At 41.6% G+C, this 144,179-nt stretch overlaps 2 protein-coding genes and 3 long non-coding RNA genes across 6 annotated transcripts; 3 read left to right on the forward strand and 2 right to left on the reverse strand.

Annotated features, from left to right (window-relative positions):
* Positions 1–3,270: 3,270 nt before the first annotated feature.
* On the reverse strand, positions 3,271–6,167 carry ASCL1 (achaete-scute family bHLH transcription factor 1). The gene is made up of 2 exons (XM_033220868.1): positions 4,775–6,167; positions 3,271–4,412 (listed from the first exon to the last, which is right to left on the reverse strand). The coding sequence occupies exon 1, from the start codon at positions 5,559–5,561 to the stop codon at positions 4,821–4,823; it is 741 nt and encodes a 246-aa protein (XP_033076759.1). The 5' UTR covers positions 5,562–6,167; the 3' UTR covers positions 3,271–4,412; positions 4,775–4,820.
* Positions 6,168–9,898: 3,731 nt separating this feature from the next.
* On the reverse strand, positions 9,899–12,591 carry LOC117089525. The gene is made up of 3 exons (XR_004439644.1): positions 12,174–12,591; positions 11,532–11,768; positions 9,899–10,414 (listed from the first exon to the last, which is right to left on the reverse strand). It is a non-coding gene; the product is annotated as an uncharacterized LOC117089525 (long non-coding RNA).
* A 399-nt stretch (positions 12,592–12,990) lies between these two features.
* LOC117089526 lies at positions 12,991–35,566 on the forward strand. Its single transcript, XR_004439645.1, has 3 exons — positions 12,991–13,262; positions 32,278–32,394; positions 35,384–35,566. It is a non-coding gene; the product is annotated as an uncharacterized LOC117089526 (long non-coding RNA).
* Positions 35,567–43,677: 8,111 nt separating this feature from the next.
* On the forward strand, positions 43,678–115,881 carry PAH (phenylalanine hydroxylase). Its single transcript, XM_033220869.1, has 13 exons — positions 43,678–44,208; positions 48,664–48,771; positions 65,544–65,727; positions 83,806–83,894; positions 94,336–94,403; positions 99,344–99,540; positions 101,708–101,843; positions 102,903–102,972; positions 107,301–107,357; positions 109,823–109,918; positions 110,475–110,608; positions 113,694–113,809; positions 114,985–115,881. The coding sequence occupies exons 1-13, from the start codon at positions 44,149–44,151 to the stop codon at positions 115,026–115,028; spliced, it is 1,359 nt and encodes a 452-aa protein (XP_033076760.1). The 5' UTR covers positions 43,678–44,148; the 3' UTR covers positions 115,029–115,881.
* Positions 115,882–126,535: 10,654 nt separating this feature from the next.
* On the forward strand, positions 126,536–135,830 carry LOC117090976. Of its 2 annotated transcripts, none has more exons than XR_004440188.1 (3): positions 126,536–126,590; positions 128,141–128,202; positions 135,737–135,830. It is a non-coding gene; the product is annotated as an uncharacterized LOC117090976 (long non-coding RNA). The 2 variants fall into 2 exon arrangements; XR_004440187.1 differs by lacking the exon at positions 135,737–135,830 and adding an exon at positions 129,135–129,654.
* Positions 135,831–144,179: the final 8,349 nt, after the last annotated feature.

Below are 144,179 nucleotides of genomic sequence, written 5' to 3' on the forward strand. Positions count from 1 at the left end.
CACAACTCTTGTGATGAATTCCATAAAGATAAGCCTGCCTCCTGAGACAGAGAGAAGAGCAGAGAAGGGTGGAGAGTGCAAGTGGAGGGGAAAGGAAGAATGAGAAACACAACTTTCAGTGGAGCAGAGAAGACCATCCCCATTTGTCCATGTAGTCAATAAATACCTTTTCTTCCCAGGGGCGGGGGAGATAACAGTGAACACGACAAGTAAGGTCCCTAGCTTCAGGGAGGTTACCGTGTAGTGGGGGATAATTGACAGTAATCATATAACCAAACAAAGATACAGCATTTTCAGATAGTGGTAAATGCCAGGAAGGAAAAACAGGGTTAATGGACAGTGATTATAGCAATGGAGAGCTGCTTTAAAGAGGGTAGTCAAGGAAAGCTTCTTGGAGGAGGTGGCATTTGAGGTAAAGCAACTTGGGCATCTTAGAAAAATCTCCCTTGATACCACATCTATTATCAGACTTTTTCTATGTGGTTTGTGGGTAAGAATCCAATTTGGGTTGTGATCTAGATGCACCTGACCAGTCCCCAGGAAAATGAGATACAAGACCGGAAGATAAGAATAGCAACAGCAGCAGAGGTTAACATTTACATATAGCTTGTAATCTCTGCCACTAAGCCATTTCTTAACTTCTTTACGTGGCTTCACCTAGCTGCTGTGTATATCGAGGAATTGGGCTGCTACTTCTGTGTTTAAACATCCCCAACACTGCAAGAACAGCGAAGTGGAAAGGCACCTTCTATCCCTCTTTCTTAAGACATCTCAGTCCTACTCCTTTGAAGTTCTCTGCAAACCACAGAATGGTTTCTTCTCTCTTCCTTGGTGGGTCCTGCCTAATGTGAACTTGAGATACATTCTTCTTGATGCATCCCCTACTACTCTCAATTTAAAATGTTAAATAACTGTGTCAGGGAGGTGAAACCTGTGCACCAATAGCTCTCTCCCATCCTCTGATGATGTGTGCCATTCAACAACTCTGCAGCCTGCGGCAGGTCTGTATTTTCTTTCTCTCCTGCAGCACTCCCCACTCCTCCTCGTTGATTTCAGCGTGTCTTCAGTCTTAACTCGGTGGTCTCCAGGTCATTGTTGAATAGGTAAGGTTTCTCAGTCAATAAAGTCAACGCAGTTTTCTACCCCAGCATTCCCTCCTCTCTCTCAAAAAAGAAAACGAAACGAAACGGAACGAAAAGAAAGAGAGAAAGAAAGAAGGAAGGAAGGAAGAAAGGAAGGAAGGAAGGAAGGAAGGAAGGAAAGAAGAAAGAAAGAAAGAAAGAAAGAAAGAAAGAAAGAAAGACAGAAAGAGAAAGAAAGAAAGAAAGAAAAAAGAAAGAAAGAAAGAAAGAGAAAGAAAGAAAGAAAGAAGAAAGAAAGAAAGAAAGAAAGAAAGAAAGAAAAATGGGTGGTGACTAAGACGGGGAAGAGGCTGCTATTGCTAGCCTCTGGGGTCTACATTTTGTATTTCGCTGACAGCCCAGGGCCGCTCCAAAGCCCGCCGCACAGCCAATGGGCAGCGGTGATTTATGGAGCTGACTAACGCGCGCTGAATGCGGCCTGTCAGAGCGCTGTGAATGGCTTCCCTTCGCCGCACAAGCCCCGGCTTTGTGTTGCTAAGCGATTAGAGCAGATGTAATGAGATTTTGCCCAATCCTCACTTTGCCCTTTCCTAGCTTCGGCAAAATTGTGTGTGTGTGTTTTTGTGAATTTTTCGAGTTTGCCTTCACATTGTGGCAAACAACGACTAACTTTGCCTCGAGTTTAACGAGACTGGGTATTTCCCATTCAGAAGTGAGTAAAAGAACACCTGTCTTCACAGGAGAAGGAAAAAAAAAATTTCCTTTTGTGTGGGCTGAAACATTATCCTAATGTTATATTCATAGCCATAAGTGACTTGCTACACTTTCTTTGCATACCTTATCTGGAAACTTGCAAAGGAGATAAATTAAAGGAAAGAGAAATGGAGAGTGGGGGTGGAACCCATCTCTGGTCCTCCAAATGAGAAGATAAAAATAAAAGCAGGCATCACAAAAGCATTACTTCTCTCAAGTAAGCTCTAAATTGGCCCACTGCAGGCAGAAAGTCCGATTATTTATGGCGATGAGGAATTTACTGATTTTTTTTCCTTAATTACGCTCATCTCTTTGAAAGGGACTGAAGCCTCAATGTGCATTCTATAGAGGGTCATTTAGCAAAATGACATCAGACGCTGTGGCGTGCTCCGCGCATCGTGGCTTTAAAAAATGATTATTCGGTGCCACTAAATGGTATAGATGTACCAACACAGACTAGATTTTTAACTCTGGAAGACGTGCTGGCTACCCGTTCTTTGTTGGGTTTTGTAAGATGCATTTTGCGCTCGGCTTTCCGCTTGGCTGGAGACACGCAAACTGAATCTGCAAGTAATGCAGGCGGCGAGCGAGGAGCCCGCGAGAGGCCAGTAGGATTCTAATCACGTCCTTGCTAACTGACAAGAAGCAAGCCAGCCAAAAACCCACCAATTTCTTTTTGAATCTTGGTAATTGGGTACTTTTATACGCAGCTCACGCTATTCGGATAGAGTCACAAGCTTAGATAGACCAGTGTCTCAAAGCGACCACACATTTCTAATGCGTTTTTTTTTTTTAAATTAAAATCTCAATCCGTTTGGAATGAATTCATATCATATGTGCCTTTTACTTAAAATCAATATGGCAAGTATGTGTACTGGAGAAAATGAGTAGAAAATGTGTGCCTGGAAGTGAGGGAAGAGAAACATACTCACCACTAGGAGCTTGAATGTGGAGAGGGGTGCCTCTCCAACCCCCATCCCAGAACCACCATTCTCCCCACTCAGACCTAGTCTCCATTATTTCATCCAGTCCTACCATAGTTTCACATGGAGAAACTCAGAATGGAGTTGAGAATTGGAAAATGGTGGAGGACCTTCTCTTTCTGGTTCACTTTTTGGGGGGATTTTAACTTTTGATCAAAGGATAATGCAGCCATCAATCATTATCTATTCTTTTGGTGGGCGTGTACATTTGCACACAAGATAGAAAGAAAACATATATACATGTACACACACACACACACACACCACACACACACACACACATTCATCCTAAAGTCACCATTTGGATGGGACTGGCCGTGGCACTTATCATTGTCCTCTCTGCCACTTAGCATGTTTTGCAACATTTTCTTCTCCACCCACCTCTTCCCTTTGACATTTTCATAAAACTGAACTAGGGGCACCAGAGTCAAAGAAAGCTTAGAGGCAGCTGATTATTTTCATTTTAAAAAAAGGAAAAAGGTTTTATTACGAAACTAGTTTGTATAAAACAGGGTTATACATATTTTTGTAAGTTTGTAATAAAACAGTAAGGGGGAAAAAAAGGCAGTAATAGGAATCTCCAAAAGGCAACCTATCAAAACCAACTGGCTGCCACTTTGAGTTTGGACAGTAGCTGCATAAACTTTGTTCTTCTTGAACAGTATTTAATAACATCATTAATACATTAACAACATTTCTATAAAGTAAGACACATTGGTGCTGAAGTACAACTGGTGGCCTCTTGATCTCACCTATGAGGAGAGTTCTTTACAAAACCACATAGGGAAAATGGCAGTTGTAAGGTGAACTACACATCTAAAATATGCAGAGGTAATAGCATTACATGTTAAAGTATCAAGATATACACATTTTAAACCATTTGTACAAAACTTCTATAAATTTTTCTCTCTCTTTCTCTCTTATGTACAAAAATATCTTAATATATCCTCAAACTGGTTAGGATAGATACAAATAGATTTTTTTATAATAAAAAATTCACAAAAGATTGGAAGCATTCTATGATGAAAATGGTAGAAAAGACAGTGTGAGGGAAGCCATGGGGTTTGGGAATCCGGCCCTGGAGGAGAAGCAGGGTTTCAAAGGGCTGAGAATAGCATAGTTTCACTGTAAACCAATGTCTACAGCTTACTGGGGTAGGGGCTACTGAGACCAAAGACACCAACTCGTTTCTAGAGGGCTAAGAACTGCACTTTGAGAGAGGGCAGGGAGGTGAAGGGACCCGAGCAAGAGCTTTCAGCCGTGCGTGTTAGAGGTGGTGGGAGTTACTATAATGCGTGTGCTGCTCCCTTCTGCCAGGAGCCCACTGCTTTTGCACACAAGCTGCATTTTGCGCGTTGACTCAGGTCCCAGTTGCTCTTCATATCTCCGTGAATGATTGGAGTGCAAAGATACTGTTTTGAGCGCTTCCCGTTTTCTGAAAGCCATGTTTCTCAGGCATGCCTCGCTTAGTTGGCGTTGGGGTTGGTTGACTGTTTTCGTTTTTTTCTTCTTCCCTTTTCTTCTTCTTTTTCTTTTCTCCCCCTCCCAACGCCACTGACGAGAAAGCACTAAAGATGCAGGTTGTGCGATCACCCTATAACATAAGGAAAATAACAAGAGAGGTTAACTTGAACGTGTAGGTTAGCGGTAGGGGGAGATGGAGGTCTGAGGAAAGAATCTGTCAGGTAGACGTCTCTTTTGACACGTCCCAGTATTCGGTTCACCAGTATCTCTGCACCTCACTACTACCCTTCACTCCTTGGAGACCTGGGCAAAGCCATTTTCAGAGGCCAGTGCTGAAACTAACAAACTAGGACTTGAAATCGACTAACTTTCACAAATCCTTTAAATAAAAATTCCCCCATCTCCTTGGAGACATCCGCACTTCCACAGACACTCAGAGGGAGGACTAAGGCAAGAATACCCCTCCCCCGCCCGCCCCAAAATGCAACCTACCTGCTTCCAAAGTCCTTTCGCACCAGGGCCTGACCAGGCCAGCCCCTCAGAACCAGTTGGTGAAGTCGAGCAGCTCCTGCTCCTCGGGGCTGAGCGGGTCGTAAGAGCCCTCGTCCGAGGAGTAGGATGAGACCGGCGAGCCGGCCATGGAGTTCAAGTCGTTGGAGTAGTTGGGGGAGATGGTGGGCGACAGGACGCCAGCCTGGAAGGCGGCGCTCACCGCGTCATGCTCATCCAGCAGCTGCTGCAGCGCGCGAATGTACTCGACGGCAGAGCGCAGTGTCTCCACCTTACTCATCTTCTTGTTGGCCGCGCCGTTGGGGACGTGCTCCCGAAGGGTGGCAAAGCCCAGGTTAACCAACTTGACGCGGTTGCGCTCGCGCTCGTTGCGGCGCGCCACGGCGGCTGGCTGCTGCTGCGGCAGGCTGTAGCCAAAGCCGCTGAAGTTGAGCCGGCGTTTGCAGCGCATCAGTTCGGGCGAAGACGAGCGCTGTCGCTTGACTTGCTTGGGCGCTGACTTGTGACCGCCCCCTGAGGGCTGGCCGTCGGCCGCCGGTCTCAGCTGCGGCGCCTGCTGCTGTTGCTGCTGCTGCTGCTGCTGCGCGCTCTGCGCTGCCGCTGCGGCTGCCGCGGCCGCCGCGGCTGCTGCGGTGGCAAAGAAACAGGCTGCGGGCGGCAGGAAGGGCTGCTGGGGCTGCGGCTGGGGCTGCGGCTGGGACTGCGGCTGGGGCTGCGGCTGGGGCTGCTGGCCGGCGCCGCCGCTCTCCATCTTGGCAGAGCTTTCCATGCGCAGCGGCGGCCAAGGAGCGGCGGAATCAGAGCGAGTGGGGACGCGAGGTGCGGGGCGCGCGAGGGTGACACAGAGAGGACTTGGGTGCAGGAACAGAGAGGGAAAGAAGAGGAAAGATGAAACGGGAGCCCTGAGGGAAGTTAAAAAAAATATACAAAATCCCCGGGAGACTTCTTAGAGTGGGAGCAAAGAAGGTGAAAATGCTTTTTCTCCTCCCTGTACGTCGCCTCCTCCTCCCTCCCCTCCTCCCTTCGCGGGTTGGCTTCGGGAGCCTCGCGTGGCGCTCGCGTGTGAGGCTGCCGCTGGCGCCTTCTTGTTTCTAAGAAAAAAACAAAAAACAAAAAAGCAGAAGCAGCAGCAAAAGTCAGAGCTGAGAGCTCTCTGCCGCGTCTCGCGTTCCTCTCCTACTAAGGCTGCGCTCTCTTGCGCCGGGTCTCGGTCTCTCCAGCCGTGGCTCAGGCTGTTTTTATTATTTTGTTAACTCCCTTTCTTTCTGATTTCCTTCTTTCACTCGCCCTCCCTGGCCGGATCCCTGTCGGTGCGCCTTCCACGTTCCCTGGCCAGAAGTGAGAGAGTGCTGGGCGGCCGGAGTGCGTCCGCCTTTTCAATGGGACACCCAGCCCCACGCGCAGCCCTGGCCCCGCCTCGCCCCCCACTCCCCGCTGCTGCAGCGAGCGGCTGCAGCCCCCACTCCCCCCTCCTCTTATCTTCTCCTCCCACCCACTCCCTAAACTCCCCCTCCTCCTCTCATCTCCCCCCTCCCGTTCCTTTCTCCCGCTCCTTGCAAACTCTCCATTCAGCTGGGTTTGTTGTTGCAGTGCGTGCGCCTGGCGCGTGCCGGACTCCCGGCTGAATAAACAGGCGGCGCGCTCGGGGCGGGCTGCAGCCGGGGGTGGTTTTAGGAAGGGGGTGGGGGGCGTCACAGGAGGGACAAATGGCTCTAGGAATTGAGGTGTATAGGTGGAAAGATTGGGGGTGAAGTTCCCTTGGATTCTGCTAAGAACTTGAAGCAAAGCGCAGGGAAGGGTTTGGGCAGAAAAACTGGCATAGGAGCGGTGTCGAGGTGAGGATGGAGTGGGGCTCGACTTTTCCTGTTTCCTCCCCCTCCTCACTATTATTCTCTTCGGGTTCTTCGGTGACCCTAGGAATTGGAGCAGATTATGATTGAGGTTTAGAAACATGGGGGGGGGGGGACTCCGTCCAGGACAGTGAAAAAGGGTGCTGGACTGCTGGACTATGTGAAAACATGGGTTCTAGTCCCAAGGCGTCCTCTCAATGCTCTGTGGCTCCTCGTAAGTGGCATCCTCTCCAAGCCTTCCCTTCCTCGTCTGCAGCCACAGAATATGGTCTCTAAAGTCCCATTCAGCTCTAAAACCTAGGAAGTGTTCCCCACAACTGAGCAAGTGTATGGGGGGGGGAAGGAGAAGCGACACTGAGGAGTGGTTGTGAACCGTCCTATAGGTGGGTATGTATATATGGCAGGGACATCCCCCTAGGATGACCTCTGGCCCCGTAGGATCGCCCCCTACCGCCGCCCTCTACCGCCACCCCCTCCCCACAGGGATTATTTCCGGACCAGCTTGAGAGATACCATAAAGAAAGGAGTGCTCTGGGATATTCCCAGACCCTCGGAGAAGAAAGACGCGGGGCGGGGGTTGGGTGATGGCGCTTAGGGCACTGGTGGAGCTTCCTGGTTGTTCGGCGCCGCCGCGGGCACCTCGGCGGCCTTGGCGCAGCCCCCATCCCGCCCCAGGCGTGTGCCCGGCGGGCCGGTGGCAGGCGACTGGGAGCCGAGCCCGGCGGGGCCGCGTGCTGGCGCCGCGAGGGAGGGGGAGGCGCTTGCAGCCGTCGTTCGACCGCTTGGACAGCGCCTGCCCAGGCGCCCTTCCTGGGCCCTCCGCCCTGGCGCTCTCTGGCCAGAACCCTGTCCAGCTTCAGGACGTCTGGGGACGCGGCGCTGCAGAGAAAGCAGACCGAGCAAGAGGCCCCATCTCTTTAAGGCTCTGGTCGGGAGAGAGGCTGGGGAGCGTATCAGGTCGTGTCTACATAGGCAGAAAGAAGTGGAGGGCAATCATCCGTTTGATTTTCCAGTAGAAATAATCCGAGATCTGGGTGCAAGAATGATTGTGGTGAATTATCCGGATAATTGGTTCTAATTGAACTCCCCTTTGTGGAGATGGATCTTTCTAAAGGGCCAACGGGGATGACCCAGGGAGCTGCCCTTGGTATGTGGGCTGGCTGAGTGTTTCTGGAACAATATTGATGATGGTGGGCAGTAAGGACGGGCGGCTCCCGGAGTGAATCAACTCTCTGCCTCAGTTTCCTCTTTGCAGAATAGGTAGGCTTGAGAGGTATAGGACCAAATCGTGCAACAGAGGTCAATTCTGTAACCTTTCCTAGCCACACAGCCTCTTCTCCTCACAGTAACCTGTAACTTGCTGGCCTCACAGAACTGGCTGAACCCCGTGGGATTCACACCTCAGGCCTTTCTCCACATCCCTGACCACAGGAAAGGCTAAGAGAACTCTGGAAGTATAGGAGGTGAGCACCCAAAAGCAGGGTCACAACACAGCCTGTGCACCCTGTGCCTCCCAGCCACAGTAAGCCTCAGATCACTTGCAGAAATAGGAATTATTCAGGCACTCCTTACTCACCTCCCACATGACCCAGCTGTGTCCGAATGCCCCATTCACTCTATTTCAGCGAAATAGTTGAGTGTCCGGGGTGAGAGTGAGAGGGAGTCTTGCAAACATGGAATCATCTAGATGTGTTTTCTTTTACATTAAGCTGACACATGAACCCCAAGCTCCCTACCAACTTAGACTCACTTCACAAAGGTCCGGAGTCTGAGCTCTACCACAATGGTGCCTTATAACCTTGAACAAGTCCCTCTGCCTCTACTGGCCTCAGTTTTCTGATCTGCACAGAAGGGACGTACACCAGCTAATTTTGAAACTTGCATCTAACAGCTTAGAAAATTTGCTGGTAGCCAGCACGTGTTCCCAGTTTCCTTTTCCAGGATGCATACACAGGGATCTCAATACCAGGGATGTAGAGGATGGAACCTCCTCTCCCCTCCCACACACCTTGAAATGGGTGCCCAAATGGAAGTGCATTGTAGTGAAGAAGACTCGTCTTGTAGTGGCCTTACTCATTGGCCTCAGGCCAGGAGAAAAGACAGTTGATGCTAGGATCCTTCTGGCCAAAACCACCAGAACATTTGTCGTTATTCTCCCTATGCCAGCCCTGAGCCTGTCCTCACTCTTCTCACCCTAGTGTGCTAAGTTTTCTTCCTTACATACTTTGCAAAGCCTTCCAAGAACCCAGGCATTCTCCTTTCCCCACTCAAGTAAACCTGGAATTTGCACCTCAACATTGTCATCTCCACTTTCTCCTCCAGCCCTAGGGTAGAACAGTCTATAATTTTTCTTTAGAGGTTTGCATTTCTATCCTTGGGGATTCTATCAAGGAGAGTTTTCCATTGATATTGGCTTCCTGGTTGTTTTCACCAGTGCGAAGCAAAAGATGGCAGGCTCAGGAACCAAAATTAGAATCCTGCCTCTGACACTGTGGCCTAGATGATAAACCCTCCTCCCAACCTGAGATAACTGGCCACATGTTCTGCTCCCCTAGGCCCATGGAATTCCAGATAAAGCAGGCTGATTTGACTTGGTATCTAGGCCTCGTTACCTGAGAGCTGTGTGATCTTGAGACACTCTGGGTGTCTCTATTTCACCTATGCCAATAATTATAGTACCTACCTCCAAGAGTTGTGAGATTTCAATGATATGTATGTAGAGCACTCTAGGTCAGGTCCAGAGAAAAAAGGATTAATAAGGAAGTCATGCTCACACAACACACCCAGGAAAGGGTGTGTGGCAGGAGCAGCCTCAGCACTTGGCTTCCTGGAACCACTTCGTGATCATCACTCCAGCCAACGGAGATCCAGTGCCAGTCTGTCTCACTGCCCCAGCACCTAGGGGTGAGTAATTCCTGTCATTTTTGAGAAATGGTGGTGATGCTGGCATATTAAGGTGATGCAGATAGTAACCCAATTTTTAGACATGAACAGTAGCAAGTGAGATAAACTATAGAGGTGTTCTGTGGCCTCCACATGCAAGGGGCTTCAGTCGAGCCACTGGGCTCTGCTTTCTGTGGCTCCCTTGCCACACAGTGGGCCTGATTCTGAGCAAGCCCTTAGGACTTTACTTGGCTAAGACACTTGAATAATGTCGCATTTATCTTCACATGAAGGGAGAAATAAACAGCTCACAAAAGGAGGGTTTGATACCTTCATTCGTAAATGAGGTGGTGGTACTCCCTTTGCCTGTATGTCAAGGGTGTTATGAGAATTAAATCAGATGTTGTTGGGTAATTTGCTTTGCAAGTTTCTCCACATATCAGAGATTCCCTTTTTGCTTTTTCAAATAGCAGTATTCAAACAGTGTTCTGTCTTGTCGTGGGGGTGGGGGAGTGGGAAGAAAAAAGCACTGATCCCCTTTGGTGAGTATCAACCAGAGTACAGACATTGCAGAAAGATGAGAAGGCTTCTTTTTCTCCTCCAATACAATAGGGGATTTAATTTCTGCACCTTCAGGCCCCTTTCCTATATCAGAACATTCTGGAGCTGAACCATACTTCAGATTAGACCTTATCTTCATTCAGCCTCAGGATCTGTAGGGTGAGATGGCTTTCCTAGTGGCCACAGGGGTCTGCTGCCCTGAGATCAGAGACCCTGTGCCTTGAGTCTCCTGCCGCCTTAATTTCCATTCACAGCTGAAGGCCAGGCCAATACCAACTTCACTCAAGCTCAAGAACTATGTATGTGCTCTTGATTGTGTGTTGTCTCTCTGTAAAAAGAGGATATGACTCATCTCTTCGAAAACCAATTTATACTTTCTCTTTTGGGAGAGGGATTGATATTACAAGTGAAACTAGGATTTCCACTGGACAAATAATTTAATAAAGTTATATTTTTAACTTTAGTTAGATTCCGAATCAGGGGCAAAGAGGGTACAAAGATGAACACAAGTCTTGGATTCTGGATTTTGTTACAGGATTTTAAGTGTAATCTTTGAATTTGGGGGTGACTTGAGTTCCAGAAGCAATGGATGCTTTGAGAAAAGTGAGTGTGCTTGGCATTCATAGCCAATATTCATCTTCCGGGAGCTATAATTAATACAGGGCCTCTGTCCTGCTGGGCTGTGTGCTGCTGTAAGCCTGTGCTAGACACTGCCCTACCCAGGGAAAATGAAAAGAACATTACTGCACAATCTACTGCCTCTAAGAATACCCTACCCAAGGTAATTTCAGAAAGGATTGCTGCCTAGCCTGCATTGACTCTGCACCAGCTTTGGAGGGCCTGCTCAGGGGGCAGAATAGCACAAACCATGTATTTGGGCTTGGCTCAGCTTCCTGGTCACAGCAGCCAAGCTTGCACCTGCATTAAGGAATTCAGCCTTCTAACAAATCTATTCACTTTTTCAATATGCTTTAAAAAGAAAAAAAAGTTTGAAAAAACAAAACAAAAAAAGCACAAACTATATTTTATTGTGGCTTTTGGGATAAGGAGGGAATGTGGGGATGGGTGAGGAGGTAATTTGCAGCCACCCTCACAAGTCCTTTTGAAGTTCTCCAAATAAGGAGAAGTAACGCTAAGTCTTTATTTTTTTCTAAAGCCCCATTTACATTATGATTAAATACCTTCCTTGGATGAGCATAAAGAAAGTCGTTAATCTATATAGCTCTCCAAAGAATCAATACATTCTAAACTTTTGTAGGATTTGTTACACTCTATTTTGTTACAGTAGGCCAGCTCCTCTCTGTCTAGGCACATGGCTTTCCTTCCCTCCTCCTCCCCACCTCCTCCAAGAATGAAAATAAAGTAAAGGTCTTTCACGGTAAACAAAACCAGCTGATTCTTCACAGAGAACCCCTGAATAGCTGGAGAAGAAAAAAAAAACTTACAATAAATGGTGCATTTTTTTCTCTGCTGGGTATAGTATTCAAGGATCAGGGCAGTATTCAAACAGAGGTCCATTTTTTGCTCAGCAAGAGAGTTTAGAAAAGAAGCGTGGAGTCCATTCAGAGCTCTCCCCCTTCACAATCGAAGGGCTCTGTGAAACCTATCTTCCATGCCTTGTCAGAGTGTTTCTGGGGACCAATTAGTGCTTTGTTGCACGGCTTCTTTGCTGAATCTTTGAGCTGCAAGAAAAAGCGCTCTTGAGTCTCCCCTTATTTTGACCATTTCAGTCATTACTCAGTGTAATAATTAATATGACAACTGGACGCTGGAGTTTGTATAGAAACACCTCAGCTACAGGAGCAAGTGTGCAGTGGGTGGTAACGAGCCGCACATCAGCCAGAGAAGCCACACACACAAAAAAAGGAATGAATGGCAGGAGAGAAAGAGAAGGAATAAAGATAAAATAGTTGGCACAACGCAGGGGAACATAAAACAGACTCAAATGAGGAGGGGGAGGGGGAAGCGGGGACAATTAGAAGGGGAGGGGGAAAAAACGCCCTACAGAGGTTAACTTATTTTGAAACTGTTTTCTGAATAGAACCGTGGACGTGAGTGACCGGATTTCAGCCCATCAAATCTCCTACCCCCACTTTGTGGATCCTCTTGGAACGCACGGGTGGGGAAGAGGGCTCCAGCAAACTTTAGGTTCTCCCCAGGGTTCTTCTGGAAAGTGTACTCAACATGCTACTCAACCCAATTCCCAGGCCCTTTGCACCGGGTTTGGCTTCTGTTTTTACTTTTGCAAAAAGTCTGTTCCTCTTGGCTCCAACTTCAGTCTTTGGAGTTGTCAATGGAGAAATTAGGGTGCTATGTAGATTCACCAGGCGAGTGCAGTACTACTACCCTGGGGATGAATGTTGGTGAGAAGCCATTCCAGACAGACCCCCAACAACTCTGCTTCGTTGACCCTCAGAACAGTGCCCCGTGGGGCTCCTGAGTCGTAAGGGGTCTCCCTGGTAGCGCGCAGCCGGACCAGGAGCTGTGCTCCGGCCCCCGTGTGGTGCCCAGCTCTGCAGGTTCCCGAAAGTGCGCCCCGGGGTGGAGTTGCAACCCGCTCCGTGACGGCATAATAAATAATTAGAGGGTTTAAGCGTGTTAGCCACAGCTCATGCTAATGAGCCAGATAAGGGTTCACGCTAACCCGAAGTGACAGTTTGCATATAGGAGGGAAAAAGAAAAAAATCCTGATTCCCCCCACCTCACGCACAAACTTGATTGCTCCTTCTCAAATTCATGTCCCCAAATCCCTTCCCCCATTCCTCTGACTTCCCTTTTCTCACATGCCCCCACTTCAGCCACACAACACACACACGATACGTTTTTGACCCTTCCTTTGCCTTTCACCGCGGCCGACGGCACTGTGACGTCACAAAACCCCTGCGTGCCTATATCTGACCTGCGCGGAAAGTTCGTTCTCAGTGCGTCCTGGCCAGTCTCAGCCCCCAAGCGGGTGGAACACACCAAGGGTCTCATCCACGAGAAAGGGCTTTAACGCTCAGGGTCAGGGACCTCTGAGAGCTCTTGGGGGCTTGCGCGCCCTTGGATGCTCTTGCGTTCGACAGGGCGAGGGGACTACCTGCTGGGGCGAGGAACGCAGGCGCCTAGAGCCTTGGAGCTCCTGAAACGTTCCTGCCGCCTCCGGAAAGCAAGGGCAGTTTACCGAAGTGACTGAGGTCAGTCGTGTGTCCCCATTGTGTGGCCACGTGTCCTGTGTCCATCACCACCTCCCCAAAGTCCAAGCTCAGCCCGACTCCTTGCGGTGCGGCCTGGGAATGCTCTGGCCTATAAATCAGCTTCGTGGCTGGAGCTGTCTCCACCACCCGGGCAAACCTGGACGCTGGCCCCGAGGGCAAAGGGAAAGAGTGTACTCCTAACAGATTCAGGAGGAAGCAGCCGCAGCCTGAGTGCAGCATCTGCCAGGGAATCTGTGCGCCCCGGGTCAGCTAGTTAACTATTTCATCCCTGCCCACCACTCTTCCCCAGGCCCAGTATTTGCAGCACGGGCAGGGACCAGTAACTGATTTTCAGTCCTTTCGAGAGGAAGAGGAAGAGAGAGGAAGAGAAGGATTTCTAATAGTAGATAGTCACCGTCATGGACTATTTAGGAAACAGCAACAAAGACAAGATTAAATAAGTTGATGTTTGTAAAATGCTGACAATGGTGCACATAGTAAACACTGGATATGTGTTGAATAAGTACAAACAGACAGGAATAGATAACAGGAGGTATATGCTAATCATCTAAGATGTTAGAAAATACTGTTTAGATCTGAAAATGATCAAGGTTGACATGATCATTGATTCATCAAACAACTATGAAACATAATCAGAGGGGAATAAGACTCAATGAGTGCCTTCAATAAATTTGTGACTTAGTAGACATTAAAGGAGATGTATAAGAAAGTCCATTAAAACATGCAGTGGGGGCAGCCATGGAGAATCTTCTTCCCTGTGCTCCCTTCTTTTTGGACTCCCACCCTCCTGCATCTGCCATACTACCCCCAAATAAACACACAATCTAGGAAAAAGTGGTGGACTTGTTATGCAAACACATCCTAATGTCATCCAGCCCCTCTTGCCCAACCAGATGGTCACCCCTAAGCTTCTCCTATGTAACAATTCATGAGCAGACACTAATGATTTCAACATACACATACCCTTTGCCACACGTTACTGTTAGGTGCAGTGAAAAGGCAAGTCACTTAAAGAGACAGATCCCAGAAGATCCTGGAACTTTCTAGCTCTGTGACCTCTGGAAAGTTGCTCATCCTCTCTCAGGCTCTATAAAATGAGGGGGTTGAGTAAGATGCCTCCCCTCTGACTAAATAGAGAATACAGGTGTGGACCACATAATCCTCTAGTGGCAACCATTCTTTGAACAGACAAACTTGTTTTGCTGTTCTTCTCCCACTGCCCTTCCACCACAGGAACCTTCAGGGGGAAAATGATGTCATCAGTGAGACTAGTCCTTGCTGGTGCCAGGATTATGGCTTTTTGTAGCCAGAAGGCAATGCCATGGGGTCAGCATGACTTTAGCCCTAGGGACCAGGGCAAGAGATCGGCCACCGACACATCAGGATGCACATGCAAACGGATGAAACTCACCATTGTGGCCGACACCATTGCTTGGAAAATAGGTTTCTCCTCTACTCCTGGGCAGTTTTGGGTCTGGAAATTGGGAGCCCGAGAAGCTGTAATTTCTGCCAGTTGTGTGGGTCGTTCGCCACCTGCCGGTTGTTTCTCAAACTGCAGCTGGGACTGTGAACATTTGCAACTTGATTCATTCAGGACCGCTCGATTCTATTCTGTTAATTCTTCTCCATACAATTTGGAGCAACCATAGAGCATCGTGCGGACTGAATGACGTTCTCCCCTGATACTCCCATTAGAGATATCTGAGATGTTTGTTAATATTCAGATTCTGAAGCTTTATCCCAGATCCACCAAATCAGAATCTGGCAAATCGGCTCTTTTAACAAGCTACTTGGTAGTGCTTTTGTATACTAAAGATAAAGAACTATTTCTCTAGAGGTATTCGGGGTGATAAGACAGTCTCCATTACTCAGACTCATGAAGAACCAATATCTTCTGATAAATAAGTTAAAATAGTCATGTAAATATGTTAATACTTTATTTGGGTAAGAGAATGCCTTAGTGACTTGAAGGGGAGGAGAGGCTCAGTAAGTTATTACAAAGATGGCCTTTGATACAGGCCCCGAAGAATGGTCAGAAACTTGCAGGGGGAAGAAAAGAGCCACAGGAACAACGTACCCAGCCCCAGAGCCTTTCGCTTCCTTGGCTTTCTCCATTCGAGTAGCCTTAAGGTCCATTCCTCTTCAGTCACCCCTTTCAAGGCTGCATCTTGGGCTTTGCCTTTATTCAGAAGAGCCCCACTTTGGAAATCTTAACTTTCCATTCCCACCGTATAGCTTCATCCTCTGATTCTTCCTCATCCTCACTTCTGCCCTGCCTGTCTCCAACCTCCTTTCCTGAGATCTATTTCTTCCCAATCTGGTCTCCCCCAACTCAGGAAAGTTTGATTGATTAACTCATAAGCCTATAACTTATAAAATGCTTACCTTCCCATCCTAAGAGAAGGCTGATACACTCTTTGACCTTGTGACCACCTTTAGCTCTCTGCCAAATTTTTTGAACATTAGTAGACACCCACAGTTTCATTTATCTCCCGCTCTTCCCTCTGGAGTGCCCAGTGTGTCTGTGGGAGTCTTTCTGGATGAGGTGGGCTGAGTAAAGGTTGTGGGTAGGCCTGATCCAATCTGTTGAGGGACTGAGGATGAGTGAGGGAGAACTTACTCTCTCTGACTGTCTTAGAGGTAGGGCACCAGTCTTCTCCTAACTTTGGACTCAGACTCATGCTGGAACTGTAGTCTAGGCCCACAGTTTGTCAACTGCAGATCTTGGGACTCCTCAGCCTCCATAATCACATGAGCTAATTTCTTGAAATACATGTCCATCTACATCTAATCTCTTACTGGTTCTGTTTCTCTGGAGAACCCAGACTAATACACTCACCCCTGACTCTATTTTGCTACATATAATGGATACATCAGGTCCTACTTTACTTGATCATCTCAATGCATCTGGCCCTGTTGATCACTCATCTCTTCTTGAGATTCTCTCCTCCTTTGACTACCGTGGTTCTTATTCTTCTGATCCTTTGTTTCTCAGTACTTAGGTTTTTTTGAGTTTCTCACCCCCAGTGTCAAGTTTCTTGTTGACATATGCTGCCCTTAGAGTTTAGCTTCCACCTCTTCTGCTGATGACTCTCAAATTCTTGGTTCTGGACTGATCTCCCTGGGATCTGAAACTGATGTGACCAACATTACTACTGGAGTATTCCATGGGTGTATCAAGGGCAACATATTTGAAACTGAGCTCATCATGCTTACTCCCTCAACTAGTTCCCTCCTTTTGTGTTCTGTATTTCAGGGTTTAGCACCATCTGCCCACACAGTCAAACCAAAATCCTGGGGTCATGCCATACTCTCACCACTCTCTCACAGCCACTCCACAACCACCAAGTCTTAACAATTATACACATGCACAGATACAGACACACACATATACACACACATACACACACACATAGTATGTATATAATATAAACAAATGTACGTAATGAAAACTCCATCTGAATTTAAATCATTTTCTTCCTCCCTATTACTATATCATTGCTTTATTTCAGTATTGTCCCAGCTGGTAATCAGGCTTTTAGTTTAATCTCCCTCAAATATCTTTTCTTCACTGCCACCAGAATGATCTAACTAAATGTCAGAGTCACACATATAAAAGGCATCAGAACATAAATAAATGGACCTTTATATTACAGCCCCAGACAAAGTGATCTTTACAAAATATCACATACCCTATTGCTCCTCTACAAAACCTTTCAGAACAGGTGGAACAGGATGGCTGAATAGAAGCTTTCACTTATCATTCTCCCCACAGGAACACCAAATTGTGTGACTAGCCACACAAAAAAAGCATCTTCATAAGAACCGAAAATCAGGTGAGCAATCACAGTACATGATTTTTGTTTTATATCACTGAAAGGGACACCTAAGAGGGTAGAAAAGACAGTCTTGAATTGCAGATGCAACTCTTCCCCCATCACCCCAACACTGCAGCAGCAGTGGCTGCATGGCTTGGAGAGAGAATCTCTGTGCTTCGGTGAGGGACAGCAAAGGAATTGTGGGACTTGGCATTGGAACTCAGTTCTGCCCTGCCACAGTGGAAAGCAACACCAGGCAGAACTCAGTCAGCACCTACAGAGTGAGCATTTAGACCAGGCCTAGCCAGAGGAGAACTGTCCATTCTAGTGTTCAAAAGTTTAGTTCCTGCAAGTCTCAGTAACATGGGCTAAACAGCTCTTGGATACTAAATAAACTTGAAAGGCAGTCTAGGCCACAAAGACTGCAATTCCCAGGCAAGTCCTGATACTATGCTGGGCTCAGAGCCAGTGGACTTGCAGGACATATGACCTAGTAAATCCCCAGCCAGAGTGGTCAAGCGAGTGCTTGTCTCACCCATCCTGCAACCCCTGGCAGCACAGCTCACAGCTCCAGGAGAGACCCCTTCCCTCTGTTTGAGGAAAGGAGAGGGAGGAATAAAGAGGGCTTTGTCTTGTAACTTGAATATCAGCTCAGCCACAGTAGAATAGGGTGCTGGGCAGAGTCCTGAGGCCCCTATTCCAGGCTCTAGCTCCCAGACAACATTTCTAGACACACCCTGGGACAGAAGAGACCCCACTGCCTTGAAGTGAAGGACCCAGTCATGGAAAGAACCCCTTAGCCCTGAATAATCAGCAACAGCAACAAGGTAGTATATTCCATGGTCCTTGGGTTAGATTCAGACATGCTGGCTTTACGTGTGACCCAGCATATTCCTAGCTGTGGTGTCAATGAGGAGAGACTCCCTCTGCTTGAGAAACAGAGGGGGAAGAATCAAGGAGACTTAGTCTTGGAGCTTGGGTATGAGGTTGGCCGCAGTGGGGTAAAGTAGCAGGCAGGCTCTTGGGTTCCCAATTTCAGGCCTTAGCTCTTGGATGGCATTTCTGGAATGCCCTGGGCCAGAGGGGGCCCACTCCTCTAAAGAGAGAGTCCCAGACCTTGCAGCATTCACCACAAGCTGCCCAAAGAGCCCTTAGCTCTTGAGTGAAGATCAGTGATAGCCTGGCAGTACTCCCTGTGGGCCTGGGGCAGTGGTAGCCAGGGTGAGAGACCCCTCTGTTTGTGGAAAGGGGAGGGAAGAATGGGAAGAACTTTGTCTTGTGGCTTGGGTGCCAGCTCAGCCACAGTAAAAGAGAGCACCAGGTACGTTCCTAAGGTTTCCAAACTCCAGGGTCTGGCACTTGAATGTTGAAGAGTTAGGTGTTTAATATCCTCCTTGCAGTATGGGCTTCCATCTCTGGACTAGCCTGGGGCTGGGAAGAACATGTCATCACTCTGGCTGGCTTTGCCACCTACTGATTGTAGAGCCCTAGGGCCTTGAGTGAACATAGGCAGTAGCCAGGCAGTAGTTGCCACAGGTCTTGGGCTAGATCCAGTGCTGTGCTGGCTTCAGATCTGACTCAATGAAGTCCTAGTGGTGGTGACCACAGGGGTGCTTGTGTCACTGCTCTGCTCCCCCAGCTCCAGACAGCTCAGCACAGAATGAGAGACTCTACTGGTCTGGGAGGAAGTAAGGAAAAAGAACAAGAGTCTCTGCCTGGTGATTCAGATAATTCTTCTAGACCTTATCCAACACCACCAAGGTGGTACCTCTGTAAGCTTGCAAGCTCCACAGTATTACTTGGTTTGGAGTTTCCCCTACTGCAAATACAGCTGCAGTGACCAAAAACTTAGATTACAATATCCAAATTTATTAGAATATCTGGAAATCCTTTCCAAAAAGGACTACTACAAACAAGCCCAGATGATGAGAACTATATGAAACACCTAAGTCTTCAATGCCCAGACAACAATGAACTAGATGGTCAAGTATCAAGACCATCTAGACAAACACGACCTCACCAAATGAACTAAATAAGACACCCAGGAACCAATGCTGAAGAGACAGATATGTGACCTTTCAGACAGGGAATTCAGAATAGCTGCTTTGAGGAAACTCAACATAATTCAAGATAACATAGAGAAGGAATTCAGAATTTTATTGGATAACTTTAACAGAATTTGAAATAATTAAAAAGAATTAAGTAGAAATTCTGAAGCTGAAAAGTGCAATAGACATACTGAAGAATGTATTACAGTCACAAGGTAATTGACAAAGCAGAAGAAAGAATTAGTGAGCTTGAAGACAGGCTATTTGAAAATACACAAAGGAGACAGAAGAGTAAAAAAGAATGAAGCATGCCTACAAGATCTAGAAAATAGCCTTAAAAGAGCAGACCTGAGAGTTGTTGACCTTAAAGAGAAGGTAGAGAGAGAGATGGCAGTAGAAAGTTTTTCAAAGTTTAATAGCAGAACTTGCTGAACCTAAAGAACAATATCAATATTCAAGTACAAGAAGATTATAGAACACTAAGCAGATTTAACCCAGTTAGGACTACCTGAAGACATTTAATAATCAAAAAAGGTCAAGGATAAAGGAAGGATTCTAAAAGCAGCAAGAGAAAAGAAACAAATAATGTACAATGGATCTCCAATATATCTGACAGTAGACTTTTCAGTGGAAACCTTATAGGCATGGAGAGAGTAGTATGACATATTTAAAGTGCTGAAGGGAAAAAACTGTTTTTTCTTTCCAACTTTTACTTTAGGTTCAGGGAATACATGTACAGGTTTGTTACATGGGTAAATTGTATATCACAGGGGTTTGGTGTATCAATTATTTTGTCACCCAGGTAGTGAACATAGTATCTGATAGGTAATTTTTCAATCTTCACCCTTCTCCCACCCTCCAACCTAAAGTAGGACTCAGTATCTATTTTTCTGTTTGTTTGTTTTTTTTTTTTTTGTATGTCTATCTTCACTCAATGTTTATTTGGTTTTCTATTCTCGCATGAATTCACTTAGAATAATGGCCTCCAGCTCTATCCATGTTGCCACAAATGACATGATTTCATTCATTTTTATGGCATAGTATTCCATGATGTATATGTCCTACATTTTCTTTATCCAATCTACCATCGATGGGCATCTAGGTTGATTACATGTCTTTGCTATTGTGAATAATGCTGCAGCAAATATGTGCATGTGTGTATCCTTATGGTAGAATGATTTATATTCCTTTGGGTATATAATATAATGTTGGGTCGAATGGTAGTTCTGTTTTAAGTCCTTTGAGACATCTCCAAACAGTTTTCCACAGTGACTAAACTAATTTAATTTCCCATCAGCAGTGTATAAACATCTCCCTTTCTCCACAACCTCACCAACATCTGCTACATTTTTACTTTTTCATGATCATGTTCTGATTAATGTGGATGGTATCTCACTATGGTTTTGATTTGCATTTCTCTAATGATTAGTGATGTTGAGCATTTTCTCATATGCTTGTTTGGTGTGTGTATGTCTTCTCTTGAGAAGTGTCTGTTCATGTCATTTGCTCATTTTTAATGGGGTTGTTTGTTTTTCGTTTATTAGTTTAAGTTCCTCATAGAATCTGAATATTAGACCTTTGTTGGATGCATAGTTTGCAAATATTTTCTCCCATTTTGTAGGTCTTCTCTTTTCTCTATTGATAGTTTATTTTGCTGTGCAGAAGCTCTCTAGTTTAATTAAGTCCCACTTGTCAATTTTTTCTTTTTGTTACAATTGCTTTTGGAATTTTCTTCATGAAATTTTTGCCAGGGCTGATGTCCAGATTGGTATTTCCTAGGTTTTCTTCTAGGGTTCTTAAAGTGTTAGGTTTTACAAGTTTTAGGTTTTTAAAGTTTTAGGCCTTTTAATCATCTTGAGTTGACTTTTGTGTATGGTGAAAGGAAGGAGTACAGTTTCAGTCTTCAGCATATGGCTAGTCCTCTATCTCAGCACCATTTATTGAATAGGCAGTCCTTTTCCAATTGCTTATTATTGTCGACTTTGTTCAAAATCAGGTAATTATAGATGTGCAGCTTTATTTCTGAGTTCTCTAATCTGTTCCATTGGTCTATGTGTCTGTTTTTGTAACAGTACTATGCTGTTTTGGTTACTTTAGCCTTGCAGTGTGGTTTGAAGTTGGATGGTGTGATGCCTCTGACTTTGTTCTTTTTGCTTAGGATTGTTTTGAATACCTGGGCTCTTTTTTGGTTTCATATGAATTTTAGAATGGTATCTTCTTATTCTGTGAAAAAAAATGCCATTAGTAGTTTCATGGAAATAGCAATGAATTTATAAACTGTTTTGGATAGTATGGCCATTTTACCAATGTTAATTATTCCTACCCATGAGTATGGAATGTTTTTCCATTTGCTTCTGTTGTGCCTGATTTTTTTCAGCAGTGAGATTTGTAATTCTCATTGTAGAGATCTTTCACCTCCTTGGTTAGCTGTATTCTCAGGTATTTTATTATTTTTTTGACTATTGTGAATGCGATTGTGTTCTTAATTTGACTCCCAGCTTGGATGTTACTGTGTACAGAAATACTACTAACTTTTATACATTGATTTTTTTTATTCTGAAACTTTGATGAAGTTGTTTATCAGATCTAGAAGCCTTAGGGCAGATACAATGGGGTTTTCTAGGTATAGAATCATAACATCTATGAAGAGAGATAGTTTGACTTCCTGTCCTATTTGGAAGCCTTTTATTTCTTTCTCTTGCCTGATTACTCTGGCTAGGACTTCTAGTACTATGTTGAATAGGAGTGGTGAGAGTAGGCATCCTTGTCTTATTCCAATTCTCAAGCTTCCATCTTTTGCTGTTCAGTATGATGTTGGCTGAGGGTTCGTCATAGATGGCTCTTATTATTTTGAGGTGTGTTCCTTAGATGCTTAGTTTGTTGAGGGTTTTTAACATGAAGGGATGCTGAGTTTTATCAAAAGCCTTTTCTGCATCTATTGAGAAGATCATGTGGTTTTTGTTTTTAGTCCTGTTTTTGTGATACATCACATTTATTGATTTTCCTATGTTGAATCAACATGCATCCCAGAAATATAGTTTACTTGATCACTGTGGATTTGCTTTGTGATGGTTTCCCACTACTTTTGTGTGATTTTCTAAGTCTTTTTGTAGACCTCTAAGAATTTATGAATCTGGGTGCTCCAATGTGGGGTGCATACACAGTTAGGCTTCTCATTGAATTGAACTCTGTATTATTATGTGATGCTCTACTTCATTATTTTTTATTATTATTGGTTTAAAGTCTGTTTTGCCTGAAGTAACAATAGTAATCCCTGCTATTTTTTGTTTTCCATTTGCTTGATAGATCTTTCTCCATCTTTTTACTTTTAGCCTATGGATGTCATTCATGTCAGATGGTTCTCTTGAAGACAGCATACAGTTTGGTCTTGCTTCTATATCCAGCTTGCTACTCTGTGTCTTTTAATTGGGGGGATTTATCCCACTTACATGCTAGTTTAATATGGGAATATTCAGATTTGATCCTATCACCGTATTATTAGCTGGTTGTTATGTAAATTGTGTATTTGCTTTACAGTGTCAATGATCTATGTACTTATTGTTGTGGCCAGTAGTGGTTTTTGTTTCCATGTTTAGCATTCCTTAAAGATTTATTATAAGGCAGGCCTGGTGGTAATGCATTCCATTAGCATTTGCTTGTCTGAAAAGAGTTTTATTTCTCCTTTACTTTTGAAGCTTAGTTTGTCTGGATATAAAATTCTTTGTTGGAATTTATTTTCATTAGGAATGCTGAATATAGGTCCCCAATCTCTTCTGGTTTGTAGGGCTTCTGCTGAAATGTCACCTGTTATCCTGATAGGGTTTCCTTTGCAGGTGACCTGCCCTTTCTTCTCTAGCTGCTTTAATATATATTTGTCCACACTGACCTTAGAGATTCTGATGACTATGTGTCTTGGGGTGGTCCCATCTTGTATAGTATATCAAGGGTTCTTTGAATTTTCTGAATATGAATGTCTACCTCTCTAGCAAGATTGGGAAAATTTTTGTGGACAATATTTTCAAATATGTTTCCCAAGTTGCTTGCTCTCTCTTTCTCTCTTTCAGTAATGCCAGTGACTCATAGGTTAGGTCTTTTTACATAATCCCACATTTCACAGAGGTTTTGTTTATTTTAAAAAATTTGCTTTCCTTTGTCTTTGTCTCACTGAACTAATTCAAAGAACCAGTCTTTGAGCTCTGAATTCTTTCCTCAGCTCGTTTGATTCTGCTGTTAATACTGTGTTATGAAATTCTTGTAGTGAGTCATTCAGCTCTATTAGATCAGTTTGGTTCTTTTTTAAAATGGAAATTTTACTTTTCATCTCTTAAATCAGTTTACTGAATTTTTTAGATTCCTTGGGTTGGGTTTCAGCTTTCTCCTGAATCTCTATGATATTCATTGCCATCTAGATTCTGAATTCTATGTCTGTCATTTCAGCCATTTCATTCTCCTTAAGAAACGTTACTGGAAAGCTAATGTGGTCTTTTGGAGATGAGAAGCTTTGGCTTTTAGAATTGTCAGAGTTGTCATGCTGGTTCTTTCTCATCTGTGTGTGATGACGTTCTTTAACTGTGGTGTCATTTGAGCAGTCGGTTGGCTTCATTTCTAGATGTTTTCAGAGGGCCAGGCTTTGTGCAAGGTCTGTCTTTGTGGCTAAATTCTTTCCCATGGTTTCACAGTGGGGTGTATTAGCAAAGTATTTTTGCTGTTGTAGTTTCAGCTGCAACTCAGTAGATGGCACTTGAACATAAGGGCCATTAGACAGGCTCTCACTCAATTTCATAGCTCCTCTGTATTTCCTCCTGCTTGCCTCCACCCTCTCAGTGCTCTGACAGTGTGGGCTCCTCTTCCAGTCAAATGCTGGCCACACTGCAGCCCTGGGGCAAACTTGGGCCTTTGTTTCCTCCCTAGCTTAAAGTCTACAGGGGCAAAGACCTTGGCAGTGGCAATGGCAGGCCTGTCACTTATATCTGGGGGCTCCACCCCAGAGAAATGTAGAACCACTGCCAATTGAAATAATCACCTACAGGTGGGGTGGCTGCTTTGTAGTCCCAAATTGGGGGCCCTGCATGGTGAAGAACAGCAGGGAGTCAGGGTCTCATAGTGAAGAGAGACTGGGCTCCTGTCTGCATGGAAACTGCATAATGGAGCTGTGAGCAAAACGATCAGGATCTTTGTTCACTCCCCAGCCCAAGAGCAGCAAAGGCAGGTATCATGGCAGTGGTAGTGTCAGAAGGGTTGTCAGTTGCTTTTGGGAGCTCTGCCCTGGAGAAACACAGAGCTGTTGCCAATGGGAACATTTAGCTAAGGGTGGGACAGCTATTTGCAGGCCCAAGCCAGGGGACCCTGCTGGGTGAAGAGCAAGGTGTATAGAGGGCTCTTGGGGAAGACAGTCTGGCCTCTTTTCCATAGGTCTTCTGTGGTGTGCTGGAAATGTGAGTAAAGCACTCAGGTTCTTTGTTGTTCCTTTTTCAGCCCGAAGGCAGCAGTGGCAATGGCAGAGAGGCTGTCAGTTGCTTGGGTGTACTCTACTTGAGAGAGACATAGGGCTGTCAGTGGAAATGTTCAGTTGGAGGTGGGATAGTTACTCTGCAGGCCCAAGTGGGGGTTTCTGCCTGCTGAAGCGCGGGGTGTCAGGAACTCACAGGGAAGAGAGACTGGGCTCCACTCTGTATGGTGGCTGAGGCATGTTGGACATGTGAGCAAAGCAATCAGGATCTTTGTGCGTTCCCAGCCCAAGGGCAGAAAGAGTTGATATGCTGCCATGGCAATGGCAGAGAACCCGTTAGTTATCTCTGGGTATTCTACCTCACAAAAATGCACAGCCAGCACCAACTGAAGTGAGAAGGTGGCTGTGGTGGAAGCCCAGATTGGGAGGCCCTGCTGAGTGAAGTGTAACAGGAGCAGGGACCATTGTCAAGAATAATCTGGCTCGTTTTCTGTATGACATCTACTATGGCATGTTGGAGGTTTGAGACAGTATTTGAGCTCTTCACTACCTCCCTGGCCTGAGGGAAGTAGAAGTGAGGGCCAAGACAGCAGACAGCATGCAGCAGCAACTGAGGGTCTGTCATTTACCTCTGGGAGTTCTGTCCCAGAGAAATGCAGAGCTGCTACTGGCCCAAGTGCTTAGGTGGGAGTAGGGTGGCTGTTCTGGGGTCCTGGGCCAGTGGACTTTGCCTGAAGATATGAAGCAGAGGCTTGCAGTCTGTCCACTCCTCAGCACGGTGGACACAAACCCTATCCTGAGGGTGAGCAAGAGAGCTTGGCCTTCCTTATTGGTGAAATACACCCCTATAGCAGGTGGTGTCGGGGTGCTCAGGGATCCAAGATCTTTGGGGATCCATATGAGTCTGAGTGGTAGCTCTGCCCAGACTCTAGGCAGCTGTCCATGTCAGTTTGGAGGCCTGGGAGGGAGAGGTTGGGGGGAGAGTTATAGGGAATCTCCTGTGCCCAGAATTGCAAAGATCTATGGCATGAGTGTGGTCACTGGGGGGCCTCTTGCTCATTCACCCTTTCCCCATGGTGGGGAGACTCCCTTGCTTCCATGCCAGTCCTGGGTGGGCAGCTGTCTTGCCTCATTCTTCTCTGCTCTCTCTGGTTCACTGTTGCTTCCTTGATGAATTCCAACATGGCTTCCTGCTCTTCCTGCTGAAGAGCAGTACTAAAAGGAAAATTTATAGTGTTTACTCACAACTTTATCTCCATTCCATGAGAGCAGTGTACAGTAGTTGTTTCCAGTCAGCCATCTTGGCACCTCCCCTCTGGAAAAAAGTGTTTATCCTAGAGTAGTGTATCCAGCCAAAAAGTTCTTCAACATGAAGGAGAAATAAAGACTTTCTGAGGCAAACAAAGCCTGAGGCATTTTATCAACACCAAATTTATCCTACAAGAAATGCTGATGGAGTTTTTTAATCTGAAAGAAAACGATGTTAATGAGCAATAAGAAATAATCTGAAGGTGAAAAACTTACTGGTAATACTAAGCACAGAGAAAAACATAATATAATAACATTGTAAATATAGCATATAAACTATTCATATCTTGAGTAGAATGATGAAAAGATGAGTAAATAAAAAATAATAACTACAACAACTTGTCAATACATTGAAAGTACAATATATAAATAGAAATAAAAAAACGTTAAAAATCAGGACAACAAAGTTAAAGTGTAGAGTTTTAAAATTAGTTTTCTCTTTGCTTGTTTGTTTATGCAATCAGTGTTAAGTTGTCATCAGATTAAATTAATAGGTTATAAGATATTATGTGGCAGCCTCATTGGTACCCTCAAATAAAAAAAACAATGCAACAGATACAAAGAAAAGTAAAAAGCAAGAAATCATAACATACCACCACAGAAAACCGCTTTCACTAAAAGGAAGACAGAAAGGAGGGAAAGAAGAAAAAGATCACAAAACAACCAGAAAAATAAACAAGAGAAATGGCAGGAGTAAGTCCTTACTTGATAATAGCATTGAATGTAAAAGGACTGAACTCTTAGTATTAGTTCTTTCTCACACTGCTAATAAAGACATGCTCGAGACTGGGTAATTTACAAAGGAAAGAGACTTAATTAACTCACAGTTCTGCAGGGCTGGGGAGGCCTCACGAAACTTACAATAATGAAGGACAAGCAAACACGTCCTTCTTCACATGGTGGCAGCAAGGAGTGCCAAGCAAGAGAGGGAAAAGCCCCTTATAAAACCATCAGATCTCCTGAGAACTCACTCTATCATGAGAACAGCATGAGGGTAACTGCTCCCCCATAATTAAATTACCTCCCACTAGGTCCCTCCCACAGCATGTGGGGATTATGAGAACTACAATTCAAGATGAGATTTGAGTGGGGACTCAGCCAAACCATATCACTCTCCAGTCAAAAGACATAGGCTGTCTAAATGGAAAGAAAAAATAAGTCTCATTGATCTGTTGTCTACAAGTAACAGGCTTCTCCTATAAAGACACACATAGACTAAAAATAAAGAAATAGAAAAACATACTTTATGCCAATGGAAACCAAAAAAGAGAAGGAGTAGCTACATTTAGACAAAATATATTTCAAGACAGAAACTATTAAAAGAGACAAAGAAGATCATTGTATAATGATAAAGGGGTAAATTCATCAAGACAATATAACAATTGTAAATATATATGCACCCAATGCTGGATCACCCAGATATACAAAGCAAATATTATTAGAGTTAAAGAGAGAGGTAGATTCCCATACAATAACTAGAGACATCAACACCTCACTTTCAGCATTGAGAAGATCACTGATGCAGAAATTTAACAAAGAAACATCAACTTAATCTGCACTATAGACCAAATGAACCTAATAGATATTTACAGAACATTTTATTCAATGGCTGCAGAATATTCATTATTCTCCACAGCTCATGGATCTTCTCAAGAATAGACCATATTTTAGGTCACAAAAGAGTCTTTAAAAGTTCAAAAATTGAGGTTATATTAAGTATCTTCTCTGATCATAATGGAAGAAAACTAGAAATCAATAACAGGAATAATTTTGGAAACTATACAAACACATGGAAATTAAGCAATATGCTCCTAAATGGCCAATGAGTCAAATGAATAAATTAAAAAAGAAATTGAAAAATTTGCTGAAACCAGTGATAATGGAAACACAATAAAGCAAAACCTTTGGGTTACAGTGAAAGCAGTACTAAAAGAAAATTTTATACCTATAAGCATCCACATTAAAAAATAAAAAACTTCAAATAAATAAGCTAACAATGCATCTTAAGGAACTAGAAAAACAAGAGCAAACAAAACCCAAAAGTAATAGAAGAAAACAATAATAAAGATCAGGGCAGAAAGAAATGAAACAAAGAAAACAATACAACAGATCAACATAACAAAAAGGTGTTTTTTTGAAAAGATAAAACAATATCAGCAAACCTTTAGCCAGACTAAGAAAAAAAGAGAGAAGACTGAATTAAATAAAATCTTATATGAAAAAGGAGACATTACAACCAATACCACAGGAATTTAGAGGAACATTAGAGGCTACAATGAGCAACTGTATACCAATAAATTGGAAAACCTAGAAGAAATGGATGCATTCCTAGACACATAAAACCTACCAATATTGAACCATGAAGAAATTCAAAACCTGAACAGACAGATAACAAGTAAAAAGACCTAAGCCATAATGAAGTCTTCCAGCAAAGAAAAGCCTTGGTACCTGATGGGTTCATTGCTAATTTTCACCAAACACTTAAAGAAGAAATAATACCAATGCTACTCAAGCTATTCTGACAAATAGAGGTGAAGGGAGTACTTCCAAACTCATTCTACAAGGCCATTATTACCCTGATACCAAAACCAGACAAAGACATGTGAATAAAGGAAACTACAGACCAATATCCTTAATGAACATTGATGCAAAAATCCTTAACAAAATACTAGCAAAAGAAATTCAACATCATGTTTAAAAGATCATTCATCATGACAACGTGAGATTTATCCCAGGATACAAGGATGGTTCAACATTTACATAACAATCAAAGTGATACACTATATCAACAGAATGAAGGACAAAAACCATATGATCATTTCAACTGATGCTGAAAAAGCGTTGGATAAAATTCAACATCCCTTCATGATAAAAACCCTCAAAAAACTGGGTATAGAAGGAGGATATCTCAACACAATAAAAGCCATATATGACAGACCCACAGCTAGGGTCATGCTGAATGGGGAAAGACTGAAAGTTTTTCCTCAAAGACACGGAAAATAACAGGGATGCCTACTTTAACCACTGAAGTTCTAGTTAGAGCAATCAGACAAGAGAAAGAAATAAAAGGCATCAAATTTGGAAAGGAGAAAGTCAACTTATCTTTATTTTTCGATGCTATGATCTTATATTTCGAAAAACCTAAGTACTTAACCAAATAACAGAACTGGTTAAACAAATTCAGTGAATTTCAGTATACTAAATTAACATAGAAACTCAGTAGCATTTCCATATCAGCAGCAAACAATCTGAAAAAGAAATCAAGAAAGTAATCCTATTTACAATATCCACAAATAAAATAAAATACCTAGGAGTTAACCCAAGAAGTGAAAGATCTCCACAATGAAAACTATAAAACATTGATGAAAGAAATTGAAGAGGATGCAAAAAAATAGAAAGATTTTTCATATTCATGGATTGGAAAAAATAATATTGTTAAAATGTACATACTACCCAAAGCAATATACAGATTCAATGCAATCCCTATCAAAATATCAATGACATTCTTCACAGAAACAGGAAAAAAAAAAGAATCTTAAAATTTAAAGAACCGTAAAACACCCAGAATATCCAAAGCTATTCTGATCCAAAAGAACAAAACTGGAGGAATTGCATTACCTGGCTTCAAATTATAATACAGAGTTATAGTAACCAAAACAGGATGGTACTGGCATAAACACAGACACATAGATCAATGGAAGAGAATAAAGAACACACAAACAAATCCATACATCTACAGTGAACTGTAACCAGACGAACTCATTTCTAGGGTTCCTCTAAGAGCCTCAGAGCTTATGTAGATGTGAGGCTCTAAAGCTTTAGTTCATTAGCTCCGTGATGAATCTGCCTCTGCTGACTGTGAGTAGGTGGTAAACACGTACTGAATGAATGAATGGCAGAAATAAAATAAAGAGCATTGAATTTGGATTCAGATAGCCAGTGTGACTTTGAACAAGTTACATAACTACTCACTTTATTTCCTCATTTTCAAAATGGGGATAGCAATCTATAACTTACAGATAATGTATTTGAAAATACTCTGTAAATCAAAATGTAAAATATAAATAGAAAAATAGTTTTTAGAAACAACACATAATAGAAGGTCTCCTACTTAATATCTCAATGAGTCCCAGGTCCACAGGGATCTTCTCAATGATTAGACTGAAGATCACAACTCAATGGATCTCTTTGTTCCTTCAAAATCAGAGATGGAGCTATCTCTGAGAATGGTATTCCCTCCATCTACTTAGCAGCCTAGGAGTCATCTTTGACCTGTTTCTCATGCTGGCTCATATCTAAACTGACTCCTCTTTAAAATTTCTAAATTTTTCTCAAATTCATCCTATTTTCTTCATCTTCACCCTCAATACCACTTTAGTCCAAGGCATCATGGCCATTTCTCACCTGGACAAGTGCAATCACCTATTAACTGCTTTTGATCCCCTCTATTCCACTCTCCGCCTTGCAACCAGAGTGGTCTTGTAAAAATGCACAGATCATGGAGCCACCTCTGATTACACACTTCAAGGGCACTCCAACTCTCAGGATAAAGATAGAAGTTCCTTGCCATGGTTGACACGGTCTACTCCAAGGAGCTTTCCACTCACATCTTCAACCAAGTTCCCCATTGTTTCTACACCATGACCTTTGCTCATGCTATTCCTTCTACCTGGAAGGTTCTGGAAGGTTCCAGGTTCTTCCCTTCCCTGTTCATCTAGATATTTCAACTTTGCTCTCTGAGATTGTGAAAACTTCCTAGGGAAAAGTTCTCAGAGTATTATGTACATCTCCTTCATGGCTCTTGTTAAGATTACAAATTTGAATTTATTCCTGTGATTTGACTAATGTCTGTATTAGTCTGTTCTCATGCTGCTAATAAAGACATACCCAAGACCGGGTAATTTATAAAGGAAAGAGGTTTAATTGACCCATAGTTCTTCAGGGCTGAGGAGGCCTCAGGAAACTGACAATCATGGTGGAAGGGGAGGCAAATACATCCTTATTCACATGGTGGCAGGAAGGAAAAGTGTCTAGCAAAAGAGAAAAAAACCCTTTATAAAACCATCAGATATCCTGAAAACTCATTTATTACCATGAGAACAGCAGCAAGGGGGCATGAGAACGCCCCAATTTGGGTGGTGGCACAGCCAAACGGTATCAATCTCCATTTCCTACAAGAAGCATAAACTTAGGAAGGCAGTTGTAACCATGAAACCTGGCCGGGCGCGGTGGCTCAAGCCTGTAATCCCAGCACTTTGGGAGGCCGAGACAGGCGGATCACGAGGTCTAGGAGATCGAGACCACCCTGGCTAACACGGTGAAACCCCGTCTCTACTAAAAATACAAAAAACTAGCCGGGCGAGGTGGCGGCGCCTGTAGTCCCAGCTACTCGGGAGGCTGAGGCAGGAGAATGGCGTGAACCCGGGAGGCGGAGCTTGCAGTGAGCTGAGATCTGGCCACTGCACTCCAGCCTGGGTGACAGAGCGAGACTCCGTCTAAAAAAAAAAAAAAGAAACCTAGAACAGTGGCTCTCTTGCAGCAAAAGTTGAATAAATATTTTTAGATTGGGTCGATGAATCTCATGTCTAGTGCCCCAAGTGTCTCCTTAGCCCTAGAGCTCAGCCAGCTTTTTCCCCTGGTGAGACAGACACAGAGGAATTAGAGAAAGAATTCATATTCACGATCAGGTCTGTGTGTTATCAGGAAACTGAGCACCATATGGTCTGATGGACTGTGTACCTCAGAATATGTGCCTCCAAAATTTTTTATTAGATGAGTAATGACTACAGTCACCAAAACTTAAGCTTTCAAATGGTCGAACCTACCAAGTCCCTGCAAGGGTCAGGGGTCTCTAAGTGGACAGGGGTGTTTAGACCACACCCCTTCCACTAAACACTTTGCTTCCCTTGAGAACCAGAGGGAAAAGATAATGGGGACTTTCTCCAGCCGTGACATCACCATACCTGATATTTTCCTTTCTATCCCAGAAGAGTACAATATCTCAGACTCCTCATCCACACAATGAGAATACTAAAAACCTATCAGTCAACAGTAATTTATTGTACATTTAAAAATAACTAAAAGTATGATTGAATTGTTGTAACACAAAGAAAGGATAAATGCTTGAGGTGATAGATACCCCATTTATCCTGATGTGATTATGACACATTGTATGATTGTATCAAAATATCTCATGTATCCCACAAATATATAAAACTACTATGTACCCACAAATATTAAACATTAAAAAAATTTAAAATAAAAGCCTACCTCATTGGACTGTAGAAAATATCAAGTGAGATAACCTTTCCAATGTACCTGGTACTGAGTAACTAAGTGCGGAATTAATTTTTGTTTCTCTCTCTTCCCAGGAGGAATGAAATAGAAAAAATAAAGCTGAAGGATATTTCATTTATGTTCAACTAGAAATCCAATATAATTTTGGGCAAACTATACTTTCCCTTGCAACTGTACTTCCTTACATACATGTAAGTGGGAAAGAATAAATGTGACAAACAAAATATCACTCCTGATTCCACAATCTAAACAAAACACTGCCTCTTTCTAGGTTTATGTTTTTTGTTTTTTGTTTGTTTTTTGGCGTAAGGTTGGGGAGTATGCTTCTTGATGTATCTACATAATGAGGAATACAAAGCTTTATATCTTTTATCAGTAACTATTCATAGTTTAATTGTGTAAATTTTAAAATATCACACTTTTATAATCTTGAACATAATTGTGCATATTTTTTCTACATTTCTGATTATACTAGTAAGCATTGAACACATGATGTGCACCAGGCACCATACTTAGTCCTGAGAATTTAGAAATACAAATATTTGATCTCTGTCCTGAGAGTTCTTAGCCCAGGAGAGGAGACAGAAGAGTGGAAACAAAATCACAAGAGTGTGTGAGTTTACAGAGAAAACTGCCAGGTACTGTCTGGGTCAAGGAAGGGTGCCCACCTCTGACTAGGAGCAATGAGTTACAAAAAAAAAAAAAAGTTTTTGAAGATGTACAAATTGACCAGGTGAGTATTGATCCTTACTCCTAAGCCTTCCATTTTGGCAGCTTCCCCTAGCTTTCACCTTGAATTTTTCTTCAGACCAAGTATACCCTGATAACCTTGGATTTGATGTCCCTTTCTCCGTTATCAATGGCTGAGCCTCCTCTGCCCCTAAGTGTCTTCTATTCCTAATCACATTGTTGCTCTGTCCTCTGAGCCATCAGACTTCAATCCAGTCCTATTTGTGACTTTGCTACCATAGTAATAGTCAATGGGGTTGCGGTAAATGTTTAGCAACCCACCCACCCGAACAGTGTTTGCTAATTTTCATGACATAAAGACTGACTCTATGACTGACTTCAAGCTACCAACATCATGTCACTGAACACAGAATTGGGAAGAGACGTGCAGTAGCTTATTATGTCATATTTCTACCACATAGATACAATGGACATAAAATAATGTTAAAAGCATAGATACTAATAAAATGCAGTAAAATAATTAGAAGTAATCTTCTTGGAGTATTTATTACCTTTATTTTAAACATAACTGATTTAATCACAAATTTACATAATTTAGTTTTTAATGGTGGTTCTGTTTAGAAATACGCTCACAAAATTGTTGATAAGTTCTTGAAAAATAGTCTCTGGAGTGTCTATGTGAACTATCAGGTTAGTGCAAAAGTAATTGTGGTGTTTGCATTTTTTAAATGTCAAAAACCGCAATTACTTTTGCACCAACCTAATACTTTTAGCTCACAACTGGCTATGAACCAGTGACATGAATTTGTCCTGCCTACTTCTCCAGACTCAGCTTATACCTCTCTCCTTTTCACTCTCTTTACCCCCACCACAACTGGCTTATGTATGCTCCTCAAAAAAAGTCCCATTTACTCATACATTAGAGATTTTGTATAGGTGTTTCCTCTACCAGAAATCCCTTCCCCCAGCTCTTTGCATTTGGAGCCTTTCTATCACTCAGTTCTCAGCTCAAACATCATCTTGTTGAATAGATCTTCCCTCAGCACCCAACTTAAACCAGTATCCCCATATAGTCTCTTACCTCTTTTTTAAACTCAATGTCTTCTTGGTCACTGTAAGTACTGAGTTTATCTTGTCTTTTTTGACTATTTGTTTAATGTTCATGTTTCCTAATAGGATGTGAAATCACTTTGAGTAGTAACCTTGACTGTCCTGTTCATCACAAACAGGGTCTGGCACTTAGTACATCTTCAACAAACATTTGTTGAATAAATGTGTGCATGAATGACAGCACTCAGTGATCTCACTCTGATGTTGCCGAGAAGGGATGATAATGCAATGGCTTCAGAGTCTTGAGATCATACATATAATGTATATTATATATATATATATATATATATTGATTTGTACTTAAACTTTGATCAAATGCACTTGATTTACTAATTGACTTTATTATGACTCAACGTAAGGTCTAAATTCTGCTAAGAATTCCTGGAATAGCCTGCCTGAAATCTTATTTTAATGAAAACCATGACTTCATACCTTGACTGTATTGGATTTATGTGGGCTTTGGCTGCTCTTTAGATTTCTGGGTTGTCTGTGAGGGAAAAGTTAGACTAAAAAGAAGGATGCCATGGAAACAAGGTTCTGAAGAAGTTCGTGAGCCATGCTGACGTTTTAGGAAGTTTCCTTAGTGTTTGCAATGAGACATTGCACTTTTCTCTGAAGTCTGATGAGGAAAGAATAGTTTTAGGACAAGTAAATCCATCTTAAATATCATTTTATGTCTCTTAGATTGTTGGGATTATATTTGGTTGTGAGTGACAGAAACTCTAAAAAAAAGAGTTTAAACAAAGTAGAAGTTAATTTTTCTCATCAAATTCTAAGTCAGCAATCTAAGGCTGCTGAAGTGATGCTTTATGGTATCAATAACCACTAATGCATCTTCTATCTTGAACCTTTCCTCCTTTGCCCTGAAAAACATGGCTCCATTCCTAAATTTACCTTATAATTCAGTATGGCTGCTCCTGCTCCAGTCAGCATTTTTCCAGCCTGCAAGAAGGAGAAAATGGAAGGAGAAGGGTATGCCTCCTCTATGGGCAATACTTAGGCATTGCACAGACTACTTCGCCTTGCATTTCTTTTGTCAAATATTAGACCTGGAGTTACACTCAGCTGAAAGAAAGGCTGGGAAAGGCAGTTTTTATTCTATAAAGGACTGGGGATAACTAACCTTGAGTTTCCATTTCCATGAGAAAAAAGGAAAGAAAATGGAGAACCTAGCTGTATATGCCATAGCTCCCTTTTTTTCATATCAAGTTGCCAAGCAATTCCTAAACATCAGTGTAACTTCTAGGCAGACTTTCCACACTTTCATAACATTGGCAAATGAGTAAACCAGGGACCCAAATGAATTTACACAGTTTATCGTTCAGGGCACAATAGGCAACATGAGGTCCATGTTTTCATTGATTCTCCTTGTCTCCCAAGTCCATGGGTAATGCAGAGTGGATCCAGGTGGATGCCAAGCGTACAGTTTCACAGCCGAGAATCACTGAGCTTGGGACATTCTGATCCATACAGAAGCTGATGGCAACTTCCTCATCCTTCTCTACAAAGACAGGCATTGTCTTTACCTTGGCATGGAAACAAGTTTTCTTCTGATGAGAGGTTGAAGACTTTATCATTATGGAACGTCTTCAGAGATGCAGATGTTCTCTATAATTATTATACTTGTCAAGAAATAATTCTGCTGTCTGACCCAAAGAGACAAACTATCTCTAGCCTCTAAAGGTCTTTGCCGTGCACGTATCCTTGAAAAGGTAGTCCAAGACATGTGGAAATGCCATGGAAATTGTCTCTAACATCCCCATTTCCTAAATTCTGTACAGATGCATAAAACTGGTTAAATATTTAAGGAAATAGCTTAATTTTAAAAAACCCATCAGTCTAGTTGCTGCTAATAGTACATTGAATGTGATTGTTTTGTTTTTGCTGCTTTGGAGTTGGAGACTTTCTATACAGGACATGCTAAGAGATGGAGAATCCCATTTTGCGGGATTAGACTCAATATTCACTGTAAGGATTTATAAGGACAAACCAGAAGACTAAAACAAATGGCTGGAAAGAGAATTTCACTAGAGATGTATCAATGTGCTGTGACATTTTTCTTTTGCTTCCACTGGAAGGGGAAAAGGGTTCCCTCCTCTTTACCTTATACCAAGTTAGGGAGGTTAAAAAGAACCTACTAGAGAGTTTGTCCTATGTCCTCTGGGCTTTGGGGGTGTAGAAACTGCCTAACTCGTGTATAAAGGCAAAAAACTGGATAACTTCTTTGAATATTGAGCATAGACAGAGAAGTCCAGAGAAAAAACTGGACTCCACCACTGGCAGGACAAAGGTATGTTTTTCTTAAAATAGGCTGCACAGTGAAATTACCCCAAAAGACAATTGACTGTGGGATGGACCTCTTTAAGTCAGGTGGTATTACCTGGACTGTGAGACCATGTTGAAAAACCTCTGGGAAATCCCCAAGACATGTATAAAATACCCCATTAGAGAAATAATCAGAATTTCGGCATCTTAGGTATAGATAGTTCACAGAAATTACAATAGCAATTACTTTTAAATGCGTACAAACATTGCTCAAAATAAGGTACATTCTAATTTAAACTATAATGTGTTTTTCCCTCTCCAGAATGGTGAGAATCAAAAATTCTGGTAAGTTCTCATGGATGGTCTATAGGCCACATGTCTGGGTACCTAACATTTATTCTGGTCCTACATCAATAAATTCATAAGTGTTCTTGGTTCAAGCAGTTTACATTAGCATGAAGAGCTTGAATATGATTAATGAGAAGTTTGTTCAGGCATAAGGGTACCCTGTGCTATATCCTCTTCACCAAATTGTGCAATGTGTGAGTAAGATTAATGTGTTATGCTGAAACCAAGTGTGTTGTATACAGTCAAGTCTCTGTCCAGAACTGATTTAGTCTCATGCTCATCAGGCTGTGTGTGAAGGGGAAGCTGAGCTTCCATAAGGTCTAGCATCTCTCATTCACGCAGGCATTGTCATCCACAAGTGTGTATGCCCTGCTGAAGATTGCAGGCTGTAAACTTACATCCTGCTTGTTCGTAGGTGATATTGATAACCTTTTGCGCTGTGAATCTTGACTCAGCAGACCTCTTGATTTAATCAAGTGATGTCTGGTCTTTCTGTATATCTGAACTTACTTCTTGACATTTGCCCAGTGGTGAAGTATACAATGTCACATTGGGTTGAAAAGTATAGGGAAAGTGGACATTCTTACATTATGTTGGTAAAGTGTAAGTTGGTAAAACTCATATGGATTGATAGACTATACATAACTGTTTAACGGAGACAGTCCAATTTATATCTGGTTTTTTTTTTCAGTGTAATTATAACTAGTACCTCCTTTCACTATCAAAACATTCCAACATGGATAATAAATTATGTGGTCATCCTTTAAAGGGTAATTTGTCAATATCTACTAAAATGATAAATTCTCATATCCTTTGACACATAAATTCAACTTAAGGTATTATTTCACATAGATATCTTCTGACATGTGTAAAATGATACATACAAAGTTCTTCATTAGAGCATTATTTGTAATGTGAAAGATTAGAAACAACATAAATGTTAATACTTACCAACAGAGAACAGATGAAATAAATTATGATAATCCATATAAAAATACAATGGAGCCATTACAAAAGAATAAAGAAGGTCTTCACGTAGTAAACAGGGTGACCTCGAGATATATCATTAAGTTTAAAGTTTAAAATGGCAAGACTTAGGGCCGGGCACGGTGACTCATGCCTGTAATCCCAGCACTTTGGGAGGCTGAGGTGGGTGGATCATGAGTTCAGGAGATCGAGACCATCCTGGCCAACATGGCGAAACCCTGTCTCTACTAAAATACAAAAAATTAGCTGGGCATGGTGGTGTGCACCTGTAGTCCCAGTTACTAAGGATGCTGAGATGGGGGAATCACTTGAACTTGGGAGGCAGAGGTTGCAGTGAGCCGAGATCGCACCACTGTATTCCAGCCTGGCGCCAGAGCGAGACTTCATCTCAAAAAAAAAAAAAAAAAGGCAAGAGTTAGAATCATGTATGGTACACTACTATTTGTGTAAGAAGAGGAGGGAAGGAATATATGCACATACACTATCATAAATATTTGCTTAAAAATCTCTAGAAGAAACTGACAACATTGGTTATCTTTGGAGAAGAGAATCAAGTGCCTGATGAACAGGGGAATGTAAAATAATTTTCACTAGGTTTTACATTTTGATGTTTGAGCCATATGAGTGCTCACGTTCTCAAAAATAAATGAAAGAAAAATGATATCTAAAAGGAAGAAATCATATAACTTGGAGTAAAAAAATAAAAATATAGCAAAAAAATAAAAATACAAGGAATAACTTTCAAATCAGAGAAAGAAAATTTGACCTATATATCTAGCAGAAATATAAAATAGGCTGCATGGTGAGATAATCCCAAAAGACAATTGACAGTGGGTGGACCTCTTTAAGTCAGGTGGTATTACCTGGACTGTGGGACCATGCTGAAAAGCCTCTAAGAAATCCCCAAGGCATGTACAAGTAGATCTACAATGCAGGTAGATTAAAGATCTAGATATGAAAGATCTAGATGATAGAGAGAAGAGCACCTCTTTGGAACTTTGGGATGGGGAAGGACTTCTTAAACAATACTCTATACTACAAACCACAACACATTTTTAAAGGATGGACTTATTATTTCAAAATTACTTGTTTTATTGTTTAATCAAGGAAGGACACCAGTTGACAGTTAAGTGACAGTGATTGGGAGGCAATGTGTTCAGTGACTGAGCTAATATTTGGACCATAGAAATTATTGCAGCAAATCTATAAGACAGAAATCCTAGTAGAAAATGGGCAGAGAATATGATGATAAACTATTCACAGCATGGGAAATCTAAGAGGTATAAATACATAAACAGATGCTCAGACTCATTAGTTATGAGAGAAATTCAAATTAATGGCAGCAAAAGCCAAAATCGACAAATGGGATCTAATTAAACTAAAGAGCTTCTGCACAGCAAAAGAAACTACCATCAGAGTGAACAGGCAACCTACAGAATGGGAGAACATTTTTGCAACCTACTCATCTGACAAAGGGCTAATATCCAGAATCTACAAAGAACTCAAACAAATATACAAGAAAAAAAAAACAACCCCATCAAAAAGTGGGGAAAGGATATGAACAGACATTTCTCAAAAGAAGACATTCATACAGCCAACAGACACATGAAAAAATGCTCATCATCACTCGCCATCAGAGAAATGCAAATCAAAACCACAATGAGATACCATCTCACACCAGTTAGAATGGCAATCATTAAGAAGTCAGGAAACAACAGGTGTTGGAGAGGATGTGGAGAAATAGGAACACTTTTACACTGTTGGTGGGATTGTAAACTAGTTCAACCATTATGGAAAACAGTATGGCAATTCCTCAAGGATCTAGAACTAGATGTACCATATGACCCAGCCATCCCACTACTGGGTATATACCCAAAGGATTATAAATTACTCTACTACAAAGACACATGCACACGTATGTTTATTGCGGCACTATTCACAATAGCAAAGACTTGGAATCAACCCAAATGTCCATCTGTGACAGACTGGACTAAGAAAATGTGGCACATATACACCATGGAATACTATGCAGCCATCAAAAAGGATGAGTTTGCATCCTTTGTAGGGACATGGATGCAGCTGGAAACCATCATTCTTAGCAAACTATCACAAGAAGAGAAAACCAAACACCGCATGTTCTCACTCATAGGTGGGAACTGAACAATGAGATCACTTGGACTCGGGAAGGGGAACATCACACACTGGGGCCTATCATGGGGAGGGGGGAGGAGGGAGGGATTGCATTGGGGAGTTATACATGATATAAATGATGAATTGATGGGTGCTGACGAGTTGATGGGTGCAGCACACCAACATGGCATAAGTATACATATGTAACAAACCTGCACATTATGCACATGTACCCTAGAACTTAAAGTATAATAAAAAAACAAACAAACAAACAAAAACAAAAACAAAAACAAAAAAACACACTAGCTCTAGCTGATCAGGTTGGCAAAAATTCTGACCTTTGGAGAACACCACATATTAGATATACCCAGCAATAGGAACTCTTTTGCCTTCTGGTGGCATATAGACTGGTCCAAGTCACTCTAAAGGGCAATCTGGCAGCACTTTGTGAAATTAAGAGTATATGTTCCCTGTGATTCATAATAACCCCACTATTATATCCCAGAAAATATCTACCCCAGGCCTATAAAGGAAGAAATATAAGGAAATGCATCACAGTATTGTTTGGGGTGGTGAAAAATTAGAAACGGCTTAGGTATCCATAACTAGAAAATAAAGAAGTCAAATGTGGCAGATACACACTGGGATATTCTGAACCAATTAGAAAAGCAAAGAACTAGATATATATTCAGCAGCATGGCTAGATCCTAAGAACACAGTTGAAAGAAAAAAGAAACTATGAAATCTATAGTACATCCATAGATTATAATACATCTGTAGTGCCACATCACATATCCATGAAAAATAGACGAAAGATATGCACAAACATTTCTATGTATTTTACAAGTGCAAGGCCAAATGTCATATTAGAGAAGTTGCCTCTGGGGAAAGGCAATGAGAGTGAGGAATTATGATAAAAGAGAACGAATAAAGCAACAAGAGACAGGTCACGTAGGTTTTGTTTCTATGCCATGAACTCATGGATTATGATTAACTCAACCTTCTGCACATGAAGATAAACAAGAAAGAACTGATAAACCTGCAATGGTTGGGTAATCTTCAACTTCCAAATCAGTGAAGGTCAGCTCTAAGTTTGCCAAGTACACAACTTCTCATCTTGCGACATGTTGCCCACCTCTATGCAGTCTTAAAAAAATATCTCAGTGGTCTACTGATTTGACTGTGGATGCTTCTTCTAGATGTGCCATTTATTTTCTCAATTTCCTTAGTATTCAGCCCTATCCTCATTATAGCAACACATTCCATTCCATCCAAATTGAACAAAAAGCTTAAAAATCATCTGCAAGTTTATTGCACAAGCAATCTCTTAATTTTATCTTAGTGCATAAGTAAATTCTTCCTTTATGTCAGAATAATTTTTTTAAAAGAAGCGATTAGATTTTCTTCTCTGAGTTAGCAGATGATTAAGTGTGATTTCCTCTCAACCTAGATTTGGGGCATTTTTATGTGAGATAAGATTAAAAATTCCATTTTTGTACAACCAGATTATGTGTGATAGGATTAAAAATTCCATTTTTGTACAACCATTATAGAGAAGAGTTTGGCAGTTCCTCAAAAAAACTAAAAGTAGAGCAACTGTATGATCCAGTGATTCCACTCCTGGGTGGAGTGGAATTCCACCCATAAGAAGGGAAATCAGTATATCGAGGAGATGTCTGCTCTCTTATGTTTGTTGCAGCACTGTTCACAATAGCCAAGATTTGGAAGCAACCCAAGTATCAATCAACATGGGTTTAAAAAAAAGATGTACTTTTATGCACAATGGAGTACTATTCAGCCATAAAAAAGAATGAGATCCTGTCATTTGTAATAACATGCACAGAACTGGAGGTCATTGTGTCAAATGAAATAAGCCAGGCACAGAAAGCCAAACATCGCATGTTCTCACTCATATGTGGGGTCTAAAAATCAAAACAATTTGATTAATGGGGCTAGAGAGTAGAGGGATAATTACCAGAGGTGGGGAAGGGTAGTGGGGGCCTGGAGGGGAGGTGGAGATGGTTAATAGGTACAAAAAATATAGAAATAATTAATAAGACCTAGTATTTGATAGTACAACAAGGTGAATATAGTGAAAATAATTGAATTATACATTTAAAAATACCTGAAAGAGTATGATTGGGTTGTTTGCAACACAAAAGATAAATGCTTGAGGGGATGGATGCCCCATTTTCAATGATGTGATTATTACACATTACATGCCTGTATCAAAATGTCACACACACCCCATAAATGTATACATCTACTAAGTTCCCATAAAAATTAAAAATCAGAAAAAAGAATGGCATTTTCAGCTGTTATGGGGAGAAGAAAGAAAAAGCTATCATTTTGTTGTCCTAAAAATTATGTTGTCCTCATTTCAAACAGGAAAGCAAAAGTATTTGAGAGCCAGTGCAGTGGCTTGGTGTTGGGCGAAACATAGATTGAATTTGGGCCATTTGTTTAAACTTCCTGGGCCTCAGTTTCTTGCCTATTAAGAGGGAGTGTATAGTTCACGGGATTGTTGAGAGGAAGAAGTGAAACCATGCATGTGGAGAGCCTGGCACAGTGTCTAAGACAGAGTGTGCATGCAAATAAGTAGATAACATTGTTTGCTTTTCTTTATTGCATGCCTGTCATATTTTTGGAGCTGTCACATTTATTGCCCTCAAGTAGCATCAAGAGATGAAATGAAGTTTGTAAGAAAACCCTGAGGCTGAGGAATACAACATGTTTTATGTCTCCTACACTGAAAAATACCGGAGTCAGATAAAGAATACATTCTCCTGAGGATGGAAATCAAGATCTTGGCCTTCAATATTTAACAACATTGAGCTTCCAACTTACTATGGGAAATATTCATCAGGCCCCTAAGGGTTCCTTTTGGACAGAAATTACACTTGTTATATCTGTATTCTTAGCAGACAGTAGAAAGTCTGGCACATCATAGAGGCTTAAGGAATCCTAAATATCCCTTAAAATTCTCATTTTAAAGACCAAAAAAAAAAACTGAAGCATGGGCTTGATCAAATCAGTGGTAGAACCAAGAGTTAAACCACTTGTTTTGAATCCTAAACCTGAATTTTTATTATTTTTGTTTATTTTTGTTTTTCTTTGTCAGATGCTTGGTCAAAGAACAGTGGGAGGAGAGAGATGGGTTTCCAGCAACCTTTATTATTGGCCTATTTTCTTACAGCCCATTAATTTCTCTTGGGAAAATATTAAGCAGGCACTCAAGGCTTGAGGCCCCTGAGTTTTTACATCCTTTCTGAACCTCTGAACCTGCTTTCCAGCATTCTTTTATACTTTGTTTTACCTGCTGGTCACTAATGCCTCACCTCAGTCTTCTCCTCTAAAAGTGGTTAATGACATCTTCCTGACCATCTGAAGACCACTGGCCAAAACCCACCAGCTCACTCATATACTATTCCCCTATTTTACTTTCTTCAAAAGACTTAGCCCTGCCTAAACTTATTTATATGTTTATTTTCTGCCCACCAGAATGGCAGCATGGCTGGGGAGGCAGAGTCTGTTTTGTTCATTGCTGTATTCCCAAAGACTAGAACACCACCAAGCACACAGTATAGGTCTCAGTAATTATTTGTTGTCAAATTTATGTGGACATGCTTTTAAACAATATCTTCCATTTACTGAGTGTTTATGTGGAAGAACTGCACTAAATTTTAATGCATTTATTTATTCCTATTCTTAAAACCTACCACTCTCTTTTCTGAGCTTCAGGAGCAGTTATGCGAATAGCTGGAGAACACCAGGCTGGATTTAAACCCAGATGGCTCTTACATTTGCTCTTTACCTGCTGTTCTCAGCGTTCACGTGCCCTCTAGCTGTAGTTTTCTGAAGTCAGCGCACAGCAAGGCACTGCGCTTAGAGGTTAACAGAAGGGAAAACAACAACAAAAATCTAAATGAGAATCGTGACTGTTTCAGCTAGGGGTAAGGGGGACGGATTATTCATATAATTGTTATACCAGACGGTCGCAAGCTTATTCCAATTGCAGAGAACCCGCTTCCCAGGCTTCCGAGAGTCTCGGAAGTGCCTAAACCTATGTAACCGACGGGGCTTGGGTAGCCGGTCGCTCCCTGGTGTCTTCCCATTACCCAGGGAGGGCAGTCAAGTGGTGCCTCCCGCATCCCCCACCCTTTCCCTTAGCCCTTCCCTCCGGCCCGTCCTGGCAGGTGACCTGGAGCATCGGGCAGGCTGCCCTGGCCTCCTGCGTCAGGACAACGCCCACGAGGGGCGTTACTGTGCAGAGATGTATCGCGCAAGAGACACCCTTTGTAACTCTGGTCTCCTCCCTAATGCGAGGTTAAAACCTTCAACCCCACGTGCTGTTTGCAAACCTGCCTGTACCTGAGGCCCTAAAAAGCCAGAGACCTCACTCCCGGGGAGCCAGCATGTCCACTGTGGTCTTGGAAAACCCAGGCTTGGTCAGGAAACTCTCTGACTTTGGACAGGTGAGCCAGGGCAGCCTGAGCTGCTCAGGTAGGGGAATTTGGGCCTCCAGAGAAAGAGGTCTGAAGACTGCTGGTGCTTCCTGGTTTCCTAAGCTCAGTAAGAAGTCTGAATTCTTTGGAAGCTGATGAGAATGTCCAGGAAGTCAACAGACAAATGTCCTCAACAATTGTTTCTAAGTGGGAGAACATCTGTCCTGGGTGACTTTCACAGGAATGAGTGACCATTGCTTTAGGGGGCTGGGGATCTGGCCTCCAGAACTGCCACCAATTAGCTGTGTGTCTTTGGACAAGTTACTGTCCCTCTCTGTTGTCTGTTTACTCTTCTATACACTGAAGGGGCTGGTCCCTAATGATCTGGGGTGGGATGTGGAGTCCTTCTAGATTTCTTTTGTAATATTTATAAAGTGCTTTCAGCCAGGTATCAAAATGGCAAAATTGTGAGTAAGTATCCTCCTTTCATTCTGGGAAGAAGATGAGGCATGAAGAGAATTCAGACAGAAACTTACTCAGACCAGGGAGGCAGAAACTAAGCAGAGAGGAAAATGACCAAGAGTTAGCCCTGGGCATGGAATGTGAAAGAACCCTAAATGTGACTTGGAAATAATGCCCAAGGTATATTCCATTCTCCAGGATTTGTGGCATTTTCTTGAGGTGAAGAATTGCAGAATACATTCTCTAATGTGACCTATATATTTACCCATGGCAAGAAGTCTACTCCTGGACTCTGAGATTCAGTCATAAAGCTAGACCTGGGAAGTAATGTGAGTCTGCAGCGCCCTGTCATCTGTAGGATTAGGGAGAAGAGTTGTCAGGAGAGAACAGGGAGGCTGGAGAGAAAAGAATGGTTGATGTTAACGTTAATATAACTAGAAAGACTGCCCAACTTTGGACTGATTTTTTTTTTTTTGAATCTTAAAAAAAAAAAAACTTCTTATGAAAATGGTGCATGGCTCTTAAGAGATAGAACTTATTGTACAGAGGAACAGCGTGAGAGTCACAGTGATCCCAGAAGGGGTCCTGGCTCCATCCTCAACGTAGTTTTGTTGCTGCTGGCAAGAGGGTCCCCACAACGTGGGAAGCGGTTAGGGGCAGTGATCTCATCAGGAAAGCATGGGGGTTTAAAGTTCTTTATAGAGCACTTAGAAGATTGAGAATCCACAAACTGTATTAATAGCAAACAAAAGTAGTGTCTTGTTATATAGTAAATGTGAATTTGCAGACACATTTAGGGAAAAGTTATAATTCAAAAAAATAGGCTGCATATTTATCAATGGTTCCAAAATTTTCTATGGTTAAGAATCACCCGGGATGGTTTTGAAATGGCAGTTTCTAAGACAACCTGATTTAATAGGTTTAGGTAAAGCCCGGGGAACTGCATTATAAGCTGTTAGCAGTGGTATTGACTAACTGGTGTCTGGACCAGAGTAAATCTTTTATTTCGCAAGAAACAGAGGACTAAATTCCCATATTATGTCCATAGCAAAGGGAACTATATAGAACAATTGATAATTAGGAGCCAGAGTTCTTGACCAGCCTCCACTACCTATGTGGCCTCAGGTGAGTTACTTTCTCCCTTTGGCTCTAAGTTTTCCCCATCTGTAATGTGAGGGAGTTTAACTAGATGAGCACTAGGGACAAATCAATTTCTGTTGGTTAATTATTATAAAGTACCATGTGGGCATCAAATGTCAAGTGGAAAGCATAGATAAAGAAGCGATTGTGCACCTGGGCTGAGGGGCACAAACATTTCCCAAGAGAAGTGAGACCCAAAAGAGCCTTTAAGGAAGGTGAGATCTTGGAAAGGGAAATTTGGTGATTACTCTAATGAGGAGCTAAAAAGGCAAGAAAGAAAGCAGCTTGGCTGGAAAGGAGGTTCCTGTAGTGGGCCTCCAGAGAGAAGGTACCCCAGAAACTGCCAAACATCAGCAAGAAGCCATGGGGAGGGAGCATTTGAGGGATTCTAAGTAGAAGAAGGACATGAGGAAAAATGTCAGGCTGGATCCATGCAGGCCACTAAGAAATGGATTCAGGTGATGGCAGTGGGAACAAAGAAAGGACCTGATGCCCAGAGGCATTTCTGGAGAAGACGAGATCAGACTTGTGATTGGCTGAACACACACTGGAGTGGGGTGGGGATTGGGAGGTGACTCAACTTCAAGCCCAGGTACATTCAAGTCTGCATTGCCCTCGTCAAAGGTAGCACCTGTTGACGTATATCAGAAATATCTTACTTTTCTTGGAAGCCAACAGGAGAAAAGTGTTGCCAAGTGAACTAGAAACAGAAATATCTTTTGTCATTTCACAGGCACTGGAAAGAAGAAGGCTCAGTGTTCTTTGGTAGGAAGAAGACTGAAGTCAGAGACTCATCTGTACCTCTCTGGCAGGGTTTAAAAGGGGGAAGGGGAATAGAGGCTGCAAGAGATTGTGGTTCATGGACAGTATGCAGAGATCAAATGACCTGGGTTCAGATCCTGACTCCACTGCTAACTGTGTAACTATAGGCAAGTTAACCTCTCTAAGCCTTAATTTTGTCATCAATAAAAGGAAGCACTTGGTGCCTAATAAAACCTACCTGTTAGGTTGTTGCCAGAATTACACGAGATAATCCAAATCAAGTGCTTATTATAATACCTGGAAATTGTAGGCTCTAAATAAATGGTGTATTAACAGGTTTTTAGAAAGATAACATCATGATCAAAATAGGGATATTTAACGATTTAGTCTTCCATTTCATTTGAAGCTCCCTATAATCACTCTTGTTAATAAATTTGTTTTATCCCTCACACCTCAGTTTCATGGGGATGTTTTGGCAAAACTCTGAATTTTCTGAGTTGAAAGAATTTTTTGCTAAGGGTCATCAGTATTCATGCAGGGCTTGTTATTCTGAGTCACTACGTTTCCTAACACAGCCTTCTCTCATTGAGATGATGTAACATCCATTCCATTAATTTCATTAACTTGCTTACAAGAGAGTAATTGTTCTGCAAATTTGTTTCTTCCCAGTTTTAGGTACCTGCTGTTTATTGTGGGCACACATAGAATTTTATGTATTATTTTTAAACTTAGGCTAATGTTTTAGCAAACTCTGGAATGTCAGTCCTAACCCCAACCTTGGTTTTCTGTCACATGCACATAGTAAGTGCTAGATCCTGGACACTCTTTGAGATTTAGTTTAAGACTCAGTTTATTTTCTAATGGGTTATTTGTATACTTTCATGGATCTTGTGGCTCTTTTTCAACAATTGGATATCTCAGATCTCAGCATATGGGAGCAAGTTAATGCTTCCTGAGATCTTTGCCAAAGGTCAAGAGGTCATTTTTGTGTATTTATATTTCCGTCATTTTTATATATTTCTCAAAATTCTTTTTAAACTGTTCTTTTCCTTTTTTCATCATCTGAATACTGTTTTGACAGAGCTTGTTCTTAGCGTGCTTTTACAGATGAGAAAACGAAGAAAGCTGAGTGATTTGCCCAAAGTAGTCCACCTGGAAAATGAAAGAGAGAGGATTCCAATCCAGGTCTTAGGACTCAAAAGCCTGTGTATGTTCCAGTTTTAGTGCTTTCCACACTGTATTTCTCAATGTCTTTCTGGGACATTTTATAAACCATATTATATCACCTCTAAGGATCTTTCAGTTTGTTATATATGTGTCTATTAAATTAGATTGTGAGCTCCTCACATATACACCATGGAATATTATGCAGCCATAAAAAAGGATGAGTTTGCGTCCTTTGTAGGGACACGGATGCAGCTGGAAACCATCATTCTTAGCAAACTATCACAAGAACAGAACACCAAACACCGCATGTTCTCACTCATAGGTGGGAACTGAACAATGACATCACTTGGACTCGGGAAGGGGAACATCACACATCGGGGCCTATCATGGGGAGGGGGGAGGGGGGAGGGATTGCATTGGGAGTTATACCTGATATAAATGACGAATTGATGGGTGCTGACGAGTTGATGGGTGCAGCACACCAACATGGCACAAGTATACATATGTAACAAACCTGCACGTTATGCACATGTACCCTAGAACTTAAAGTATAACAACAACAACAAAAAAATAAAGTGATAAAAGAAAGACACACACACAAAAAAAGATAGAGCATTGTCTTACTCATCTTTAAATTTCTCAGAGCCCAAATAGTGTCTGGAACCTAGTAGGTGCTCATTAAAAGTATTGAATTTACAGGATTGAATGGTGACATCAATGAATAATTGAAGCTTCCTTAAGTTGATAACCGACTCAGTGGCATCATTGATCATTTAATTGGACTTACTTATTTCCCACCACACTACATATTTCCGTATGAAATATATATAGCTCGTTGTATTGCAAGATTTAACTAGAAGAAAGAGTTCATGTTTGCTTTGTCCATGGAGGTTTAACAGGAATGAATTGCTAAACTGTGGAAAATGTTTTAACCAAATGCATCTTATCCTGTAGGAAACAAGCTATATTGAAGACAACGCCAATCAAAATGGTGCCATATCACTGATCTTCTCACTCAAAGAAGAAGTTGGTGCATTGGCCAAAGTATTGCGCTTATTTGAGGTCAGTGCTGCATTTATGTTTGTCTTGGATAATGTCGTAGCAAACTTCCATGTTATTTTCTAGTTAGATCCAATGAAAAGAACACAGGATCTGGAACAGGCAGATTTGAATTTCAGCTCAGGTTCTTACATTAACCAACTGTGTGACCTTAGCTAAGTCATTCAATCTCTCTGAGCTTCAGTTTTTCCATTCATAATATAGTGCTGATAATATGTGCCTTGTCAGCTTCAACAGGAACTTTGTGATGAAATAATGGGTTTTGTAAAATGCCTAATCACATGTGTGATTAACTATAATCATATGTGACACATGTGATTACATTTCACATAACATGTAATCACATGTGTCACATATGATTACAGTTAAAGACTAGACAAAAACGAGAAATAAATATTAATTGTTTTATTGGCTAAATTAATATTGATTGTCTTCTATGTGTAGGTGTAAAATAATATGCAAGACACCATTCCTTTCTTCAAGCAGCTTAACCCAAAACTATGTTTTAGAAAATAGCTAACGTTCTTCAAGACATTGGTAAATGTTTTATGATTAAAGTGGTTCCATAATTAATAAACTTGGGAAACTTGGGCATATTATTTTACCTGATTTCTTTATTAGAGGACTTTTAGAGTCTCTAAAACTAATTATACTAAGTCGTTTAAAGGAGAAATGTATGTATTATTTTCCAAACTTACTTGACTGTGGATCCTTTTTTATTTTAAGAACATTTATTAACATCTCGGAACAGAGTTCAGGAAATATTGATTTGGGTGTTTGCTGGGCAGCCAAACTTCACAGAACTCCAAATAGGTTTCCTCATCCAGATTCCTCCCGAGTATTATGCTAATATTTTTGCTGGGATTCTGTCCCACCTGAAAATGCATTGCTTTATACTGAGATTCCTGTGACCTCTCTAGCTGATTGGGAGGCAGGGATAGCACATTGGTCAGGGTTGTGCACATAGTTAGTGCTCAGTGTGTTTGGGCATGCAATCAACAAATCGTTTTGTGGCATGACTGGATATGATTAGATGTCTTGTGAAAACCTATGATGTTCTCAGCACTATGGGTGGGGAGGAAGATGGGCGATACACAGAAATTGTAAGGAAGAAAAACTGCCTCCTTTAGGATCTATATTAGGGGAAGCAAATATTCTGAGTAGCTGGGGAGGGAAGGCAGAGCATGAGAAGTTATCTCAGTAAAAGGTAACTTTATAGACTTGATCTTATTCAGTCTTATGAAAATAACATGAGGTAGGAACTATTTCTGCTCCCATTTTTCAGAGATAGAAACCGAGGCTTAGAGGGGTTAGGTAAATGTACCCAAGGTCAAACAGCTAGTAAATACTGAAGACATCATTTAAACCCAGGCATTCTGACTCCAGAACCTACCGACACTCTTAACTGCTATTCAGTACTGCCCCAGACAGAATGGGCTTCATAGTTTGCAAGGCCCAGTGCAAAATGAAAACGTGGGGTCTCTTCCTCAATAACAGGAAACAACGCTGTTAAAAGTAGTAAAATATATAACTTTGTCCTGTCTTCTGCGGTCTCTCTCATGTCCTGTTATGGTGTTTCTGATTTGCCATTTAGTTGTGCTCTCCTTCCCTGGGCACAGTGGCCCTCTAACTGCTGGGTTCCCTCTCCAGCCAAGGCGGGGCTGACAGTTAAGCCTCTACCAAGGATGGGGAAATCCATGTTTCATTTCCGTGGGCCTGCAGTACCAACCCACAGTGACAAGCTATCCCCCAAGAGATTGTAACCTCTGGATGGAGAATGGAAACAAAGCTTGCCTAAAGCCAAACCACCCGCCAAATCCCCTGCCAGATCTCTTAGGATTGGGGGAGAGTGGCAGCTGAATATGAGCTTCCCCGCAAAGGCCATGCCTCCTGGTCATGACTCTGGGCAAAGGGCAGTAGTGGTGGTGAGGTAAGACCAGGGAGGGGAAGGCTGTGTGGGCCCAGAGGTCCAACAAGCTTGAAAGCAAGCCCTTAGAACCATGGCTGAGAAGGTAAGGAGAGGGCAAACGGTGTGATTACACATGAGCTGTGTCTCCAAATACCCAGCATGTGCGTCATTGTCCCGTTGGACTTTGCTTATCAAACACAAATTCAAAAGTCGTTATTAAGAATTTCAACTCACGCCTGTAATCCCAGCACTTTGGGAGGCCGAGGCAGGCAGATCACAAGGTCAGGAGATCGAGACCATCCTGGCTAACATGGTGAAACCCTGTCTCTACCAAAAATACAAAAAATTAGCCGGGCATGATGGTGGGCGCCTGTAGTCCCAGCTACCTGGGAGGCTGAGGCAGGAGAATGGCGTGAATCGGGGAGGTGGAGCTTGCAGTGAGCCCAGATCGCGCCACTGCACTCCAGCCTGGACTACAGAGTGAGACTCTGTCTCAAAAAAAAAAAAACAAAAACAAAACAAATTTCAAGAAGGTTGCAAAGAACATGAAGAATGTGAACCCCCAAGTGTGATTCCTGTGGGATGACACTGGTTGCACATCCCAGAAGCTGGCCCTGACCTCACACCTCTTTTATGAAGCTTTCCTTGAATTAATTACGATCTTCTCAGTGTTCCCAAAGCACTTCTTATGTTTACCTGTAGCACTTCCTTGTTTGCTCAGTGGGTACATTTATGTCTAGCCCTGAGGATGGTTTCTTCAAGAAGGGAACCTTGAGTCATGTTTATATCCTCAACAGAACCTGAGTTTTATATACGTTGTGTTCAATTAAGAATGAAATTCAATCTAAAGAAAATTTTTTAACTTAATAAATTTTTTAAGTTAAAAAATGTTTTAAAAGTATCTTTTCACTTTTTGAACCTATTATTATTATTATTATTATTTTTGAGACAGGGTCTTACTCTGTCACCCAGGCTGGAGTGCAGTGGCGCGATCTAACTCACTGCAACCTCCGCCTCCCAGGTTCAAGCGATTCTCATGCATCAGCCTCCCGAGTAGTTGGGACTACAGGCACATCATGCCTAGCTAATTTGTATAATTTCAGTAGAGACAGGGTTTCACCATGTTGCCCAACCTGATCTGGAACTCCTGGACTCGAGTCACCTGCCTGCCTTGGCCTCCGAAAGTGCTGGGATTACAGGCGTGAGCTACCAGGCCTGGCCAGAGCTGATTAATTTTTACCCTGAGTTTTTAAATATAATTAAATCTTGTGATTGAATATATGAATAGGTAGAGAAAAGAGATCTCCTATTTAGAATTCCAAACAATTTAAGTAGTGAGTTTTTATAGTGACTTTTTTTTCCCAAAAAGTACCACATGGAAGGGGGAGAAAAGTCTCTTTACAGTGGTGAAATGTAACAAAGACACCTCAGCCATGTGACCAAAATCAACATTATTCAAAAAGAAACTGAATATTAAAACAAAACTTTCCTTAATAGTAAAAAAAATAAAATAAAATTAACACAATCAGTGATGTCATGTTGATAGTATGAATTCTTGGTAGGATGAAAATGGCACGTTACCCCTGTGGTCTTCCTCCCCACAATCCATAACCTCCGTCTAACCATGAGAGAAAAAAATCAAATGAATCCTAATGAGGAATATTATCCAAAATACATGACCATTATTCCTGATAACTCTCAGGGTCATCAAAAACAAGTACTGTCTGGGCAATTTTCACAGCCAAGAGGAGCCTAAAGAGGCATGAAGACTCGGGCCAGGCATGGTGGCTCATGCCTGTAATCCCAGCATTTTGAGAGGCTGAGTCGGGCATATCACCTGAGGTCAGGAGTTTAAGACCAGCCTGGCCAACATGGTGAAACCCCGTCTTCACTAAAAACACAAAAAATTAGCTGGGCGTGGTGGTGGGCACCTGTAATCCCAGCTACTTGGGAGGCTGAGGCAGGAGTATTGCTTGAACCAGGGGGGCAGAGGTTGCAGAAAGCCGAGATCGCACCATTGCCCTCCAGCCTGGCAACAAGAGTGAAATTCTGTCTCAAAAAAAAAAAAAGAGACATGAGGACTAAATGTAATGTGATATCTTGAATGAGATCCTAGAACAGACAAAGGACTTTAGATATAAACTAAAGAAATTTGAATAAAGTATGGTCTTTAGTTTACAATGTGCATCAATATTGGTTCATTAATTGTAACCTGTGTTCCACATTAATGTAAGATGTTCATAATGAGGGAGACTGAGTCCAGGTTATGTGGAAACTCTCTGTGCTATCATTTCTATTTTTTCATAAATCAAAATTATTCTTTAAAAATTGCCTTAAAAAAATGAAACCTGGGGGAGGAGAATTTATGTCTGAGTGAGAGCAAGCAATGAGTGTAGAGAAGAGGGACAGCATTTCCTGAGCAACAAACTGTCCATGAGAAAGAATAGATCTGTAAAATGCACCTAACTTTTTAGCTTTTGTATTAGATAATCAGCATTTTCTCCTTGAGAGGTGGCCCCTTAGGCCTAAGTTAAAGTTAATGGATTAAATAATAGTAAATGAACAGAATGTTTTCAACCTAATAAATAAACAACAAGTAACTAAATTACCAGAACTGGATGGAATGCACTCAAGACATGTGTGTTTGTGTGTGTGTGTGTGTGTGTGGTGGTGGTGGTTGTGTAGGGGGGGGCCAGGAAGGGGGGCACATGAATGTGTGTGAACTTCGGGTGAACTCTCTGAAGCGTTATCCAGAATCTCAACTACACACGTCAGTAAGTGATGTTATTACACCCATTTTACAGAAGAGGAAACAGAGGTCACTATAGTGGGTGACTGAAGAAGGGTTGCTAGTGAGTATTGATTTTTTTTTCCAAGCATACTTCAGAAGTTGCTGTAGACATTGTATAGGCCAGTATACTTCTCACCTTAGTAACAGCCTGGCAAAATGTTACAATCACTCAAAGTGCTGAGTTAACGCTGGGCATGGTGGCTCAAACCTGTAATCCCAGCACTTTGGGAGGCCGAGGCAGGCAGATCACTTGAGGCCAGGAATTCAAACCAGCCTAGCCAAAATGGCGAATCCCTGTCACTACTAAAAGTACAAAAATTATCTGGGCATGATGGCGCATTCCTGTAATCCCAGCTACTCAGGTGGCTGAGGCATGAGAATTGCTTGAACCGGGGAGACAGAGGTTGCAGTTAGCTGAGACCACCCCACTGCACTCCAGCCTGGGCAACAGAGTGAAACTCTGTCCCCCTGTCCCCCCCCCAAAAAAAAGATGCTGCGTTAAGAGAATCAAATTCTAGTATTTGTGGAACCACGTTATGCAATGAGCTGAGCACATATGACTCTTGATTTAATCTGCATTAAACTAAGTGAAGGTAGTACTCTCACTTTATGGATGAGGGAACTGAGGTTCAGAATGACTGAGTAATTTGCTCAAGATCACACAGCTAATGTGCAGTGGAAATGGCATTGAACTCTGAATCTCAGATTCCAAAACCCATGATCTTTCTATTACACCCCACACCTCTGCCAAATACAGATATCCCTGAACATCTGAATCACTCTGGAGTTTCTCAAAAAATGCAAATATCCTGGCCCCAGTCTCCCATTCTTGGGGGAAGGGGGCAAGAAGAGTGTCTGTCTCTGGGTATTTTTTCTTTCATATTGAAAAATGCATTTAAATGCAAGACAGTTAACTACTAATATTCCTTCCATCTATTATCAACTGCTGTTAACATTTTGACATATCACTTTCAATTTTTCCTGTATAATTGCAGTTTCAAAAATTACAAATTAACATATTGTTTCTTAAGGAAAAAAATAGAAGATAAAGCTACAGTCTTTTCTGATCTCTCCTCTACCCTGTTCATTCTACAAACTTTCTAGCCAAGACAGCATCATTATGAGTTTAGCATATTTCCTTTCAGGCCTTTGGAAAAGTATGTTGATATTGACAAATGTCATACTGTGCACATTGGTCTGCAACCCCTTTCAGTGGGCACAATGGAGTGGCCAAGAGGATGGACTCCATGTATGTAGGGCTGTGGCTTAGAGAGGGTCACTTGTCTTCTCTGTGCTTCAGTTCCTCATCTGTAAAATGGAAATAGTAATCGTGTCTGCTTCATAGGGTAGTTCTAAAGATTAAATCACTCAATGCATGTAAAACCCTCAGAATGTTTATTGTTAAGTAAGAATTACTATATATATATTTTGTGAATGCAGCATTTAAAAATGTATACATGTTGATACATATAGATCAGGTTCATAACTTTTAACTTCTGAAGTATAGTTCTTAATATCTGTGTGTCATTTTATTTATCATCCCTCTATTTTTGGCATCCATGGTGTTTTCTGTAGTCACAGACAATTCTGCAGTATTTTGTTCAATTTTTTTGGTAAGTAATATGCAAACATTTATTTTGAGTAGATACCTATAAGTGGAATCTGGTCCTAGGATATGGACATCTTTAGTTTTAATCAGAACTACGAAGTTTTTCTCCAAATGTCCTGTAAGAATTTATACTCCCACTGGTTCGACATGAGAATACTGATTTCTCTATAGATTTAAGAATATATGCTTATTATTGCCTTTAATCTTGGACAATATAATGAGTGAAATGCGGTAATTTATTTATTTAATTTTCATTTTTCTGATTATCAGTGAGATGTAGGTCATATTTCATAACATTTATAATTTGTCTTTTTGTAAATTGTGATTTGTCTACACATGGTTGTTTTTTGGCAAATGTGCCTTTTTTTTACTGACTTTTTGACATTTTATATGCTCTGAATACTGTTAACGTGTGTTACAAAGATTTTCTCCCAGTCTTTCTCATTTTACTTGGGTTTATGGTATAATTTGTCATACTGAAATTTAAAATTCTGATATAATCAACATTTTCAGTCATTTTTTCATGGTTTTAGATTTTTGTTTGTTCGTGAATTTTTTTTTCAACTCCACTGGTGACTCTGATGCCCAGTCGGGAATGAGAACCATTGTTCTAAGCTATTGCCCAGGAAGGGGTTCTTGCTGTACATGAGAGACTGTGTTATCACTTCACATGAATTAAGTCATATTTAATACTCATCACAGTGCTATGGGGAGTCAGAGATGCCATACCCATTTTAGAGAGGAGGAAACTAAACCTCAGAGACTCAGTAGGTTGTCTAAGGTAGAGAAGGTGGTAGGACTTCAGAAATTGACCTAGGTCTATTATGCTAAAACCTCCGGGCTTATATATTTTTTTAATCAGAGAAAAACCAATTGCTATGAGAAAGCAGAATGACACAGCAGTTATTTTGCATCTCTTTTCGTTGTAAAGAGAATTATCTTTAAACTGCAAATGTGGAAACAAAATATTGAGAGCCAAGAGAAGCATGGCTGGTAGATCTTGGGACTCTGTCCTTGGACTAGTGACTTCACTCCATCACCTGTCTGTTACTTACAAAGGGGTGAATCAGGGAACTATCTGGGGCCAAGGTTTTATGAGGAATCAAGAGATCACTATTTGCCCATAGATGAATTCATATCTTTGGTACCAAACATTATAGTGGCCCCATGTTATTATATAAAGAGTAGGAGGAATATAGGCTTGATATTGGGCATCTAAATCCCAGATCTGCCAGTGATTAACGTCTTGGTCTTGCTATGCCTGGTGTGACTCTGAGGCCACACAGTTTTTATTCCTTTACCCCTTCCATGTGTGATCTATGAACCCCGTCAGGAATCTTTGAGAAAGCATGAAGATGAGAAAGATGTTGGAAGACTAGGGAGAGTAGAAAATCTTGATTTTAAAGTTTTTTTTTTTTTTAATGAAAATCTAGAATGAATGACTTGTATTGTTCGTGAACACTTACAGAAAAGTGGCAATGGCCAATAATAGCTGGGGTGGAGCCATTTGCCAGAAGAAAAATAACTTGGCAGAGCGGGGGATTGTGGTGCACATAGTGTGCTTGTGTATTTACATCTCTCCCAAAATCTTTGTGAGTGAGGTGGAGAAGTGAGTCATATATGAAAATACGGACAAGACCTTTAAGCTGTGGAGTTTACAACACATTTCTGGGCCCTATAAAATGAAATTAAGGGAAATAAGTGGCAAAACAAATAAAATAATCTAGACTATACTTTAGAGCAGTGTTTCCTAAACATTTTTTTGCCAAAATTCTTATGATAGTAGATGTTTTATCAGAAAAGAATTCCAAGGGTCATTATATCTGAAAAATTCCACATCTAGGTTTTAGAGAGCCATAGTACACATGAACTTATTAAAGATTCTGAGAAGTTCTGCAGAGAGGAAACCTGTTCAGTGTAATCTCACTCAGCATTTCCTATATGTATTTACCATGGGACCTTGTTTAGGGAAGATCTGTGAATATCTTCCAGGCACCAGTGTTCCACTAAACTTATGCTGTTTTACAGTTATGAACTCCAAACTATCAGCAATAACCTAGGTTTGGGGTTAACCTGGCATGGGGGTAAGAATATACCATCTAGAGTCAAACTGTTTGGATTTAGAACCCAGTTGCATAACCTGTGAGCTTGATGACCTCAGGAAAATTATTTAACTTTTTAGTGGCTAGTTTCCTCATTCTAAAAATTAAGATAAGAAGTAGAAGTTCCAGTGAATTGGGGCCAAATGATTAGGAGTATACCAAAACCCTTACCTGCTAACCTACAAACATCCCACTGACCTCAGTAGATTGTTCTAACTTTCAATTATTTATGCATTGGTTTAAACATTTTCTGTAGCGCTCTATATTTTTAGCCTCTACTAGCTCATGTCCATGCCTTTTAGGAAAATAGTCCCCTTGAGAGTCTTTACTCTAAGTGGCTTAGTAATGGGATAAAAAATGAGAAGCAGGCTTCTGGGGGAAGTACACTGTTCACCTTACCATGTATTCTCTGGGGAAGGGAACAAGCAAACAAGCAGATATACAGAGCTCTGAGCTCCAAGGCCATCTCTGGCATATATAGGTAGGTTCAAAGACAGCATCATTCAATTGATGAAGACACCGATGCTCAGACTAGACAAGCTTCCAGGAACTAGACACTTAGAGCCAAAAACTGCTTCAGAATTTACCCTCCATTTTTACAGTAGACAGACCTTTGCTTCCAAAAGGTCTGTCCTCAGACTGGCTGCAACCCTGGCTCTCTCCTGCAAGGAGTCTTCTCTGAGTTAGGCAGCCCAAACTACCTGGAAGGGAGAGTGGAGGAAGAAATAATCTCATAAAGAGGGAGGTGGCTGAAAGAAAAAAATGTCCAAAGAATCACACAAGAGACATGCCAAGAGGAAGCAGGGATGAGATCCCAAAAGATGGTCTTTGGGGTGAGAATCTCATGGAAGGTCCAGCTTGAATCTCTCTAAGATATCCTCCTCCAGACTAGAGTGGGGGATAATCTTGAGCTCCCTATAGAATTTAATTGTGCTGCTCATACTTTCTTGAATATTTCTGGTTTCCTATAAATGCCAATGGGTTTAATTTTCATATTGTTGGTCAACTGGGGCATTGTTGGCCCTCCTAGAAGAGGAAATCAGTGAAACATGTAAGAACTTCCATCAGTATCTCCCTGTGACTTCTCCAACTTTTGCAACTACCATATCTCACTCCAAATATTGTTGTTGCCCCAGACAGTTCCTGTCTTGTCCCACTACAGTCTAGTCTTAAAACAGCTGCCAGAATGCGTCTTTTAAAACGTGAATCGAATGGTATCTCTCTTCTGCCTAATTACCTTGCATAGCTTCTTATAATGGCCAAAATGGCCTTCCATAATCTATTCCTAGTAACTTCTCTGCCTGGTGTCTTCACACCCCCACTTCCTGCTCACTCTGCCCTAGTCACACCGGCCTCCTTGTTGGTCTGTCCTCACATTGTGCCATTCTCTTACTCCAGGACCCTTGCACTGGCTGTTCCCTCACGTTTTTCTCCCTCACTGATTTCAGGTTCGTGCTTAAACGTTACCTGTTTATTTTTTTATGACTTCATCGCTGTATTGTTTAAAAATAGCACCTCCATGAACAATGGTGTAGCCAGTCTCTCTTTCCTGCTTCATCTTTCTACATGATGCTGACCACCATCTGAAGACTATATATTTTACTTATTTACCATAGCTACCATTTGTCTCCTCCTTCGAGAACGTAAAGCTTCACAAGGGCTGAGTTTTTTTTTCTGCTTTTCCCACTGTTACACCCCAGCACCTAGAACAGTGGTTAACACAGTAAGGGTGCTTAACTGAATGAATTATTGAACATTCCTGTCTATTTACCTAAGACCGGTGATTTAGGACTTTTTTTATAAATTTCTTTGATATTGTCCCCAGCAACCTCTGAAACAGGCCAGGACATAACTTCGCTTAGGTTTACTCCAAGACAACAGCACGTAGCACATAGTGGTCCAAGAAGCTCTCCCTTGCCAGTCTATTCTCATCTCAAAAGATGCCTAGGCCTTCCTTCTTTTCGAAGTGTGCTCTCAAAAGAAATAAAAATAAAAAAAGAGCTGAGAAAAATTTAGAGTAAAACAAATATTGAAGGATAAAATGACACATAAAATGTAATATGCTCCATCTTTCAGAGAAATGCACATCTATACCAAGTTGAGGAGGCAGAGTGTAAGGAATACCTACTGAATATCTATTAATGAAGACAAAAATTGTTAGGTGCAGACAAAAAAATTGTTAGGTGCTTTTGCTTTTTTTAAACTCTCATTAAGCTGCCAGGTAATATTATCATCTTTATTTTAAACACAGAATACCAACTTCAGAATGGCCAATTAATATATCCAAACGTAGTGAGTAGCAGAACCAAAATTTGAAATCAGATAGCCCACATACTTGCAAGATACTGTTCTCTCTTTTCAATGAGTAAAACAGAGGAGGAGGAGGAGGAGACGGGGTGCCCAGTTTGTGGTCAAAAGAAGATCCAGAAAGACAAGCCAACTTTTCACCATTATGAACTCTGTTTCTATAGTTTTATTTACTTGTGACCAATCCCCCTTTAGAAAGACTTTGTTAAACGACAGGAGAAGAAAGGAGTTTCTGGTGATTCATTTCACCTTGCCTGTATCTTCTGTTTGAATCCTGATTAAGCAAAGTTTTATGCTGCCATCTTTTATGCATAAATTAAATATTAGACAAATCATGAAATTGTTTTTGAAAAGTTCAAGCCTTTATTGCCTTCCCCTAGATGTCCACTTGGAGTAGTATCAAGAGTGCTTTCTTTATCCCTCAGCAAAGATGTGGTGAGTGTATATGGGTCAATTTGTAAACCTACACAGACCTCTTGTTGAAAAGTAAAAATTAATTTGTTAAAAGTATGATCCTAATCAGGCTTGTAAATTAACTTTCGAGGCTCTGTTAGCAATCAAAATTATTGGTTTCTAATGATCCATACTAGTAAATTAGAAAAACACCAATAAGGAAATTACATGTCAAACCGGAGGGTTGTTTATTAACAAATTGATTCCAACGGGAAAGAAATGATTTAAACAATTCAGCTCTATGTTCAGTGTGTAATTAACCAGAAACTTCACTCATATAAGACTTCTGCCAAGTAAGTAGCAGGTACATATAATCTCATCATAACTCCCATGCCCCACTCCCCATTTGTTAGCCTGGGCATAATTTTTTAAACATTTTTTAATAATCACATACCTATATCTATTGTAAGTATTTACCCCAATGGTTATCATTATAACCATTTAACAAATAAAGTTAAGTTTTCATTATAAAAGTAATAAATGTAGCTGGGCACGGTGGCTCACGCCTGTAATGCCAGCACTTTGGGAGGTCAAGGCAGGTGGATCACGAGGTCAGGAGATCGAGATCATCCTGGTTAAAATGGTGAAACCTCTTTCCTACTAAAAAATACAAAAAATTAGCCAGGCGTGGTGGCAAGCACCTGTAGTCTCACTTGCTCGGGAGCCTGAGGCAGGAGAATGGCATGAACCTGGGAGACGGAGTTTGCAGTGGGCCGAGATCGTGCCACTGCATTCCAGCCTGGGCAACAGAGCGAGACTCCGTCTCAAAAAAAAAAAAAAAAAAAAAAAAAGCAACAAATGTTTCTAGGAAAGTTGAACTATGATTTTTAAAAAAGAGAAAGAAGGAAACAAAATCACCCCTAAGCCCTTCATCTGGAGACCGCCACCGCACTCATGTCTTGAAGTGCTTACTGACACGTTTTTTAATACATGTTGTTGTTTTTGTTACTCACTTTTTAATGATTGCCTAATCTTCCATTGTGTGATTATACCACAGTCCACTTCATCATTCCTCTATTAAGGGAGTTTAGTTAGCTTAGAAGTTTTGGTGAACTGCTATGTGAATTTTCCCATAAGTTAAATCTCTAACACTAGAAAAACTGAGTCATGAAGCATAAATTGTTTTATTGTTATCCTCAAAGCTAGAAGCTTCTCTGCGAAAGTGGATGCTTCCAGGGGTGGGGTATGAGTGAAAAGCACTATATCCTATGGTCTGCTTCCCAGAACTTCTTCCCTGCTCCCCTTCCTTCCCAAACTCTCCCACAAATAAGCATGCCAGAGGTGTGTCCATTCTTGGTTCTTGGATTTGCTGTGCTCTCAGCTCTGCATAAGGCAGGAATTGGTTATATTTTCTTTTGAAGTTTCATCTTAGGTAAATAGTAGGTGGAACCTACCCGTTCTCTTTCTTCCTGAGCCAGGAAGGATGACATTGCTCTTTGCTTTGTTTAACAAGTAATCTCTGTTTGCCAGAGAAAGCTTCAGACCTGCCGCTGTCTCTCTGGCGTTACCTCCCCACTATTCTCTCTCTCCCTAATGGGGGCCCCTCTGTGGGTTTCCTAGCCACAGTCCTCAAGGGTATGTTGCCTGCAGTTGAAGCCATAAATAATGACTGCACCATGAGCCTGTTTGAGGTTACTTATTGTATTTACTACATCCAGAGGTTTTAATTATTTGTGTTTGACATAATGGTAGTAATAATAATAAAACTCAATATTTTAGTGGAGTGCTCACTGTGTGTATGCCTGGCAGGAAAGGCAGTATGGTTAAAAAAACTAATGACTCTGAGATTAGGAAAAAAAATGGGCCTTGCTCTCTAGCTGCTTACGGCAAAGCACCTTCATCTCTGATTTTATCTTTTTATGTCTCCCTTAACCTTTTCAAAGGATTGTTGAGATGGTCACAGAAAAGAATTCTATACTATAAAGTGATACTTAAGTATGAAAAGGCATCACTACCATTCTTTTGAACCTTATACCATTAACGATTCAGGCAATAGATAAACCTCTTCAACCACAAGTTCAGTGAATTTTAATGTTTTGAAATTTTAGAGTTATTTAAGTTATATTTTCAGATACTTTCTGTCCATTTAAATATTGGAGTAACCCCTATTATATGTTTGTTTTAATAAAGTGTATACGATACTCCTTGTTTTTCTCTATAATAAATAGCATTACCAAGGAAATCACACACTTTCTGACTAAGTAGCAGATAATTTGCTAGGCATTTTTATTAGAGGACCAACTAAAATAAATGTCTTTTTTTTGTAATAACCATAAGAGCTAAAATATCACCATCTAAAGGCATTGAAATTGAGAAGCTGTAGTAAATAATCATTATTTTCACATTTTTGTGGCATTTAATGAAAGCAGTTTCCCAGCTCTTCGCACGAATGTGGGAGTGCGGTGTTTCCATACTTAGCAAGTGCTTCCAGCAGGAAAACACTGACTGCAAGTTGACATCTTTGTGTTGGGGGTTCAGTGCATTTTAGTAGATTTTGCCAAGTGTTGCTGCTGACCAACATTCATTTTTTAGTTCATTTCTGCTTCAGAACCAGTGTAAGGAGTCCAGGTTTTGCAAGAAAACTGTGGCATAATTACAAATGAGCTCCAGTCCCCCACAGCCCATTCTCAGAAAGGGACAAGACAGATATAAATAAAACTCTTGAGTCATCCAGCCTAATTTTTTTTAGGGGATGCATTTGGACAAATTATACAGCCCACCTTGTGCTTCTTATTTATGTCTGGTGATTTTGCATCTAGCACTCAGCAGATGCCATAGTAATCCAGAAGAGTCCAAGGAATTTGGTTCTACAATTAGGGAGCATTTGAGACATCAAGCAAACTCTGATACGCAGGCAGTTATTGCCTTTGAGGAAGAAGTTATTGCCTTTTTCTGGTAATACATCACAGCTACATTCCATAAAAACTCTAAGACTATTTATACTAGTGATGTTCCAACACTTTTTGAGAGCATTTTAAAAATTGTTTTTTCACTGAGGTGCTTAAGAATAGTCAAGAATAAATGTCAGTTTGAATTTTATATATATATATACACACACATACACACACACATATATGAGAGTTAATATGAAAATATAAACAATTATTACAAATCAGTAAAAAATCTCTATGATAAGAAAATGGTATAAACCAATAATTCATAAAAAATGCAAATGGCTACTAAACCTAGGAAAAATGTTTAGTGTCATCAGCAATTAAATAAAAAAATTGAGCAATGAGTTATTTGCTGTTTTCATCTGTCAAGTCAAGAATATTGAAAATCCTTAAAGTTAGTACAGGTGAGAAACATGGCTCTTGTAGTGGAAAGATAGAAGAGATGAGTATAGTCTTTCTGGAAGGCAATGGGACAATATATAAAGAATCTTTAAAGGATAGTTTCTGAATAAACAATTTGACCCCTATGCATTTATTCTGAGAAATCAGACAAGTAGGCAAAAATTTATGTATAATGTTGTCCATTATTTCTAGTGGCAGAAAAATAAGAAGTAGCACATATATCCATCACTAGGTATTGGTTAAAGAATTTATGACTGCATCTATGCAGCGGATCATCAGGCAGCCATTAAAGATGATCTGATTAGGGTAGGAATGGCTAATGTAAAAGCGGGAAATGTCTTATTCATCCTTGCATTGTCCGAGTACCTAGCTTGGCCCATAATATTTGATTTAAAGATGATATTCCTCAGGGAGATATGATGTGCTCTTTTCTTCCCATTGGATTCCTGAAATTCTCTTTATTTAGCCACATAGTGATCAGTGTAATAGTCAAATCTGAGGGTGACATGGAATATGATGAACTTTTTTCCATTTTCTTACCCACAAACTCTTCTCATATCCTTGGATAATTTTGATCCTTTTGAGGAGATTATAGAAGATGTCCTGAATGTACTGCCTTCTTACCACTTCCACTCCCACCAACGTGGACATAGCCACATTCACGTCTTGTCTGCATTTCAGCAACAGCCTCTTGACAGGCCTTGCTTAGTCTATCTTACCCCTTAAAGTTTGTTCTCAACATAGAAATTAGACTGATCCTTTTAAGCCTATGAGATCATATTATTCCTCTGCTCAAAATCTTGCAAAGACCCCTATTTCTTTCAGAATCAAAACCATAGTCCTTAAAATGGCCTGCAATGCCCTGTGATTATTCTGACACTGTCTCCTGTTATTTTCCCCTTGACCTCCTCCACTCTCGTCAACCCACCTTGTGGCTGTCTCTTCAACAGGCCAGGCACGCTGCCATCTTCCGGCCTTCACCTCCCTCAACTCCTTTAGGACTGTACATAAATCGTGCCATCCCAATGAGGCCCCATGTGCCTGCCCTATTTAGTCCTGCAATCTGCCCTCACCCTGCCTCAGGAATGCCCATTTGCTTCCCCCTGCTCTGCCTTGCGTTGTTGCCTTAGCCCTTCTCATTATAACATGCACAAATGAGTTTCTGTGTGTTGTTTGTGTCCCCTCAACTTCAATGTAAGCTTTATAAAGGAAAGCATCTTTATTTTGTTCACTGATGGATTCCAAGCTGCTAGAAGGATCATTGGCCACTGTTGGGTGCTACAAATATATATATTTATTGAATAGCTTGAATGGAAAGTAGTTATATATATATATATATGTATTATTTTATTTATTTATTTATTTATTTATTTATTTATTTTTGAGACAGAGTCTCGCTTTGTCACCCAGGTTGGAGTGCAGTGGCACGATCTTGGCTCACTGCAACCTCCACCTCTCTGGTTCAAGTAATTCCCCTGTCTCAGCCTCCCAAGTAGCTGGATTGGGATTATAGGCACACACCACCATGCATGGCTAATTCTTTTGTGTTTTTAGTAGAGATGGGGTTTCACCATGTTGGCCAGATTGGTCTTGAACTCCTGACCTCAGGCAATCCACCTGCCTCGGCTCCCCTAAAGTGCTGGGATTACAGGCATGAGTCACTGCACCTGGCCTATATAAATATATTAGTGGTAATTATATGAGATAATTTTTACTATGTGCCAAGTGGTGCATATGTATCATATCATCAACATTCCCAATGAACTTATAAAGCAGGTATAATTAAGACCAGCAAGTTACAGATGGAAAAACTGAGGATTAGAAACATAAAAGTACATTGTCTCACAAGCAATAAATTTAGATGTTAGATATAAATCAAGTAAGTCTGACCCCCCTATTCAAGCAGAACAATGTTGCTTCTATCTTATTTATTTATTGTAATTCCATAGAATTTCATTTGGGAAGTGGGGAGGTTTCCTATGTAAATATTTTTGGCAACCACTGTCTTAAATATTTTAACCAAATCAAAATCTTACAGTGGCAACTCTAGGCCTTTAGCAGATTTTCATGTGATTAAATTGTAACATGTGAACTAACTGCCCCACCTCCTGCCACTTAGTACTTGGTTTTAAAGAAGAAAAAGTAAACAACTTTTGCAAATTTAAGAACTCTTTTCTACTCTTATAAAAACAATTGTATTTGTGAACTCTCCGTTTTGTTGTGTTAGGTTTTATTGTACTGGTTCTGCATCTTTGACCTGTGTTAGTTCCAGTGACTGTCTCCTCACCCTCCCCATTCTCTCTTCTAGGAGAATGATATAAACCTGACCCACATTGAATCTAGACCTTCTCGTTTAAAGAAAGATGAGTACGAATTTTTCACCCATTTGGATAAACGTAGCCTGCCTGCTCTGACAAACATCATCAAGATCTTGAGGCACGACATTGGGGCCACTGTCCATGAGCTTTCACGAGATAAGAAGAAAGACACAGGTAAGAATTAGAGGAATTTTGCAACATAAGTAACTCCACACTGTCTTCATAAAATAACAGCAATATATATATTTAACAGCATATTTAAATATATGTATATTTAATACATATTGATGTTATTTTGTGGAAGCAAAATAATATATATGTATTGGAAATAATGCCTTGGAAGACTGTTTGGGGGACTGAGCGGTATAGGTTGGGGACCTAGGCAAGTGCGTGGTATATTTTAGACATATAATGAATTTTAGTTCTTTTTCCCCTTGCTAAAGATAGCTATTTCTTGGCCGGGCGCGGTGGCTCAAGCCTGTAATCCCAGCACTTTGGGAGGCCGAGACGGGCGGATCACGGGGTCAGGAGATCGAGACCAGCCTGGCTAACATGGTGAAACCCCATCTCTACTAAAAAAAATACAAAAAACTAGCTGGGTGAGGTAGCGGGCGCCTGTAGTCCCAGCTACTCGGGAGGCTGAGGCAGGAGAATGGTGGGAACCCGGGAGGCGGAGCTTGCAGTGAGCTGAGATCCGGCCACTGCACTCCAGCCTGGGCCACAGAGCGAGACTCCATCTCAAAAAAAAAAAAAAAGAAAGAAAAAAGAGATAGCTATTTCTTTTCTCTTTTCTTTTCTCTCTCTCTCTCTCTTTTTTTTTTTTTTTACTTTATAAGCTTTTAATTTGTATTTATTTTTATTTTTCTCTTTTTTCTTTTGACTTTTATTTTAAATTCAGGGTTATATGTACAGGTTTTTTACATGGGTGAATTGTGTGTCATGGGAATTTGGTGTACAGATAATTTTGTGACCCACGTAATCAGCGTAATACCCAATAAGTAGTATCTAGTTTTCAACAAAACCCATGAAAATAAGCAATGGGGAAAGAAGTTCCTAGTCAATACATGCTGCTGGGATAACTCGAAAGCCATATGCAGAAGATTGAAACTGGACCACTGCCTTTTACCATACACAAAAATCAACTCAAGATGGTTGAATGGATTTTTGCATCTCTCCATTCCAACCAGAGTGATCTCCCCATATAGCTCCAGCTCATAACATGCCAATTCCAGAGCTGGAGCTACCTGGCTTCTTGTTACTAGGGCTTTCATTGTCATTTTCCATCTTCTTATCTGTCTCTTCTACTCATACAAGCTCCTTGTGGGCAGGTACACTCTCTTACCTATATTTGTATCCTCAGAGTTTAGCACACTGCTTGGTACACAGGTGCTCTGCATATATTTCCAAGTGAATGACTAATAAAGGAGTTGTCAAAACTTGCATTGTCCCATTATTTACATACTGAAATGCTACCCAACCTCTCGGGGCTGGGGGGTGGGGGTGGGGAAGGGTGATGGAGTGTAGCAATTATAAGTGTGGGCTTGAAGTTGAATAGCCTGTGGTTCAAGTCCTACTTCTTCCCCCTGTTAAGTTTGATACCCCTGACAAATTGCTTTAACTGCCCTGACCTCAATTTTTCATAGGGCTTTTGTGAGGATTAAATGAAGTCATACATAAGCAGTGCTTAGAACAGTGCCTGGTGCACTGTAGGGCTGGACAAATGATACCATATGGTTGTTATTATGATTATGATTAGCCTGAAAGCAATACAAAGGAGCAAAGTGACTGCTTTTTAGGGTCTCAAGTATATTCAAGTGAACCATTTTTTAATAGACGTTTTATTTTATTTTATTTTTTTTAGACAGAGTGTCGCTCTTGTTGCCCAGGCTGGAGTGCAATGGTGCAACTTGGCTCACCACAACCTCGGCCTCCCAGGTTCAAGCGATTCTCCCGCCTCAACCTCTTGAGTAACTGGGATTATAGGCATGCACCACCACGTCCAGCTAATTTTTGTATTTTCTGTACAGACGGGTTGTCACCATGTTTGTCAAGCTGGTCTCGAACTCTTGACCTCAGGTGATCTACCCGCCTCAGCCTCCCAAAGTGTTGGGATTACAAGCACGAGCCTCATCGCCTGGCCTTAATAGGCTTTTTAAAAGAGCAATATTAGGCTTACAGAAAAATTACACAGAAAGTACAGAGAGTTCCCAGGTCTTTGACATCTTGCATTTGTGTGGTGTTTTTTTTTTTTTTTTTTAGAATTGATGAGCCAATTAGGCGGGCGCAGTGGCTCAAGCCTGTAATCCCAGCACTTTGGGAGGCCGAGATGGGTGGATCACAAGGTCAGGAGATCGAGACCATCCTGGCTAACCCGGTGAAACCCCATCTCTACTAAAAAAAATACAAAAAAACTAGCCGGACGAGGTGGCAGGCGCCTGTAGTCCCAGCTACTCAGGAGGCTGAGGCAGGAGAATGGTGTGAACCCAGAGGGCAGAGCTTGCAGTGAGCTGAGATCCGGCCACTGCACTCCAGCCTGGGTGACAGAGCGAGACTCCGTCTCAAAAAAAAAAGAAAAAAAAATTATTAAAACAAAAAGAATTGATGAGCCAATATTGATATATTATCTCTAACTGAAGTCCATAGCTTACATTCGGGATCATGCTTTGTGTTTTGTAGTTTTATTGATTTTGACAAATGAGTAATGTCATGTATCTACCGTTTCAATGTCATACAGAATAGTTTCATTGCCCTAAAAATGCCCCGTGCTCCAGCTATTCATTCCTTCTTCTTTACACACTCCTTGCAGCAACCACTGATCTTTTTACCAGCTCCATAGTTTTGCTTTTTCAAGAATGCCACACAGTTGAAATCATACAGTATATAGCCTTTTCAGACCAGCTTCCTCCATTTAGCAATACATATTTACAAATCCTCCATGTCTTTTTGTGATTTGATAGCTCATTTCTCTTTGTTCCTGAATAATATTCCATTGTCAGGATGTATCACAGTTTGCTTATACATTCACCTATTGAAGGACATCGTGGTTGCTTCCAATTTTTGATGCTTATGAATAAAGCTGTGAATAAACATTTATGTGCAGGTTTTTGTGTGAAGGTAAGTTTTCAACTGATTCAAGTAAATACTTAAGAATGTGATTGCAGAGATGAATTTCTTTAAAAAATCATTTTTTTCTACTGTAAAATCAAGTTTCTTTCCAAAACACTTGGAAAGACTTTGGGTCAAGAGGAGTTCAGGCACCATAGCTGAAAGAAGCATTTGAATAGGCAGAGATGCTTTAAAATGAGACAAGATCCACCCCGTAAAATAGGCCACTGAAACATTTTTAAAAAGGTAGCTCCATGGTCTTTCTAGGAGACTCATCTCTGCCTTCATTCCCCTGTAGGTATAACCAAGGTAAGGAAAGCCCAACCCAGTGTTCTGGCTTTGCAGAGAGTGGGCAGCCATGCAGATGGGCTCAGGTCCCTGGAGGGCAGGCACTGGGAATTCCTCCCTGGATCAGTCCTATCTGCCTTCTTTCCTTTTCAGCCTCCCAAGCTGCTTCCCCAATGACTGCCCTCTCTTGCTTTTTTCCGGCCACCTGCTCTCAACAGGAGCTGCAGACCCTCTGGACAAAGGGCCTGCCAGATCCTGGGGCAATTCAGCCTCTGGTTGGAGCAGGTGGAGGCTGGGCCAGCTGGGGCCATGAGGAAGGAAATCAAAGCAATTGACAGGCAGACAGCCAGCCCCTGGAGGAGCCAGGGAATATATAGTAAACCAGCTGGAGAGCCGGCAGCCTGAACTGGAGGCTCAGAAAGGAGGTTCTTAGTGGGGACATAGAGGGGGAGTTAGGAGTGCAGACTCAGGAACCACGGTGACCACACTTGGTGTGACTTTGAGCAAATCATTCACCCTTGCAGTCTCCCACTGTATCAAAGGGGAGTCACAAGAGCCTCTGCCTTATAGGATTGGTGAAATCACACAAGTGAAGCACTGGGAACAGAGCAGAGCATGTTTAAGGACTTAAAGATATTCTCTATTCTTACCATTATCATCATTATCATTATAAACACTGGCCTGAGCACAAGAGCTACCGAAATGCAGCCTGTACACAGCTCATTTTTCAGAGAGTCTGGCAACTGGAAAGTGACCTGAGAGGTCATGCAGCCCTACAGACCCTTTCATTTTTCATTGTAAAAACAGAGGCTGGGACTTGCCTTAAGGCAAAGAGTGAGTTCTAGGGGGTCACGGGCAAGGGGGTGCTGAGAGCAGCTCTGTGCCAGGCACAGTGCTAGGAGAGAAAGGGTCAAACTGCCTGTTGTTAAGGAGCTCGCAGCCTGAAGACACACCCAGGTAAGTAGAATAGAGGAACAGGTGCTGTGACAAAGACAAGGTTGGTGCAATTTGGCCTGTTCTCTGCTTGTGTTTAGCTCTGAGAATCCAGGAAGTATGAAAGTAAAAAAAAAGCTAATGATATATATTTTTTTTAAGATGGAGCCTCACTCTGTCGCCCAGGCTGGAGTACACGGGAGCACAATCTCGGCTCACTACAACCTCCGCCTTCCGAGTTCAAGCAATTCTCCTGCCTCAACCTCACCGAGTAGCTGGGATTACAGGTGCATACCACCACACCCGGCTAATTTTTATATTTTTAGTAGAGATGGGGTTTCACCATGTTGGTCAGGCTGGTCTTGCACTCCTGACCTCAGGTGATCCGCCCACCTCGGCCTCCCAAAGTGCTGAGATTACAAGTGTGAGCCACAGTGCCCGGCCTAAAAAGTTAATGTTTTTACATAGAGGCATCATGTAATAAAAGTTGGGCTTATTGGAACCTGGAGGAAGCACAGGTTCATTTCCCTAGCAGAGATTCTCATGTCCTTGCTCAAAATGGCAAGGTTGTTGATATTTGAAGTGGGGTGACATTTTCCCTAGGGAAGAAAAACTGGCTAAGACCAACCCTTTAAAACAACATGTGTTTTGTGACCCTTATTTCTTCAGATGATTGGTCACCCAATCCCATAGTGGCTGCCCCCACCTGACCTTAACTTACCTGTAATGAGACAGTTGATGCTGACATGCCACAACCTGGCATCTGCCAAGAAAGGCTCTTTGGGTTTCTGTGATAGTTTCCGTGAAGTGGGGTCTGGGCCAAGAAATAGGTCTTTTTAAGGAGAACAACCATTCCTTTGCAAAGTTGCCCTTTCTATAGGACTCAGTGGGAGAACAGTCAGAGGAAGAAAAGCATTGTAGTAGATCTGAACCTTTGATTCTTTCTCCGGACAAAATGCCCTTTTTATTGAAGGGCACAGATCTCAGAGGCGAGTCTGACAGCAGGTTCAAGTAGGAGAAATCAATTAAGCTAAACCACTTTCCACTCTAGTTTTTAAACCATTCAAAAAGCCATGTGGGTGATAGAAAATAAAAGTTTTTCAGTTTCTTAATTGCGAAAGTTCTCCACCCAAAACAGCTTAAGAGAAGGTTAATTACAGCGACATGGTAAAGAAACCCCAACCTTCTCAAATGCCTCCTGGAGAAGCTGATGTGAAGTTAATAGGATTTTAATCCAGAGAGTCTTTTGAATACTTGAGGTCTATTCTCCTGCTACCCTCTTTCCTGATGACTTCAAATCCTTCTTCAACCCAACATGAAAGAGCATTAATATCTTTCATCGATCAATCTACTAATCCTTTTACCTTTCCCTTTGAGTCAACTGCATGACATTACATTTAGTGGGGGTTAGAAAATTCCTACATGGAGACAGATTGCAGCCAGGAGAAGCGGACAGACACAGTCTCTTGGGTAGACAGAGGTATAACATCACCATTTGAGAAATACGTTTGCAGTTATTTTCCAAGAGCAGATAAATATCTGTTGGGTTTTGTTTAATTTATGGTGATTATAAGGGGAAGAAAAGTGGATTCAAATTACCAGAACAACTACTGGATCTGTGGAAAGCAGAAAGACCTATCTGCCTATCTGTCTATCTATCTATCTATCTATCTATCTATCCATCCATCCATCCATCCATCTATCAATCATCTATCTATCTATCTATCTATCTATCTATCATCTATCTATCTATCTATCTACGTTGCCTGGGGACACTTATGATTGCTATGAGAAGACAAAAGCAACATCATTATAGTCATTCCTTCCCTCTTGTTGCCCCTCCTTGCCTTCTTGAGTTTTTTCTGCTTCAACATTGCTGACCTGAAGAACAGTGCTGAGTAAAGCTGACATTTCAGATCAATTGGGGTTGAAGGGAGGATAGGATTCCTTAGAGGGCTCTGAAAAGCCCCTGGGATTGTGGGCAAGATAGTACATGGGTGTGCATGCATATTTTTTAGGAGACAAGATTTTTCAAAGGGGCTATGGTTCCCAAAGAGTTAAGAATTTTTAGAGAGAAGCTGCTTAGGGCTGGAAGGGAATCCATATGGTTAGAGGTTTTCTGCACTCCCACCACCTGAGCGTTTCTTTCCTCTCTCCTTTCCTCTGCTTGGCTTTTCTGTCTCCACCTTCCCACTGCCCTCTTCTCAGTTCTAAACCTGCTCCCATGCATTTCACTTTGTGCATTCCATGGGTGCCTTTCACAGCTGTAGATATATGTGGCTCTTTGTCTGCAGGAGACCAAGTATCTACATGTTTGCAAAAACACAGGATTGACTGCCTTTTTCAGTCTTTGCCTGGATGCTTGCTGGATGCGCTGATGTAGCACTAAGTCCTGGCAGCTGGGGAGGTCACTCGTTTCAGCAGACTGCCTCACTGAGACAAGCAGACTCCAGCTGAGAGGATCAGCCCATACAGGCGGAGCTGACACCAACCCAGGAGTGGGAAGCAGAGTCTCTTCATATCCTTGGTAGACTGTCTTCTCCCTGCCGTCAGTCACAGGCAGCTCTCTTCACTGGCAAAGGAAGATCCTGAACAAATGCTATTTCTGCAGCCCATCTAGTTTGCCAGGTCACAGAGCTTCAAGCTCAGGAAGATTAAAAAATTATGAGGAGGCTCTCATTCTAAGAGGAATCCCTCACTGGTATGCCACATCCAGTGTTTTCCAAATTCTTTCACATTAGGTTGTCTCATTTAAGCTTTGCAACAACCAACTCTGACAGCTAAAGCAAACATTCTTGTTTTCAATATTAGAAAACAAGTCAGAAAGGTATAATTAAAAGATTGCATGGATTTTGCAGTTCAATTCCTGGACTGTAGCTGTTTGGCCAAGTTGCTGTCCCCCTTTAGGCCTCAATTTTTTCATCTGCAAATGAAGAAATCCAGGTACCAGTGTGGTTGTGTGGATTATATGATATAATTTTCATAAAGTGCCTAGCATGTAGGGCCCATGCAAAAGGTTACAAGTAAACTTACCCTTAAGTCTCTCATAAGGATACACACAAAATGAATCTTAGGGTTGAGCATGTCCAAACTCCCAAAACTCTTGATGGTTGATAAACAAAGGCAACTGCGAAATGCTCTTTGGGTCAGTCTAAAAGATTGTGAAAGGTAGAAAAAAATTAGACAGGGAATACATTTTCTCTGTGTGACAGGTGTGTTCTCTCAGTTAAAGAAGGAAGTAAAAGGATATGGAATGACTATAACTAAATGCCACTTTGCCATCATGCTGGATTGAGGGAGTATTGTCGTGACGCACTAAGGGCCATGAATTTAGAGTCAAGAGCCAGGATTTGGGTCTCCATTTTGTACACTACCAGCTAGGTTTGAATTCCATCTGACACCCTTCCAGATGGATGACCCCTTGTCCTTAATCTGTGAAATGGAGCAAAGACCCACTCTCCCAATTCCTGTGGTTCCTTGAGGGGATTATGTGGAGTACCCTGTGCATTAGGGTACTTAGAGATCAAGTTGAACTTGCTTGAGTTGAATAGGCCCTTGATCTTAGACATCCTTAAGCTTCAATAGGGAGAGCTCTCTATGATCTATAACCTCAGCCAATAACAGGTTACTTGTCACCACCAGTTCCATGGACATAGATACTGACCAGGCCAGTAATAATATATAAGGAATTGGTTGCAGCCACCATCTCATTGAAGCCAGGCTTACGTAGCAGCCATGGGGACAACTTCATGTGTGGGATTGTATAACGGGCCCTGTGAATGATCTTGCATTTCCAAATACTTTTTGTGCTTAACATCATCCACTTGGTACTATATTGCACATGGCACTGGCATATGAGATAAAAGATCAGCTTTTCACGCGGCTTTTCTTTCTCCTTCCCTTCTTTCTTCCTCTTTCCTTCCCTCCTTCCACCATCCTGTTTCCTCCTTGCTTCCTTCTTTCTTCTTTCCCTTTTCTCTTCTCTTCTTCCTTTCCTTGCACCATTCTGACAATACTCAAAACCAATAGCCTCTTTTATTTTTCATTCTCTTTGATGTTTTTGTAGCATTTGACACAAATATACCCCAGGAATTCTCTCTTTCCTTAGCATTTTATGAATTATGTGGCCCTTACCTTTTAAAAATCTTGACTGTTGGAATTTTCTTCCTTTTCTTACTACTCCTTCTCAAACAGCACAGAGTCAGCGTTGCCAAATTCCTCTCTCATTCACATTTATCTCCTAATTCAGTTATCATTTATGCTACCGATATTGATTGAGTGCCCACTCGGTGTCAGTCACATGATAGGATGCAATAGTGAAAAAGACAGACATGGTGCCTAGACCCATGCATTGTATAATCTAGTAGGTTGTGGCTACATGGCATAATACATGGCAGTGATAGAGAAGGTGGCATGCCTCAGGAGTAGTCTTAGGAGGTGCACTGAGGCACTGAGTCCAGGCGTGGGTTCAGTTGATGAGAAGAAGGGGAGCAGGGCCAAATAAGTGCTCCTGGAGTGACACAGCCGATACATGGAGGAGGCTTTAGGTATCTTCTGTTTGGCCCAATGTTGGTTGACCATAACTAGAGTTGTCAGTGACAGGCAACCAGATCTCAATGCAATGGTGAGCTCTCAGAAGACAGAATTGGATATTTGGGGATATAGGGGCCAACCTGCCAATGGATAATGTTTATGAGATACATAGTATCTTAAAAACGATATTGGGAGGGTAGTTGTAATTTAGGGGGTGGTTGGAATAAATGGCCCTACAGGTTATTATTTTATTTATTCATAATTTCACTCATATCTATTCACTCACTCCCTCTGCTTAGTAAGCACAGTTTCACTCTTCATGTGTGTGAGATCCCTTTTAGTCATCTAGTTTGGGGATTCTTATTTTTCCATGTGAACAGAGAGAACAGATGCTTTGCCCTAAAACCACTACACCTGACTTCTGACCACTGCTGTCTCCAGGAGGCAGAGGGTAATAGCTGGGCATCATCAGCCAGCCTTTGGCACATCATTCTTGCCAAGAGCTTCCTGAAGAGCATTCCTTCTCCAGAAAGAAAGTAGAAGCTACTTAAAAGAGAAAAACAAAACCGTTAAAAGTCTTGCTCCTGCAGGATGTTGGCAAGCCATCTCTTCTTCCTTTGTGGGAGCTGTGGAGATCAGCACGCAGCAACTGCTTCTCTGCGCGGCTGGAGGCCACTGCCTAGAAGGAGACATCCGGGAGCCTGGGAGGGGGTGGTGAAAACAGCCTTCTATTTCACACCCAAGAAACCAGGATTTATTGCTCTCTCTGAGACAGGCTGGAGGCAAGCCTGGGTGCCTTGCCGGCTAACCCCTGGGGCTGGTGAACGTCCGGTGGGGCGGGGGGTAAGATTGGACTCAGCCTGCACCTTGAGCTGCTGTAAATTGAATGGGCCTCCTCTGACCCACTGGCCAGGAAGCAGGTTCTGGCCAGGCCTGGGGGGTCTTTTGCTCAGTGACGCTCCTGAGCCAGCCGCCCCTTGGCGTCCTGGCTAAGCATTTGACCCCGACTTAATGGGACTACTACGTGGGTGTCCAGGGCCAGCTCTCCAGCGGGCTGCTTCCTTTGGAGCCAAATCAATATTTATTAATGATCTGCCCCCACCGGGTGCCTCCGCTCCACAGAGGGCCTCTGTTGCCCCAGCCTGCCCAAGTCATTCATTAACCGTGAAGCCCAGCCGCCCACCCGAGAGGCTGTTGAGGGGCTCACAGAGGCCAGCCCACCGGCCGAGGTATTTGGCAAGGCCATTAATGAGCTAATCTGATTTAACTTTTCAAAACAGAGGTCTGGGTCGCTGGGGTCAGTCTCTATTTCCAGCTTTGTGAGAGAGACTGGGTGGGGGAAGGGACCTGCAGCCTTCAGTAAAGAAAAGAAGGGGTATGTGAAGGAGAACTTACGTTAAAAAGAGACTATCTCTAAATCCAGGGATGCTTAGGATGGGGCAGGCCCAAGGCTGTCCTAGGGATCTTCTTCAAGCACCTTTAGAGATCTATTTTAGTTTGTCACACTTCCTTTCCTTCTCAAGGTGGGAGAAAATGAATCTAAAATTTAAAAGCACTCCTTCACCACCACCACACTTTTATTCAAAGCCCAGCATTGCTTTTTGGTGAAGTGCATTGGCTGCAGAATTGTTTTTTCAGCTCAGCTAGCTCAGTGATCTTGAGCAAATCACTTTATCTCTTTGAGCCTGTTTGCTCATCAGTGAGCAGCAATAATGTCTACCACCTAGGACTGTTTTGAGAATTAAAGGAGATCATGAAAGCAAAGCACTTAGCACAGTATCTGGTGCATAATAAGCTCTCAAGAAAATGTAACTTTAGAGGAAAAAGGGTAGCGCTACCTTTTTGCCTGGGAAAAATCAGAAGAGCCCAGGTGCAGAGGTTAGAGACACAAGCACAGACTGGCTTGGCCTCTAGTGGCCTCTGAGACCACTAACTTAGTCAGACAAGCAACTCTGGAGTTTATTATGAGGCTCAAGTGCAAGGACTGATGTCACAGGTACACCTGTTGTGGGTCAGTTTCTTCCCACTCCAAAGAAGGAGGCAGGCAAGGGCTCAGCACCTTGCCCATTTCACAGATGCAAAGCCAGAGACTCAGGAATTAAGTAGTTTGCTCAGACTCCCATGTTGTGTGGGCGGGAAAGATGAGACTTGAACTCAGACCTGCTGGCTTCAAGCCCAGGATATGCACACCCTTCGCACAATGTAAAGAGTCAGTACATGTGTCAAGGCTTGGCACTGAGTTTGTCTGGGGTCCTCTGTGGTCTCCCCTGAGGTCCTTGCACTGCCTGTTTCACAACTCTGCAAGATGGGAAGTGAGCCACATCAGGAATCGATCCCCAGTCCCCAACACCCAGCACCCAGGTGCCTCTCCCCGGTCTCGTTCCTCAGGCTTTGTCCCTGCTCTCCAACATGATAGCTGGTGAATTTCTCTCTCTCTCTCTTTTTTTTTTTTTTGAGACGGAGTCTCACTCTGTCGCCCAGGCTGGAGTGCAGTGGCCGGATCTCGGCTCACTGCAAGCCCCACCTCCAGGGTTCACGCCATTCTCCTGCCTCAGCCTCTCGAGTAGCTGGGACTACAGGCGCCCGCCACCTCGCCCGGCTGATTTTTTGTATTTTTAATAGAAATGGGGTTTCACCGTGTTAGCCAGGATGGTCTCAATCTCCTGACCTCGTGATCCGCCCGTCTCGGCCTCCCAAAGTGCTGGGATTACAGGCTTGAGCCACCGCGCCCAGCCGAATTTCTCTTAATGGTTAGGCCTGACCTGGGTCCTCATCCTACCATAGAAGACGCATAGACTGTATCCACCGGCATTAACTTCACGTGACGGAATAGATTAAAGATGGGGCTGGGCTGCTGCCTGGAGGAAGTGAGCACCAGGCCTTCTCACCCTTTCTCACTTGCCCTTCTATAATGATAATAATACCACTACCAGATACTTATAAGCACTTGCTGTGTGCCAGACACCATTCTAAGCACTCTCCATACATGAGTTCATTTTAATCCTCGCATCAACCCTCTGAAGGACATACTATTATTATAGCTATTTCGTAAATGGGAAACCAGGGAACAGAGAGATTCAGTAATTTGCACAAAGTTCCAAAGTTGAGGTTTGAGCTAGATTGGAGCTAGGCGGTCTGGCTAGGTGTGTATGAAGAGCCCGCAGGCTTTGCCACTTCTCCAGCCTGGCTGTGTTTTGGACCTTTTGTTGAAGATGGTGGGGTCTCGAAGCCACCAAAGGCCCCTGGACTCAGGTGAGCACCCTGTAGCCTCGCAGGGCTACCTTGGGGTCCCTCACAGGCTCTGTGACAAGGTGCAGAGCTCAAAGGTCTGGGATGTGGCGAGCTGTTTTGATCTTTGTCTTCTTTTTACAGAGACTTGAATCATCTGAGTCTTGGCAAATTTTCTCAAGTTCTTCAAATTTTTTGTTTTTGTTTTGTTTTATTTTGTTTTGTTGCTCCGACCAAGACAGCTGAACGAAGTCAGGTGGCCCAGTAAGAATTTTCCTTTGGATAAGGAAAAAAAGGGGGGGGGGGGGGAAGTCACCCAGAGCTGGAAATACGCTGGTTCTGCTGCCCTCTGGCGTTCGCTGGGCGCCAGCCAGCCCACACAGCCCCAAGTCAAGGTGGTGCACCCTAGCTTAGGTTTACGGGGAAGAACGTTGTTTCTCTGGTGGGAGGAGAAAGGGAAATGAGGCAGTGCATTTGGGAACTGAACAAATGTAGTGACTGTATTTCTGAAAAATAAATGAGGTTGACACATTGATTGAAGTGGAGCTGACTTTTCAAGTATCCTCTGGCCAGTCTCAGCCCTTCAGAGGATCCCACGGGTCTCAGAATAAGAAACTCAAAAGGGTTTGATGCGCAGATGAATCTAATACCCACATGTCACAGAAACTGAAGCCCAAGATTAGAAACCTCTTAATATCAAAGCTGGACAGAGAACCAGCTTCCTGACCCCAATCTCTGTTCTTTCCTCCTCCCTCCCCCTCCTCCTTTAGTCATCATCATTAAAATCATTGCCATACTAATGGTTAACACTGATAAAGCACTTATTATGGGCCACTGTGCTAAGATGTGTCAAATTGCTGCAGCATTTAATTCATCCAATAATATGGAAAGAGCATTTTAATTCATTTTGTGAATAGGGAAACTAAGACTCCAGGAGATAAGACACTGGCCAGTTGCACAACAAAATAAGTGGCAGAGACTTTCGAGCCTTGCTGGAAAACTTTCCACTCTGCTCTCTGCTATGATAAGCTAAGGACAGAGTAGAAAAAATTATATATATATATGTATATGTGTATATATGTCTGTATATGCATATATATACACATACATATATAGTATGTGTCATATGTGTGTGTGTTTATATACATACACACACATATGTAACTCAAAGCTGAGCAGTAATACTATCTACTGTGTGCCAGTATTGTTTTCCATAAATCATGCATATTAACTCATTTGACATCATGTTGTTCTTATAAAGCAATATTTTCTAGTACTACTATTACCACCATTTCAAAGATAGGAAGAGTGAGGCACAAAGAGATTTAATAACTTTTCCTGGGCTCATAGATAGTAAACGCAGAGATAAGATTCAAACCTGGGCTGTCTGGCTGTTGTAAGACTCTTAACCATTGCTGGACTGACTATTCATGACACAAATAGGAAACCAACTCTGGACTAGGGCCAGATCCTGACTATCCCAGATTTCACTGAGCCATGCCAAGGCAATGTCAAGTCACCAGGGTCTTCCCTCTGGGGTCTAGAGGCAGAGGATGTCATAGTAAATAGCATGTTGCCTTTAACCTCAAAAAGACAAGAGATAAGTGTTGGCAAGGGTGTGGAGAAGAGGGAACCCTTGTACTCTGCTGGTGGGGATGTAAGTTGGCACAGCGATTACGGAAAACAGCATGAAAGTCCCTCAAAAATTGAAAATATAAATACCATACTTTCCAGAAATCCCACGTCTGAGTATATATTCAAAGGAAATGAAATCAGTATGTCGAAGAGATGTCTGCACGCCCTATTCATTGCAGTATTATTCACAACAGCCAAGGGAAACACCCTACATATCTATCAACAGGTGGATGAATGAAGAAAGTGTGATACCCCCGAACACAGACACACACACTGGAATATTATTCAGCCATAAAAAGGAAATCTTGTCATTTGGGACAACATGGGTGAATCCGAAGGGCATTATGCCAAGTGAAATAAGCCAGACACAGAAAGACAAATACTGCATGGTATCACTTATATCCAATTCAAAACGTGTTGAATTTATAGAAGCAGAGAATAGAATGTTGGCTGCCAGGGGGTAGGGTGATGAGAGAAATTGGGAGATGGTCAAGGGTACAAAGTTTCCTTTGCAAGTGCTGGGGGTCAAATGTACGTACGGCATGGTGGCTATTGTTAATCACACTTTACTGTGTACTTGAAATTTGCTCAGTGAGATCTGAAGTGTCCTGGTCCCACTCCATCCCCACACAGGAAAAATGACTACATGAGATGATTAATATGTTCATTAACTTGATCATGGTAACCATGATGCATGCATGTATTAAATAATTACATTGTATTTATAATTTTATAATATAAATATATATATAAGTGTTATATAAAATATATGCAATAAGCCAGGTGTGGTGACTCACACCTGTAATCCCAGAACTTTGGGAGGCTGAGGCAAGCAGATCATGAGGTCAGGAGTTCCAGACCAGCCTGGCCAATGTGGCGAAATCCTGTCTCTACTAAAAATACAAAAATTAGCGGGGTGTGGTGGCATGTGCCTGTAGTCCCAGCTACTTGGGAGGCTGAGGCAGGAAAATTGCTTGAACCTGGGAGGCTTAGGTTGCAGTGAGCCGAGACTACGCCACTGCACTCCAGCCTGGGCGACAGAGAAAGACTCCGTTTCAAATAAATAAATACTAAAATATATGCAATATATACAAATATAATTGTGTGTATACATGAAAATTTTACAATTGTATGCAATTTTATACAATTGTAATTTTATATTATAAAATATATACATTTTTTATTGTTCCATTATACCCCAATAAAGATGGAATTTTTAAAAAAGAATTTAAAAAAGAGCATCCCCATAACTTTCCATTTCCTTAAGCTTCTTTATTCTTCTTCTTCAAGAATTTCCTGACATCGTCACGTATTTACATTTACTTATTTCGTGTTGCCCCTGCCAGAACGTAAGCACCACAAGGATGAAGAATCCCTTGTATGCACCCCCCAGTGCTTTGTGCTTGGAATGTAGGAGGTGCTCAGTACATACTTGTGGAATCTCCTTTGGTGATTCTAAGGGTCCCCTAAGTAAGAAGAGGGTGCAGCAAGAAAGGACTTGGCCTGCCTTATTTCTGGGGCCAGCAGTTACTGACAGAATTATGAATGATTCCCAGGCGAAAGAGAAATGATGAATGAATGGAGACGGGCTACCTCCACGGTGCAGGGATGGGGTTATCCATGGTGCTGAACACAGAGGAGAGAAGTTAGGCCCCCTTGTCCAGGTGGGTGCCAGTCATTGAAACTCCGCAGTGGAAAGGTCCTGGAGAAACAAGAAAGATCTTTCTTAAAGAAGATCCTGAGCCCTGGATGACTCTGAAGTGCTGATTCCTTTCTCAAGGCCTTGCAAACCTGGGTGGGAAAAACCCCCATTCCTGGCACTGACAACAGAGGTTCAGTGTGCAATACAAATGCTGGACCCACAGAGGAAGGAGAGCTTGGGGAGGGGTGTAGGTGACAAGGTGGGAAGCCACGTTCCTCACCAAGTGAGCAGAGCATGGTATTGAGTCACCCGAGACTCCAAAGTTTCAGCAGTTGGGACCAAGCAGGTCTATCAAGAGACTTGCCCTCACTGTTCCTCAGTTTCTTCATCTGTAAAATGGGATAATAATAATACCTACCTCAAAGGACTGTTGCAGAAATTGAAGGGGATAGCATATGTGAAATGTTTAGGGCAGTGTCTGATACACAGCAAGTACTACAGAAGTGCTACCTGGAATGATGGCAGCATCTGCTTCTGTTCTTGCTGTCCATAGGGAGCCAATCTGGAAAAGAGGGCTGGGCTTTAGGGGCATGGAAACCTCTGGGCAGGAAATCTGGCTTCAGAGCCAGCCCTCCTTATCAGTATGCTCTGCCACCTTCCCATGAGTGGCAGGAGATTGACGATCAAGACCAGAAGCCAGAGAGTCAGCTAGACCTGTATTTAAATCCTGACTCCACTCTTTCTTAGCAGTGTGTGTATTTGGGTTTGCACTAAACCTCTCTGTACCTCAGTGTCCTCGTCTTTAAAATGGGAATATTAATAGTACCCACCTCACAGCTAAAATATTTAGAACACCATTCTGTGTTAGTTTTATTGCTAACATGGGTGGTAGAGAGCCTAGGCTCCTTAGCTCTGCAGAAACAAGGGTCTAAATGGACCTTGATGAACTGCTGGAATCAGCTCTCCTTGTTTTGCTGGAATGCAGCTGCTGCTCCTCCTGAGGCTTCTGTTTAGATCATGGATGGAATTTCCCCAGATTGGCCACTAGATGGCATGCATGCTCTTTCCTGTCCCATCTAAGTAGGTCAGAATCTTGAATAATGGGTGTCAGATGGAAAGTCGTGTTTTATGTGCCAGACGCTGAGCGGCACCCTTTGCCTGTTTCTCATCACTGCCCACAGCAATCCTCAGATTCAAGGAGCTACTCCACCAGAAATGCTACACCAGAAGTGCCTGGCACATGGGAAGCCTTCAAAAACACATTTGCGGTTCTTCCTATAGTTGTGTATCCCAGTTGTTTTGTTCCTCCTCCTCCCGGAGGAGGAACTGAGACACAGAGAGGATAAGTAGGCAGATGGAGCCCAGGTTCTAAGCCAGACTGGATGCTGATTGGAAGTTCAGCATCTTCCCCTCAACCTCATTTCAGGGGAAGTTTGGAAGCCTTGTGCTCACTTCAGGGTTCCCACCACATCTATTTTGGCTCTCTGGATTCTTTTTGAATCTACCACTTTCTTACTCCTGGTGTGATCTTAAACCAGCTATTTAAAATTTTAGAGCCTCAGTTTCTTACCCGCGCAAGAGGGGTTATCATGCCTGCCTTATTTTGGAGGTACCTCAGAAATAGCAACTGTACTAAAGCAGGCACTCTGGATGGTGGTTACTGCTGTCAACACCTTAAATGTTAACATAACCAGGGTGAATCCATTAGTTCCTTCCTTCCCTCCTTTCTTCCTTCCCTTTCTTCCTTCCTTATCTTCTTTTCTCCCTCCTTTCTATCCTTTTTTTCCCTCCCTCTCTTCCCTCTTTCTTCCTTCCTTCTTTTTCTCTTTATGCCTGGTACAACAAAGTACCCATGGTTTCTGCCCTTATGAAACTTACAGTCCAAAATGCCCTTGTCTCTGTTCATTCCTGCCAAATTTTCACCTGCAATGTGTCTTGTTTCCTGTAACCCACAGGGACGTCAGTGCTGCCACCTGCCCTTCTCCCTGGGCCCCTCTCTCTGTAAGACCCAGGTGTTGTAGTCCACCCTACTCAAGCCCAACCCCTTCCCCACTGCACTGGCTCAGAAGCAAGTCTGAAATCCTTTAGGTGCTGCAAGGCATCTTCAGATCCCAACTACCTGACTCCCTTCGCTCTGCTTCACAATGGCTTTCTAACTGGCTTTGCAATCAAAAGACTTTGCTGCAGTGCCTGGGGCCTTTGGGAGGGAAACACATAATGGGAAGATGGGATCTCATGAACTTGTTTACAGTAGAACAGTCTGGTTTTATATAATTTATATTTTGGGCCTATATGTAATATTCTGCTGTGAATGGCAGGACGCAGTGGCTCATGCCTGTAATCCCAGCACTTTGGAAGTCCAAGGGGGTGGGTCACCTGAGGTCAAAAGTTCGAGACCAGCCCAGTCAACATGGTGAAACTCTGCCTCTACCAAAACTATAAAAATTAGCCAGGCATGGTGGAGCACTCCTGTAATCCTAGCTATTCGGGAGGCTGAGGCAGGAGAGTCGCTTAAACCCAGGAGGCAGAGGTTGCAGCGAGCTGAGATCACGTGCCACTGTACTCCAGCTTGAGTGACAGAGGGGAAAAAAAATTCTGCTACTAAAGAAAACCATCAAAGAAAACTACCATGATGGGTGGGAGGGAGATGAATTTTGAGATAATTCAGAGAACATCTCCAGGAAAGATAATGTATTTGGGAATGGGTTTTAAAACTGGTTTCTAAGGAAAATGGAGTTTAACTTTTGAATGACAGTAATTTGGGGGTTATCTGGAAGCCAGCCCACTTGCCATCACCATTGACTGGGATACCCACTTCTGATCTCAGCGAGGCCCTTGGCCATGTCCTGCCAATCTGCACTCAGGACTTTGCCTTCTCTGTGTTTCAGTGCCCTGGTTCCCAAGAACCATTCAAGAACTGGACAGATTTGCCAATCAGATTCTCAGCTATGGAGCGGAACTGGATGCTGACCACCCTGTGAGTCCATGGCCCATAGGATGAGATTCTTTCAGTGCCTCTCCTCCACTCCCCTCCCCTCCTCCTACCTCCTCCACTTGGAGCAATGTGCTTGTTCCCTTGTTCAACAGACACTTATTGTGTTCCTATTTACACGAGGGCTGGGAAAAATTAGCAAGACATTATTGTCATCATCATTATCATGGTCATCATTATTGTAGGAGCAAATATAAATCACTGTCCAGAAACTATTGTCTCTATATACTAGATCTGTGTGTGCACAAATCATCATTGCTTCTGCCTGTGTACATCTATGGAGGTTTAAATCAAGTGCTTGGTAAACAGCAACCTGTACTAACAACTCTGCCAACTGCAGGGGGCAGGGGGGAGTGGCGACATTGAAACTGGATCTTAAAAACTGAGTGGGAGATGTTGGTCAGATAAGGAACAGAGAAGGCTTATGGCTGAAAGAACAGTGTATGAGAATACCAAGAGTCCTGGAAGCATCCACAATATTGTGGCAATGACTGGTTGGTGCATTAAGTATGATAATGAGAGATGCGGTTGGGGCAGTGGGTTGGGATCAGATTGTAAAAGGTCTGATAGACCAGAAAGAGGAACACGGACTGGGCCTGTGTCTTGCGGTCATGGGGGCAGGTCCTTTAATGGTTTTTGAGTAGAGGACTGGGTAGGGGAACTTTCATCGTTCCCTCTACTCTGGGGCAGAGGGTCTGGGAAGGAACAGCCCAGGCTGCGGTAACTCGGGCCAGGTCTCACAGCCTCCTTTGGTGGGAAGGGCCACCGTCCTGTTGCCTGCCCTTTATTCTCTGCCAGGCAAATGGCTCGTTAATCTTTAAATGACTTGCAGCCATTTACATTGGTGAAGGTTTAGTAGAACCCAGAGGAGGCGTCTACACTTCCACAGGAGTCTGTTTTCTCCTCACATTTATGTGGGTCTTTACAATCAGCAAAGGATGTTCCCAAAGGCCTTTTTCAGGAGGCAAAGCAGATGCTTCCATCTTACAAAACTAGTGAGGCCTGAGGAACCTGATGACTTTTCTAGGGACCTGTGCTATACTGTGAATCCTGAGAGCTCATGGTGCCTGGAGACAAAGACCTGGCTAGTGGCAGAAATCCAGGCTCTTTTACAGAGGCCAAAGGCGAACTATGTCAGGGGCAGGCTGGCCTTTTGAAATATGAATGATTGATGCTTCTTCTAATTCAAATTGTAAAACCCATTATAGTGGGCTTGAAAACACAGAAGAGCATGAGGAGGAAAATGAAAAGCAACCATAATTTTAGTTATTTCTATTTTTCTCTCTGGACTATTCTGCATTTTTTAAATAATGAGAAAGCATATATAAACAGAAACAAAGGTGAATTTCCTCCCATCTCCCAGACTTCAAAACAGAAAAAAAAAATCACCTATTATTACACTATTCTAAAATAATCAATAAATCAATATTAATATTTGGGTGTGCCTCCATCCTTCCTCCTTTCTCTCTCTGTCTCTCTCTCTAAATATATATATATATATGTATATATGCACACAATTGTGTGTGGGTGTGTGTGTGTGTGTATAGTGCCACAACTTACTAACCAGCACCCAATTGCAAACGTATAGGAAGTTTGAGTCTCGCCTGTGCATTTTCATGTGAACTTCCAATGACTTCCTTGAATATTAGCTGTGAAATTAAACTAAGTTATATTTAAACTAAGGATAGGAATTACATTTAAGGCTCTTAGTATATATTACTTAAATACTCTCTCTTGCTGAAAACTAAAGGTAAATGTGGGGACTTCTGACCCCCATTCCATCCTCCTGTATACCATGTAGCCTACTCCCAGGAGCCCTGGGGTGCCAAGGTTGCCCCAGGTGGGACTCTGCTTTGTGTACCCATTCAACAGGTCTCTGTCTGGGGCCTCTTAGCCATCAATTCTGTCCGCAAAGCATCTCCAAAGATACTGGTTCTCAGAAAAGCTATCTGTTCACCTCTGACCCCATCCAAGGGATCTGCCCAGCAGGGCGTTATTCTCCTCTTACCAAACTCCTATCTTCCTGCCCCAAACCAGCATTTTTCCCACTGGTCTCACTCCCTTTTCATTTGGGGCAGTGGAAGACGCCAATACAAAGAGATTGACATTTTTCTCCCTGTATCCTCATGTCCCCTCCAAAGCAGCTGGCACTGGCTTTAAAAGTCTCTGGAATTCATTGGGCTTTAAAAGCCACGTCTTTGACTCCCTGCCCTCTCAATGTTATGAATTTTATTGTAAAAATACAACATATCAGGTACACAGTTCCCTGAAGACGAGGCGCCAGGCTCTCTCTGTTCCTTTGGTTTCTCATCAGATCCCAGGGACGTGGGCCAAGGACAAAGCAAACACTCCAGCGTGCTTTCCCAGAGACCCCAGGGCCCACACGCCTGGCTGCAGTGTGTGACTGCAAACAGAAACCAGCACAAGGAGTGGCGCAGGCAGCGGGTGTTCTTCTCGAAAGGACCCTCTGTTCTCTCTGTCCTATTGCATCCTGTGTAATCTCTTCGTCCCTGAAACCGGCCCTTGGCAGTATGCGTGGATGTGTGACCCAATATCTCTCATCAGATCCTCCAAAGCAGTCACTTTGAAAAATGAAGTAAAGGAAGGATTGTTTCCAAGATAGAGGGAAAATGGCCTCTGCCTTTCAGTTTTAGATAAGTGGGAAAATGAAATAGGAAAGCTAGATTCCCCAGTGACCATCTTGCCTCCTTTTCCCTTCTTTCCCGGTCTCCTTCCTTTCCCCTTTCCCACCTTGCTTGCTTTTTTCCACAAGCTTTTATTTAGCTAATGATATTAGGAGCTAATGCTTCTTCAGCATGGTCTATGTGCCAGGCACAATGCTAAATGCTTGGCATTCCTTTTTAAATTTGAATATTATCACTACCCTACGAGGGCTGTACACATCATTTTCAGATGAGAAATCTCAGAGGGAGAGGGCCGTGTAGCATCACCTGTACGTGAACTATGTCTCAGGCCATATAAAAGAAAGGGAGTTGAAGTGACAGATAAGACATGATCCCTGCCTTCCAGAGGCCTGTAGTTGTACAGTAGAGGGAGAAGGGGTGTTGATTGTTCTCAAAGCAGTGCAGGAGGGAGCTGGAATAGCAACTGTAAACTTGGCAGGCAGAATCTAACCGGTTCTACTTAATTTCCATTTCCAAAATGTACTCCCCTTTCTGTCCATGTTGTTCCCTTTACCTGAGAAGTTTTCTCTTGTCAACCTACCTGTTCTTTCCCCACTTGAAAACCTCTATTCATCTAAGGTCTAAATCACATATGTTGCCTCCCTAAAGCCTTCTTCCTGTCTCTTCCCAGACTTAAGTTTTTCACACTGTTACTCCGTTACTATCTCAGAAATGGCAACTATCACATTGTGCTTTATGCTTTGGATATAGAGTATCAGATCACAGTAAGTTTACTTCTTCATGACTTATAACCTCATGGGAGGCACAAGATACTCTATGCAAGTGAAAGGGCCATATGCATGTTTCCCAAACTATACTTTATGAAAAATATCCCATGATCAAAGAGAGAAACTCTGTATTCTATAACCCTACTTCAAATATGCAAATTCCATGATCTCATCAGAAACTTTGGAAAGTCCTGCAAAAATGAAACCCTGTCAATGTAATGTTTCCTTAAACGTATTTACCCATGGAACTCTTTTTAATGAAATGCCTAGCAACATTATCTTGAGTGCTAGTTTTCCATGGAATACAGTTTGGATAATAATTAGCTAAATAATAACTTTAAAAAGTGCATAAATGCCAGGTTTCGTGAGTCAGATAGCATGTGCTATCATTTCTAAGGTCACTGTGGACTGAAATGGTTACGGAGGCCTTCTAGAAAGAGGAAGATCTGAGTCTAGCCCTCCAGCAACCAGAGCAAGCTAACTGCTCAGCAAACAATCCCCATATCTCCATGGCTAACCCAATAAAAGTTCACTTCCAATGTGGGTCAGTAAGGGAACTACTCTACACGGTCTTTCAGAACCAAGGCTCCTTCCACCGATGGCTGTACCCTCCTTCAACTCCTTGGAGCCCACTCATTCTGCCAGTGGATGGGAGAAGAAAGAGTGAGAATTGCTTCTGGGAAGTTTTCATGGGCCATGTCTGGAGATGACTCACATCCCTTCAATCAAATTCCATTGAGTAGAGCTCAGTCACATGCCCATTACTAACTGCAAAGGAGATGGGGGAAAATAGTTTAGCAATGTTCTCTGAACAAAGGAGAGAGGACAGATCTTGGGGAACACTAGCAACCTCTGCCACATAGACCCCAACTCCAGAGTTACCTATTCCAGTTTACCTGGCAGCTGCCCTGGAGTCTAGGCTATAGATCTGCAATAGTGGGGGCTTCTTAGTGAAGAAAATATCAGCCAACACAACTGTCCTTCTGTGTATATTTCTACTTCTTGACCCAAGTCTTTGAAACTGTTTTTGTTTGTTTGTTTGTTTGTGTGTTTGTTTGTTTTATGGAGTTTCACTCTTGCTGCCCAGGCTGGAGTACAATGGTGCGATCTCAGCTCACTGCAACCTCCACCTCCTGGGTTCAAGTGATTCTCCTGCCTCAGCCTCCCGCATAGCTAGGATTACAGGTCTGTGCCACCACATCCAGCTAATTTTTGTATTTTTAGTAGAGATGGGGTTTCGTCATGTTGACCAGACTGGTCTCAAACTCCTGTCCTCAGATGATCCGCTTGCCTCGGCCTCCCAAAGTGCTGGGATTATGGGCACGAGCCACCGCGCCAAGCCTGAAACTGCTTTTTAATCTTTCAAGGTGTGGACATCAAGTTTTCCTGCTCTCCCATAGGAAATTTGTTCTCCAGCAAATTGTCCAAGAACAAGACTATATTTTTCAATACTTTTCTCCTTTTCCTTTTGCCCACCCAGTTTTCTCCACCTGAGACCCTGTCAGAGTTAATTCTAAGAGTCAGTCAGGTAGTTGAGTCATCAAAGACTTGTTGCATTCTTACTAAGTTGCTCTATCCAAGCATAATTTGCAAAAAGTTAAAAACATAACTGTCATGCAGGTATATAGTGAATACCTATCAAAGATCCATTTAGCTCATTATTGAGGGAACCAGCAAGATGACAAAGATAGTGCAGAAAAGATACAAGAGACAAAAGTACAGGTCGTCATTGGAAAATAGAAAGCCAGAATAAGATCACAAAGATGGATGCACAAGTGATTAATGTTCCATAAGGCAATAAAGCCATAATCATGTGTCTTAGCCTTTCTACTAGACAGAAACAACTTACAATTTGATCATCAAATGAATATTTTGCAACTTATTGGTCTTCTAGAAAGCCAGTATCTCCTTTGAAGTGGTTGTAACTTTATAAGTAGTAAATATATGTCCCATTAGAGCACAGAGTGAGCTTGTGAGACAATCATCTCATATGACATTTAAAAGGCACACAGTAATTTGTTTGCCATTTTTCCTAGGTTTTGCATATATATATATATATATATATATATTTTTTTTTTTTTTTTTTTTTTGAGACGGAGTTTTGTTCTTGTCACCCAGGCTGGAATGCGATGGCGCGATCTTGGCTCACTGCAACCTCTGCCTCCCAGGTTCAATCAGTTCTCCTGCCTCAGCCTCCCGAGTAGCTGGAATTACAGGCATGTGCCACCACACCTGGCTAATTTTGTATTTTTAGTAGAGACGGGATTTCACTATGTTGGCCAGGCTTGTCTCAAACTCCTGACCTCAGGTGATCTGCCCACCTTGGCCTCCCAAAGTGCTGGTATTACAGGCATGAACCACCGCACCTGGCCTGTTTTGCATAATTTTTTCAACAGCTTCTACTTGGGGGTATGCTGGATGTGCTATGCTCCGAAAATCCAGTGATATGTAAGAGAGTTTCCTGAGTTTAATCATTATTAACACATGTGAGACCATCTGAAAAGAGAAATGTACAGCACACTGAGGGAAACCAATAAATTTTGGAAAAATCCAGGAAGACAGAAAGAACAGGTAGTGACTTATTGATCTCAACAAGTGGGGAAGAGGGTCCCACTCTGGAGCATCCTAGGAAGTCCAGAGTGAGTCAGCACAGGGCTGGACACTTAGACAGAGCTGGATCATGTAAAGCCTTGTGGACCGTGCTAAATATTTTGGACAATAGTCTAATAGCAATGAGAAGCCATTGAAGGACTTTTGAGGAGGCGAGTGGCCTCACCAGACTTGCACTTTATAAATCTAATTTGGGCTGAAGTGGAGGGGGTGAGAGGCCACTTACACAGCAGCTACAATAGTCAGGCAAGAAATGCTGGTGGTCGAATGCAGGTGTAGCAGTGAGAATGAAGTCGGAAGGACAGACTCAGATGTTTGAATGGTAGAATGGGCAGAAATTGGTTGCTGGATGTGAAGGAAGAGAGAAGGGGGAAGTAAAACAATAACTCCTAGCTTATGGGCTTGGGCAACTAGGTACATACATTTTTCCAAAATAGGCTTCTTGGCCAATTGTAGGGTGAGCAAAGGGATTAGGCATGGTCGGTAGTCCCCTAGTCTACTGTTTGCAAGTCCTCCTTGACAAGTGTCTCTAGGATGGGAATGGCAGCTACTTAACAAATGCCAGTTAGTTTGAACCTTTTGTCTTCTGTGTTCCATCCTTCTCCCAGTTGTCATGAAACATTATGGAAAATGCAAAACTCCTCTTGTTATTGGCCTAGCCAATATACACAGCAAGGTAAGAATTCTGTAGATGTTGGTTTAAAAGCCCCATGTGGCTGGTGGCGATCACTGACCCATTCCAGAGTATATCTTTTTTATGTTCTGAGCCAGACTTCTCTGTCTTTGGATTTCCTGCCATTTTGCACAAATTCATCATTCTTTGAGCACCTACGATGTGCTCCGAATTTTACTTAATGTGCTGCTGATGCTACCTGACTTAAACTATACAACACTGTGAAGCAGGTAGGATTGACAGTCTCATTTTACTGATGAGGAAACTAAGGCTGAGAGATAACCTGGCCACCCCCAGACCATGCTCCTAGTGAATAAATGAATTAGTATGAATTAGTATTCCAACACAGCTTTTCTGACTTTAAAACCCGTGTTCTCACTAGCCTAAAGAGAGCACTTCTGAGGTTTAACCTTAGCTATGATATTAGGAAATGATGGAATAAATATCTGTCTACAAGAGTACTCAAGACTTTTCCATATATGTAGTTGCCCTCTCCCCTAAACCGACACACACACAAATCATACCTCTCAATACATGCAGACTTCAGTTGATGTCATGACTTGCGTCCTGTAGAACTCTCTTGACTTTCTCCCGTCTTTTCTATCCCCTCTCCCTCCCCCTCACCACTCCTTCATCAACAATATATTTTCCTGTCAAAACATATTTGGTTACACGCAGTGCAACCAAAATTGCTGCTATTAGTTTAATTGAGACAGGGTGATTATAAATAAATTACATGCAGTGCTACTGAAATTGATGCTATTAGTCTAAATTGAGACAGGGTGATCAGTCATCACCAACTGTGATTTGATTCAGAATGTACTCCACATGGACAGCTACAGAGGCCGTGTGATCATCTGGTAGCCCAAGGGATGCGAGGCCAAATCCCCAAGAGGCTGGGCTTCAGGCCACAGAGATGTCTGACCACTGGTAACTGAGAAAGCAAAACTCCTTGTAACCTGGTTGGTGGGGGCTCCTTGCAGGCTGATAATGAACTTCTTAGAAACCAGGAGCTGGAAAGGGTCATGGTTAGAAGCCTTCCCACATGGAAGATCTGTATAGTGCATTATCTGTGTGTGTGTTCCTGTGTACCAGTGTGTGAATCTCCTGCTACTTCACTAACATGGTTTGAGATGGATGTTGAATACTATTTTCTTTATTTCTAATTCTAAAAGAAACCCATTCTCACATTCTCATGTGAATCTCCTGCTACTTCACTAAAATGATTTGAGATGGGTATTTAATCCTATTTTCTTTCTTTCTTATTCTAAAAGAAACCCATTCTCACATTAGAAAACTTGAAAAGCATAAATAGTTTTCAAGAATACAACTGTTAATGTTACTTATTTTTCCTACTACCTGGAGGTAACATTTGTTAGAGTTTGGTGTATTTCTTTAATCGTTTCATTTATATACTTACATATTTCCTCTAACATAATTGATATATGACATAATTGATCATATCAACTGGATATACAGTGTTACATTAGCTTTTTCTTTCACAAGTGGAAAATCTTTAAACCACCTAGGCAAGGTACATGAAAGATAAACAATACAGGCAAATGGGGGTAAGAATTGTTCATGGACATCTCATTCCTAGGAGCAGCATGATGAAGTGGAAATCCATGGATTGAAGCAATTCTCTTTTCTTCCTGGCTTCCTACTTCAGTGCTCAAATCTCAACTTGCCAGCCTAGGCAGGGCCACAAAATCCAAATGGAGGTGCTAGTTCTGTAATTTAGGGCCTTTAGGCAAATGGCTCCATGGGCTTTATATTCTTCAATTCGACACCAAAATATAGAAATGGACCTTTCTCCAAGGTGCCTTACAGGGTCAGAAGTCTACCTATTATCCTTAGGGCCTGAAGAAGGCTATCCAGTACTAACTATTCAATAAGAATGGCAAGTGAGAATGACCGTAACAATCAAACCTTAATGACTGACCAATATTACATTTTTATTTTGAGCCCCAAGTATGGAGATGTGGACAAATAAATGTTCTTTGATTAGTCCAGTAGACAGGTTTCTAAAATGGTGTGTTATTGATGCTTGGAAAGTAAATCATGCTGCCCAGTGTTTTTTTTTTTTTTTAACCACATCATCTCAAACCAACTTATCTTCACCCAGTAGAAATGAGGCACAACAGTAGTTTTAAGTCCTCAGATTCCTAAGCTTTCTAATCTGTAATTAATGATTAAAAACCATTCAGTGCTCTAGGGAAAGGAAGAGTTATACTTTGTAATAACTGCATCATAAAATCTTTTCTAAACAGAGTAATCACATTATTTATCTGGGATTTAGCTTTGGAGTAAAATAAAAATGTGTAGTAGTTTTACTTCACTTTTCAAGTGTGAAACATTTGGATATTTCTATTTTTCAAAATATATTCCAGGAAATAAACTAATTAACTCCTTTCCTCCCTCCCTTCCTTTCTTCCAACAAGTGTCTGTAGTTTTTTCTGTGTGCCAGAATCAATGCTGCAGATTCTCAGAAGAAATTACATTATATTACATTGCCCTCTGTGTCTTTACAATTACTGATAGGCCCTGATATATATACATATATATCAGAGAGAGAAAGAGAGAGAGAAACTCTGCCAAAACAAAAATTCAACCAATCAAGCAACCAAAACAAAAAACAATATCTAAAAATCAGGGAATATTTCTCTTTTTAAAAGCTCCTTTAAACATTACACTCTGTGATATAAGCTTTTGTTTTGAATTCACTACTGCCTTGGTTTGGAGGGACAGTGAAGCAGAGAAATTGTGAGCTAAAGTGGTGGATGGCATGGCTTACTGGGAAAGGCTTGGAAGAACCACAGCAGAGTTCTACAGCAATGACATCAGTCTCTTGTGTCACTGAAATTTAGACTGCAATCAACTTTTTTTGGAAAATTGTCTTTCAATCAGTTGGAATCCCACTTCCACTCCAAACACTCAAAGACACACTTAGCCTCTTTTCACTCAGAAATGTGCTGCTTACTAATCACTGGGAAAAGGCTGCCTGTGAGTCAGCTTCAGAGGAGAAGCCATTATCATCCTTTTTAGGTCCTGAGACAGACTCTCAGTTAGCTAGGCCCCTGCCAGGTTGAAAAGGCTAACAATTACTGATGGTGATCTAAATCCCAGCCTCACCTTCACTATGGCTCTACTTCTCCGAACCACCATTTATTCTGGAAAGAACAGGATAATCATACTCGTCGAACTTGCAAGTTTGTTGTGAGAATTATATGTAAAATCAGTTCCTGGTACTCACAGATGGGCACATAGTATATATTTAATAAATTGTATTTTTAAAAATTGCAAGAGCAATAAGCATATACCTGCTTGTCTATCAAGAAATTAAAAGGTAGAGCTAGACACATACCTCAATCAGGAATTAAATGGATATTGTATATCTTCATCATAGACATTCATCCTATGAACTTTGCCTAATTTAGCAAGTGTGTCAGTCAGATATGCTGCAGATGAGGTTTCTTTAAGAACGGAGCATGCACATTGGAATCCACAGCAAGGAGGCTCATGCTAAATCGAAGGAGTTACTAACCAGGTGTCACTCACAATATCTGACAGGAGAGCTTATCCTAAGTTTAACCGAGAATTTAGTTTTAGGGTATAAACAAGGGAAGGAGACATGCACTGTCATGGCTCAAGAGCCCCTGTTCAAAGCATTCACAAAGATACCAGACCTCTTTCTATGAAGCCTTGAAAATCAGGTGTCTCTTTTCTCCTAGGGTTTTAAAGATCCTGTGTACCGTGCAAGACGGAAGCAGTTTGCTGACATTGCCTACAATTACCGCCAGTAAGTCTGCCTTGCTTGTGGTAGGGAAAAGAGAAAAACACACCCCTAGCCTGTGTCTCCCTTGCCCTCATCCAGTTGAGGATGGAAAATACCAGCGTGAAGAGTCCTGCCTTCTGTGTGTGCATGTGTTCACGTGCGTGCGTGTATGTGTGTGGGGGTGTGTTTAAACCCTCCCTTTAATAACATATGATAAAAAACGATTGCTGCTAGACAAAACAAAATTACCCACTGTGCTGGGGCCCTGCTCTCTCCCAAGCTTTGTTGTCTAATTACTCAGTGGTGTCTGCAGTAATTAGAAAAGGCCTCAGTCCTGAATAAAACAGCCTCCGGTCTTCTGCACATTAAACAGGGAAGAAGGAAAGAGAATCATTTACATTCAAGAAGGAGCTGGCTGCTTTACTGAAATAATGAATCATTCAAGATTTCAGGCCAGCCAAACTTCAGCTTTCTACTTTTATCTGGTCTGACCCAGCTGTGAAGGACAATTTTAGGATTTTTTTTTTTTCCTGTCTGAGGTTCTGTGTTCCTCTCCTATCCTATTTTAGCCAAAAGAAAATGCAAATATCAAACATGTTTGAGAAGACAACAGCTTTGCTCCTTTGAGTCTTAAGGAACTACAGAAATGCCACCATGGGAAACTTAGTGTTTTGACAAGTGCTGTTATTGAGTTAAGGGATTAAGAAAAGACACACACAAGAAGAAACATAACATAAAAGTTGTCCAGACTGTTCGTGGCATAGTACTTTGACGCTTTGATAGAATCTCAGGGAGATGGAGAAGATGATGGGCCTTTCTATACTGATTACAAAGTTACTTTCAACATGGAAAAACCTCCAGAAAAAGAGAGGGAAAGTTTTTTTCTGAATGACTTTTGGTAGTGGAAGGATTAAAAAATGTGCTGTCTTTAGTCAGATCTAAGCCCATCTGGGCCTTGGATCCTGCTGAGCAGGATTCACAGAAGATGGTGACCTCCCTCTTTTGACCCCGCCTTTGCCCCAGCACAGTCAGGTGGACACCATCAAAGCAGATACAGGCAAGAGTCCTTAAGATAGTCAGCAATAACAGATCATACTTATTATCTTCTTGCTATGTGTCTGGGGACTTTGGTACATGCTTTGTATATATCATTTTGTTTAGCCTTAATAATAATAACTTCTTATTTGTCAGATGGGGAAATCAAAGCTTACAAAGGTTCAGTAAGTTGCCAACATCATGTAGCTAGTATGTGACATAATCAGGTTTTAAACTCAGGTTTGTTGAATTCTAAGGGTATTTTTAGCCACTCTTCTGAGTGTCTGGGGACTCCTAGAAAGTACACATCATATAATCAAGCAGGAGGTGCTTAGAAAGTACATTCACTTACTTCTGGGTTGCTGGGATTTGGGGAGAGCGGAAACAGATCCTCCTCAACCTCCTTCTCATAGAAATGTGAAACCTTATGAAGAAGAGTGAAATTGGTGAATCACCTCACAATCTTACATGTTAATTATTTACATAGGTTATTGAAAATCATCTATAGATGGCTGGACTCTCAGAAGTACGTTACAATTTTTTAGTCAATTTCTCACCTTTTATAGATGAAGCCCAGATGATTAACTGATGTGCCGAAGGTCATGTAGCTAGTTAAGGGTTCGCCTTTTAAAAAATTCAAAGCCTGTTTCAGATCTTACTTTATCTCATGTCATTTAAGCTTTTGGTGCTGTTTTTATCGTGTCTTTCTTCTTCAAAATAGTCTCTTACTTCAGGGTCTGATATAGTTCATCCTTATTTTTTTTTTTTTTGCAGATTCTACTTTGTGAATTTGCCTACTTAAGTGTATTTGTGACCTCAAAATTGATACTCACTGTACACTTTCACAGTCATTCTCGGACTTGCACAGAGCAGGAGAAAATTTGATTCTACTGAGGTGTATATCTCCAACTGAGGTCAAACAAGGCAACACTATTCCTTTCTGTTTCTACCCTCATTTTGTCAACCTGTGTCCTTTACATGGTCTGTTTAGTGTCACATTTTTAACATTTTTGTGTTTTCGTTTGTGATTTTGCTTTTTAACAATTGACCAAGGTCTCACTCAGTTAGGAAGCAGCAGAGTTAGAATTGAGATTCTCCTGCTTTTCCCAGGAAAGCAGGGAGTGCTGAGCCACTGCTATCAAGCTTGGGATGAGCAGCCCCAATACCTGCATAAAGGGGGTACAGCTGTCACTGCTTTAGACTTCAGGGACTGCTAACCAGATTAACCTGCAGAAAAGCGGAATCAGAATCTCAAATAGTTATGTTCAAGCTAAACGGAAGACTCCAGAGTGAAGCACCAAGGCCTCATCTCCTCAGATTTTCATTTAGATGTCACCTTCTCAGCCATGCCCCTCTCTACACCCTATGCAAAAGTGAAAACCCATTCTGAAACTCCTTATATCTTTGTCCTTTTTTCTCTGTAACATTTATCACCATCTAACGGAGTTGTGTTGGCTTTCTGTCTCCCTCTACTAGAAATGTGGACTTCATGAGGGCAGCGGTAATTGACTGTTTTGTCACAGTGCTCAATTAACATTTGTTGAATGAATGAATTAATCCAAGAGACCATATAAGAGTAAAGATTCAAAATGGTGAATTGGAGGCAGAGCCAGGAATTGTGTCTAGAACCATATGGAAGACTGCTACAGCAGGTTTTGATGATATTACTGGAGTGGAGGTTGGGCTTTTAAGTTTTATCTAGGAATAGATAAAATGGATCATAGGAGCTTATATTTTTCAGCTGCAAAACAACTCAAACATAAAGGAAAGCTCTACTGGATACTATAAATGAAGAGTTTAAGGGGGATCGTTTAGGCTCAGGCAGGTCCAGGATTCAGTGTCTCATTATTTGCCTCTCTGACTCTAGTGTCCTTTGCTTTGGCCTTGCTTTTAGACTTTGGCCTCATTTCTCTTGGAGAGGGAACCTAGCACCTCTAGGCTGATACCTCAACTCAGTTAGAGGTCCTGTCTATTTCCAACAAGGTCAACCACAGTTCTAGCATTGAGTCCACTGACTCTGATTAGGACATAGGCCCATCTGTCAGCCAGGCACAATGCAGGGGAATGAGGGATTTCAATTTGCTTAGCCTGGTCACATGCCCACTTCTGAAGGTGGGAGTGGAGTCTCTCCTCACCCAAACCTCACAGACTGAGAGGGCAGAAAGGTGCTTTACTGATGAATGGGGAACAGATGTTGAGTCCCTAGAACAGCAGGTGTCAACCAGCAGAACATCTTGGTGCTCAGGATGTTACCATCTCTTGAAATTTGTGCCAGGAATAACAGATGCCTTTCTTTTAAAATTAGAATCAGTAATAATGGTAATGGTCAATTATCCAATTGTTAGGATTTGTCAGTACTAATACTAGGTACTTTATACATAGTATTAGACTTAAATTTAAATAGTTACTTATGTTTAGCCCATGTAGCAGCTGCAGATTAAGGCTCAGAGATTTTTGCTGAATTGCCTGAGCTGATACAGCTAGGGAATGGCAGGGCCAAGGATTGAACAGTCTCTGTTTCCAAAGTCTGTTCGTCTCCTGTATCAGTTCTTAGGCTTGATAATGGCACGTTCTTGGGCAAGAGCTTACCTGATTTTTTTTTTTTTTTCACCATCACTGCTGGCTACCACAAGACCTTCTGAACTTGTCTGGCTTTCAATACTTAAGCAAAATGCTATCTTTTTGCCTAATCCCTGTCACTCATCTGTAGACAATAACAAAGACTGTGCTCTAATGCGTTTGGATGAGGTACAATTCTGAAAGGGCAAGAAAGACCTAATCTGGAGCCTAATCATGATCCATAATTCTGAGATAAACAGTCTCACTTTGTCCAGGACTCTGTGTTCCTGTTAGAGAAATAGGCCTGCAGCCTAGGGAACAGTCACTGGTCTTTGAAGTCAGGCTTTGTTTGATTTTCATCTGTTTGTGCTGTTCAGAACACAGCTCATTCCCAGGTGGTTTTCAAAAGGACTTTTACAACGAATGACTTTTAAACTATAGTTTGCATCAGAATCACCTGGGGAGCTTACTAGACTCCAGGTACATGAGCCTTCCCTTCCCCAAGAAATTCAGGATCTGTGGGGCCTGGCATATGTACTTGAAGAAGCTCAGTGTAGAGAAGGTGTAAGGCATTTTATACCTTAGCATGGATTTATAAAATTTTCTCTCCTTTGTTCCAATATTTATTATCCTTGATCTAGAACTTATTTATTTATTTATTTAATTGACAAATAAAAATTGTGTATATTTATGGTGTACAACATGATGTTTTGATATATGTATACAATGTGGAATCTTACTTAGCACGTATTTAAATACCTTTATAACTTCCCAGGAGAAGAAATATCAAACCCAATAAGTGCATGCCTACCAAACAAAGGGGATCTCAGATTCGTGGCCTACATATTAAATCCAGTTCAGCCCACTGGTATAATTGCCTTAGTTAACACCATAAAAACACACTATTTTGCTTTAACTGGACTTAGATGCCCTGGTTTAGAAAGGTAATGCATTCTCCAGCTGGCCACCATTCTCCTTGTTGCCTTATCTCTGAAACTTTACACCTTTGTGATACCTGACTGGCCCGTGCAGGTAAGTGAATTTCTACCCTAGGTAAGCAATTAGAGGATTGGAAGAGTAGAAAAACCAAGTGATTTCCTGAAAGTGAGAGCAAATCCTCAATGCAGCCTGTATCATTGCTTAACCAATGTGGGTAACCATTGCTTAGCCAATTTCATGTGGGATATCAAAACAGTAATGTTTCCTGTATCAAGATGTGTAATTTTTCTCTTTCAAATAATGTATGAAATTCACTGAAGCAAGTGATAGCAGCTCACAGGTTCTGGCCCCCAACTCCCTCTGCTAACCTAACCTGCATTCTGCTGTGCCCTTGCCCTGCTTGAGACACCTATTTTGTGCCTGTATTCTAGTGGGCAGCCCATCCCTCGAGTGGAATACACGGAGGAAGAAAAGAAAACATGGGGCACAGTGTTCAAGACTCTGAAGTCCTTGTATAAAACCCATGCTTGCTACGAGTACAATCACATTTTTCCACTTCTTGAAAAGTACTGTGGCTTCCATGAAGATAACATTCCCCAGCTGGAAGACGTTTCTCAATTTCTGCAGAGTAAGTCCACTTGAGGGTCAATGACCCTGCAGAAAGTGGGGGGAGGATTGAAGCAGAGGAGAGGGAAGGGGAAGATGTATGTGGAGGCCAGTATGAAAGCACGTGATTGTAGAAATGCATGCAGGTTGATTCCTCCAGGAAGAACTCAATTTCACTGTGCTCTGCCTTCCCTCCAGTCTCCACTGTGTTTATCCACTTTCATTCAATCAAACACCTGAGACTGTGGATTTTGCTGTGTACATGTCCCTGAAAAGTATTTTCTTTCACACTTAAAGCCCAAGCTGCTTCACTGAGTTTTTTGTTTTTTGTTTTTTCCCTGTAGCTCCTGCTGTGTTATGAGTTAGGAGTGTGTGTTTGTGTAAGAAATGTGCTATTTTCGGGGATGGTGCCAAGATCCCTGAGCTCTGAGTCTGTGCATTTGGTATGAATCCTGCCTTTGATGCCCTCCAGCTGAGTAAACCTGCCTCAGTTTTGTCATCTGTCAAATGGACACTGTATCAACGCTTTAGCTTTTCCTATAGGGAAATTACGAGAATGAAGTAAGATGCTGCATATGAAAACACTCAGCACAGTCTTGCATATACAGCAGGTATTCAGTGAATTTGGACTGAATTGAAACCTGAGTAGCTCAATAGGTAAATACATTGAGTTGCAGGCCTCTCCATACAGTATATATCCAGGGGAAATAGGTGTTATTCTTTCTGCTAAGAGGATGTTAATTTAGCAAAAACAAAACAATGAACTAACACATATTGAACACCTACTGTGTGCCAGGTAGAACAAGCAAAAGTAGGGAGACAGACCACAGGTTACAAAAGTTTCTATATATCAGAGCTGTGCAGAGATGGGCCACTCTGGGGACAATGAGCCAGGGAAATTACTTGGCAGAAAGGGAAGTTGTAGCCAGGACAGATTGGGGGTGAGCTAGATGACCTTTTGAGTCCCTTCCACTAGAAAGTCTTTGCTTCTTAGATAAAGAGTGAAGTAAGGGTTCAAGCAGAGTGTACTTCAGCCTGAAGACACAGAGAACAGGGGGCAAGAGGCAAGGAGATCCCAAAGACTTCTTTAGTTAATTACTCCCATTGCCATGACCAATAATAAGAATAATAAAACAGTAATACTAGCAGTTGGGAAGCTACATAATAGTAATTAAGAGAACAGACTTTGAAGCTAGACTGTCTATGGCTGTGACCTTGAATGAAACCTTTAACCTATCTCTGTCTCAGCTTTCCCATCTGTAAAGTGGGCATAATAAGAGTGTCTACTTCATAGGGCTATTGTGGGAATTAGTAGCACACATAAAGTAGCTTAAAAGAGTGTCTTACATACAGTAGGTAATATAGTGTTAGCTATTATTACCATTATCACTGTCGTTGTCGCTATCCTTTAAAGTTTGGAACAAATTGAGAGACAGATACAGGAACCACAGACATGCTGATCAGAGGTCAATTTTAAAATTGAGCGATTTAGAGAATGTGATATAGATGTGCACACAAATGGACTTGCTAATATTTTACCCCTTAATTAGGTAAACTTACCTGGCAATTCATGCACCACAGTCCATTGCATGGCCAAGAGCAGACTGGAATGAGGTCCTCTGAGCAATCAAAAGAGAAAGAGCAGTACAGAAAGAGTTAAATTGATAATATTCATATTTTCTTCCCAAATACTCCAGTTAGACAGGTCACTGCTACTCATGGGGTGGACTGTGTGAGGTGCAGGACAGAAGCTGGAAGCACTCTATCCATACTCTTACCTTCTGGGAAATGCGGTACAAATTCCCTTTTCACTCTAGAAGCAGGAGAAGTAGGGAATAATTGTTCCACCCTAACAAATGGTTATGAAAGCTAAATTTATTGCATGTTTCCAATGTGCTAGACTCTGTGCTAAGTACTTTATATTCATTAGCTCTTTTTATTCTTTGAACATCTCTAAGAGGTATCTATCTACATTATGCAGATGAGGAAACAGGCTCAGAAATGTGAATTTACTTGATCAGATCACCTAGCTAGAAAGCAGCAAGGCAGACATCTGAAGCCAAGTTTGCCTAGCATCAAAGCCTATGTCCCTGGGCAGTTATGTGTGCTACTCCACTACCTGAAGGTCTCCTAGTGCCTCTGGCTCAGTGGTGAAGAGCTTTGAGTTTTCTTTCTTCTTTGCATCCCAGCTTGCACTGGTTTCCGCCTCCGACCTGTGGCTGGCCTGCTTTCCTCTCGGGATTTCTTGGGTGGCCTGGCCTTCCGAGTCTTCCACTGCACACAGTACATCAGACATGGATCCAAGCCCATGTACACCCCCGAACCGTGAGTACTGTCCTCCAGCTACTAGTTGCCAGGCACAATGAGCACCATCTTTTCCTGCTGTTAAGAATGAGATTTGGGTTCATTACTGGCTGGTCCACAGGACTAGTTGTCTAGACTGTTTGCTGGTAGTACTAAAAACAACTCATCTATTCTGGAGATTTCCTCCATCCAAGTAGATAGACCAGACTGATTAGAGATTTGGGCATCCTGTAATCCAATAACTCAGAACTCCCTTGGCAGTGAGAATGAGAGATCCCAATCAAGTTCCAAAGTCAAAGCTATGAAGTTGCAAATGAGAACAGGAACAAGTGGCAGACAAGCTATCTCAATACCTCCTAAGAATACATCTAGATTACTCTTATCTTTCTTTGCCTAGATTGTGTATTGGGTAGAGGTAGAGAATGGCAGCCATTATGCTTCTTACTTGGGTGTTTAGTTATCCCCTTAGTCTGATAAAACTTATGCAACTTACAAAAAATTCAGTAGAACATCCAAAATTATTTTTCCTTGCCCATAAAGTTCATTGCTACAAATCCAAAAAGACCTGTTCCAAATGGACATAGCACATAAAATATTAAGTAAAGGTAGGTTTTCTTCCCTCACTGCTGTCCACCTCCAGACTAAGAGAAGAGCAGCACTGTTTTTGTTTTAGTTCCCAGTGGAATAGCTGAGCATATTGTATCTGCCCAGGGAAGTCAATACCAGGGAGAAGACAGGATGAGAAGTGTTCATGACTCATAACTTGCTTAGGTATATGGGAGCATGTGCACAGAAATATTAGCTCTTCTGCCCTGTACCCCACTGGGCATACTCCTAAGACCCTTGGCTGCTGTGCCCTGCTCTGTACCTGTCTCTTATTTTTCCTTCCTTTTCATCTTTTTATCTTGTACCTTGCCTTTTCTGATCCCAACCTCTGCATATCAGTTATTCCTGGGAGAGAGATCATAAGCCTAAAAGAGTTATTTCCATTCTTTCTGCCCATTCCTCACTTGGAAAGACTGAGTCTGGCTTGGCTTAAACCTCCTCCCCTCCAAGCTCTCTGTGCTTTCTGTCTTTCAGTGACATCTGCCATGAGCTGTTGGGACATGTGCCCTTGTTTTCAGATCGCAGCTTTGCCCAGTTTTCCCAGGTAAGGAATGGATTTTTTAGCCTTCTAATTATAGGTCTGTGACCTGAATTTCTCAAATGAGTTGAGCCCAGGGAGGGGCCCTCATGCCCTCTGCAAGAGTGGAAACCAGGTACAGTTCTATGATCCCACCTGAAATGGGTGTGTGGTTCTGGGAAGCTAAATACCCATTTCGGAGATCAAGCATGGTGTTGGTGCATCACTCATCCTCTGAATCATATGTATGTTCTTCAGTGTGCTAATCTCATTTTTCCTGCTAGAGCCTTTCATCCATGAAAGCCTCCCTGATGCCCATGCAGGAACTACCTCACCTTCTTCTAATCTCTTAGTGCATTCCCCTCACCTTTTCAGGGCCATTGTAACTTTCTGCCTTGTCAGGCAGTTATTTGTGTATATGTTTGAATTAAGTGAGATGACATTTGCCAAGAATTCAATGCTGAAACCCTGACTTACAGTTAACAAAGAAATAAAAATGAGCTGAATATCTTATCACCATCATCAAAGCTGCAACCCTGCAACCTAGAATTTCATTCATCTTTCACAATGGTTAACAAGCTCAAAAAAAAAAAAGCTTTTTTTTTTTTTTTTTTTTTATGGCAGGGTCTCACTCTGTGACCCAGGCTGGATTAGAGTGCAGTGGGGTAATCATGGTTCACTGCAGCCTCCGTCTTCTGGGCTCAAGCAGTCCTCTCACCTCAGCCTCCTGAGTGACTGGGACTACAAGCACGTGCTTTCATGCCTGGCTGAATTTTTTAATTTTTGTAGAGACAGAGTCTCACTATGTTGCCCAGGCTGACCTCAAACTCTTGGCCTCAATCCTCCCACCTCAGCCTCCCAAAGTGAGAAGATTACAGGCAAGAGTCACCACACCTGGCCAAAAAAGAAAGTTTTGGGCCGAGTAAAATAATTCTACTAATTCTCTCCAGGCACTGAGAGGCAGCCTAAGACCACGGTTTGGTAGCTGGGATCATGAGAAGGTTAAATGGTGTTCTGATGTACCGAGGCTCCAACCCTGCCACTAACCAGTTGTATGACCTGGGGTTACATTATCAGCCACCCTGTGCCACCTTTTTAATAAATATGGATCAGTCAAAAGCCCTCTCCACCAGCCAGCTTCCTCACAAAGAAGCATGAGGATCAAATGGAATGACCTATGAGCAAATGCTGAGCCAAGTATTGGGATTTCAGAATAATGGGATCATGTGTGAATTTAATGGGCATTTTCCCTTAGCTGGAAGAAATAAACATTCCCACGGTCAAATAAAGAAGCTACCAGTAAATATTTGAAACAAACAAACAAAAAACTGGAATTTATTGCTTGCTAAGTGAGGGAAAACTATACTTGTAAGATGCAGCCTCTCTAAGCAAAAGGAAAAATTACTTTTATGTGAGGTTTGAGGAATTATGGAGTTCAAAGATTGTTGGACTTTTGGAAGTGGGAGTGTTTAGGGATTAGTTGAACTTTAACTGTAGAAGCATCACCAATGACATTCAGAAGTGTGGTTAGGCTGCCAAGATATCTTTGATTGCTTGGGACAGTTTAAAATCTGGATTTGTTACTATGGCCCCAAAACAATCAGTTTTTCCTTGAAGAATAGGAAACTTTTATTCTTACCACTAGAAGCTAGTTTATGAAGTCAGAGGCTAAATGGCAGTCCTTCTTAAGCCATTTCCACTTGGGGAACCCCACAGAAGAGTGGATGGTTACTCAAGTCAACAAACAGGAGCTCCTGGGGCATCAGTGTCACATGGTTCCAATTTTGATCTGGATGGTCCCAAGGCAGCGAGACGTGTTGAAAGTTTCCTGAGAACATTCCTTCTTAAACAGAGGCGGGACTTGCTTCCCACTACAGTACAGGATGGAGTGGAACTGAAGCACAGGGATGTTGGGCCCCTTGTTGTAGGCAAGCTCTAGGCTCACAAAGAATAGTGACTAAGAGAACAAGGCGTCATTTTGGTCTTGGATTTATCAGTGGTTTCTAGGTGAATTGAGACTGTGGTATGTCTGGGCGGGTGGATGGATTGGAGATGGCTGAGGGTCAGGAGAGCAGATCCAGGCTAAGAATTTGAATTTGATTCACTCTAAATCAGAAAGCATTTTATAAGCCTAATCCGAACCAGGCTCTGGACTTGGCCCAGGGAGTGATACAGAGATACAGACCATGTAGCTTCTTGCTTCAAAGTGAGTCTAATCATAGTCTTCATCTCTGTCTACACCTACTCCTCTGGTGATCTCACTCAATTCCATTGCTTTAAATACCATCTCTACTCTGATGATGGACACATTTATATCTCCAGCCAAGACTTCCATCCCAAAATTCAGACTTACATATTGAACTGCCTATTCAACTTCTCCCCTTGGATGTCTATCAGAAATCTCTATCATCCTGTCCAAAACTGAGTTATGGATCTTCCTTCTCAAACCTTCTCCAGGACAGCTTTTTCTCTATCAGTTCACAGGAACTCCACCCTTCTAGCTGATCAAACCATAAGCACTTTGGGACATTACCAGCTCCTTTCTCTCTTAACCCCACAACGAATCTTCCAGAAAATCCTGTGTGTTCTACCTTCAAAATATGTGTAGAGTCTGACCATTTCAGTTATGTCTACTGCTACCAACTTGGTCTCAGCCACTATCATTTCTCATCCTGGTGACTACAGTAGCCTCCTCATTGGCCCCGTCTAGTGGTCTCTACCCTGGCCTCCTCCAGTCTCCTGGTGTCCCATTTACCCTCAACCTCTCCAGTGTCCTGGTGTCCCATCTACACTCAGCCTCTCCAGTCTCCTGGTGTCCTGTTTACCATCCACCTCTCCAGTCTCCTGATGTCCTGTTTACCCTCCACCTCTCAAGTCTCCTGGTGTCCTGTCTATACTCAGCCTCTCCAGTCTCCTGGTGACCTGTCTACCTGTCATCCAGTCTCCTGGTGTCCTGTCTACCCTCCACATCTCCAGTCTCCTGGTGTCCTGTCTACCCTCCACATCTCTAGTCTCCTGGTGTCCTGTCTACCCTTAACCTCTCCAGTCTCCTGGTGTCCTGTCTACCCTCAACCCCTTCAGTCTCCTGGTTCCCTGTCTACCCTCCAGTCTCCTGGTGTCCTGCCTCTACCCTCAACTTCTACCATCTATTCTCACATAGCAGCCAGAAGGAGTACTTGATAACACAAGTGAGATCATGACCTTCTATCTGCTCATTACCATGCAATGGCTCCTGTTTCACTGAAAGGAAAAGCTCAAGCCCTAAGATGTCTAAAAATATTCTACATGATCTGGCTTTGGACCCCTCTTTGATATCACCTGCCACTGCCCCCTCACTAATTCTGCTCTAGCCACATTGGTTCCTCCCTGTTTCTTGACCCAAACAACACTTCCTTTTCTTGGGAAAGAAATGCAAGCTTTTGCACTGGCTATATGCTTGGCCTACAGTGTTCTTCCCTCAGATGTCAGTATAACCAACAACCCCACTTCCTTCAAGTCTGTGCACAAATATCACCTTCTCAATGATTCTTACCCTGGAACCCTATTTAAAATCGAAGGCTCCCTTCAATCCCTTGGAGCTCTTAGTCCCTCTTGTTTATTTCTCCTTTTGTTTCTTCTTTCCAAAGAACTTGTATTCTTCTACCATAGTTATGTATATGTTCATTATTTATTGTCTGTCTCCACTAAAATTCACAAGATGCCTTTACTGATTTTATACACTGCCTGGCACATTGAATGAACTTAATAAATATTTCAAGAATGCATTAATGTATACAGTAAGAAAGACACATACACACAAGGCAGGCTGCAGTAAGTGCTGTAAAAGAGACAAAGAGACCAATAGAGGAATTCTGCAACAGAAGCTGAGTGAGAATTAATCGATGACATGTTAGACTCTCCAGTTATATGTATGCCTGGACTGATGTCACCCCTTATCTGCAGTTCTCCTGTGAGGTTTCCAGGGTACATGATTAAGACTCATTTGACACTCCAGGAATGTTCTGCTGATGAATAATCACTGAGCTGGAGTCAAGAGAAGAAGCTTTAGATACTAACCGACCCTGTGACCATGAGCAAGTCACTTCCCTTCTCTGTGTCTCAGTTTCCTCACTTATAAAGTGAAAACAAAGGACCAAGTGAGGGTGAAAGGGTCCCCCAGCCCTGGAGATCTGTGACTCTATAACATGTGGGCAGGAAAGACTTGACACCACACTCAGGGTCCATGTGGGCCGTTCTGAAGGCATCTGGCCACCCATCACCTTTTTATGGCCAAGTACCAGGTTGGTTCTGTGGGTGAATGTTAAAGACGGCCAGACACCAGCTACTCCAGTGACTCTGTTTTCCCCCAATTACAGGAAATTGGCCTTGCCTCTCTGGGTGCACCTGATGAGTACATTGAAAAGCTTGCTACAGTAAGTCCCTTCTCTCCCTGGGTGGACGGTGGGAGTGCTATAGGCTATGGCCCTCAGGTCTTTGAAGCTTTGCTACTCCCCTGGAAGCCAGGTTATCTGGGGAAAAAAAATCAGAATGTGGTGGATTACATTTGCACAAGTGGAACTTCACATTTTGATCGATTCCTCCTTAATAATTTGATTATGAAATCATCTACCTGCAGATGTTTACATCTCTTAAATTTTAAGCAGTATCTTGAACCCACCAACAGGCTATAACAGGAGCCCTTGAAAACCTTTGGCATAAAGTGTGTATATGAAGTAATCTGGATCCAGAACTTTGAAGAGGGAATGTTTACATCTCTATTTCACACCAGAGCATGCATTAGGATTTTTTCTTTCTCAGATACGAGGGAGAAACGGGGGTGGGCTTTCCCCTTATTGCTGAACACTTTCCTCTCCTGAGTATATTTGATGACACTTGTCCACTGGGGCTATAGAAGCAGCAATTCTGCATAGCAGGTGATTTCCTTCCTTCATACTCATTTCTAATTTTGCTACATCCCACCCCAGCCACTAGCCACATTGCCTGTCCTGGAAGTTGAAAAATAAACATTTATAATTGAGTTATGGACTGCCAATGAGTGCAAATCTATTATTAAGATATATCAGTTTAGAAGCTTATGAACTCGTTCTGTCAGAAAGGCTAAAAAATCCCAGAAGGTTATTTTCTCACTGACAGCTGCTTTTAGGCCCTGGATAAGTGGCTTTTTCTTCTTCATCTCTAAAAATGAGATGCAATAGCTCATATCTTGCCCATCTCAAAAGCAACTAAAAATTTAACTATTTAAATTTAATTATTTAAATTTTTGTGAACATGGGTTTTTAAATGCCAGAGGCTTCAGAGATACAAGGAGCGGCTTTCAAAGAAGCTACAGAGCTGGATGGAATTTCTCATTTCTACAAAGAAAATAAATTTGGAACTCAAAGCATCATGTTATCTACCATAACAATATTAAAAGGACTTATCACTAATTCGACTTCTCTAAAAAATTGTTACTGATTGAAAAAATGTTACTGGTTGGTTAGGGAACAGTTCTGGATTCTTGCTGCCCTTAATTTGCTGTGTAACTACATGCATGTTGCCTTACCTTCCTGGGCTGAAGACTCCTCACCAGTATGTGAGGAGGTCAGACTGACTGAGCTCTGACAGCCCTCCCAGGTTTAACATTTTCTAGTCCAATAAACAGATGTAACTAATAACCTACCCTAATTCTCCAAAACTGTGACTGTCTCTAGCAGCTAACTGAGCTCTGGGTTCCTCTTAGTCCCAGAACTCCCATATTCTTTTTTTCAGGCCAACTCTCTAGGACATATTGGACTGTGGGTTATTGAAAGAAAAATACTTGGTTATTTGGGGAGATAAATGCAATAGTTGACTCCAGAAACACCCCGAAGTTTTAGCATAGATGATGGGATATTCTCCTCATTGATTCTATCACTACCTAATCTGCTACCTCCCACTGTTGTGCCTGATGAGCTCTACTAGCTTCAGAGCATCTGAGGAACATCTCCGTCTAGTTGACACCACAGAGAAAAAACAAAAGAGATAGAAGAGTTCCTGTCATATGGAGAACAAATTGTTGGGGGTCTCCTTTTGGGGCTTCTTAGTACCACCCGATATTTTCCATCACTCTTTACATTCAGCCAACATTTGATTCAACAGGGAACCAGATAGAGTGAGACACAGGACACAGAGACATGATCACAGGTCATGCTGATTTAGAGAACAAACCTGCACAGGCTCCTACCTGGGCAATCCTATCCGTGGCACTGGGGCAGTTGCTGCCTTCTCCTTCTTTGGGATGTGTACTAGTCAAGGATCTCCAGAGAAAAAGAACCAGTGAGATATAGAGAGAGAGATAAAGAGAGAGAGGGAAATCTGAGAGGGGACTTATTAGGGAAACTGGCTTACACAGTTATCGAGGCTGAGAGGTCCCACAATATGCTGGCTGCAAGCTGGAGAACTTGAAAAGTCAGTGGCATAGATTATTCAAAGTTCAAAAGCCTCAGAACCATGGAAGTTGATGATATAACTCTCAGTCTGAGACCAAAGGCCTGAGAACCCCTGGGTGGTGATGAGGTGCGAGTCCCAGAGTCCAAAGGCCAGAGAGCCTGGAGTTCTGATGTCCAAGGGCAGGAGAAACAGGGTATCCTGGTTCTAAGAGAGATAGAATATGAATGTGGCTTTCCTCTGCCTTTTTCTTCCATCTGGGATTCCAACCCATTGGGTGGTTCCCACCCACATTGAGGAAAGATCTTCCCCACTCATTCCACTGGCTCAATGCCAATCCCCTCCAGAAACACCCTCATAGACACACCCCAAAATAATGCTTTACTAGCTATCCAGGTATCCCTTCATTCATTCAAGGTGACACATAAAATTAACCATCACAGTGTGCTCTCATAGTGACTTTCCATTCCAGATTTACTGGTTTACTGTGGAGTTTGGGCTCTGCAAACAAGGAGACTCCATAAAGGCATATGGTGCTGGGCTCCTGTCATCCTTTGGTGAATTACAGGTATGACCTTAACAGGAACCAAGGATGGATTTAAAAGTGGTGGGTACAGAAAACCATTATTGTGCTTTCGATATTGTTGAAACCCTATTTGTATCCATTTTGACATGCAACCTGGGTACTCATTCTCCAGTGACTGGTACCTTAGCAGCTATGATTTGATTATGGCTGTGGGTGTTACAGATAGAAATGGAATTGCAAGTACACGTATCTCTGGGGAGAAAGGGCCTCCTGACTCCAAGACTGACCTATGCATGTAGCCTTGTGAGTATGCAAACACATGCCAGAAAGTGTGGTTGGCTCCCACATCATCTGTTGACCATCTTACTTGAAAGTAATTGGAATGAATTACTCCTTTCTCCCTTGGCTGTAGGTTTTAGATGAGCTATGAAGGGTAGAACCTAGTATGTGCAAAGTAATTTGGCTCGCTGCATTTGGGCTGTGATGTAGAAGGAATCGGGGTGAGATGAGAGAAGGGGCACAAATGGCCTCTGGGATGCAGTAGGGAATACTGATCCTTATTTAACAGTCATAATAACTTGTCACTTGGGGCCTACAGTACTGCTTATCAGACAAGCCAAAGCTCCTTCCCTTGGAGCTGGAGAAGACAGCCATCCAAAAGTACACTGTCACAGAGTTCCAGCCCCTGTATTATGTGGCGGAGAGTTTTCATGATGCCAAGGAGAAAGTAAGGTGAGGTGGTGACAAAGGTGAGCTACTAGCTCTGGGGGCCTCCTGACTGGTGGCACTCATCTGTGGGTGGTTGGCCAGGAGAGTGGACTCCAATGCCTACAGCAACTTTGTACCATAGACAGTTTCTCTCCCATGTTCTCCACCCTGCCTCTTTTTCTTCTGTTCTCTGTTGGAAAGTTGGGCGTGCTGACCTTTGCACACACCCCTGCCACCTGGTCCCTGTTCAACACAACCACCAAGTCCAGACACTGAACCCTCCTGCATACAGAGAGGCCACAGAAGTCTCCCCACAAAATCAAAGAAGTCTTATAACCTAGGAAGTCCTTTCTTCACTTCCTTCTCCCAAACACCTACAAAACGTGCTTCCTCCTTTGTATCTTTACCCAAATTTAATCTCTGTATGTCTTTCTCTAACCAACTTACTTCTACTCATCCCTGCCAAGTATTACAGTGCTTCTGTAATACTTATTAACTTGTAATATATTACATAAGGTAAGCTCTATGAGGGTAGAAATTTTTTTCTTTCTATTTTCTGTTTTTCCTCCGGACCCTGGAATAATACCTGACACAGAGTAAGCACTCAATAAATAATTGGTGAAGGCATTAATCTCAGAGGCAATTCAGCAAGAGGCTCATGGAGCGGTGCTGGGACTCTGAGACTATTGGCCCTCTGAGTGCACAGTTCCTGCACCCAAGCAGGACAGACTGGGCAGAGGGTCAACCTGGACATGGATATCCTAATACTCATTGTATGTTACCACTTAAAAAAATCTTATCAGTGATGGATGACAGGCATGGGACATACAGGCCTTTGGAAGTCTATGAAGCTGGGTATGTTAGCTTTCAACCCTATCTATGGACTCTGAGAGGTCAGAGGAATGGTGGGGAGTGGTGGTAGAATTAATGACTTCTCAAAGAAATCCACACTTAGGGAGAAAAGAGAGACATGAGGGAGAAACTCAAAGACATAAATGAACACACATCTTAGTTCTTCCTTTCTAAATCCAAATTCTATTCTCCCCAGGCCCCTCACAAAGAAAGGTAAAAATTATCCCTTTGACAGCTCATTCACTTACCTTACATTTGCAAGGTAAGATTGTGGGACAAGACAGGTCCAGCTAACATTTGTTTAAGAACCCTTTGGAATAAAGAGACCTTAAAGAGGACTAAGTTTCTTTCTTTTAAAATAGATATTCCTTAAATTATGTCTACTTCTATCTTTAGATAATTAAAGGTAAAATGCTGGCCCACAAATCTACTTGGTTTGGCCTAAAATGACTATGTCTCCAGCTCTGTCCAGAGCTCTCAAGTCCTTCCTGCTCTGCTTTCTTAGTTCTCTCCTAAACTGGAAGCCTAGACTCCTTCCAGCACCATCCTCCTCTTCCTCCAAGGCCGAAGGTTTGGACCCAGGCATTGGGGCTTAGAGGCAGTGCTGATGAGCACCCTGTCATACCAAGATAATATTTGGATGGGCCCTCCTGGAGACAGCTCTCTAATCAGCATGTGATCAGTCCCAGACCAGCAGGGAAGAGCTTGCCAGGACACAGGCCTGTCAGTACCAAGGCCTCAAGGGAAGCAACCATGAAAACTCCATTCTGCTGAGAAGTGGTTCAGAGAGTCAAAGAGAATGCTAAAGGACAGGCTTCAAAACAAGGAATCTGTGCATCCCTTTGGATTCTCTCAGAGCATCCCAGCCAAGAGCAACCAATTCTAACCACTTGGAATTTCAAGATTCAAATTGTAGGCAGAGATGTGATTGGCTGAGCAGGGTTCACATGCTACCTCTTCACCAGGGGATGGCTGGCACCAAATACTGACTTCTGGACTGATACACACCTAGTAGGGTAGGAGTAAATCACCAAAGCAAAAAATGAGCTGCTTTATGGGAAGAAGGAGGAAGAGGTGCAGAGCAGGCAAAATCACAGATGTGTAACACATGGCTCATGCCACTAGCCGGGCTGAGACAGCTCTTTTCAGAGAAGAAGAGGTGGAAATATATACTTGGCCATTTGTTCTTCATTAAAGGTAGCAACTAACACTCATGGGACACTTACTCCATAGTATAACAGCACTTGCTGCAACCCCCTGGGGCAGCTATTACTCTTGCCCCGATTTTACAGAGGAAATTGGGGTACAGAAGAGTGGTCCCCTGTGCCCACGGTCACAAGGGCTGTAATAGACAGAGGCAGGGTTTCAGCCTAGGCAACTTGACTTGGAACTTGGGGAGCCACTCTTGCCAAACTTGGAGGTCCCTACTGTCTCCTGTAACACTGTATTTTCAGTACAGCAGCTTATATGTTCACCAGAGGCCAACTTAGAAATTTGTGATTACTCTGGAACATCTTGTTATTGGTATTGCATGATGTCTCTCAAAGAGGCCCTCATGGTGGATTTCTCCCAGATCCAGGAGTAAGGTATTGGGAAGACAGGAAAGCAAAGGGTCCAGGCCAGAGTCAGACTGCCTGGGTTCCTTCCCAGTTAGTTAACTTACTGACAGTATTGCCTTAGTAGTCACATATCCTTCCCAAGCCTGTTTCCTCATCCATAAAATGGGTATAGTAATGGTGCCTTTCTCCTAAGGTTTTTGTGAAGCTTAAATAAGAAGGATATTTGTAAAGAACATTGGGCAGTTAGAACTTAACATAGTTCTTGGTATATAGAAGGTGCTTTCTTCACCACTTGAGAGCTATTTACCTCTGCATTGACTGTCAAGCATTTCAGAGGTTTTTTTTTCTCTCTATATAGCATTCTTTAGCTAGATTTTACTCACTCTTGATTTTATTTAATAATAGGAGTTTGTGGCTTTATTGTATTCAGTGCTTTCACTGTAAGCTACCTCTGTCTTCTTGGAGCTAAGTGACTAAATATGTGTATATACATGTTTGTACATACACATACACACAAGAAGGCTTCCCAAGAAGACTCACTAAAACTCCATTCCCCTCCTCAGCACTGGCTGTTGAAGACCGTGTTCTAGGGAGGTGTCCGTATCCCTAAAAGAGAAGTAAAATGTCACTGAGAATTCTCTTAAGATTACCTTTCTCCAAATGGTGCCCTTCACTCAAGCCTGTGGTTTTGGTTTTAGGAACTTTGCTGCCACAATCCCTCGGCCCTTCTCAGTTCGCTATGACCCATACACCCAAAGGATTGAGGTCTTGGACAATACCCAGCAGCTTAAGATTTTGGCTGATTCCATTAACAGTAAGTAATTTACACCTTACAAGGCCACTCTGTTTCTCAGTAATAGAAGACTGTGTTTCCTTACCATTGCCATAGGAAAAATAAGAAATTTATTGAAATATTTAATTAAGGAGAAAAGCATCTCCATTTAAGCCATGGGTTCACTGATGGAGAAGAACTTGACAAAAAGATAGGAATTACCTTTGTGTCCTTTTTCCTTTGACCTTCCTAGATTCCACTCTACCTCCCACCATCATTCTACCTTTCCACACTTAGCCTGTCACCGCCATGTTCCTTTTTCTCCTTCACCTCTCCATCCCTTCCACGCAAAGTGTCCAGTTGGTATCACTCTGCCTGGTTCTATCCACTTTATAAGCTGTCCAGTGGCTCATCTGTTGGACTTCCACTCTTCCTTCATAATGAGAATATTATAATAATTGCTTTTAAGAATGTCACAGGGTTACTTCATTTATCACCTAATTATCTCTCTAGCCCTTCACATTCTCTTCCAGCAACAGTGATCAATTTTTAGTTCTCATGCTCTTTCCTGACTCCTAACCCTTGCCCATACAGTTCTTTATGTTTAAAATATTCTCCTTTCCATTCTCATTTACTTAGTATGTGAGAACATGGCATAAATGGAAGGCTGCCTCACATCTTCATCCAGTGATCTTGCCATCTAAATTGAGTTATGTGTTTAAATCATGGATTCTAAAATTTGAATGTGCATCAGAATCAAATGAAGAGCTAGCTAAAAATTAATAGCTTTGAGTCATAGCCAAGGCTAAATTTACCAAATCTGTGATAACTTTTGGGAGTTTATAGACCTCAGGTGATTCTGACACTTGGGTTTTGTGTGAACCATACTGTTAGGTTCAATGATTTTGCTTCCTGAAGCATCTGTAGATGGTAATGTAAAGGAGGAATGGAACGGCTAATAATCTGCCTGGGGAGAGACCTGTTAAGTCCTTCCCTGGGAAGTGACCTATGGAAAAGGGATGCTGATTACATTAATGGCTCTGGCATTTTCTAAAACATGCAAGTACTTATGCCATAATGAAAGCTCCTTGAAAGTTGGGGTGGTATCCAGCTTATCCAAGAAGCCCACTTATCCCCCAGTGCTTTGCACTGTGGATACTTGAAGAGTGTTTGTTTATTATATGAGTGGCCCATTTTGAGGGTGTTTTTCTTTGTAGGTGAAATTGGAATCCTTTGCAGTGCCCTCCAGAAAATAAAGTAATGCCACGGACAGAACTTGGTCTGTCAACTGTGAATCTATTGATGGAGATCCAACTATTTCTTTCATCAGAAAAAGTCTGAAAAGCAAACCTTAATTTGAAATAAGAGCCTTAAATCCTTTTTAGAACAAGATAGAGAAACAACAAATAAGTCAAAATAATCTGAAATGACAGGATATGAGTACATACTCAAAAGCATAATGGTAAATTATTGGGGTCATCTTTGATTTAGACATGATAATCCCATACACTCAATTGAGTTAAATCAGTAATCTGTCACATTTCATCAAGGTTAAATAAAATTTGGGACCTGCTTCATTCAAGCTTCATATATGCTTTGTAGAGAATTCATAAAGGAGCATATAAGGCTAAATGTAAAACACAAGACTGTCATTATAATTGAATTAGTGGGCTTCCTATAAATCATAACCTATGAAGTTTATTTTCTGTTGGAGTTAACTATGATTCCAATTACTGCTTTGTTATTGTACCTAAGTAAATTTTCTTTAATTCAGAAGCCCATTAAAATATTTATAAGCATTGAACTTCTTTAGTATTATATTAATATAAAGCATTTTTGTATGCTTTGTTGTAATTATAAATACTGCTGCATAAGGTAATAAAACTGTGCACCTAATCCTCATAACTTCCAGTTTCATTTTCCAATTAATTATCAAGTCTGTTTTGGGAGACATTTTGAAGACATTTATGATGCAGCAGATGTTGACTAAAGGCTTGGTTGGTAGATATTCAGGAAATGTTCATTGAATAAATAAGTAACTACATAATTGAAAAGCAAATCTCTATAAATGTGAAAATTTTATTTGTATTAAAAATAAAACACTAGTAGTTTAAGCAATTGTGCTGTTTCAGATATTTCCTGGAATGAAATATTCTTCTTACTGCCTTAGAAATACATTAGCTAGATAATTTTGTAACATGAGAAAATGGCCAGAGGCTCATATTTCCAACCCTTTGCAGGGGCTCCTTGTGACATTCAAAGTCATGCCTGGACAGTCAACAGACTTTGACTTTTGTTGATTGTGTGTTTGCCATGAACACATGAATATCTGAGAAGCAATGGGGAGAAAAACAATGTCTTTAAAGCTATGATTTGAAATTCTCACACTACTTCACATTTTATTTTGGAAATTGCTAAGTCTTAAAGAATTTGCATAGTGTTTCTTCGAGTGTAGTTCTCAGATCAGCTGTAGTATCATCAACAGTAAATTCTGGGTACCTTCCCAGCTCCACCCAATTTGAATCTCTAAAGATAAGGCCCAGATACCTGTATTTTAAGTACCCCAAAATTATTATTTTCATTATTCATAGCCAAATTTTATCAGGTACATTCAGTTTGAGAAAACCTGATTTGTGCTGGTCAGTCTGCCACTGCCAATGATGCCAATGTGGATAAGCTGTTTCCCTTCTTCAGACCTCAGTGTCACTCTAACAATGAAGGAGTTAAACTTTATAAACCAAGGTCCATTGTAGCCTTGAAATATGATTCACGTTTTCATATGTGTCTTTATATAGCTATCCCTGATCCACTAATGGGGTGTTACAATACCTGCTTACATAAGACAGCTGGGAGGAAAGAGGAATTTACTGAATGTGTCTGAAGTTTCATTGTCTAGAAGTTGGAATTTTATGCCTGTATCTATGTTCATGCCTTTGTAAAACCCACTGATTTTAAAAGTGAAAATGGACTTTTTTCTTTGGTGTTACTCTAAACACCAAACAATCCCTGCAAAGGGATTATTCTGATGTTTCTTTATTTCACATGAAAAGTTAATTGTTGGCTCTGGAACTTAGATAATATTTTTGACAATATTGAAGAGTGAGTTTTAGTCCAGTAAAGATGTTTTAATGAGCTTGAAGGTAAAGTTTTGGTTAAGTTATGATTTTCACAGGAAGTTACATACTGAATGAAATATAATGTTTGTATTTTTGGTAATGTGCTACTCAGTTCTTAACTCTTTTTTATCCAGATATAAAAGCCCAGTCTATAGCAATGGGATTTAATAAATTTCCAATATGTGTTTTTATTTGTTTAATTTCTAGTAAATGAGCAATATTTTAGAAACAGTATCAGTCTTTACTGACAGATGATCTTGCTGAGTGCAATCCAGAGAAATACATAAAAAATCCCAAGTGTGAGGCATTGATGTTTAATAAGTTTCTGAAAGTAGGAATCTGAATTTTAATTGTAGGTTTCTAAGTTATATAATTTAGTTGTGTTTCAAAAAATCCACTAGTAAAATGTCAGCTTTATAAAAACAGAAGCCTTGACTTTATTTTCACCTCTGAAACCATTAGCACTTAGCACATAATAGATGCTCAATAATTTATTTTAAAACAATTGCTGAGTGAGCTGCATCACAGGGAAGGTAGCAAAGATTGTTGATCACAAATAAACTATTGTGTAATAAAAGTTTAGAAACAACTAAATTTGTTAATTCAACATGGATTAGAAACTTAAATGTTAGACCTAAAACCATAATAACCTAGAAGAAAACCTAGGCAATACCATTCAGGACATAGGCATGGGCAAGGACTTCATGTCTAAAACACCAAAAGCAATGGCAACAAAAGCCAAACTTGACAAATGGGATCTAAATAAACTAAAGAACTTCTGCACAGCAAAATAAACTACCATCAGAGTGAACAGGCAACCTACAGAATGGGAGAAAAATTTTGCAATCTACTCATCTGACAAAGGGCTAATATCCAGAACCTACAAAGAACTCAAACAAATTTACAACAACAACAAAAAAACAAACTACCCCATCAAAAAGTGGGCAAAGGATATAACAGACATTTCTCAAAAGAAGACATTTATGCAGCTAACAGATGCATGAAAAAATTCTCATCATCACTAGCCATCAGCGAAATGCAAATCAAAACCACAGTGAGATACCATCTCACACCAGTTAGAATGGTGATCATTAAAAAGTAAGGAAACAATAAGTGCTGGAGAGGATGTGAAGAAATAGGAACACTTTTACACTGTTGTGGGACTGTAAACTAGTTCAACCATTGTGGAAGACAGTGTGGCGATTCCTCAAGGATCTAGAACTAGAAACACCATTTGTCCCAGCCATCCCATTACTGGGTATATACCCAAAGGATTATAAATCATGCTGCTATAAAGATACATGCACACGTATACTTATTGCGGCACTATTCACAATAGCAAACCCAAATGTCCATCAATGACAGACTGGATTAAGAAAATGTGGCACATATACACCATGGAATACTATGCAGCCATAAAAAAGGATGAGTTCATGTCCTTTGTAGGGACATGGATGCAGCTGGAAACCATCATTCTCAGCCAACTATTGAAAAACAGAAAACCAAACACCACATATTCTCACTCACAGGTGGGAATTGAGCAATGAGAACACTTGGACACAGGAAGGGGAACATCACATACCAGGGCCTGTTGTGGGGTGGGGGGAGGGGGGAGGGATAGCATTAGGAGATATACTTAATGTAAGTGACGAGTTAACGGGTGCAGCACACCAACATAGCACATGTATACATATGTAGCAAACCTACACTTTTTTTTTTTTTTTTTTTGAGATGGAGTCTCTCTCTGTCGCCCAGGCTGGAGTGCAGTGGCTGGATCTCAGCTCACTGCAAGCTCTGCCTCCCGGGTTTACGCCATTCTCCTGCCTCAGCCTCCCGAGTAGCTGGGACTACAGGCGCCCGCCACCTCGCCCGACTAGTTTTTTGTATTTTTTTTTAGTAGAGACGAGGTTTCACCATGTTAGCCAGGATGGTCTCGATCTCCTGACCTCGTGATCCGCCCGCCTCGGCCTCCCAAAGTGCTGGGATTACAGGCTTGAGCCACCGCGCCCGGCCAACAAACCTGCACATTGTACACATGTACCTTAGAACATAAACTATAATAAAAAAAGAAAATTTATAAATTAGTCAAAATTGTGATTTTTTTTTTGAGATGGAGTCTTGCTCTGTTGCCCAGGCTGGAGGGCAGTGGCATGATCTCAGCTCACTGCAACCTCAGCCTCCTGGGCTTAAGCAATTCTCCTGCCTCAGCCTCCCAAGTAGCTGGGATTTCAGGCACACACCACCACACCTGGCTAATTTTTGTATTTTTAGTAGAGACGGGTTTCACCATTTTGACTAGGCTGGTCTTGAACTCCTGAGCTCAAGTGATCCATTCACCTTAGCCTCCCAAAGTGCTGGGATTACAAGCATGGGCCACCGTGCCCAGACAAAATTGCGATTTTTTAAAAATAAAGATATTACCCCTTATATCCAGTTTAGACTAGATTATGGATAGTTTGTATTTATGCTGCTTGGATAATAACTGCACTATGGTAAGTGCTTAATAAATGTTTGTTGATAAATAAAGATAAAAAATTATACCAGTGAAACTTTACTGTTGTCCATAGTCAGGCTGAAATGCTCAGAAAGCATTCAGTGACTTCCCTAACATTTGCAAAACAATAAAAAAACAAAAAAAATAATAATCGAGGAAACAAAATTAAGAAAGTGTATAAAAATGTATTTGGCAAAGGAAAGATTAAAAATGTGTTTAAAGTACTCTTCCCAGTAAAGTGTGCATGCCCCCTCAACACACACAAACACACACACACACACACAGATGGTCACTGCCTTTTAATAAATTTCCTGCGAAGTTTCAAAAGTAAAATTGCTTGAAACTTGAAAGTTGCTAAGAGTAGATTTTAATGTTCTCACCCCCCAAAAATATAAATATGTTAGGTGATGGATATGCTAATTACCTTGATTTAATCATTTTACAATGTGTGTGCACATATATGTATATGCATATGTATATATGCTTATATGTATTGCACATATATATACACACCACATTATACACCATAAATATATATAATTTGTATGTGTGAATTTTAAAACTTTCTTTTAAAAAGATGTGCTTCTCTGAGAGATGAGATTCTTAAGTTTCCAAGAAAAGAAAACATTACTAAAGAAATCATAACAGACTGTTAATTTTTTAATTTGCCTAAATGAATAAAAGATAAATAGCAATTAAACTTGAACTGCAGTACTTATTTTTCCCTAGATCATTCTTAGGTGGTACATGATGCCCAGAGGAAGTAAGTGGATCAGCATCTTTCATTGACGTTATTAAAATTTTTCTATAGTTTGGATGCCTTTAATTTACTATTCCTAGAAGTTGACATAAATTAAGGAATATCTATTTTAAAAGAAAGAAACTTAGTCCTCTTTAAGGTCTCTTTATTCCAAAGGGTTCTCAAACAAATGTTAGCTGGACCTGTCTTGTCCCACAATCTTACCTTGCAAATGTAAGGTAAATGAGTGAGTTGTGTCAAAGGGACAATTTTCATCTTTCCTTGTGAGGGGCCTGGGGAGGATGGAATTTGGATTTAGAAAGGAAGAACTAAGATGTATGTTCATTTGTGACTTTGAGTTTCTCCCTCATGTCTCTCTTTTCAAAAGTGTGTATTTCTTTGAAAAGTCATTAATTTTACCACCACTCCCCGCCATTCCTCCGACCTCTCAGAGGCCATAGATAGGGCTAAGTTGAGGATTCCATCAGCAAAGGCACAGAGCAGCTGGCCCTTTCCCTAAGACCCACCCTGCCATATACTGGAGTAGAACACATTTTAAAGCTGTTCATTAGAGAGTCACCAGGCATCAAAATCATCGCAAAACAAAAAATTAGCTTGGAATACCTGACTTTGACTGCAGAGTAACTGTTGGTCTAGAAAGGCTTTCCATCTTTGGTAGCACCCAAATACTGCTTTTGCCCACCTTCCCCAAATCTGTGAAGACAGATGAACTCTGTTTCCTTGGCCTAATAAAATAAATCAAGTTTGAGAGTGAAAAAGGAGGAAGCAGAAACTTTCCCAAACTTTCTATTGCTAGAATGTCCTTGGGAAAGCCACGGAAGCAAGAGACTCTCTTTGAGGTCACTCTTGTGAAAAATAGCTACTAATTTCCCCGCATGGAGTGCAGCCTGGAATTACACAATAGAGGTTTTGTGAATGTGAAATCCACTGTATTGCTCCAGGAATATAACTTCTAAGACAAGGCACCTCAGCCTGGGGCAAAGAGAGAGAGGAGCAGACTATCCATGCCTTCCAAAGTGGAGATTATCAGCACCGAGGACAGCATGCACATTTGGTGCCTTTACTGAGGGCAGGGAAGTGGGTGGTAGGCCTGAAAGCCTTTTTTTTTTTTTTTTTTTTTTTTTTTTTTTAGACAGAGTCTTGCTCTTGTTGCCTAGGCTGCAGTGCAGTGGTGCGATCTTGTCTCACTGAAAACTCTGCCTCCCGAGTTAAAGCGATTCTCCTGCTTCAGTCACCCAAGTAGCTGGTATGTGCCATGACTCTTGGCTAATTTTTTGTATTTAGTAGAGATGGGATTTCACCATGTTGGTCAGGCTGGTCTTGAACTCCTAACCTCAGGTGATCCACCCGCCTCGGCTTGCCAAAGTGCTGGGAGCCAACATGCCTGGCTGAAAGCATATGTTTTTATAGAGCAAGAGTTGGGCATGGGAAGAGAATGAGTTAGTACAAAGACCCGTAAACAAGATTATGACAATTATTTTGCTTACAGTAAATTTAAATAAATTTTGGCTGCATAAAGACCAAATGAAAAAAATGTGTCATTTATCTCCTTAATGACAATGTCCAATGTCTTATATTTTACACAGACAAAAATCAGGTACCATTAAAAAAAAGCAGTGCACTCCCAAATGTTATGATTTGGGATAGAGATAGAAAGATGTAGCATATTTCAGGAGACTGCTCTGGTGATCCCAATTCAAATGGCAGTTTATCCATCAAGCTGAACCTACTTAAATAGACTCTTAATCTCCCCAAGTCTCAATTTGTTATCTGTAAGGTGGAGAAGATGCATGTCTATCTTATATGGTTGTCACAAAGATCAAATAACATATTGTGTATATGGAAGCCCTCAATCACTTCCAATATTATCTAACAACTTTAAATATTTATTATTTTTATTTAAAGGACAAATGGGCTCTAATAAGAGTTGGTTATTATTACTCTGATCATCTTGATCAAGCAACATAATCCCAACTGACCACTCTTTCCAAAGAGATGACAACTGTAGAGAAGCTTCCAGTTGAGAAAAGAATTTTAATTAAAGTAGAATTTAAACCTTTTAACACACACTGCACATGCACACACACACATACATGTACACACATGTGCGTGTGTTATGAACAATAAAATAATAAAATTTACATCAACTTGAAACTAAAACTATCTTGAAAATGGCAACTTTAGAGATTGAAATTGAAATTTCCCATTTGAAGCTTAAGGCAATAGACCTTCATTCATTCACCCCCATTTCTGACATTGTTCTTCATTTTGCAACCTCTTTTCTCTCATGAAGCTGCAGCATTACCAGACTTGTAGATCATAACCTTCAAAACGTCAGCATTTGCTTCACTGCTAAAGACATTTCTTGAAATGATCTGTCTCTGTGTCCCCAACCAAATCACATTTTGAATCCAAATTGTAATCCCCACAAGTTGGGAGAGGGACCTCATGGAAGGTTAGAACCCGAAAAGAAACATTCAGATTCTCCCCAGCAGTGATTTGCGCTGCAAAGGGCGCAGAAACGCGGCTCTCAGGCCTTGCCTGCGAGTGGGTTAATTAGAACCAATCCAGGTTCTGCAGCCTCCGGCTCCTCCCTGCGGTTTAGCAGAAGGTAGGCGGGCTGCCCCAGACCTTAAATACCCACGGGTCGACGCCGGCCAGAACCACGGACAGCTCCCGCCTTGTGGCCCTTGTGTCCTCCCTGCACTGTGCCGTCTGCAGTTTCACCCGGAGGACGAGTGTGGCTGCAGATCGGGTCGGCCTGCCCTTGCTCTGCTTCTTCCCCACCCACACTTGGTGGGTGTCTTCTAGGCTGCCCAGCCTTGAACTAAGCACCCCAAGAGGAGTCAGAGCCCGAGAGATGAGAAAGAGGCGCCCGATGAAGATCTAGGTCAGTCCCTCTCTGGGAGCTCAGCTACTGCTCCCGAGAGGCAGCGCTCAGACAGCGGCGAGGAGGCGGCCGCGGAGCCCCCGGAGATGGAGGATGAAGGCCTGCTTTAAAAGCATCCCACGTCGTTCAGGTACTACTTCATTTGAGAACTCTGTTTGCTCACGAATGAGAGACAGAGAGACTAGAGACGTGTCAGAGGCCTCACTGTACAGTTGAACTGAGGTTTCCCAGCATAACAAGTGCAGTTCTCATCCACTTTCCCTTCCCCATCCCTTCTCCACGCTCTTTCTAACTTGGTTCTTCACGGAAAGAGGTTGGCCAGATATGAAATTCACTCATCCATCGCCCTTCCCCTTTTCCCAGCCACTGGGAGGTCTTCACACTCCCCGCCTCCCTTCTTCCCAGACCTGCCAATCTTCAGGTCCCATGGAGAGAGATGAGAAGAAGGTTGGGTCTCCAGGGTCCAGATGGGTTGGGACCTGGGGGTTCTCTCCTGGTGGAAGGTGGAGAGGGAGTGTGAGATCCTTCTGCTTCCGGTTGGTCTTTCTACTGGCTTCTGTTTTAAGTGCAGGGGAGAGCTCAATGAAAAAATCTGTTTCTCCAAGACTGAAGAAGCTTTTTGCAGGTGCAATCTTTGTTCAAAGAGTTGGACCCTTAAGCTGATAAGCAACTTCAGCAAAGTCTCAGGATACAAAATTAATGTGCAAAAATCACAAGCATTCTTATACACCAGTAACAGACAAGCAGAGAGCCAAATCAGGAATCAACTTCCATTCACAATTGCTTCAAAGAGAATAAAATACCTAGGAATCCAGCTTACAAGGGATGTAAAGGACCTCTTCAAGGAGAACTACAAACCACTGCTCAGTGAAATCAAAGAGGACACAAACAAATGGAAGAACATACCATGCTCATGGATAGGAAGAATCAATATTGTGAAAATGGCCATACTGCCCAAGGTTATTTATAGATTCAATGCCATCCCCATCAAGCTACCAATCAGTTTCTTCACAGAATTGGAAAAAACTGCTTTAAAGTTCATATGGAACCAAAAAAGAGCCCGCATTGCCAAGACAATCCTAGGTCAAAAGGACAAAGCTGGAGGCATCACGCTACCTGACTTCAAACTATACTACAAGGCTACAGTAACCAAAACAGCATGGTACTGGTACCACAACAGAGAAATAGACCAATGGAACAGAACAGAGTCCTCAGAAATAATACCACACATCTACAGCCATCTGATCTTTGACAAACCTGACAAAAACAAGAAATGGGGAAAGGATTCCCTATTTAATAAATGGTGCTGGGAAAATTGGCTAGCCATAAGTAGAAAGCTGAAACTGGATCCTTTCCTTACCCCTTATACGAAAATTAATTCAAGATGGATTAGAGACTTAAATGTTAGACCTAATACCATAAAAACCCTAGAAGAAAATCTAGGTAGTACCATTCAGGACATAGGCATGGGCAAGGACTTCATGTCTAAAACACCAAAAGCAACGGCAGCAAAAGCCAAAATTGACAAATGGGATCTAATTAAACTAAAGAGCTTTTGCACAGCAAAAGAAACTACCATCAGAGTGAACAGGCAACCTACAGAATGGGAGAAAATTTTTGCAACCTACTCATCTGACAAATGATAATATCCTAATATCCAGAATCTACAAAGAACTCAAACAAATATACAAGAAAAAAACAAACAACCCCATCAAAAAGTGGGGAAAGGATATGAACAGACATTTCTCAAAAGAAGACATCCATACAGCCAACAGACACATGAAAAAATGCTCGTCATCACTCGCCATCAGAGAAATGCAAATCAAAACCACAATGAGATACCATCTCACAACAGTTAGAATGGCAATCATTAAGAAGTCAGGAAACAACAGGTGTTGGAGAGGATGCGGAGAAATAGGAACACTTTTACACTGTTGGTGGGATTGTAAACTAGTTCAACCATTATGGAAAACAGTATGGCGATTCCTCAAGGATCTAGAACTAGATGTACCATATGACCCAGCCATCCCACTACTGGGTATATACCCAAAGGATTATAAATTACTCTACTACAAAGACACATGCACACGTATGTTTATTGCGGCACTATTCACAATAGCAAAGACTTGGAATCAACCCAAATGTCCATCTGTGACAGACTGGACTAAGAAAATGTGGCACATATACACCATGGAATACTATGCAGCCATCAAAAAGGATGAGTTTGCGTCCTTTGTAGGGACATGGATGCAGCTGGAAACCATCATTCTTAGCAAACTATCACAAGAAGAGAAAACCAAACACCGCATGTTCTCACTCATAGATGGGAACTGAACAATGAGATCACTTGGACTCGGGAAGGGGAACATCACACACTGGGGCCTATCAGGGGGAGGGGGGAGGAGGGAGGGATTGCATTGGGCAGTTATACATGATATAAACGTTATGCACATGTACCCTAAAACTTAAAGTATAATAAAAAAAAAAATTATAAAGAGTTGGACCTTTCTTTGTGTATGTGTGGGGAGGGGTTTGGGGGGAAGAGGGGGGAATTCTGGGAAGCATATTTTAATACATTTGATCAATGGCTTCCAAGTGTTTTGTCTCTGTTAACCCCCAAAGGACTCAGGGCTGGTCCTAGAGAGAGTGGGAGGCTGGACCTAGGCAGTGGGGAGAAGATAGAGGAAGGTGGAAGGTGGCCACCAAGTTTTCTTCTTGGTTGGGCATTAGAATGGGAATGCAGACATGCTGTTGTCTTTAAGGATTCAGAATATAAATTACTGCTATTGGTTATGGGCATCTAACTAGAATCAGAAGCAGGAAGTGTTTGTAAAAGGGTGTCTGGAAATCTGAAAACTAAATATTCAGTTAGGCTTTACCTACTTTGTTGAAAAGAGAAAAAAACAACCACCTGATATCTTCAGGCAAGTGCTGCATGCTCTAAAAAGACACTATTTGGGGAGTACAAAAGAATACACCAACATGATCTCTGCAGCAGATGTTGCAATACAAGCCAAATGTCCACTAGTAAGAGATTGCTCAGAAAATTATTATCTATATAATAGAACATTGTTTAAGAGTTCAAAATGAAGTAAATCTATAAATAATGACCTAGGGACATCTATGAGGTATTTTTAAGCAAACATAAAGCATGAACACATTTCCATTTTTTGAAAAACGTTATTAATGGTGTATATGTATGTACATGGCATATATGTATATTTGTATGATCACAGAGGATAAGAGAGACTAGCAACTGGGAATGTTGCTGGTGGTTATTACTGGGTCTGAAATGATGGTCAAACACTGCTTTTGCTCTTTACCCCACATACTGTTTTAAAAAGAAAAAAGATAATATGATCAAAGGTAATCTGAACTTGTTACTGTTGCTGTTTTTATTATTATTTTAATATTTTATGTAATAAAAAATGACTGAAATTTGAGGATAAAAAGCAAGTCGTGAAGATTTCAATGACTGATCCATCTCTCCCTTTCAATCCCTTGAAGTAAAGATTCATCATCTAGAATTCAGACCTGCCAAGACCAAGGATGCTTTGTCTCAGGTGAAAATTACATGAAATGTAACATTTCTAAGCCAATTGTCACCACGTTTATTGATGCTTTAAAACAAGAGCTCAGATATGGGCATGGTAACCCAAAAGAAAAAGGTAAATCATTGTATTTCTCTAAGCAGAGGCTCTGAATCTAAACTGAGGATGGAGATAAAGTTCTGCCATTTCCCCGGATTGGCTATGATTACAAACTTGTTCCACTTTAAAGGCAATTCCTGGAATTACCATGCGCCACAGTCTACACACAACTTTGCTATTTCAAATCTTTCTAGCTAAGGAGAGAGCACAACATCGTGGTTAAGCAAGGGCTGAATATGGTTTTGCCATTCACTCAATACATGACCTTAAGCAAGTCATTCATCACCTTGTGCTTTGGTTTCCTCATTGGTAAGGTGAGAATATAACAGTATCCACCTTATAGGTTTGATGGGAGTGTTAAGTAAGACAAGCCTGTAAGGAGCTTAGGAGAGTGCTAACTGTAGTAGTTATTATCACTAATCCTACGTGGAAAAAATGCAAATCAAGGAGAGTTGAAACTTGTTGGAAGCAGATTGGTCTTTTTTGGGTAAAAAATATCCATAATGAACAAGAGGGATGGAGCTGGAGATTATAGGTTAAGGAATCTGAGGCTACAGTCTGCATAGTTAGATGGAATAACGTGGAAGGTTTGAGTCAGGACCCCTGGGTTCAACTCCCAGCTGTGCCACTTACCAGCTATTCCCACATGAACAAATATGTTACCTCTCTGTACTTCTTGTTAACTACAAAATGCCAACAATAATACACACTTTCTATGCAGACTGTGAAAATTAAACGAATTCTAAGCATTCAATACATGTTAACTACCATCTGTCTCTTACCCTCTAAAAGCAAAATTGTTTCAGATGCTCTTAGTGACCCTCCCCCCACCCTTCTGCCCTTTCCTCTTCAGTGCAGAATGGCTGACTGCCAACTGCCAGCTCCTAAGTTTCTCTTTTTAAAAGTTTTATTCAGGTTCTAAAGCACTTTGCCTTTATGGTAGGCCAAAAGTTCCTAGGAATTAATAACTTCCCATCATTCCTCTACCAATGACCAGTAAGAACTGGTAGAGGCTTTCTCCCTCACTGACTCTCAGAGGCAGTAAGCTCAGTTGCCCACAATAATAGCTGCCTGCTTGATAACACTCCATGTAATTATTATCTTTCTTTATCTGTCTCTATTTCCCATTTTTAAATTTTTAGTTTCCAGCTATACTATTTTCACCAGGATCCTTTTCTCAGAGTCTGCTTCTGAAAGACCCAAACTAGGACACATGTGCATATGATGATAATGATGACAACGACGAAGACAGTGATGATGATGATGGTGACGATGATGATGATGATAATGATAGTGTGTGTTGCTCACCCAAGCTTCTGCATTGCTTTTTTCCCCCAAGATTCTCATCTATACGCCCTTACCCTATAAATGATTAATTCTAATGTCTCTTTTTTCTCTCTCTTACCTCGGGTATCTTCGTTTCTCCTTCTTATGGTTTCCTTGTTTCCATGGAAAAATACAAGATCTTGACAACTGCCATCACCTGGTAACCAATCATGAATCTGGTGTGGACCACTTTCACCCTGTAAGTAAAATGCACTTGTTTATCATAATTCCACCTTACAACGTATTGGTTATACTCTTGAACCTTCCAAAAAGAAGATTCCAGGCAGGCTTTTTATCTGCACTGAAAATAAGTGCCATCATTGCCACTATCATGCAGGAACCTGACAGGCAGATCCCTATCTTTCCTAAGAATATGGCTAGAAATTTAGGCCAATTAATATGTTGTACTATAAAAACTCTAACCCCAAATATATAGACAAAGAAAAATTGAACTCTCTTGTTCACATGTAACTTGGAGAGAGTAATTCCATGTAGCAGAGTGAGTAGTCTGGAGTGAATAGTCTGGGCTGGGTTTACATCTTGCCTCCTCCACTCCTAGCTGGGTAACCTTGGGGAATTTATTTAACCTACCTAAACTTTGGTCTCCCTGTTTGCAAATTGGGGATAATGAAAATAATACATACTTCACATTCTTTTTGGTAAGGATTATTCATACTATATATAGTTAAGTACTTAATACAATGACATATAGTTAGTGTCCAGGAAATGTTAGCCCTTGTTATTCCTATTGATAATAATAATAAACAGCAATAGAATCTTGCTGAAGAACCATAAGGGACCTCCTGGTACATACCGGATTTATAAATCTCAAAGCTGAAAAGAGACCACAGACATTCTGCAGCACAGAAATTCCCCAACTGAGGTCAGGTGAGGTGACCTTCTTAAAAACACAGGATTCATTTCAACAGGGAAATGTAGTGATTGCTTACTGCATGATAGATATGATTGTTGATATTGGGTTTGTTACTGTGGGTACTACAGGCTAAGAGGAGAGCTAGTTTTTGGAACACAACTATAATTTCAGGCAGAATCTGTTTATTGGGATCTAGCAAGTGGCCACAAATAACACCTAACTCCAGCTGAAAATAGAAAATGATTTCTCTTTTCCAGGCCAAGAATATTTCCAGGAACCAATCTACTTTGGAAGGGGAAGTGGGGCTTCTTGGATAAAGTTTCCTGGAGAGAAAAGGAGTTCTAATTAGTATGGGCACTGACGTGAGGGTAGATAGAAACAGAGAAGGGAGCAGCGTGCTTCTGTCTGGTCACCCTCAGTGGGTTGATATCTTGATCAGCTGGTTGATCAGTTCCTCGGACAGAATGAGGATCCACAACATGTAGACCATATCACTGCCTAGGAAACACACAGTGGTGCTTGCCCTAGGAATTTCTGCCCTTTCTTTCCAAGACCCCACATTGGAGGCTGTATCAGAGTGAACTACTGAAATTATTCTTTCCAAGACCCCATATTGGAGGCTGTATCAGAGTGAACTACCCCACATCAGAGTGAACTACTGAAATGGTTTTAGAACTTTTAACCCAAATAAAGCTGGGCTGCATTGTGTCCTATTTTAGAAACAGTACTTCTTTCTAAAGAAATGTCATCCTGGCAAAAACAACAACAACAACAACAACAACAACAAAACCAACCAACCAACCAAACAAACAAACAAAACCTTGCGGAGCAATATAGTTCTTCACTGGAATCTTTGGAAAGGACAACTTATGGGAAATTCCATTTCTTGCCATACAGTAAAATGCCCTGATGCACCACAAATTGCTCTTCTCTCTTTTGCCTGTACTTTTTGTCAGTCTCAAACCTCCAGGTTTTTCTTTCTGTCTCGTATTTATCTTCCTTTCTCCTGACTTTCTGACTCTAAAGATAACAGTGTTATGGTACACACCATGATCTCTGAAACCAAATTGGCTAATTAGCTTTGAACCCTGGCACTATTATGGTTTGTTTGTGGCCTTGGAGAAGTTGCCCAACACCGGTTGACATATATTATATTAACTTTTACCTTGTGCCAAGCAGGTATTAAGTAACTAGCCCAAAGTTACTTAACTAGTTAGTGATAGAGCCAGGACCTGGCTCAAGCAGCTTGACTCCAAATCTCACCTTTTTTATTTTATTTTATTTTTTAGCAGAATCTTTCTCTGTCACCCAGGCTGGCACAGTGCAATGGTGTGATCTCAGCTCACTGCAGCCTCTGCCTCCTGGGTTCAAGTAATACTCCTGTGTCAGCCTCCTGAGTAGCTGGGATTACAGATGCATGCCAGCACACCCAGCTAATTTTTTTTTTTTTTTTTGTATTTTTAGTAAAGACAGGGTTTCACTATGTTGACCAGGCTGGTCTTGAACTCCTGACCTCAAGCAATCCTCCCACCTTGGCCTCCCAAAGTGCTGGGATTACAAGTGTGAACCACCATGCTTGGCCCAAAGCCCAGACTCTTGAGGACTATGCTGTTCTGCTATGTTATGCCTGAGTTTTCTCATCTTTAAGATGGGGATAATAATAATACTGCTTCATGGCAGGAAAAATAATGTACTGGGGAGTGTTAAGGCTATAAATGTATTAATTCCCTTCTGACATCAAATGATTTTAATGGTTGCATTTTACTGAGTCAACTAAAATTCGGAGACATTAAGTTACTTTTTTGTAGTCTCCCTGGTAAGTTGCTGAACAGAGTTGGGCTTAAATTTAAATCTACACTATTTCTAGTTGAGGCATTCAAACTCATACTCAGCCATCTGAGGATGATGTAATATTGGGCATGTGATTTTTACCTTCCTGGGCCTCAGTTTTCTCACCTTTAAATTTAGGGTGTTCACCCATGATAATTATAAAAATTAGATATAAAAATGTAATTTGTAGACTTTCCAATGTCATGGAAATGTTACGTGTGGTATTGTTAAGTATTATTGGGACTTTCTAGAAGTGTTTGCCTAAGTTGCGCGGAGCTGGGGAATAAACAAAGTTTCATGTCGAAATCACCCAAGGACACCACAGATGGCCATTCAGCCTACGGGGGGATCTAGTAAGAAAACTTACTGAAGAGAGGTTAGAGGGGAGGCTGCTAAGGTACCTGAGACCAGAGACACAGGAAAATTAGCTGCTGTTGCTGCACATGTGGGGATGGGAGGAGAATCCCTGTTCTGCTGGAACAATAGTGCTTCAGAGAGGCTACTACTCACGGTGAAGAAGGAAACTTTAACAGTGAGGTCATGAAGACCACAATCACCTACACATCCAATCTTCCCTTATCCCCTGTCCTAACAGAATCACCGTACTTGCCTTTCCTTTCAATGTGAGTTGCCTCAGGCATTTGTTCAACAAATATTTGTTAAGCACCTATGATGTGACAGACACTATTCCAAAGTATACAGGCAAGATTTCTGCTTTTATAATATCTGCGTCCTGATATAGGCAGGCAGGAGGGGAGACTAAAATAAACAAATGGAGGATATGATTATTTTGTCTGATAAAAACTGTGAAGAAAATAAACATCAGATTGCTTATCAAAATCATCTTTGGTCATAGATCATGATATACTTTTGCCAAATAACCTCAAGGTGCTCAAAGAATTGAGTGGCATTCCTATATAATTTCTCAGCACCTGCAACTATAAAAAATGGGGAAGGCCGGGCGCGGTGGCTCAAGCCTGTAATCCCAGCACTTTGGGAGGCCGAGGCGGGCGGATCACAAGGTCAGGAGATCGAGACCATCCTGGCTAACACGGTGAAACCCCGTCTCTACTAAAAAATACAAAAAAAAAAAAAACTAGCCGGGCGAGGTGGCGGGAGCCTGTAGTCCCAGCTACTCGGGAGGCTGAGGCAGGAGAATGGCGTGAACCCGGGAGGCGGAGCTTGCAGTGAGCTGAGATCCGGCCACTGCACTCCAGCTTGGGTGACAGAGCGAGACTCCGTCTCAAAAAAAAAAAAAAAAAAATGGGGAAAAACCCAAGCAAATATAATCAATATTGTTCCTGTTTCATTTTAGTAATAAATACATTTTATATAAACTAAGAGGGCTAAAAAATTTTCTATCTTTCTAATTAAAAAATGCATTTCCAATTATAGTACACTTTTGTGATTAGCAATTATTTATAAATTGTGTATTAATAATATTTGTAAATATCACTCAATCCAAAACACATTTTAACCTTCAGGATCTTAGAGTCATGGAAAAAAATTTTTAAAGAGGTTTAATTTATATTCTTTTTTTTGTGTGAAGATCAATAAAATGCTTTTAGGAATAAAATATATTGCATTGCAACAAAATTTTGTGAGCAATATGAAATGAAAATATGGTTTCAAGAAAAGAGGACAGACATAAAATTTCTAACTATTAGCAAAGTGCATACCACAACTTTTGGCTGGATTATTGTGAGAATCAAGTTGCAATGGAATCAGATTTCAAAGGGATACAAATAGAATAATTAACTGTTTTATTTTAAATGTGACTATTTTAATACACCATGGATTACATTTTTATGACAAGGGACAAAGTTTTAGATGATAACTTAAAAATAGCTGAGGGGTATACACATTTGCAAAACTCTTTTAGAGTGTGTATAGGATTTGAATATCACGTGTGTAATCTTTAGACTGCACTATACTTAGAGGCCTCTAGATGGAGTCTCTCCTCACATGTTGCCCCAGTTCCACAAGAACAACTTGGAAGGGTGGAGAGCTCTCATTTGCATTAACTGCTCCACAAATTATTAAAAACGCCTTGATGGGAAGCTCACTGGAAGGAAAATGTGGCATAGTGGAAATAGCAGTAGATTTTGCTCAACATTAGTTTTCCCGATTCTTCTCTTAACTAGTTCATTGGCTGTCTGAGCCTCAGTTTCCTCATTTGAATTTTGAGTGGTAGGATACATTCATATAAAGAACACAGACTCTGGGATTGGACTGTCTGAGCTCAAATTTCAGCTTTTCTACTTACCAGCTGGGTGACCTGATATATGTTTTTGATATCTCAGGGCTTTCTGTCTGTCATCTAATAACCTTAATAGGAATGATAGTAGTACCTATTGAATAGAGTTGTTGTGATGATTATCTTTGAAAAGTACCTAGTACATAGATATAGTTATTACTTATTACCCTAACTATTAATATTATTATAATCATTAACATGGCTTTTGAAAAAATGAAAATGAACAATGCATGGGAAATGCTTTAAACCCCATGGCTGCTACACAACTAAAAGAAATGCTAACAAATCACATTAGCTATGATGCTTTCAGCAGCAAATTACAAAAACAAAAACAAAACTAAAATGGGTTTAACCTATGAGGAGATTTATTATTTCCTATAACAATAAGCCCATATATGCGACAGACAGATTTATTATTTCCTATAACAATAAGCCCATATATGTGACAGTAAGCCCATATATGTGACATATATATCAGTGTTATAATTCCAGGCTCTGCCCTGTGAGGTGTTGTCTTTGTGCTCACAGCGTCTTCCCTCTCACTCACAAGACAGCTACTACCGGAAGCTGAAGCCAGGTACTTCCTTTTTCCCTTCCATCTAATTGGCCAACATAAGTCAGGTGCGCACCTCTGCATCACAAATATTTCTTAAGGAAGTTCCACGCACTGATTGCCTTAATCCCAGTGTCTGAACTGACCACTGGTCCATGGGATACTGTGACTAGGTTAGGACAATCAAGATTCAGACCCTGGAACTGGAGATGTGAGTCACGCATCTCAGTCAGTGTCCCAGCAGGGAGCAGACAACACATTGAAACTAGTTTAATGAGAATTTAATAAAGTGACTATAAAGCTGTGGTCAAAGTTCAGGGAACTCAGCAAGGGATGGTGCAATGTCCAGGGCTGGCAACAACAGGAACCAATACTGCCCTCAGCCTGAGGATTAGGGGGCTGTTATTAGAACACAGGTGCCGAGAATCAGATAGGGAGGGTTGCCCAAGAGGTTCTTTGTGCATTCATAGAGGGATGCTGTCAACTTGCAACTACCTAGCAAAAAAGAAAACCAGAAGAATAGATACCCACCCTCACTCTGAAAGCCACAGTGCAAGGAAGCCATTAATGCCATCAATGCACACCCATCACCAGATCAGGCACTCAGATTTTAGGTCACAGTGGAGAAGGATAAGCAAATGGAATTATGAGCATAAGTGGACACTGAATACACATGAGCTGTACAGAGGAGGGGACAGATACCTAAACAAAATCATATCCTGTTAGGAAAGAGGAAGAGGAATGCTCGTTAGACGTCTAACACAATTCACTATAAGTATTCTTTTTCAAAATAAGATTGTTCTGTTTTGGTTTCAAATATAAATTATCTATAATTGAAGGTATCTTTAATTTTTAAGTAAAATCCTCCTCAAAGGAGAGGCACAAAAAGATAACAAAAAAAGCTGAACTGTCACTTCTTGATGAGAGATTCAGGGAAAGATGGATGTCTTGACCTTTCAGGGAAAAGTGAAGAAATCCATTCCCAGAAGGGATTGCAAAGGGAAGTGGCTGTTCCCTTGATAAGGCCAAAGAGGGCAAGCCTAATGAGGTCTAAGCCAGTTACATGGTGTAATTTACTGAATGGTGTTGGCTGCTTTGCAATATTTCAAGGCAATCTTTTTGCAACACACGATTAGTAGGAAAAAGAGATTTGGATTTTGCCATTTTCCAAAGGAAACTTGACTACATTTAGTAATACAGAAAAATGTTCTTTGGAAAGGCTCATATTTCTATGCAAAGTGGTGTCCCAAGTCAGAATTTACACAATGTATTATTGCATAGTGTATGAGGATCAGCTAATTAGTTCTGAACTAAATGTCAAGATAAACAAACCCAACCTCTAAAGAACTCCAAGAAGCTCTGTGACTAAGTGTCACCATCAAGGACAAGAAGAGTCTACACCAGTGATTCTCAACACTGGCTACGTATTAGAACTTTTTGGGAGATTTGAAAATTTTCTGGGCCCAGATTCCACCCAGAGCAATTAAATAAGAGTCTCCTTCAGTAAGGTACAGGCATTGGTACTTTTTGAAAAGCTCCCCAAGTGATCCTCATCTGCTTCCAGGGTTGAGAAGCTCCGGTCTATAGGACGTCTGTATTTCCAATAGATGCAGCATGCTCAAATCAATCAGATCAGTTGCTGTGCTGATACGTCAATTCAGTCCAAGTAGCCATGTTAGCATGTAGAGCCTATGACTGTTTTGCTGTGTCTTTTAGCCAGATATTGAGCCAGCACAATAGAGTGGTTAAAAAGGAGGGCTGCCCAGGGTCAAATTCTGCATCTACTCATGGGTTATGTGACTTTGGAAAAGTCACTTAACTCTTTTGAGGCTTAGTTTCATCATCTGTAAATTGGGAGCAATGGTAGGAATTACAACACAGATTGTGCTGAGTATTAACTTAGAAAATATTTATGGAAGTCTTAGAGCAGTGCCCATCACAGAGTGAGTCCTCGCTAAATGTAGTTACATGTCTAGATTTAAGCCAACTGGAAGTCCCAGGAGGATCCCTACACCTTGCCCACTGGCTTTGTAGAGTTCTGTCTGGCAGGGAGTTGGGGAGGAGAGGTTGTTGAAGTAACTGGATATTTTGGCCCCTCCCAATCCAGAATATATGTGTCTATGAGATGCTTTGGAGTATTTCTGCATGGCAGGTAAGGACTTTAAGAATGAAAGTGACTATTTTTGCCAATAATTGCCACCGTTTATTGATTGCATCAGGTACCCTGTCAGACAGTTTCCATCGTCTCACAACCTTCACAAGAATCCTACAGAAACAAGATGTACACCCCGATTTACTGATGATGATCCTTCAGCCCAGAGATGGTGAGTAACTTTCCCAAGGTCATCCAGCTCATAAATGACCAAATTGGGATTTAAACCCAGGTGTCTCTCGCTTCAGACCTCATGCTTTTTAAACAAAGCTATGTTGCCTGCCTTCAATGACATTCTCCAACCTTAGAACTGTGGTAATTTCTTATCTTAGGGGGAAAACAAACAAACAAAACCCCAAAACAAAATCTCTTGCTGAACAAATGGGACGTGTCCTAAAGATGGAGCCTTCTCAGCAAATTTCTTCCTTTCTAGGTACCACAGGTCTAGAGAACAGAAGTTAAGGGCAGACATTGTGGAACTGGCTTTGGGCTGTGAAGAGTAGGCAAACCCATTATGTAGTATTCTGGGATCCAGAGCCTTCCCTGGAAGGGGACATTTTTAAAGGGAATATTTTTCATCATGCAGGATGGGCCAGCAGGTAGTGCAGCTCCATGAAGAGAGGGCAGTGGTCCGCCTTTGGTGCTCCTCTGAAGATGGGCTCTTTTTACTGATGGATTCAGTGGTTGGGAGTGATCAGTGGACGGAAGGCTGCTCACAGCCCATCTCTTAAGAAGTTAACATAAGTCAATCCATACAATTAGTTCAGAAACCCACTACCTACCTACTCCTGGGAAGGCTACCAGAACTATTATAATCTCACTTTCTCCTGGCCCAAATGGAGACACTTGGTCACATGTGAATCTTTACTGAGTTTGAAAAGTGCTTATGTGAAGTCTCTTACAAACATAACATTTTTAATCACATTTATAAAAATATATTTAATGAACCCATCGCAATGACAAAATGCCGATAATAATAGCCTAGGTTTGTTGGTTTTTTTTTAATGTGCCAAGCTTTACATATATTAACCCACTTAGCCTTACTATAACTCTATGAAGTATTGACCTATTTTTTCAGCTGAGGAAAGTGTAGCCCAGAGATGCTGAGTAATTGTGTGGTAGTTCTCTATAATCTATCAGGACCCAACAGGAATAGAAGGAATACTCAAATTGAGTAAATTGGGAGGAATTCATTATGGGGACTGGATATAAGCAATGGGCAAGTCGTAAAAAATATATATATAAAAGGAATAGGCAAAGCCCCACCCCTAAGCTTAAACGGAAAGAAAGACCTTTAACAGTAGCTGTTACATTGAGTGGAGGGAGGTAGCCAGGCCACATGGCCCAGCAGGGAGGCAGCTAGGGGAATAAATATGCCAATCACTCCCCTCTTTCCCTCTGATCTCCTGCAGCACTCTCCATTGGCTGAACCCAACTGGAAGTCAGAGGGCAAAGGGTCCATGACTCAGTCCATTCAGGCTGACCCGCCTGGGACTCAGAGCAGAGCAGACAAGGGTGGGGAAGGAAAACTAATGCACTTGGAGAAGCAAACGGGAAATATTCAGGCACATCTGACAACAGTTTGGCCAATCAGCTCCCCTCTCTCTGACTGTAAACACAGAGATACAGAAACTGTCATTAGAAATGAATAATGTTAATGATCCATGACAGAAAGCTCGTGAATTTAGCTCGTGAATTTCTGTTGCTGAGGAGGCTTGAGCTTTTCTCCTTTTATTCCTTCTACATATCGGGATCAGAGCTCCCCAGTGCCTTTCTGATACATGGTTACTTCTGCTTCACCTAATCAAAGGCGCTTACCGCTGCTCAGAATCTGAGGCCTCCAACAGAACAATACCCAGGTTTTCTCTCCATCACCTCCTGTTCTCTAGTATGAGTAGTTAGATTACTGCTTTTATGTCTCTCTTCCCAACTACAGTCCACAAAATGGCTCATATTTAACAGTAATACAAATAAAGAGAAAAAGGAGAGAAGACAAGAACAAAAAGTAATGATTTTAGAAACTTGGAAAGTAGAAACTTCTTTGGTATGTTCCTGTTGAAAACCACTGGTCTCACCTTCCACTTTCTCACATTGCTGTTTCAGAGAAAAACTCAGTTATGCTTAATGATAGGGTTGGTTATTCTGGTTAGCCAAATTTACTGGTTATCTGTTGAGAGGCTTTGAATTTTAGTTCTAGCTGACACATTTGTTAAAACATTGTTAGCTTACCTTTCTTCCTTAATGAGTACTGAATCTTCCCGGAGAAAAGGTTCCCAGTCATTTACCTGGAATGTTTTATACATATTGGCAGCAGTTCTTTGAGCTCCCCAAAGAACATAATTAGAGACATAACATTCACTCAGATTTTCTGCCCTTCTTTGTAATAAGTCAATGAGCCAGTCACTTATTCCACAAATATTTGTTGATACCTATTGCGTGCCTGTCTCAGCAGTTCTCCAAGCAGGGGCTACAAAAATATAAAGATTGTCTTTTCATGAGGAGCAACTTTGAGTTTTAGCTCTTGGAACTCCCTCTGTCTAGTAATATCCATTTTTATACTTAGTATTTTAATAAATAACTCTTCCTCAAATTATTTTAAAACACATAGTAACAGAAAAAAAATTATTTATTTATTCTACTTTCTCTTAACTACCCCTGTGGGGAGCTTGGCAGGGCAGACTCTGGGTTTCCAGCCAAGGTCTTTCTGTCCACCTGGGGGCAGCAGACCCTCACACAGAAAAGTACCTTGAAGGAAGCAATTGACTTTCAGAGCTCCTGACTTTCAAACACAAGTCTTCAAAATTGTGGATCCATGAATATTCTAAAGACTTATACTCGAAAGATGCTTCCAAAATCAAATAAATTTGGGTTGAACCAAGTTCAACAGGTTTTTAACCCTGCAGGACTTCTCACAATGTTTAATATACTTTTTTCTTTTCTTTTTTCTTTTTTAGACAGAGTCTCACTCTATTGCCAGGCTGGAGTGCAGTGGCGTGATCTCGGCTCACTGCAACCTCCACCTCCCAGGTTCAAGTGATTCTCCTGCCTCAGCCTCCCGAATAGATGGGACTACAGGTGCCCACCACCATGCCCAGCTAATTTTTTTATTTTTAGTAGAGATGGGGTTTCACCATGCTGGCCAATCTGGTCTCGAACTCCTGACTTCAGGTGATCCACCTGCGTTAGCCTCCCAAAGTGCTGAGATTACAGGTGTGAGACACTGCGTTCGGCCTAATATACTTTTGTTGTACAAAGCACGATGGCATACTTGCTCTGTGACTGGCTCTGTGCAAAGTACATTACCCACAGTGGTCTATTTAAACTTGGCAATAACCCTATGAGATAGGCACTAATTGTGTTCCCCATTTTACAATGAGGAAACAGAGGCACAGAGCTTGTAAGTGGTGGCTGAGTTTGCGGTTTGGGCCATCTGGTTACAGAACTTACATGTTTAATCATGACACCATAATGCTGTGGAATGGGAGAGTCCAAGAGGGTGAATTTGACATTCAGTGTTTCCCAAATTTATTTGGCTTTGGAACCCATTTATCTCTTCTAATTGACATAGAGGACAAGTATGTAATGGGGTACTCTGATAAATGCTTCAATAAAGCTATGGCTTTATGCTGCCCCTCTTTAAAATATAACTAAAAATGTAAGTCCACAGGCCCATCATATAATTGAACAGGTAATGACTGAATTTTGATTTGATGGGAAGACTCTTATCATGTTAATCTAAGTTCTCAAAGTGAATGCCACTAAACCAAGGCTCTTCAGTGTATTTGAAGTATGTACAATACCAGTCAGAACTGGGACTTCTCAGGAAGAAAAAAGGGTATATGGCAGACAGGTAAGAATAGAAAGCCACAGGTCTAGCAGGGAAGCTAAATATGGTGTGGAATATGTTGGGGAGATGGAAAAAATGCTCACTTGTTCATGGAAGTTCGAAAATAAGACTGAGATTCTAAATAATGCTGGAGTATTGCAGCTAGAACAAGCATGACACCTATGGCCAACTCAAGGCCTTTTTAGAATAAATCTAAAACAATTAAGGGATAATATGCCAGGGGGTTGATGCCAAGTAATACTGATGGTTACCTTAAACAATATTTTCTAAGCTTCGGTTTTTTACATACCAACTTCATGATTTTTTTTCTATCAAGATACCACTACTATTATTTATCTAGCTTTCTTTTTTTTTTTTTTTTTTGAGACAGAGTCTTGCTCTGTCGCCCGAGCTGGAGTGCAGTGGCCAGATCTCAGCTCACTACAAGCTCCGCCTCCCGGGTTTACGCCATTCTCCTGCCTCAGCCTCCCAAGTAGCTGGGACTACAGGCGCCCGCCACCTCGCCTGGCTAGCTTTTTGTATTTTTTAGTAGAGACGGGGTTTCACTGTGTCAGCCAGGATGGTCTCGAACTCCTGACCTCGTGATCCACCCGTCTCGGCCTCCCAAAGTGCTGGGATTACAGGCTTGAGCCACCGTGCCCGGCCTTATCTAGCATTTTTAAAATTGTCTTATATCTTTGCTTAAATTTATTCTTTAAACCTTAATATCTGAGAATTCATGATTTTGAAGGAACAATTATATTGTTCTAATATATACATTTTAAAGTTAATATCTTTATTCCATCTAAAGTGTTATGTGTACTATTCTTTGGAAATCATTTTCTAAAGGATTAAAAACTTGCAAGTGTTGGAAAAAAAGGAAAAGGGAGAATTAAGACTGAGTTAAAGAAGGTGAAAACAAAGTTGAAGAATAAGACTAAAGGTTAGACATGAAATATATTTGACTCTAATTTGAGGTACAGCATGAAATTCTTTTTGTAGATTGTTCTAAAAATATCACTTGTTCTTTACCTTGTATTTCAATTGAATGATTAAATAAACAGATGACCTAGTTTCATTAACAGAGTATCTTTTTCTTAGTTCTGTCTGATAACTGAAACAAAAGTATCAAATACTCCTCATATAAATTATCAAATCAAAAGGTTATTCATTATATGGAATGTTTTGTTTATAACCATCTGTATTGTAGCTTTGCGTTAACGTTAGCTTGGCTGTCTTTTATTTTTATTTTTTTGAGACAGAGTCTCACTCTGTCACTCAAGCTGGAGTGTGATGGCACAATCACAGCTCACTGCAATCTCAACTTCCTAGACTCAGCCTCTCAAGCAGCTGGGACCACAGGTGCCCGCCACCATGCCTGGCTAATTTTTTGTTATTATTTGTAGAGATGAGGGTCTCCCTGTGTTGTCCAGGCTGGTCTCAAACTCCTGGGCTGAAGTGATCCTCCCACCTTAGCCTCCCATAGTGCTGGGATTACAAGTGTGACCTGCTGCACCTGGCCTTGGGTGACATTTTAGAAATCAGTTTTGAATTTTTAAAAACTCATCTTGTGCTTCCAACAAGGAAAAGACATATTAATGTACCGCAAAGTTCACTTTACTAAAGAATATTTCATCATTCCATTGATTACCCATGGCACCAAACATTCTTCCATATTGACATTAGACATAGAAATTGAAACACAGACGACTAAACCTGTTTCAACAAAATGTGAATCAACAGATTATTTGATAAGAGCAAGAGACATCCCCTACAGCAGTACTCTCCACAGAACTTTCTATGATGATGGTAATATTCCATACCTGCACTGTCTAATTCAATAGCTTCTAGTTACATGTGATCACTGAGCACTTGAAATGTCTCTAGTATGCCTAAATAACTGAGTTTTTATTTTATTTTATTTTAATTCATCTAAATTTAAGTGTAAATGACCATGGGTGGCCAGAGTCCTACACAATGGAATGTGGAGACCTGTAGGGTAGCAAACCTTTTGCTCAGGATCCTGTCTTTTAAAGAGGGTTTGGAGAAAATTCATTCACATTTGACTCCTTTTTTTTTTTTTTTATAGAGGAAGTCTCAATTTATGCCTATAGTTTAATAAAATAGCTTCAACATTCTTTTTGATAATTAGTCTTCTAATTGGTCATGATCAATATATTTACACAATGTCTTTCTTTGTGTTTTCTTTTCTCTACTTTCTTTTTTTTGTTTGTTTGCTTATTTTTTTATTTTTTATTATACTTTAAGTTCTAGGGTACATGTGCATAACGTGCAGGTTTGTTACATATGTACACTTGTGCCATGTACTTTCTAAGTGTAGATCCCATGATGGATAATGGGTAACAAGTCCACGGGCCGACAGGTAATAAGAATTGGATGGAATGGTGAGACACTGTCTCAAAAAAAAAAAAAAAAGAATTGGATGAAATGAAATGGATGGTATATAAGATCCTAGAGGTTAAGCTGCTTATATTCCCATCAAGCTAACTCCTAACTAGTTTTATTGCCTGTTAAAATACTCTCTTAGACAAATAGAAGTAGAGCAATTCCAACTATTAGAAAAACTAAAGACATATTATCTAGGACCTAAGTTTTTTAAGACCTTCTAGAAATGTTTGAACCTTAGAAAAAAACTGTTTTGGTTCCAAAACATAAAAAGAAAATTACAGAATCAGAAGTAACATTTAATTAGATAACTACAAAATGTAACATGTTAACCAACTAACTGCAATTTCGCTATTTTGTAGCTAATTTAAATTATATTTAATTTGGAATGTGAAACATGGTTGACATTAACATGCTTGATAGATTTTACGGCCCTACAATAAAAAGACTGCTTAAAGTGCTGAGGAAAATGGCAATAACACACCCTTCTGGAAGCCATATGAAGTCACCAAGCTGCCAGCTTGCAAGCCCCACATGACGTGTTCATTGACTAGTTAAGTCATGTCCAAGAAGGTCAAGTGATAAGTTCCCATAGCTGCACAGACGTGTGTCCCGACTAGCATTTTTATCTCTTACCTCCTACATTAGGGCTTTTGCACCCAATGTCGTGCAAAGGCCCTGAATCACCTGCATCTGGTTCATCAGGATGCTTGCTAAAATCCAGATTCATAGGCCGTACCTCACGTCCACTGAATTAGAACCTCTGGGCTTCAAATCCAGGGATCTGCATTCTGCCCCACACAATGCTAATTATCATTTTACCTCTTTCTGGTGACATACTTAGCTAGATGGCTGTAGTCACTTCAGCTAGGCAATTTGTTTTCAGTGAGTTGATTAACTGGATTCCATTGACCTGTTGACCCAATGTGGATATAACAGGTCCAAAAGTGGTTTCTTTTTTTTTTAAATGACACTAAAATGGAGAAACAATGATACTTGGATTCTTCCTCACCAATGCCATCGGATCAAACATTCCAAAGCTCTCTTAGAAGAACTGTGGAGACAAAATGCCAGGAGACAACTGTGAAGGAAGTACTGACGACAGACATGGAAAAGCTCGCTTGGTAAAAGCTCAGGGATAACCATAGCAGCCACCCAAGAGTTTGTTCTCTCTGCTTCTCTGGCTTCTTTTCCTATATGTTAGGTCAAAATGGTGGGTGTATGGATGTTCTACATCTGTCAGTGCCAGGCACTGTCCTAGGTGCTGAGGAATCTAGGATGAGCAAGTTAGACTCAGTCCTTGTCTTAAATTTGCTTATAGTGTAGCTCAGGAAGAGGCAAACTAGGTTTTAATCCCAGCCGTGTCACTCACGTGCTGTGTGACCTTGGGTAAGCCACTTCACCTCCATGCATTTCTGCTTTCTTATTTTAACCTCTCATTCATCACAGCCCCTACAGGAGCATCTGTGGCCTTAGAGAGTCAGTGGGGTTATCATCTACATTGATAATTCATGGGTGTGTGTGACTGTCTTCCCATTAGCCAATTCTTGTTTGTGCAGAGCTAGGCCATGCCAGCCCAGTGAAAAGGCTGTCTTCTCCTTCTGACCCCACCCAGGGGCCCCTGGGGCCAATTACATCAACCTTTTCAGAATTTGCTCTCCAAATTAGCTCGTGTGTGCTCTGGCTGTGTGAGAGGGTCACATTCATTACCTCATGGATATGAGGGCTCCAGCAAAGCCCCAGGGGAGCTGTGTAGCCCATGACAACCTCCTCCAAATGCTTTCTGAGGGGCTGCAGCAGGATTCCTCCCCCTTGCAGTGCCTCAGGTCCATACGAAGAGAAAAATGATCCCAGAGTCAAAAGATTCACTCCCAAAACAGTCCAGGGCTAAGGAAAACCATGAGGGAGAGCTGGGGGAAGATGGAGATGAAGATACAGAAAAAAGTGACCTCTGTGGCTATGAAGGGAAAACGCTAATTGTTTCAATCACAAGCCTAACCAAGTCTGGCAAATTCTGATAGGGGCATTTTTATGAAAATTTACGTTTAATCTGGGATTTCCAATTGCTAAACTAGTTCAGGTACACACTCTGGGAGAGCGTATACATATCAGTCAATTTGACTAACATGTATTGAGTACCTATTATGTGCTTGACATCATTATGTGCGTTTTGAATGCAGTGGTGAAAAGCCATCTTTGCCCCCATAGTACGCACATCCTAGCTACGGAAAACAGAAAATAAGAACAAACTAGTTAAATAAAAAGATATACATGACAT

Source organism: Trachypithecus francoisi, unplaced genomic scaffold (genome assembly GCF_009764315.1).
Source record: "Trachypithecus francoisi isolate TF-2019V2 unplaced genomic scaffold, Tfra_2.0 Lachesis_group11, whole genome shotgun sequence".
Classification (NCBI taxonomy): domain Eukaryota; kingdom Metazoa; phylum Chordata; class Mammalia; order Primates; family Cercopithecidae; genus Trachypithecus; species Trachypithecus francoisi.

Coding starts and splice junctions, on each gene's coding strand:
- ASCL1 (XM_033220868.1), bottom strand. CDS start 5,561: ATGGAAAGCTCTGCCAAGATGGAGAGCGGCGGCGCCGGCCAGCAGCCC.
- PAH (XM_033220869.1), top strand. CDS start 44,149: ATGTCCACTGTGGTCTTGGAAAACCCAGGCTTGGTCAGGAAACTCTCT. Junction 99,541..101,707: donor CGTTTCTCAATTTCTGCAGA/GTAAGTCCACTT, acceptor TTTGCATCCCAG/CTTGCACTGGTTTCCGCCTC. Junction 110,609..113,693: donor GATGCCAAGGAGAAAGTAAG/GTGAGGTGGTGA, acceptor TTTTGGTTTTAG/GAACTTTGCTGCCACAATCC.